Source organism: Oppia nitens, unplaced genomic scaffold, assembly GCF_028296485.1.
Source record: "Oppia nitens isolate AA-2021 unplaced genomic scaffold, nextdenovo-longstitch-racon4-pilon3 scaffold7_pilon_pilon_pilon, whole genome shotgun sequence".
NCBI classification, from domain to species: Eukaryota; Metazoa; Arthropoda; class Arachnida; order Sarcoptiformes; family Oppiidae; genus Oppia; species Oppia nitens.
Genome location: NW_026533251.1, coordinates 1591110 through 1724497, shown reverse-complemented (window position 1 = coordinate 1724497; position 133388 = coordinate 1591110). Strand labels below are relative to the sequence as shown.

The 133388-nt window shown below is 23.8% G+C and overlaps 22 protein-coding genes across 27 annotated transcripts in view; 12 read left to right on the top strand and 10 right to left on the bottom strand.

The window, feature by feature from the left end:
- Positions 1-1935: 1935 nt before the first annotated feature.
- On the bottom strand, positions 1936-5769 carry LOC128963085 (uncharacterized). Of its 4 annotated transcripts, XM_054309555.1 has the most exons (7): positions 4879-4940; positions 4275-4330; positions 3636-3651; positions 2977-3367; positions 2768-2890; positions 2529-2682; positions 1936-2458 (listed from the first exon to the last, which is right to left on the bottom strand). In XM_054309555.1, the coding sequence occupies exons 4-7, from the start codon at positions 3322-3324 to the stop codon at positions 2028-2030; spliced, it is 1056 nt and encodes a 351-aa protein (XP_054165530.1). In that variant the 5' UTR covers positions 3325-3367; positions 3636-3651; positions 4275-4330; positions 4879-4940; the 3' UTR covers positions 1936-2027. The 4 variants fall into 4 exon arrangements, with proteins under 4 accessions (XP_054165530.1, XP_054165528.1, XP_054165527.1 ...); XM_054309553.1 differs by lacking the exons at positions 3636-3651; positions 4879-4940 and adding an exon at positions 5517-5769 and having other exon boundaries at positions 1937-2458; XM_054309552.1 differs by lacking the exon at positions 3636-3651 and having other exon boundaries at positions 1937-2458.
- Positions 5770-10335: 4566 nt separating this feature from the next.
- Positions 10336-11858, top strand: LOC128963503 (uncharacterized). The gene is made up of 3 exons (XM_054310017.1): positions 10336-10559; positions 10808-11522; positions 11655-11858. Exons 1-3 carry the CDS (start codon positions 10336-10338, stop codon positions 11856-11858), a joined length of 1143 nt encoding a protein of 380 aa, XP_054165992.1.
- Positions 11859-12484: 626 nt separating this feature from the next.
- Positions 12485-13544, bottom strand: LOC128963159 (uncharacterized). Its single transcript, XM_054309650.1, has 3 exons — positions 13430-13544; positions 12783-13339; positions 12485-12705 (listed from the first exon to the last, which is right to left on the bottom strand). The coding sequence occupies exons 1-3, from the start codon at positions 13470-13472 to the stop codon at positions 12553-12555; spliced, it is 753 nt and encodes a 250-aa protein (XP_054165625.1). The 5' UTR covers positions 13473-13544; the 3' UTR covers positions 12485-12552.
- Positions 13545-14681: 1137 nt separating this feature from the next.
- LOC128963177 (uncharacterized) lies at positions 14682-15706 on the bottom strand. The gene is made up of 3 exons (XM_054309672.1): positions 15604-15706; positions 14979-15532; positions 14682-14904 (listed from the first exon to the last, which is right to left on the bottom strand). The coding sequence occupies exons 1-3, from the start codon at positions 15644-15646 to the stop codon at positions 14752-14754; spliced, it is 750 nt and encodes a 249-aa protein (XP_054165647.1). The 5' UTR covers positions 15647-15706; the 3' UTR covers positions 14682-14751.
- A 1503-nt stretch (positions 15707-17209) lies between these two features.
- On the top strand, positions 17210-19148 carry LOC128963493 (endochitinase-like). The gene is made up of 2 exons (XM_054310006.1): positions 17210-18055; positions 18291-19148. The coding sequence occupies exons 1-2, from the start codon at positions 17288-17290 to the stop codon at positions 19074-19076; spliced, it is 1554 nt and encodes a 517-aa protein (XP_054165981.1). The 5' UTR covers positions 17210-17287; the 3' UTR covers positions 19077-19148.
- A 6924-nt stretch (positions 19149-26072) lies between these two features.
- LOC128963501 (filamin-A-like) lies at positions 26073-29970 on the top strand. Its single transcript, XM_054310015.1, has 7 exons — positions 26073-26893; positions 26955-27236; positions 27293-28069; positions 28143-28340; positions 28399-28578; positions 29573-29874; positions 29950-29970. Exons 1-7 carry the CDS (start codon positions 26083-26085, stop codon positions 29968-29970), a joined length of 2571 nt encoding a protein of 856 aa, XP_054165990.1. The 5' UTR covers positions 26073-26082.
- Positions 29971-30918: 948 nt separating this feature from the next.
- LOC128963500 (solute carrier family 4 member 11-like) lies at positions 30919-33203 on the top strand. Its single transcript, XM_054310014.1, has 10 exons — positions 30919-30923; positions 30968-31103; positions 31164-31245; positions 31298-31741; positions 31827-31962; positions 32037-32143; positions 32213-32347; positions 32418-32821; positions 32896-33065; positions 33140-33203. Exons 1-10 carry the CDS (start codon positions 30919-30921, stop codon positions 33201-33203), a joined length of 1683 nt encoding a protein of 560 aa, XP_054165989.1.
- Positions 33204-34413: 1210 nt separating this feature from the next.
- LOC128963499 (acid phosphatase type 7-like) lies at positions 34414-37817 on the top strand. The gene is made up of 9 exons (XM_054310013.1): positions 34414-34430; positions 36373-36425; positions 36528-36725; positions 36807-36989; positions 37054-37079; positions 37146-37243; positions 37301-37592; positions 37651-37722; positions 37803-37817. Exons 1-9 carry the CDS (start codon positions 34414-34416, stop codon positions 37815-37817), a joined length of 954 nt encoding a protein of 317 aa, XP_054165988.1.
- A 548-nt stretch (positions 37818-38365) lies between these two features.
- LOC128963498 (oxygen-dependent choline dehydrogenase 1-like) lies at positions 38366-41869 on the bottom strand. Its single transcript, XM_054310012.1, has 4 exons — positions 41698-41869; positions 40156-40413; positions 39429-40076; positions 38366-39372 (listed from the first exon to the last, which is right to left on the bottom strand). Exons 1-4 carry the CDS (start codon positions 41867-41869, stop codon positions 38366-38368), a joined length of 2085 nt encoding a protein of 694 aa, XP_054165987.1.
- Positions 41870-43067: 1198 nt separating this feature from the next.
- On the bottom strand, positions 43068-44219 carry LOC128963497 (uncharacterized). The gene is made up of 2 exons (XM_054310011.1): positions 43511-44219; positions 43068-43444 (listed from the first exon to the last, which is right to left on the bottom strand). Exons 1-2 carry the CDS (start codon positions 44190-44192, stop codon positions 43068-43070), a joined length of 1059 nt encoding a protein of 352 aa, XP_054165986.1. The 5' UTR covers positions 44193-44219.
- Positions 44220-45188: 969 nt separating this feature from the next.
- On the top strand, positions 45189-46189 carry LOC128963496 (transmembrane emp24 domain-containing protein 6-like). Its single transcript, XM_054310010.1, has 2 exons — positions 45189-45522; positions 45810-46189. Exons 1-2 carry the CDS (start codon positions 45399-45401, stop codon positions 46187-46189), a joined length of 504 nt encoding a protein of 167 aa, XP_054165985.1. The 5' UTR covers positions 45189-45398.
- Positions 46190-46546: 357 nt separating this feature from the next.
- Positions 46547-48360, top strand: LOC128963495 (periplasmic serine endoprotease DegP-like). Its single transcript, XM_054310009.1, has 5 exons — positions 46547-46651; positions 46714-47516; positions 47584-47746; positions 47818-47981; positions 48356-48360. The coding sequence occupies exons 1-5, from the start codon at positions 46617-46619 to the stop codon at positions 48358-48360; spliced, it is 1170 nt and encodes a 389-aa protein (XP_054165984.1). The 5' UTR covers positions 46547-46616.
- Positions 48361-52462: 4102 nt separating this feature from the next.
- Positions 52463-52911, bottom strand: LOC128963394 (uncharacterized). Its single transcript, XM_054309895.1, has 2 exons — positions 52789-52911; positions 52463-52727 (listed from the first exon to the last, which is right to left on the bottom strand). Exons 1-2 carry the CDS (start codon positions 52848-52850, stop codon positions 52484-52486), a joined length of 306 nt encoding a protein of 101 aa, XP_054165870.1. The 5' UTR covers positions 52851-52911; the 3' UTR covers positions 52463-52483.
- Positions 52912-67291: 14380 nt separating this feature from the next.
- On the bottom strand, positions 67292-67829 carry LOC128963494 (uncharacterized). The gene is made up of 2 exons (XM_054310007.1): positions 67556-67829; positions 67292-67485 (listed from the first exon to the last, which is right to left on the bottom strand). Exons 1-2 carry the CDS (start codon positions 67827-67829, stop codon positions 67292-67294), a joined length of 468 nt encoding a protein of 155 aa, XP_054165982.1.
- A 1645-nt stretch (positions 67830-69474) lies between these two features.
- On the bottom strand, positions 69475-76457 carry LOC128963110 (putative glucosylceramidase 4). 2 transcript variants are annotated; one of them, XM_054309584.1, is made up of 5 exons: positions 76241-76457; positions 71368-71876; positions 71018-71190; positions 70064-70529; positions 69475-70001 (listed from the first exon to the last, which is right to left on the bottom strand). In XM_054309584.1, the coding sequence occupies exons 1-5, from the start codon at positions 76386-76388 to the stop codon at positions 69612-69614; spliced, it is 1686 nt and encodes a 561-aa protein (XP_054165559.1). In that variant the 5' UTR covers positions 76389-76457; the 3' UTR covers positions 69475-69611. The 2 variants fall into 2 exon arrangements, with proteins under 2 accessions (XP_054165559.1, XP_054165560.1); XM_054309585.1 differs by lacking the exon at positions 76241-76457 and adding an exon at positions 72118-72269.
- A 5662-nt stretch (positions 76458-82119) lies between these two features.
- Positions 82120-86182, top strand: LOC128963372 (uncharacterized). The gene is made up of 6 exons (XM_054309874.1): positions 82120-82405; positions 82523-82720; positions 82850-83146; positions 85339-85485; positions 85552-85749; positions 85828-86182. The coding sequence occupies exons 1-6, from the start codon at positions 82265-82267 to the stop codon at positions 86158-86160; spliced, it is 1314 nt and encodes a 437-aa protein (XP_054165849.1). The 5' UTR covers positions 82120-82264; the 3' UTR covers positions 86161-86182.
- A 746-nt stretch (positions 86183-86928) lies between these two features.
- LOC128963126 (glutathione S-transferase 1-like) lies at positions 86929-87865 on the top strand. The gene is made up of 3 exons (XM_054309604.1): positions 86929-87210; positions 87273-87470; positions 87542-87865. The coding sequence occupies exons 1-3, from the start codon at positions 87070-87072 to the stop codon at positions 87863-87865; spliced, it is 663 nt and encodes a 220-aa protein (XP_054165579.1). The 5' UTR covers positions 86929-87069.
- A 1382-nt stretch (positions 87866-89247) lies between these two features.
- Positions 89248-93442, top strand: LOC128963370 (uncharacterized). The gene is made up of 7 exons (XM_054309873.1): positions 89248-89508; positions 89594-89791; positions 89869-90177; positions 90921-90985; positions 92436-92604; positions 92758-92955; positions 93021-93442. The coding sequence occupies exons 1-7, from the start codon at positions 89368-89370 to the stop codon at positions 93351-93353; spliced, it is 1413 nt and encodes a 470-aa protein (XP_054165848.1). The 5' UTR covers positions 89248-89367; the 3' UTR covers positions 93354-93442.
- Positions 93443-93725: 283 nt separating this feature from the next.
- On the bottom strand, positions 93726-96851 carry LOC128963369 (cytochrome P450 2J3-like). Its single transcript, XM_054309872.1, has 8 exons — positions 96813-96851; positions 95526-95668; positions 95330-95454; positions 94822-95239; positions 94611-94726; positions 94278-94533; positions 94022-94206; positions 93726-93913 (listed from the first exon to the last, which is right to left on the bottom strand). The coding sequence occupies exons 1-8, from the start codon at positions 96849-96851 to the stop codon at positions 93726-93728; spliced, it is 1470 nt and encodes a 489-aa protein (XP_054165847.1).
- A 9018-nt stretch (positions 96852-105869) lies between these two features.
- LOC128963407 (uncharacterized) lies at positions 105870-106553 on the top strand. Its single transcript, XM_054309912.1, has 4 exons — positions 105870-106015; positions 106160-106246; positions 106344-106430; positions 106490-106553. The coding sequence occupies exons 1-4, from the start codon at positions 105883-105885 to the stop codon at positions 106528-106530; spliced, it is 348 nt and encodes a 115-aa protein (XP_054165887.1). The 5' UTR covers positions 105870-105882; the 3' UTR covers positions 106531-106553.
- A 1890-nt stretch (positions 106554-108443) lies between these two features.
- On the top strand, positions 108444-109915 carry LOC128963171 (uncharacterized). 2 transcript variants are annotated; one of them, XM_054309666.1, is made up of 5 exons: positions 108444-108745; positions 108841-108993; positions 109065-109268; positions 109335-109472; positions 109532-109915. In XM_054309666.1, the coding sequence occupies exons 1-5, from the start codon at positions 108643-108645 to the stop codon at positions 109912-109914; spliced, it is 981 nt and encodes a 326-aa protein (XP_054165641.1). In that variant the 5' UTR covers positions 108444-108642; the 3' UTR covers position 109915. The 2 variants fall into 2 exon arrangements, with proteins under 2 accessions (XP_054165641.1, XP_054165640.1); XM_054309665.1 differs by having other exon boundaries at positions 109529-109915.
- Positions 109916-123758: 13843 nt separating this feature from the next.
- The window catches only part of LOC128963368 (uncharacterized), a 47268-nt gene continuing 37638 nt past the window's right edge, over positions 123759-133388 (bottom strand). The window contains exons 4-5 of the mRNA XM_054309871.1: positions 129041-129242; positions 123759-125013 (exon numbers count right to left, since the gene is read on the bottom strand). Of these exons, the coding sequence (XP_054165846.1) occupies positions 123759-125013; positions 129041-129242 (1457 nt within the window). The remainder of the gene's footprint in view (positions 125014-129040; positions 129243-133388) is intronic.

Here is a 133388-nt window from a genome sequence, read left to right as displayed (position 1 = left end):
GTTGTTTATCATATTTAATGTATATTAAATACATAAAATAAAAGCATATTAAACATATAAAACTAATATAATTTTAATAAAATACTTATAATATATTTTTAACTAAAGTTTTAATCTCAACAATCGGATGAAAACTTTAACATAAAAGTGTACATTACTTATGTTGAAATCATACATTAATTAAAATTTCTGTGTATTACAGTGAATAGTACAGTATAATACAATATATAATATATTACTATAGTGTTGTTAAATGTCCACTAATTGTCTGGACAATATTGTAAGATAGGGAAAAAATATTAGATATTAAAATTAAAAACATAAATACATTGTTTCTGAGACAACTTTTAGAAAAAATTACAAATATATTTTGTAATTGAATTTATAACATTGTATACTATGTCCAGTATTATCTAAAAATAATTTGTTAACAATACATTTGAGCCCAAAAACTACTTTTTCGCTTTTATTTTATTATTGCTTTACAATTCCTGCTATCCTTGAGTTCAAGTTTTTTTTATAATTGATTAATTTATTAAATTTACATTGAATTTCTAATATTTTAAAAATATTATTGTTTTAAAGTATATTAATAGTAAATTGGGAAAAGGTGTTGTTTATATTTAAAATTAATTTTTATTAACTGTATTGAATAGGTGTTGTGTCAGTTTTGACAATAATTTATTGTTTGATTAATATTAACTTAAATTTTATTTATTTAATATTATAATTATTTACTTTTAAATACAATGCTATATTAATAGACAGTATAATGTAAAGTTTGTATGTAAATTGTAAACAATATATAACTCCTACAGTATTTAATATTATACCTCACCTATAAAATAAATAATATTATTATATTAAATAGATTTTACTATATATTAAATGTTTTAAGTAAAAATTTAACATTTTATTTATAATTTAGAAATAATATAAAACTAACATTTTAAATAATCCAAAGCAAAGAAAAAAGTTTATTATTATTATTAGCAAAAAAATAATAATAATAATTTACAGAACTAATAGATATTTATCATCTAATTTTAATTATATTATTAATTTAGTATTATATAAATAACTTTTAATATTTATAGTTATTAAATTCAATTGAATCGATAAGTTATTTTTATAGAAATTAGACAAATCAATATTACAATCTAACATTTTAAAAGTTAGTTTATTTATGAATTCATAGGAATTTTATTGATTTAATTTTCCCTAAAATTTCCAGTTAGAAAAAAATAAAAATTAGACAAACATTTTTTATTTAATTTAAATGTAAAATTGTCTTGAATTTTTTTTTTACTATTTATGAATATAATTATTTAAGTTAGTTATTTTAGTAGTGTGTATATAATGTGAAGCTTTATTATAATGTTATAGCAAAAGTTTTGATTACTAAAAATTAATTGTACACAATTATAATAATTTGACCATAAATGTAAAATATATATAACATTATGTTTTATAAATTTTTCTAAACTACTTATAAATCTAAATATATAGTTCATTGATAAAATAAATATAGTCTAAATAAACAAAATTGATTTACGGTATTCAATTAAAGTTATATAATTTGTATAAATTAATGCAAATAAGGAACTTTCAATAAATAAAATTAAAATGTAAATATAAATAGTGATAATAATAATGTAATAGTACTGATATTCTTGTTTAATATTTTAATAGTAATAAATTGAAATATTATATCCTTGAATAAATAGTAATCATTAGAAAATAATGCTATTTTACTAACAATAATTGTAGTTAATATAAAATATATTTATTTAAATATTACTATAACTTATAATACATTCTTTAGATTATTATAATTAAAAATAGTTTTTAAATCAATTTTAATAGCTGTAATCCGTACTTAAAAAATTATCTATATATTAAAGTATATCTTATAACTTTGACAAATAAAATCTAACTACAAAATCATTTATAGTTACTATAATTAATCATTTATAACAATTTGTTTTTATGGATAATCAAATGTTATTAACTGAATATAATTGTAATCATTTTTGTCTTTTATAAATTTTAGCCAAAAAGTCAGTAAATATATTTGAATTCAATTGACTTTTAGTTTTCATTTCATCAATTAATTTGCAAATATCTTTGTATTGCATTTCTTCTTCCTTGTGATACAAGTCTTTAATATTGAGTTCGTTATAGATTTCTTTGACTTTTTGTACACAATCGCCATCTTTGATGCCATAGTTTTCTTTAATAGTTGCCATTTGTTTTTCATTGGACACTTCAAAAGCCTTAATGATAGGCCAACAACACTTCCCCTCTTCAATATCCGTACCAATCTTACCAATGATTGCCGAATCACCGTAACAGTCGAGATAGTCGTCCTGAACCTGAAACATGTGTCCTATTTTTAGAAGAATTTCTTCGGCATTCTTGTGCTCGTCTTCATCGTCAACGCCTGACATATACATAGCTGTCGATTAGTTTTTAAAAAATTTATTAAATAAAAAATAAAATTATTATAAATAACTTTAAGGACTTACCGAGTCTTACGGGTAAAACAAATGAATAATAGGATGTCTTGTATTTAACAATATTCTTATAACGGGTTTGACTGAAACTAGCAAATTGTGGGCTTTTATTCGGGGGTTTAGATGCCGTATCTAAACATTGACCATACGATGTATACCGTGATATCTGTTTTATAAAAAATATTACTTTTTATAACTTAAATTTTTTTATTATTAATTAGTTATGATTAATAATATTTATCAATAAAAACCTCATGAAATAAATCCACTAATTTTAAATAATAATTCTTATTTTTGAAGAATAATTTTAAAATGTGATAATTTTCTTGATCAATGAGTATCGCATCATTGCAAGCCATTAGTCCCACATAATCCTATTTTTCAATAAAATCATTAAATCAATTTAAATTTATTAAAAAACTATTATCATTACAAAATAATTTTACAAATAATTACTAACCAATTTATACCAACATAACTGTCCACGTCTTGTAATAGACTGATCCATCATATCGTCGACCACCAAGAAGTATGCCTGAAGAAACTCGACACACCAGCCCAACACACGGGCCAACTCAATGTCATCTTCGGATACATTATTGTTATTTTGTTGTTCAGCTATTATGCGAAAAGTGGTCACAACAGTCAGCCCGCGGTTACGTTTTCCGTGAGGAACGTTGTATTTTATGCACTCCTTTACCCAATTCGTTACTTCGGTTAATTCATCTGAAGATTTTTCTGCCAAAAGTGCTGACAATATCTTATTGAATGTCTCGTCAAAGTCTTTTACTTCTTTGTTATCAATCATTATAATAGCAAAATATTTTTAGATTTGTTTTTGTAACAAAATTCTGTTATTAAAATAATTAAATTTTTTATTTTATAATAATAGTTAACTTATTATAAATAAACAATAATATTATTAATAACAATAATAAATATAAATCATATTTTAAGTATAATTATTATAAGTTTACTTTCAATAAAAATTAAAGACTACGTGTCTATTATTCTGTCTTAATTTATATAATAAAATGAAAATAATTTCTTCAATAATTTAACTTTTTGCTAAATAATTAATATTTAAAAAAAAATATCAGTTGGTATTTGAAAACTTACGGTAAAACAGCATTTCCTGTGTTAATATACCGGTAAAAACAAATGGGAAATATTTATTAATAGCAAAAAACAAGGAAAATTAAAACTACCTATGATTTCAATACAAAATTCAATACAGATATCAATACATAAAGATTTATATTATTATGTATTTACAGATTCTATTATACATTATACGGTGTATAATACACTGTATATATAAATTAAATTTCTATAATTAAAGATAACTCATTTTTGATATATTGTTAATATATTTAAATTTATAACAAGATATTTAATAGAAATAAACATAAAAAGTTATTAACATTTGTGTTTCAAACATCATGTCATATAATGAAAATAAATTATATAATTAGACAATATTGTTATAAAGTGAATAGCAATTGTCAATTATTGAAAAAATAATTTGTAATTATAATTTGTAATTATTGAATATATTGAATATATTGAATTGTATTGTATTTATAGATAGTGTTTGTAATAAAAATATATAATATATGATTATTTTTATGGGAGTTTGTAAATAGTCTATAATTAGTAAAAAATAAAGTAAAATGACATCAGAAGAGGAATATTTAAGAAAAATAATTGACATTTATTTAAAACGTATGATAATAAAGACAACAATGAGATAATCACCTAAAGAGTGGTGTCCTTCGTAATTGTAATCTTTTATCGGACAATCAATAGATAGCCTTCAAATGTTATAAAGTAAATACAATTTTATTAACATTTAGTAAAAATTTTAGTAAAAAATATTTATTAAATAACTCTTTGATAGTTATTTGCTTTATTTCTAATTGAAAGAAACAAAATATAACACAAAATTATTGATATTATTAATAACACTGTCAACTACTATTGAGAAATATTTATAAATACTGTAATTTTTTAGTAACAATGTTTCATAGTTTTTTTAATTGCAATTTATTAAAAAATGCAATATTAATAATAATATAATAATATGAATCACTGATTATTCATATTTGTATAAATTATGATTCAATACAGTATTAATGTTGATAACAATTAATAACATTAATCTTTAGTTCATTTAATACTATTGATAAAAATATGACACAATATGAGAAAATAAATATATTATATACTATAAAATAATATTAAAAAGATATAATATTATGATTTTTTAAAACAATTGTATTGTATTGTACTTACTATTGTACTTATTATTTAATAAATAATTTTATTATATTTTATAAATGATTATATATTTTACACTTACTATGAATTGGTAGTCGAAAACTTTTCACTACACAATAATACACATTTTTAGTACATTTTTATTTTAATAATAATTGTGACAATTTAGAAATTAAAGTTAAAAATTTATCTGGATTGTCTATCAATTTATATATGTAAGGTATATAATAAAAAAATTAATTGAATTTATTTTCATTTATAGAAGCAAGGTCAAATGTTTTGAACATATGCTGAAAACTCATTACTAGACTTACCAAATAAAGAGGTCAACAATCATTCCCACTCTATATTTAATAATATATGTTATCCTGAGATTTACATTAACTAATAAAATTAGAATTGTATTTATCATGTTTTTACTTTTTCATATAAATTGTCTATAAAAATGTCAAAAACAAATAAAGTATATATTATAATCAGTCAATACGTCAATACAGTTCAATATTTAATTTAACTATAGATTCTGTTAAAAATGAAACAATTTTTTTTATTTATAATATTTTTATATTAGTACTAATATATATGTTTATAATTTAATAATAAATTAAAACTCAGTTATTTGCAAATTAGTTAATTTTATTTAATATATCGCGCGTCTGATAATTGTCCTCTTTTTTCTAAAGTCTACTAATTACCAAATATTAATATCTAAATCCATACCTATATCGATGTGACCACAACTATCAAAATACTTATCCGATTAAATTACTGTACTTTTATTATAATCACTTTTTTGTAACTTTTAAAATAAAATTGTTTTATTTAAATTATAGTCACGATTGCTTCAATCAATTGATTTATAATCATTAATTCAAAAGTTTTGCTCAAATAACAACAGTTAAGTACAGTATATTTCTATGCTTAACAGCTGTGCTTAATAATTGCCACTAAAAAATTTATTTTTTATAACAAATATAATATTGTGACAAACAATTGATTACTGAATTGTGTTTTATTATATGTATTGATAAATGTAATTTATAATGAATTGACAGTAAAAATAAATGTTGGATAAATGTATGATAATCATTATATAATCAATTTTTAAACATTAGTCATTTTTCATATAACTTTTTTAAAATATTAAAATTATAATTTAAAGACTATTTAAATATATATTTTATTTTATTTTATATCATTAACTTTTACATTTACTTAATAAAAATGTATAAATTTGTTTTTCTAAACAAATACCGGTATATTTTATATAAATAAAATAATTTTGAAACATTTATTACCATTTTCTATATGTATTAAATTAAATATTTTAAAATACAATATATTATTTTAGTAGTTATTTTAAAATAATAAAATGATTGCACTAAATGTAGATTTTTAAAAAGCAATTATATGTAAAATAATAATTTCATTGTAAATATGATTTTATAAATTTATATTATAATTAGGGTTAGATCAGATTCCCTCCCTCGTCTTATTTTCCATAAGTTCCTTATATTCCCTCTTCCCTGGGAATTCCCTGGGAAGACATTTCCTTGTGGTACCACCTATCATACACTAACTCACATTACATAATGTTTAATTAAAAACACGTTTGTATAGTAAATGTCTACAAAATGTATTTAATGTTTTTACTAAATGTTTAATAATATTTTAATCATATTTTGATTGAGTTATTACTAACATACTGGTCCCAATGAAACACATAGATTAGGTACTTTTTAATGTATGACAAATTATATTTTCCCTTTCTAACGATTAAGGAAGGGAATATAATATATTTTCCATATTTTCCGGGAAAATTGGAGGGAATTTATTTGGGAACTTCCCTCCCTCGGAATCTCAATCTAACCCTAATTATAATATAATGACTAATATATATATCAAATTAAGAGATAAAATGAAAATTCATGGATACATAAAATCATACAAAAGTATTGCACTGTAATATATTTAAGTATAATATATATGTTATAAATTGATTAAAAAATTAATATAATAAAAGTTTCTAAAAATTAACAAATGGCGTTCATATATTTCAAATAAAATTTAATTATTAATTTAAAATCAAATATCAATAATATAATTATAATGTACATTTTTAAAAACTATAAAATGATAAAATTATTTATTCATTAAAAACAATTTCAACATTATATTTATATTTGCAATTATTTTGACGTATAATATTTTAAAACATATTTTAAACATTAATTACAGATGTACTGTATTTGATAAATATTAGTATTAAGTATTAAATATTATAATAATAAGGCGTGGTTCACATATTACGTTCGAACTTGAGGGGAGGGGGGGTTGGCCAAAGCGAACTTTTGCGAACGAGGGGGAGGGGAGGGGTATAGTCTTTAAGAACGTTCGCATTTAGATATTTTATTTCTTGTGGTGGGGGGGTAGCGGTTAGGGACATGCGAACGTAATTTTTTTAAATCACTACATGCGAACAATTGCGAACATAGGGGAGGGAGGGGGTCTAGATTTCTTAAAAAGTGCGAACGTAATATGTGAACGACGCCTAAATAGTTTGTTTGATTTGTAAATACTCTGTGTTTGTCTATTGCATTATTGCATAGATTAGTGATTTTTGATTATTTTTATAAAAATTCACTGAAATTAAATTTATAAAAGTTTTATTTAAATCGTAATTTCAATGATTTTTAATAATAATAATAAATATATAACAGTAATACTATATAAAAATAAGTAATTTATTTGTTTATTATAAACTTTTTGTTTATTTTACTCATAAACTGTTTTTAAGTAAGGGACCGTCTAATAATTAAATCATTGCTGTAATATATTAGTTAATATAAATTTAAAATTTATTATAAGTCAAATACAAAAGCCGTGAATCACAAGTTGTGATATATTTATTTAAAAATTAGATAAACATATATAATATTGATTTGGGTTAACTAAGACAAAATGTTTGTATAATAAAATGATASAATGTATAATACACAAGCAAAAATGCCATACATTTTTATAATTAGCGCCACCTAATATCAAAAACTAAAACATTAGAAAATAGTAGAAATAATTATAATAGATTTGATATTTTTTCATTTGGACCGGTCTATGTTGTAAGCAAGGTTTTTTGTATTATTTACACGCGATATTGTTTCAATCAATTTAATTGTATTTCACGCGCTATGAACATGTATCTTTATAATTAATAAAATAAAAGTAAACAAAATTTATGCAAAAATAATCTCAATTTAACCTAACCTAATATAGGATATATAAATGTTAACTTAATCTAATCTATTGTATTAGTGTTCGCCCGTTACCTAATCTGATGGACCCTTCGCAACCTTAACCTAATTATAATGATATTTATACAAATGTATTATATAATTACTGTATAATAGCACGTGAAATACAATTAAATTGATTGAAACAATAGCGTATAAATAATACAAAACCCGTGTTTATATAATAGATTTTATACTCATTTTTATTTTATTCTTATTCTTGAATAACATTATCGATATGTTTATTATATCAATAATGAGTTTTTTAAATAATTATATTTTAATTAAATAATTTTTATAAATTTTTTAACATAGTATCTATTAGTTGAACAAAATTGTAAAATACAAGCAATGCATTGTACAGTGTTATACTGTAGTATACAAAATCAAAATTAAAACCCTTTTATCTTTCTAACCCTAATATTAAGTATATGAGACATATGTTAAATACAGTACAGATGCTATTGTCAATATAAAAATATGGAAAATAAGCGTTTAATTACTAAAAAAATTAAATAAAATCATATTTGAATTGAATGCTAAATCTATGAAACATTTGCATTTAATTAATAAAAATACTTTTTTTGATAACAAAGTTAGTATCGATAGAGGAGTTATTGAATTCAATTTTATTAAAAGTTATGTGATTTTATTTTTGTTGTTTATAAATATTATAGAAAATTAAATTCAAATTAAAGTTATGCACGTATATCATGTTTATGTGAAATTTAATAAATATTTAAGATTATATCGATTTAAACATAAAAACGGTTTTTTATAATGTAATGTCAAGATCTTCATTTAAAATCTAGAAATATTTGCATTTTTATACATAAAATAAAATATGACATAATTTAATATATACTTATGTAACACTGTATAATATTACATATGTATTACAGATAATTATTTTAATAATAAATAATTAAACTTAACCCTATTACTAAAATATATTGTTATTGTTTTAATCTTAAAAATCAGGCTAAATGTGAAAGTTATTTAATTGAATCTTTATAATTTAGTAAACGTGTTAATTGATATATTAATTTTAAAATACTATTTTCTTGATTTATATGTTAAAGCATTATATAAGTATTATTTTGCTTAATAAAAATAATTATGTTTTTTCTATTTCACATGAATGAAACTAAAAAATTAAGTAAAATAAGGAAAAAGTTTTATATTATGATATAAAACTAAAATACAACTTTTTTAGAAAAAAATACAATATAAGTTATAATATTTAACAATTACTATAATAACCAATTTCTTTTATATTTTAAAAATTTTACAATAAAAAAATTAATCCTGTTTTTTAAATTGTTTGTGTATTGATATTTGATGTCATTATAAGTTTATTACTTTCAAACATCTAATAGGAAATACTTATTGTTTTTTAAAACCAATACAATAGTTAATAAATATATTTTGTTGTTGTTGTGTTTGAATGTAATATAAAACATACATAAATAAAATTTCAACTGTATTTTAAAGATATTATATGATATCAAGTTATCATTGTTTACTAATTTACTATTTGTTCAATGATTTTACAATAATTGTTATTAAATATTCTTTCAAATTTTATTTATTTTAATAAATATATTGTATTTAAGACACAAAAATTATTGACTTAATTTATAATATGATGTTTCACTCAACTAATTTTTGTGTCAATTTATCTATTGACTGATACACAGTATCATATAATTGTGTAAATATTTGTAAATAAATGATACATTTCCTGACTCTGATCTCAATATTTGTAATTATTATATAAATTTCAACGACAAAAACATATAACACACACATTGTTTGCTATTAAAATGAAACGGATATTAAGGTAATATCAGTAATTATTATATAATAATATTTATAATTTTTAGCAATTTTGTATATATTCAATATATATGTAATTTTATTTGTAAACATTTTAAATAAATGTTTTCCTCAATAAATAAATATATTAAAAGAGAATATATGATAGTAACTAATATTCATTATTTTATGAGATTAATGTAAACACATAACACATACTCAATAAAAAATTTAGTTATTTAATAAAGTTGAGGAAAACAGTGTAATATTGTATTAAGTTTTATATAGTTTGTCTTTTTAGTCAAGACTTAAAAGATTTAAATAATATAATAGTATTAAAATTTGTCCTAATTTTCAAAAATATCTGTCTATAAGCTAATATTAAACAAATAGTTATTATTATTTGATATAAAGTGAAAGTGAATAAAGTTATGGCAGTGAACTTGGATCAAGTTATTGATCAACAACAACATCATCAACAACGACAACAAAGTGATATCACCAATAGTGCTGAACAACGATATAATGATTTAAAAAATCATGGTTATTATGAGGATGGTATAACTGATAAATTTGACCATGATCAAGTGCCTAATTGGTTTGATTTAAAAAAATATGAGCGCTGTATATATTTGGCGCGCAAACATTTTGTCAGGTAAAGTATATTTTAATTTTATGTTTAAAATTTATACACAAAAAATTAATTTATGTTTATAATACAACAATTATTATTTAAGATAATTTATAAATATTATTTGTTTTAAAGTTTTTTCTAATAATTATAAATAGATTCAAAAATTTTGTGATTATTTAAAATATTTACTCTATAATAATAATAATATATTTTATATTTATTTAAGAAAATCTATATTTATAGTTATTTATATTTAAAATCTTAAATAGTTTATATATCGCACACTTTATTGGACTTCTAATGATAATCCAAATCCCGTCGGGTTTGGCGCCACTGTTAGTAACCGGAAACTCGTCAACTGTGGCCAAACTTTTTCGTAGATATCTGTCGACACTAATTCATGTGAGAAATTGGTACGAAAGTAATCCGTTTGATAAGCAATCGTTGGCCAACAAGTCTATGTTGAAGGTGCGGGCAATGCATAAACGTGTGGCACAGTTGATGAATAGTCGACCAAATGTTGATGGAGTTAAAGACAAACTATGGCTCAATCAATATGACTTTGTGATGACTCAATGGGCGTTCATTGGACCCGTCATATTATATCCAGATGAATGTGGTCTACGACCTGCCAGTGCTGAAGACATTGAGCATCTGTGTTATATGTGGCGTGTAATCAGTTATTGTATTGGAATCGATGATAAATATAATCTCTGTTCCGGAAATATGGATGAAGACAGACAGTTATGTCGACTATTGTTTGAACGAGACTATCGCCCAGTGCTTGAAAATGCGGAAATTCAAAACAATATGGGTTGGCATATGGGTAACGGTATTACACTGGCATTGAAAACTATAAATCCATCCCTTAGTTTTGAAGCACTTATCAGCTATTGGTATCCTGTATTGAAAATACCACATAAAATCAAATTAGACTCATTTTTTCTCAAACTTTCCTACTATTATCTGTACTTTAATTTTCAGGTAAAGTGTTATTCACATAATTTGTTTGTTTGTTTGTTTGTTTAACATTTTAAATACTAACATTACCGGTACATAACAGTACCCATAAAGTTATTGTTGTACTAATATTATAAAATAATTGCAATTTGATAGATAATGTTGCGATTTTCATTTGCCCACTGGTTGTATGGATGGGCCTATCGATTGCTTATAGCCATTGCAATCAAAAAAAGACAAATCAAAGAAAACTTATTAAAACTCAAATACAAAGACTTGAAATATGAAGAAGAAAAGTGTCCCATAAATCATATCGATATACAATATAGCGATGCTTTTGATGAAAAAATTAATTATTAATTAATTAAATAACATTCAGTTTAAGATATTTAAAAAAACTGTATTTAAATAATTGGTTTGAGTTATGACAATTATATAATTAATTTTATTATTTAATTACGTTTTATACCGTATAATACTTTATATTTAATACTCATATTTATGAAAACATAATTATTTTTTATTTTATGATGAGATATAATCTAATGTATACATTTACTGTAGTTTTATATAATGCTAGTCATTAATAAATATCTGATATTAATAAACAACTTTAAACAACACTCACTCTTTATATTATAAATTAAAAATAATATCAATATTTTTGACAACAATATTTAACATTAATTAAAATATATTATAATACAGTAATACTCTTATTTTAATATAAAAAGTTTCTAATATTATATAATAGTAAATACTTGTTAAAAATATTTAAAATTAAAAAAAAATCTTTTATTACTTAAATTATTAATTCTCTAAATAATATGTTTTCTATAATTAATTAGTTATTTAACTAGCTAGGTTATTAGGTTTATATATATATATATATATTACTAGGTAGATAAATTTATTACATGTAAACTATTAATATTTAATAATTATTGTATAATAATAATAGTAATAAATTAAATACTTTATATGCTTAATAATTTTTATTGTCCAATTAATATTGTATGAAAACAATTAATTAAATTAATAATATATCAGACATTTATTTTGCCGGTGGTCTGCTTGAAGCCACAGTATTCAACAAATGGATTTGTTCAACGAGTATGCATAGAGTTTTAGTGCGTTTAGCCGGGTCAGTTATACCCTTAACCATACTATCAATTTTGGGACTATTGTTTCCGATAAAGTCGCGCATCTATTAATTAATTAATTTTAAACAAATTGATTGAAATTATGTTAAAAGTTTTTTTTTATAAATAAAATAATAATTACTCTCTGATGTTGTTTAGCCCAGTAATTACTTTTCGATGATTTCAATTTTGGGATCAAATCGTCCAAAGTTTCCAAAGTTTCGTCGATTTCATGCTTCCATTGATTCCAAAGGGTCTGTTCGTCGGCACATTCAGTTGGCTCAACCTCTCGTCTTTTAGTGTCGACATCTGTGCGCCAATCGATGACTCGTGAAGTGACAGCAAACTTGGCCACAGCTATCGGGGCTTCAGTTTTATTTGATATAATAAGAATTTCAGCCATAGCTTTATGAAAACCAAAGTCATAGACCCAGCGATTGATATAATTGAAGATATCGTACGCAACATTCAAACCCTGTTTGACTTTCAACCCTTTGGCCCAATTCATCATTTTGTTGTCCATGTTTTTGATGTGATCGTGAATGTAATTCAAGATCTTCACTGAGCCTAATGTCTCTTCTTTAGTCTTCAACAACCATCCAACAGTGTCTTTGATGACCTCTCCCTGAACTTTGAGTATATCTTCAACTTTGTACGATGTAATTGGATACTTGGTATCATCACCAGGGTCACATCGCACTAACAATTAATAATAATAAAAATAATTATTATTAAGCTTATTTTTAAGTTATTTTTTAAATTTTTAAACATAACATTACAATAACATACCCAAACACATAAAAGCAACCAAAATAATTGATTTAAATAACATTATTATTTAGTTTATGGTTAAAACTTCTAATCTTGAATCATAAAACTTCACTGATATTTTAATTCATGAAATACTAGCTTTTTATATATAAATTTCAATAGACTTTTTATGTCGAAATTTTGATCGAAACATATTTATTGGTCATAATTTTCCGGGAGCAGTTTCATTAATCATATGATTTATTTTAAGTATAAGTTCAAAATAATAATTTAAGTATTATAATATATTGATACTGTATTTTATTATTGTATAAAACATTTATAAAACACTTGTTAGTCATTTATATTAAACACAATAATAGATTTTATTGATCAGTTCAGTGTTAATTTATAGTACAGTAATTAATTAAAATATTAGTTATTAAAATTATTACTTTAATATTTATCATATACATGTAATGTTCAAGATAAATTTTATTAATTTTAGCTTCCACTTGATTTTCAGTACAAAAAATGCAATTGTTTGTTTAGTAAAATTATGAATTATATATAGGTTATGTAATATAGTTTTGCATTATTTTAATGCATTAAATTAGATTTGTAGTACAATAATGAATATATACAAAATAAACAGAAACTTTAATTAAACACAATATTTATAAAAATAAAAAAAGTTTTTTGTCAATTAATCGGCAATATTATAAGATTTATAATAAGTATATTTTTTACTTTTAACAAATTATTACCTATTGATAAATAAATTAACTTTTTACAATTATTTTGTATAATATGTTAAATATCTTGTATAATTGTCTACAGTTAAAATTATACAGTTGCAACTATATAAGTAAACAACTATATAAAATATTTTTAAAAATAATTTATTTTATTATAGACTTTAAAATATATTATAATATGCTTTTTTATTATTTCTCTTATTTTACAATAAAAGTGTATAAAACGGGTATAAAATAATAATATTTTTAATTATTAATTTTATGTAATTTAAGTATACGCAATTAATTTTAACATATTGTTAAAAAATTATTTTTGTACTTAAATTTGCTTCTAATTATAAATCATTTAAAATCATTTAATAAATATTGAAATATACTGTAGATATAAAAGCAGTTTTTATAAAATAGTTTTCTAAACTTTCTAAAATTAATTTATTCAAATAAAATATTTTAAAAATAAATAAATTTTAATAAGTGATTCTTTTTATGAATATATTTTATATTAAATAAATAGCACACAATTTTTTAATTGCAATTTTCTTTATTGTTAAAAACTTAAACAATTTGTACTAAAAATAAATTATTTGTTGATTTATGTGACATTTATTTTGCCGGTGGTCTGCTTGAAGCCACAGTATTCAACAAATGGATTTGTTCAACGAGTATGCAAACAGTTTGAGTCCGTTTAGCCGGGTCAGTTATACCCTGGATTTTCTTTATCATATCATTAAAGTTATTGCCAATGAAGTCACGCATCTATTATTCAAATAAAATATTAATTAAATTAAATTAATAATTAAGAAAATATTTTTAATTAATAAATTATATACTTCTTGATGTCTATCAGCCCAGTAATTACTGCCCATATTCTTCAATTGGGGGATCAATTTGTCTAAAGTATCTAAACATTTGTTGACTTCATTGGCCAACTGATCCCAAAGTGTCTTTTCATCGCCACATTTGGTCGGCTCAACCTCTCGTCTCTTAGTGTCGACATCTGTGCGCCAATCGATGACTCGTGCAGTGACTGCAAACTTTCCCGTGGCGTCGGCCGCTTCGGTACTGTCTTTGATTAAAGGTATTTTAGCCAAAGCTTTATGGAAACCAATTGTATAGACAGAGGTGTGAATCTTTTGGAAAATATCGTAGGCTTCAGGGTATCCCTGTTTTTTCAAACCCTCGGCCCAATTCATCATTTTGTTGTCCATATTTTTGATGTGATCGTTAATATAATTCAAGATCTTCACTGAACCAAATGTCTCTTCTTTAGTCTTCAGCAACCATCCAATAGCGTCTTTGATGACCTGTCCCTGAACTTTGAGTATATCTTCATCTTTGAAGGATGTGATGGGATATTTGGTATCATCACCAGGGTCACAGCGTACTAATATATATATATATATATATATTATACTTTTAATTTAAAATTTTTAAAATATATTTTATATAACATACCCAAACATACGAATGCAAACAATACGATTGACTTAAACAACATTGTTATTTAGTTTATGGTTAAAACTTCTTATTTTGAATCATAAAAACTTTAACTGATATTTTGTTTGGAAAATTTCAAACATTTATATACCTTTTTTGTTATAAAATTTGTGGCTAAAAATTAATTAATTTGAACAGAATTTTCCATTTGTATAGTAATTATGACATATATATAAATTTATACATCAATATTATAAAATAATTAATGATTTTCTTATATTAAATATATAATTATTTAAACACTTGTTATAATTTATTACATATATAATAAACTTAATAATTAATTGACACTAACAAGTAAGTACTATTTTTACATCATTTTATTATATAAATTGATAAAATTAATTTTTTAATTTTTTAAAACACTGTTATATTTCATGCTAAAAATCTTTATTGTAAATGATTGAATGATTTTATGAATAACATGTGATTGTTATTTAGTAATTTAAGCTACAGTCTATCATATATCAATTTTCAATGGCAAACAAGTGTTTTCAGGTATTAATGATTGATTTTGTTAATTATCACCCAAATATATTTGCAATATATCTATGCATATATACAGTAGAATTGATCTAAACTGTTAACAATTGATGAAATAATAATTTAAAATACTTGCACCCATTTTCGTAACTCTAAATATTGTAATTAATATATTTTAATTGACACATAGTTTTTGTAAAATTATAAAATAAAATAGTACTGTAATTATTATAAAAATATGAATTTTATATTTAATATTTGTTTTGATAAATAAAATCATCAAAGTTTTGATGATATTTTGGAAGACCTGATGATATACAATATGACAGTCGAGTTGTGTATCGTATGAAAAGAGTATTCAAATGTTGAATAATATCTGATAACCCTTTGATAGAAAAACGACTTCAAATGCATTTCATTATATTTAAATAAATTATATATAAATCTTTAATATAGTTTTAATAAGTCTTTTAATACATAATTTTAGTATAATATAGTATAATTGTGCAAATAACTGATGTTATTTAGACATTATATAAATAATATTATGTAATTTATTATTATATATAACACTAAATTAAAAATGAAAATAATTTTTTTATAAACTTATTGATTGTCTAAAGTATAGACTTTATACATTACACTAATGAAATAAATGTAATTTATGTGTAAAAATAAACTACACTTTTATGTATTTTTTTGAGAATTAATTTTGAATATTGATTCTCATATTAACTTTTATTAATTAATTTGATATCTCATTCATCATTAATGTCACTCATAATTGGCTTTCATCCATAAGCTTGACTTTGATAACATATTGTCAAACAAGATCCGCCACAATTGACTTTTTTAATAATGCTTAAAGATTTGATTATTTCAAAACACAATACCTGTATATTCAACAAAAGAAAATAAAACATTTAGTTTAGATAAAAAAAATATATGAATAAACAACTTATAGGTTATATTTTAATGTTATCACTTTAATAATATTTAATTGATTATAACTAATCAGCAAAATAAAAAAAAATAGCATTAAATATATTAGTAGATAAACTAGAAAAATAAAAGTAGAAAACATTAGATAAATTTTTACCAATAAGTTAAAGAAATAATAAAATATTTGTTTAACATATTTAGTGTTTAAAAAACAAAAATGGTTTCAATACTAAATTTATTATTTTCCGTATCATTGATATTATTGGTTGAATTGAATATTAATTTAATATCAAGTGAGAAGACAATCCCGGCTTCAATAGTATGCTATTACAGCGCGTGGGCCTATCATAGACCCAAACCTATGAATTATGACATCGACGACATACCGGGTGATCTTTGTACTCATGTTATCTACTCCTTCATCGGTTTGGACAACAAGACCTATGATTTAAGACATATTGATCCCGATTATGATATCGTTCACAAGGGTTACGAAAAATTTGTTGGATTGCGCCAGAAGTATCCCAAACTTAAGCTAATGATAGCTATTGGAGGCTGGGATGAGGGCGGCAAACAATACTCAGAAATGGTTTCCGACAAAACTAGAAGATCTAAGTTTGTTCAACAAGTGGTCGATCTAATGAACAAATATAGTTTTGATGGTTTTGATCTCGATTGGGAATATCCCGGTGCCAGTGATAGACAGGGAGCTTATGGTGATAAAGCCAACTATTTATTACTTGTACAAGAGTTGAGAGCTGCCTTTGATAAACAAAGTCGATCCCTATTATTAACGGCTGCCGTACCCATACCTAAATTTCGTCTACAAGATGGCTATGAAGTGAAACAATTGGGTCAACTTTTGGATCAAATTCATCTCATGTCTTATGACTTAAGAGGTGTTTGGGCCGGTTTTGCTGACGTACACTCACCACTATATAAGAGACCCGGTATTGATGAATACGCCTACGAAGCACTCAATATTGTAAGTAAATCATAAATACTTATCATTTGTTTTTAAAAAATAAAAATCTATTTTTATATAAACTCTATATGTTTTTATCAAATTATTATTAAATGTCAAACTAATTAAAAAACAATAAGTAATAACTAGTTTTGAGTAATTTTGTACTTATTAGGTCTGAATTTATTATTTTAAAAAAACATTTGATAAATTGTAAAATTATATTTGCAATTAATTAAATAATTATATTTTATAGAATGATGGCACATATCTATGGCATACAATGGGTGCCCCCAAACATAAGCTTATAGTTGGTATTCCCTTTTATGGCAGATCATACACTTTGGGTGATAAGTCACAACACGGTTTAAAAGCGCCAATAAAACGATGGGATCCACCCAACTATGGCGGAGGTAATCCTGGAAAATATACCAATGCTTCGGGAATGTTAGCCTACTATGAAATATGCGTCCAAAAAGACTGGACACACAATATGGATAATGTGGGCAAATGTCCCTATGATTACAAAGATACTCAATGGGTCGGTTATGAGGATGAGACCACTGTTGGACTTAAAATGGATTGGGTTAAGAAAGAGGGTATGGGTGGAGGTATGGTTTGGGCTATCGATTTGGACGACTTCACCGGTATTTGCGGCAAACAGAATCCATTGTTAACTGTAATGAAAAATAAATTAGACGGTTATCAGGTAATAGTAGACCCAACCGGTGCAACCACTAAAAATCCAGGACCGACTCCTGCGCCAACTCCTGCTCCGGTTACATCGGACACTGAAACACCGAGTCCTGGACCAACCGGTTCAACTGGTACACCTGCACCGGTTACAATATCTCCATTACCTCCCGATGATCAGTGCGCCAAAGGTGCCAAGTTTGTACCGCATCCGGATTGTCATAAGTATTATTGGTGTATCAACGGAAAGGCTACTCTTGAAGACTGTTCTTCGGGTACAATATGGGATCAGGACTTAACTGAATGTGTTTGGCCCGACGGCAAAGTACGACCTTATTGTAAAATGTAATCAAAATGTTATGAAATTGTATTTTTTAAAATTGTTGAATTTTAAATTAATAAATAAAATTTATATTGTGTTATATAAGTAATTTTTTTTTGTTTCAACATATTTTTGTTGCAATTTTAACAATTCATATATAATATAATAATTTATTATTAGGTACTAAATTATTGTATTATAGCTAAAAGTGGAGTAATCATAACAATACTATAAATATGCATAAATACTTTAAAATTATTTAATTTTTTAATTACAATTTCCTCTATGATATTGTTGTCAAACCGGCAAACTTTTTAGCATTTGGCGATAAACTAATGTTTTTATAGTGCTATTGTTAAGCAGGAGCAATCATCAGATGGGACCGCGTGTTCAATATAGTAAAGTGGACAACACTTACCAACAAACCTACCAATTATTAGGACATGTAATCACTTATGAAAAAATTAATGAATTATTTTTGAGAGAGAGAGAGAGGCTATGCATTAATTGTTAATATGTATAATTTAGACTCTATCTTACTATCAGACCGCATAAGACCAGTTAAAAGAGGTCTGATGCAATAATCTGGCCAATCATAAGAGTAAATAAAAAATAATTAATTATAAATATATTGAGTCTAAAATTATCTATAACTTTGCCACTTGTGGTCATTTTTATATTAAAAATATAGTTTAATAGATATTCATAAAACATTATGAGTCGGGAGTCTGATGCGGTCTGATTTTAAGATAGAGCCTATAATTTAAGCAATTAGTATCTAAATTTAAAAATTGATTCAATGCTTTGTACAAAAATTGTTATAAAATAAAATCAGTCGCAAAATAGTCGGTACTAGTTTTATGAGAATAACTTCTCTCTGGATTAGAATTCAATAATAATATTTTATTTGCAACTATGGTTTTTGCTAACGTTTACAATGGTATGACTATTTAAAATGTATATAAGCACTGGTAGGCTAGCTCAGGTATGTTGAATATCTCAAAAAACTATAAGAGATATTTGAATTCTGTAAAAACAATATTAATCTTATTTAAAATTAATTTGTCAAGTGTTTAAGCATTTTTAAAATTTTTAATTAGTTTTTGAATAAATTGATCTTGAACACTAAAAAATGAAAATTTCAATGTCATAAAAATAATGTGTCAAGGTATTTTGTGTTGCTGACAATTTAAATAAATACTATATTTTAAATTGAACAAATAATCTATAGACAAAAATTTGTTAAGTTGTTTAAAATTTGAGATATTTTGTAAATAAATTTTTCTTGTTGTATTTTTTCTAAATAATAATTTATATTTAATAAATTGAATAACAATTACTTCTAAAAATTATAAATTTAGGGAAAAAATTAGTTTTCAAATATCTTAAATATATTTATTATTATTAAATGACATTAAAGTACAAATGCAGATAATAAAAAAATAATATACAGTCAATAATTATCACTTATATCATAAAATCATTTATATTTTGTTTAGCAATTTTAATAGTAAACTATTTTTTAAATTAATGTATAAGATAATTTATTTACTCGTATTAATATGTACAGTATTTACACATAAAATCAATTGAAAATTTATTATCGTATTTATTTCATTTATATTTATAATTAATTTTTCTATTAATATTGATTTATTTTAATATTTAGATGTTTTACAATTAAAATAATCAACAAATAAACTGTTTTCGTAAACAATCATATAATTTGCATACATTATCATCTAAACAATAAATCAATAAAGTAATTATTATTATAATGCTATTTATGTTATCCAATATACTAAATAATGTAAATCGTAAATAAAATAGTCAATATTATAAAAATGAAATATTTTAGTAGTTTATTACTTTTTTAATATCTTAAATCTTATTGTTTATTAAAATAAATTAGTAAATTTTAGATAACAAATTAATTAATTCATTATTTAAATAATATCAGTTAATTAAAGTAAATTATAAAATGTTTGGTCGTAAAAGATATCACAATCTATTTAATAAAACTGATTTCATAAATAACAAAAACTTTGCGATTAACTCGTATTCAGATTACGCTAATAATGAGAATAATAATTATAATAACAAAATTTTTAACAGTTATGGTTATCCTGATTATAGCTTCAATTATTATAACGATAATTATGTTAATAACAATTTTAACATTAACAACACCAACAACAACACCAATAACATCATTATTAAGAATAAAACAAAATTCAAATTTAAAGATAATTTTTCAAAATTAATGAAATCTATTTTTGATTATAAAATTGAAAATCAATTTGAATTTTTATTGCGATGTCTTGTATTTATGTTATGTTTGACTGGATTTGTCTATCAATCGGAAACACTAATTATGCAATACATGAGTGGCCGCACTGTAGTCAACACATCTATCGAGAGACTAAAAGAGAGTAAAATCCCGGCCTTTACTATCTGTTATCCGACGTTCCTATCGATGGAAAAGTTTGTTGAAAGATATCCACAATTTAAGGACGATTTTGAAGATTACAAGAAATTGTACGACTCTTATGGCGGAAAAAAACATGAAAACCAAACGGCAATAAACGAGTTATACAAAACATATTTCGTTAAGTTTATGAACCGATTGAATGCCGACAATCCAACCATTCAAGACTTGTTTAATAATTTCAGTTTTAGTAATAATCAAAAGCCAATTATATTTGTTGTCGACGCCAATACAGAAAAAGCGTTCATCAATGGTAAAGAAAGAGATAATGCTGTCTATGATATGGAACCGGTAGAGTCAATGACAACCACACCGCCCATACGTAAGTGTTTTACATATTACAGTGATTTATATGAGAAATGGCGTCACTTTCAGATCGGTATTCAAAGTTTTTTTGCACGAATACCACAAAACAAAAACTGGTTTCCACAGAGTAAGACCTATTTAGGTGAATATGATTTAAGTATACATTCGCCTAATATGATACCTGCGCTCAACAAAGAAAACTTTGTTAAAATAAAAATGCCGTCCGAACTACATCTGACTTTCGCGGAGATACAGATCCAGCGATTGCCGCCAAACTATGTGACCAAATGTCACAACTATGACCTGAACGCCACAAATCACATAAATCTGAGAAGTGATTGTATTACAAAATGTATGGACGATTGGGTAAAGAAAGACTGCAAAATTCAAACGACACAAATACCTGAACAACTGGTCCGACGGGAATATTATGAAAACCTGAATGAACTTAACTTAATAGATATCAAACAAAAGTTTGGATCACTTACTAACACAACACTTACTTATTGTATCAAAAAACAGATTTATCAGTTGATAAAATGCGAAAACATTTGTCCTGAAAATTGTATTGAAAGGATTTACGATTTTAATATAATTGAGACCAGAGGTCGGGCAGACAATATTGAGTTTCATGTAGAGCACAGTCGACTACCCGACCAAATATTTGAACACAAACCAGAAGTCTACTTCATATCGTTTGTGTCAAACTTCGGTGGTCTACTCGGTATGTGGTTAGGGATGTCCATCATATTGACATTTGATTATATAATCAACTTTATATCGAAAGTAGTGCAAAGTTTTATCGACAATTCAAATAGAAAAGTGAAAACTATTAAAAGCAAAATTTCCGACAACAATAAAGATATTAATAACAAACAACGGTTTAAAGATAAATATAATTACAATGTTTATGATTATAACAATTAAAATACAAATTAAAATATTGATTAAATTATTGTATTTAAACAGTAAATATATTTTATATAATATATTAAATAATTTTTGTAGTTTATTTACAATAATTTTCATTTGATAATATCTAATAAAATATAATTTATAATTTTATGCATTGATTAAATTGCATAGCTTTACAAAATGCATTAAAATTATTAAAGAAAAAATTATAAATATCATTACACAAAAAACAAATATTATATATAAATGGCATAAATAAATAATAAAAATATTTGTCAGAGGTTTTGGTTATATAGTAAATAAAATTCATTAATATATTTTTAGTTATTAAATGTGTTTTATAAAAAAAACTGAAGAGATAATGTTTTTTTTATTAAAAATTACTTATATTATTGATATTCATAAACAATAATCAATATAACAATAAAATTGATAAAATATACAAAAAACAAATTGATTTATTAGATAAAAAGTTTGTATTTAAATAATAAGAAATATTAAATAATAATAATATAATACAGTCTACAATACCATATAATTATGTTAATAATTTATATATTATTATCTATTGACAAAATAAAAATTTAATATACAATACTTGTAAATGTAATAAAAAATATATTTTGAAAAAGCAATATATTTGTACTTTACTTTACTTTAATTTTATAATATTTAGAATTTAAAAAATCAAATTAAATATAATATAATTTTTTACAGGTAAATTAGTATAAATTTTACATATTATAAATTACTATTTATAATTTTTAATAATATATATATAGAACATACAATATGAATGTAAAGTCGAATAATAAAATATTTAAAAGTAAAAAAAATGTTAAAGTTTGTATAAAACTGTTAGTTATTATAAGCTGTTTGTGTGGATTTGTATTTCAAGTAAAACTATTAATTGAAAACTATTTGAGCGGAAGGACAATAGTGAGCACTGAATTTGGTAGACTTAAAGTCAGTAAAATACCGGGAATTACATTATGTTTCAAATCAATTATGTCAGTGGAAAACACGGGTCTCTATTACTCGACGGATCCATTTTATAACAATACATATCATCAATATATGGATCTAATTAGTAAAGTTAAAAATGACAAAAATGACAAAAATAACAAAAATAACAACCGTTTAATGGATCAATTAAAGTCTATTTACACTCAAATGTGGAACAAATTGAAACTTAAAAGACCTACAATTTATGAACTCTTTGAAAATATAACATTAAATGTGAGAAAATCACATGAAATACAGGTATCAGTCGTAACAATCAATAGTAATTTAAGTGAAGAAATATTGATAGATTCGCAACCATTTGAATCCATGTCATCGACGCCAACACTCTTTAAATGTTTCACTTATTTTAGTGATTTAAACCCAAAATGGCGTAATTTTGAGACAGAAATAGACCATATTTTACTTATATATAAACCACATAATAAATGGTATCCAAACCATAGAGACTATCGAGAATTATCTGTAAGTATTCACTCACCAAACCTAATACCTCAGATCACATCTGAATATTTTATAACAACTCAGTTGCCATCAAAAGTTATTATCACTTATAATGAAATACAAAAACATCTTTTACCACCTTTTTATGAAACCAATTGTAGTGACTATAGACTGAATACCGATAGTTATGATAAACTTAGAGGAGATTTTGTAACACAATGTTTGGATCAATGTTATAGAGATCGGTGTCGAGAGTTAAACAAATTAGATAAAAATAATAGGTTTACTGTTCAAAATATATATATTCGCGATCAACTCCTACGACGGGAACATTATTTAAATGAAAGTCATAAAAATGAAAAATTTAGTTACTTTTCATATGATGTTGGGATTGTATGGGTTGGTTGTGTTATTAGTAGGAAATGTTATTTTATATGCGAACAAAAGTATGCAAACAATTGTATTACAAGAATATATAACATGAAAGTCGTGGAGAAAACACCATTGAATACCAATTTAGAGATACGTATTGAACACAACTCATTACCCGATAGAGTGTACAAACATTTACCCGAAACCACATTCATTGAATTGCTATCAAGTTTTGGTGGGTTATTGGGTATGTGGTTAGGGATATCTATTTGGCTAATACTAAAAATTACTATTATTATGATATTTAAAGACTGGAAAAATAAAAAACAAAAACGAAAGAATAAAAATAAATTAAAAACTAATAATTTTATTGAATATATTTTACGGTAATCATTATTGATGTACAATATATTTGCATGATTTTTATTTAAAAATATATTACCAAAATCTATAATTTTAAATTGAAAAGTAATTGTTGCTATTAAAATATTATTATTACATAATTTAATTTTTAATATTGTTATTACATTATATAGTTTTTTGGTATTATTATAAGTATTATTGACAGTTACGATTAATTAATAAATTATATTTTAAATAAAATTATGTTTTTGCAATAATTTTATATAATTAAAATTAATTATTATTATTTTTAGTACATTATATTATGTTAATTGCAAATGCGGTACAGTAGTCAAATGTATGATTAAAAATTTTACTTTATTGTATCATTTATTAATGTCTATAATAAATAAAAAAAATATTTACACTTTTTAGGCTCACTTTTATTTATAAACTATAAGTTCAAAACCCTTATTAAATCTGTCGCACAACAAAACTAAACAAAATAAATATATTTAATTCCTATGAATTCAACTAATGTCATGAATTAATTAGCAATTACTAAATGCCTATAAAGTATTACAAAATTCGGTTCAAAATATTATCATTATTTAAATATTGTAATAAAACTCTAATATAATTAGTACAGTATATATTTACATCAAAAATTTGTAATTTAATTATAGTTTAATAACCCTCTAATTAATGTACAAATTGTTACCAACAAATAGATTTATGTGATTTGATATATATATATATAATGAAGTAATTTTATTCTATAGTAACAATTATTTTTTAATTTAATATTTAATAAACTAATACTTAAAATGATTACTAAAGTATTATTAATCAACTGTTTATTTAATATTAAAAATAACTGTTTATGTAGAATAAAATTACTTCATTATATATATATATATACTTAGCTTAATATTCTGTAGCCTTGTTAGTGCATAGATCTATAACAGTATATTTCCTACAAATGCTATTATTATCGTATAGTTTATTATTTGTAGACTATATTAGAAAATTGTTTATTTTTAGAATTTGTGTTTGTTTTAAGTAAAAGCATTTATAGATTACTTAATAGACTATAAGTTATATTTGTATTATTTTCATATTAATTTGTGTGTTATATTAAAAATGCCGGTCAATCATCCGGTTGTACCCAAAGGTCCGTCAAAGGCAGACATACAGTGCAAGGACAACGAAGACGGAACCATTAGTGTGACGTATGTACCACCAGCTGAGGGAGTATACAAAATAAACATAAAGTTTGGAGAAAAGCCAGTAATAGGCAGTCCTTATTCGGCTAAAATTACTGGTGAAGGACACAAACGAAACCAATTATCAGTCGGACATTCAAATGAAGTGTCTCTAAAAGTAGAAGAAAAAGACTTCAAACTGTTGAACGCAAGTATAGTCGCGCCGTCGGGTCTCGAAGAGCCCTGTTTTGTCAAGAAGTTAGCGAACGGACATTTGGGCATTTCGTTCACTCCCAGAGAAAATGGCGAACATATCGTTAATGTCAAGAAACTGGTAAACCATATCACTGGCAGTCCATTCAAAATCAATGTATTGGAGAGAGAAATAGGCGATGCATCTAAAGTTAAAATCACCGGATCAGCTCTTAAAGAGGGAAAAACACAAGTTGTCAATGAGCTGCTTATCGATACTAAAGAGGCCGGTTATGGTGGCCTAAGTTTGTCAATTGAAGGTCCGTCCAAAGCAGAGATCCAGTGTAAAGACAATGATGACGGCACACTTAAAGTTACGTATCAGCCAACTGAACCTGGATTTTATATAATGAATCTCAAGTTTGCCGACCATCACGTGCCCGGAAGTCCATTTACTGTCAAAGTAACGGGAGAGGGATCTAAAATACAGAGAGAAAACATTAAAAAGGACACGGATGCAATGCCCATCACTGATATTGGCTCTGAATGCAAACTAAGTATAAATTGAGAAATTTTATTATTTTTGTAGAAATAATATTTTTAATTTTTTAATGACAGCATTTAAAATCCCCGGTACCAGTCCTTTCGATATGACAGCTAAAGTGGGATCACCTAATGGTGAACAAGAAGACGCAGATATTATTGATTTGGATGACTGTCTCTATGCTGTTAAGTTTGTGCCCAAAGAGGTCGGCATTCATACAGTTAGTGTTAGATATAAGGATATTCATATACCCGGCTCTCCGTTTCAATTTACGGTCGGACCACTCAATGATTACGGATCACATAGAGTTCATGCCGGAGGACCAGGTCTTGAAAGAGGAACATCTGACACTCCAGGTGTGCTAATAAATATATTTTAAAAACTTTATTTAATTTTTGTTTTCACAATAAAGCTGAATTCAATGTATGGACCCGAGAAGCAGGCGCTGGAAATTTGTCAATTTCAGTGGAGGGCCCCTCTAAAGCGGAAATTGATTTTAAGGACCGAAAGGATGGGTCATGTTATGTATTATACAAAGTGTCGGAACCGGGAGAGTATAGAATCGGAATCAAATTTAATGATCAGCACATACCTGACAGTCCTTATAAGGTATATATATCTCCGGCCATCGCTGACGCAAAAAAAGTAGAGTTGGGTGCCATACCTCCAGAACATTCTCTTCAAGTCAACAAACCCGTCACTTTCACTGTCAACCTAAACGGTGCAAAGGGACAGTTGGATGGAAAAGTAATCTCACCTTCGAGTAATGAAGACGAATGTTTTCTCAGTAGTATAGATGATGATCAGTGGTCACTGAGATTTATGCCCAAAGAGAATGGCATTCATCGTATAAATGTGCGCTTCAATGGCGTTCATATACCTGAAAGTCCATTTTCATTGCGCATCGGTAAAGATGATGCGGCACCTGAAGCTGTCAGTGTCTATGGAAATGGTATAAAAGATGCGCGCAATGGGGTTAAGACAGATTTTATTGTCGACACGAGTTCATCTGGTGCCGGAACTCTTGGTGTAACTATTGACGGTCCATCTAAAGTGTCAATGGATTGCACTGAAGTAGATGTAGGATATAAAGTTAGATATACACCATTAGCACAGGGAGAGTATTACATCACTGTTAAGTTTAATGGATATCATGTGGTGGGAAGTCCTTTTAGAGTCAGATGTGTTGGTAAGTACAGTACTTTTGACATTAATTTTAGATTATCATTAGATTAATATTGTAATATTGAATCTGCTTTTAGGTAACAGAAGTATTGCAGATATCTCTGATATCGAGTCTTCATCAGTAGTGGTCGAGACTGTGACCAAAATGACAAAACAAAAGATAGAATTACCTAAATTCAGATCCGATGCATCAAAAGTTGATTGCAAGGGATTGGGTCTTAAAAAGGCTGTTCTCAACCGAATCAACAATTTTCAAGTCAATTGTGTCAGTGCTGGTACTGTATTATCATAATTATAAAAAATACTGTATAATAATTTTAAAATATTTTTTAGGAAATAATCTATTATTTGTGGCATTGTATGGCCCAAAAGGACCGAGTGATGAAATATCTGTAAAGCATCAAGGTCGTAATATATATAATGTGAGCTACCAGTGCCGCGAAAAGGGAGATTACATAATGGTGGTCAAGTGGGGCGATGACAACGTACCGGGCAGTCCATTCAAAATTGAATGTTATTCATAATTAATGATTATATCTATCATTATATTATGTTCATTGAATTCGTGTCGAGTATTAGTTGGTTATTGCTTTAAATCCTATGAAATCCTTATTATAATTAGGAAATATTTTGGTTAATATTATGCTTAGAATATTGAAATATTGCTAAAATTTATGATTACCGGTAATTAGATAAATAATAATTAAACTAATTTATTTGTAATAAAATACTACAAATCATTATACAATTTTACAAAACAATTGATAACAAGGTATTTTATAATTTTAATTCTAATATAAACTTTACAATTATTTTACAAATTTATTAACAGTATCCAAAAATAATTAATCAAATGTTAAGGTATTATTATTAAATTAGTTACAGTAGTGCCCTAATTTTTATGATATATATATATATATTATTTATTATTATTTTTATAATTAACTGGATATTTTTCAATTTAGATTTATTGAAAATGTCAATTTTCGATATATTTAAATATGTATTTTTTAAAAACAAAATTTAATTTATTGTTCATATAATTTATATACCTTTAATAAATGTATTTAAAAAGCTTTGCTATTAAATTAAAATATTGATAAAAAAATGTTTATTTAAATTAAATAATATATAATATGATAGCTGATAAAGTTAATCAAATTTTAGTCATACTTTTTTGGCAATTGTGTTTGAATGAAAAAATCTATATCAATAGCATATTTAAAAATATCTGTCAAATACTATAATTAGACAATTAAAATAAAAATATTAATTGTTTTATCTAATGTTATGCATGTGTAATAAATAAGTATTTCATCAAATTATCAAACAATAAATAAATAAAATTATAAAGTTAGATTCATATAAATTCTACAACAATTATTAGTAATTTGACAGATCACATAATTATTAAAATATATATTTTATATTTATATAATATAACTAATTTGTTTGATAAAATAAAAAAATCTTTATTATACAAATTTTTTAATGGATGTAATTACAGATGATTTCAATAGTGAGTATAGTCTTACATCAAATTCAGATGTGACCGCAGTTTTTGGACATTTAAATCGTGTCTTTTGTAATAACAATATATACGATTGCAATATCAACCACTTATCCAGTGATGGATCCGATTTGAGACAAGAGATACTCGTGTATCGAAAGTTGCAAATATTAAAACACAAAGACTTTCGTCAAGAGTTTCGCTGCAAACGAGATATTGAATTATTTACACAACAGTATTGTGTTATTCTTGATTGTCATTCATCACAATTGGATCATATAATCGACCAAATTTTAATAGTAAATAAACTATACTTTTTTATTATTATTTTGTTAAATATAATAATTAAATATTTTATTGTAAATTTCCATTAGTCTAATACTTTTAATGTCTAATAAATGTTGCGAAATCTAACTTTATTCTTACGTACAAATTTTATTATAAACTTTTATAACATAATAATACTGTATAAATGTAATATAAAAAAGTTGTATAAAAATTTTTATTATAGCATTTAAAAAATGTGCAATCATTGGATCAAACGATTGATATCAGTGACTCCTTATATGCATTAAAAAGTCAATGTTTGCGGAATTTCATACAAGGCATACACTTAAACACTGAAAATGGTTATCAATACAACCACTCATGGCTTATAACACAGTAATATTAACATATTTTATTAAATACATACAACAAATATATATATATTTAAACTTATATTTTATTTTTATATTGTAATATAAATAAAAATAATTTATTGCTGACAAATATCACAAAATGTCATTATCTATTAACTTCAATACCTATCATTGAAGACTAGTTGTCATAAAATAATGATAAGATTTTCTAAATTTACAATTAGGCTAATTCATTATTTTATCAATATAAAAATTTGACTAATAAATTAATTAAAATGTTTTATTAAAAAAATTGAATACAATATAACTACCGTAAATATTTTATAATATAGATCAATATTATATGATAATACATTGAATTATATTAAATTTATTATAAAATGTAATTTTATATCAAAATTTAATTAAAAACTACATCTATCGTAAAATAAAACTTAATTTATTTAAATTAACATTACAAAAGTAATTTTTACTTTTATTTTTTTTCAAATTAAAATAGTTGTAGCCATCCATCGGTAAAGAGACGGCATATATGTATAGTCCGACTGAAAAATGCCACAAATTTAGGAATTACTTCACAAACTAACAAATTCTTTGTACTGATTCTGTGTCCGGTTAAAGAAGTAATTTTCTTTACATTTTTGATGAATAAATTAAAAAAAATAAAATAAAAATTAATTTAGAAATTGACGAAAAGCTCTGATGAAGTGAGTCACACATTTGGCACTTTATTTTCTGATCTCTACTTCAGATTAGATCTGATTAATGCTGAAACTGTCGAAGAATTTATAGTTTCAATGAAAAAACGTATCCAACAATTGACAACCAATAAGACATGTAATTCAAATTTGATGGCCATTCAGGCCATTCAACATAAATATGAAACGGTAACCATATTTACTAAAAATAATATTATATCTGTTTTAAAGTATTTACTCTTTTAACAGACACTTAGCTTTAGTTTTGGTAAAGGAATCGCTGAAAACTTTAAGCGAAGGTCTGGTTATTATTGGAGTGACTTCACTGATGGTATGATTGAACTATAGATTGAATGAATAAATGAAATTTTGTTTATTATAAGCCTTTGTCGGTGAAAAATCAATTCACAAGACAATGGCCACAATAGCGTCACTATATTTTGCGATAATATTGCCGTGCATTGCGTTTGGTGTCCGCGACCACAATAACACCAACGGCAACATTGATGCCAGACGTGCTCTAATTGGTCAAACAATTGGTGGTATAGTATTTGCTTTATTTAGTGGTCAACCATTGGTGGTCATAATGACTACCGCACCGTTATGTTTGCTAACTAAAGTGGTTTACGATATATCTGAAGACTTAAGTGTTGACTTTTTTGATGTGTTTGCTTGTGTTGGCCTCTGGAACGCCCTGTTTGTCATTATGTACGCCTTGTTTGATGTCAGTTATCTTATGAAATGGTGTACCCGTTCTACTGAAGAAATTTTCGGCTTGTTTTCATTTTTTGCCTTTTTTATTGATCCAATCAAAGACTGTATTGAAAGTATTGTCAAAAAATAACTAAATAATTTCAAAATAAAGTTTTAATATAATGTTTAAATTTTAGTAATAATTACTATTTCTAATAGATTTCAAAAAGTTTTACTGTTTTTCAACGTCTGGTACCGCTTGTCATGACTGCGCTCCACAAAACAGTGTCTTATTTTTGATGTTAATGTTGTTTACTGTATGGTTGGCACTATTTATCTATGATTTTAACAAAACGTGAGAAAATTTTTAAAAAATTTATTATTATAAACAAAATAATTGTTTTGTATTTATTGATTATTTAATATTAGGAAATATCTTAATTCTCATTTTCGTGAGATTTTGTCCGATTATGCCTTACCTATAGCCGTATTGACCACAAGTTTTGTCGGATCTTATCTGTTTCAAGAAATTAAAGGTATTTTTTAAATTTATATTTATTATTTTTGACATTTTATATAACATTAAACTATTTAACAATCAATAGCTGAAAAGTTTGAAATCATCGACTCATTTGAATTCAAAATAATTACTTTCAAGAGTTTAACCATATCTTCAATATTTGTATCACTTGTGTTGGGCTTTGCACTGTCACTGCTCTTCTTTATGGACCAAAACATTTGTATATAAATTCTGTTAATATTAAACTATATTTATATATATATATTATATTATATCATATCATATGACAGCTGCAGCTTTAGTGAACAATCCGAGCAACAAACTAAAGAAAGGCGAAGCCTATCACTGGGATCTACTGGTGGTCGGAGTACTGAACATATTTTTGTCTTTGTTTGGTCTTCCCTGGATGAATGGTATGTTACCGCACTCACCCATTCACGCCCGCAGTCTGGCAGATGTTCATCGACTGGTCGACGCCAGCGGACACGTAACTGAAGAAGTGGTTCGCGCGCGTGAAACTCGTGTCACCGAACTGGCGACACACGCGCTGATTGGTGTCTCACTATTTTTGATACCCCATCCACTCGATTATATACCGATTGCTGTCCTCAACGGTCTGTTTCTCTACTGTGCCATTGCATCACTTCGTGGCAACTCTTTTGTTGAACGAATGCTACTCTTTATTACTGAACAAGTATTCAATTATTAATAATATTATTAACAATTAATAGTATAATATTTTTTAAAAAAATAAATTTATGTATACAGACATCATATCCACCCAATCATTACATACGCCGGTGTCCACAAAATGTCATACATTTGTTTACTGCAATTCAAATCATTCAATCAGCTGTTCTCTGTTTCTTTGCCTTCAGTGTCTGGCCATACGTTCAAATGGCTTATCCGGTAGTAATTGCTATATTGATGCCAATCAGGTATTATATTATATATATAGTATTGTATAATAAAATAGTAAACTGTAACTAATTTATGTTTTATGTTTTTTCAGAGCTAAACTAATCCCATTAATAATTGATGAAAAATATATTAAAGCCATCGATGGTTATCATTAACTATATTATTGTATGTTTAAAAGATTTTTATTATTTTTTATTATAAATATAAATTATATGTGAAATATTATAATAATTTTATATTTCATTACACAGATTTTGATACATAATTTACAGTTGACAAATAATTTTCAATAAATATATTATCCAGTGAAAATTTATAAACACTCAACTAAAAAAATTAATTATTTTTATAAAGTTATGATTAATATTTAACTTATAAACCGAAATTTTATACAAAAAAATTATTAGTTAACGAAATAGATTTCCTAGGAATTCCCATAGAGCAGGAATCATAAGGAACTTTTGGAAAATAAAATTAGGGAGGGAATATGATCTAATACTAGATAATTTATGATATCGGTAAATACATGATTTATATAGAAATATGATTATAGCTAATATTATGCCAAACAACCATGGTCCAAAAGCAATTTTCATGTTGGATAAATTGAATACATGTATTTGGTTATCATTGTAATTGATAGTTACATACATAGACATCCCAAATATTTGTTTGTGACTTTTCCATCCAAAATCTAATGCTGTTATAATTGATTTTTCCAATAAACGATTTTCCATAAAAACATAATTTCTAACATTTTTTAATCACGTGTTAAAAATTACAAATAAATTAGTTTATATATATATATAAATAATTATTTTTTATAATTACATGTTTTCCATTGTATTAAACAATTGTTTGTCTATTTCATTGCTAAAGAACTGAGAATTATGAGTTGTTAATGAGTTTTGTTTGCCATAAAACAGTTTGCGATCATTTCCTTTCAATAATCTAATCATATAAATGTCACCAATAATACAGTGAGTATTAAGTTTTGATTTAATAGTCGATGCATTTATTGCTAGATTAACAAGTGTAACATCAGTATGCAAATCATTATTAGTAATACTTTTATCTATAATGGCTTTTTCCACATAATTGTTAGATTTCTATTATTTTAAATTAAAATAAATAATTACTAAATTATTTTTAATACAATATTTGATAATATTGATTATTTCTAAACTATTTCAATAGTTTAGAGGAATAGCTGAAACTATTCCCTTCATTACTTAAATTTTATAGTTATAATGGTTTTATAGTTACTTCAATCTTTTTAAGTGATTTAGCCGGTAATAACACAATTGGATTTATATCATGTCTTTCCAATAGTTGATTAAATGTCTCAATAATTACATAATCCTTATGTATAGTTCGCGATAGTATTATACTCGACGAGCATTGAAATACAATCAAAGATAATATAAATACACTGATATATATTAAACGTTGAAATTTAAATTTGGTATTTAAATTATAATCTAACATTTAATAAATAATTATTAATAATAATATATAAATAATTAATATTAAATTTTACAGATCTTACAGTGAAAGCAAATTATTTCAACCATAGATAAACATTCGCCCAAAAATACTTGAAAGCAATTAAGTGTTTTATTTTTTATGGATATTTGAAATTTAGATAATGTCATTATATTGCATATTAGCAAAAACGATGCAATTAATAGTAACCACGACTAAAAAATAAAATGAAAACAAACAAATTAATAAATTTATTTATTTATGATGTATTATTTAATAAATATGGGGGCACTGGTAGTTACAATATACCCAGATATCAAATATTCCACTAATAGCTGATAGGGTATCCTTTTGATTGGACGCATATTTCATGCCTAAAATGTTCATCAGTGGCACAAATCTGAATAATGCAACCGATAGTTGACCGGATGTCCTCATTTGCCTATTAATTGTATCGTATTTTAACAATATTTGAATTTTCTGTATAATCGGGTTTTTAAAAATATAAATTATAATTAATTATAAATTTAAATAATCTTTAAATACTGTATATACATTTTGTATGACATAATCAATAAATATTTTGTCAATAATTGATTGATATTGACCATTAGCTATTGACACATTTTGGGAGTTAATATAAATAGGTATTGCACTAAATTTTTTAATTAAAAAAACACAAATTCAAGTCAAATTTATTAGTTTTAATAATAAAACTAAACTTATATTGTAAGCGTTTTATTAGCGCTTTGATAATTAATACAAATGGGCCGCAAAAAAATCCATCCTCTTTGCCCATAATCTACAATAAATAATTTATAATAATTATTATATTAACTAAATTATTTTTATTTATTTTAAACCGCATCACTCCAACTAAATGTAAAGTTTCCTTTTGATGTAAAATTATAACCAAAATTATGTATTGAATTGTGTAGAAATTGATCGCCAGTATAACATTCAAAATTAGATTGCACTGAAAATAAGGGAATCGGATTCATTATTAATAAAATTAATTAAAATTATAAAAATATTTAAAGTAAATTTTTGATAAAAATGTTTGACTGCTTTAAAATGTATTTTAGCCTTATTTTATAAATACATTTTATTTTACTTTAAGTAATTTATTAATGTAAATTTTGCTAAAACATTTTGTAAAAAATCAATTTAATATCCTATTATATTTAAGTTTATTAGCATATGAAAAGCAATTTTTCAATGAATGTCATATTTTTATGTTAATAAAATAAAACATTATATTCAAATAAATAACGAATTAATTTAATATATTACAACATTTATTCCAAAATATTTATTTATAATAAAAAATTAATTTTTATTAATACTAATATTATTTTTCAATATTACTGTAACTAGAAAAACAATTGTTATTATAATGTTAAAAACTAAAATTATTTTTGAAGGATTTTGCAATATGATGATATAATTTAAAATAAATTTATTATAATATATTATACTTATTGACAAGTTATTGCAGATTATCAATGTAATATTATCAAATATAATAACTAAATGTATGTTCAATTATATTACAGTATTGACAGTTGTATAAATAAAATCTTATTTACTTATTAACCAAAAAATTTGAAATTTATCATTGTTTAGTATTGTTTTAGCAAACAAAAATAAAATTAATAAACTAATTAAAAATTAATAAAATAATATTTATAAACAATAAAAAACTAATTAATTTATCTTGTTGAATAAATTAATAAAAATTGATAATATTAATGTAATAATTATCTAATTAACTATAACAATGTTTTATTTAAGTATATTTCTTATTTATTTATATTTCGTATCAATTTATTTGGCCAGTGATACGCATATAATTTATAGTCAACCGCAACAAATTCATTTATCATTAGGACGTAAGCTATTTAATTAATATTAATTTAATCAATTGAATTGTTTAATAAAAATCTATAAAATATTATATTATTTATATGATATATTTATTTTTGAAAATAAAGCGTCAAAAAGTGATATTATTGTTACATGGGTTACATTTAATCAAACAGAAAGTTCATTAGTTAAGTTTGGAAATTGTCAATTAGATAAATGGGCTCTACCTGGAAGTGCTACACTATTTACAGATAGTGGACCTGAAAAGAGGCAAATGTATATCCATAGAGTGATTATCAATGATCTTAAACCGGGAGTTAAATATCGTTAATAATGTTTTATTTATACTTTCTATTTCTAATAACTGTATAATAATATGACTGATTTAAAAATAATTTGTTGAATAGGCTATCGCTGTGGTAGTAGAGAGGGTTGGAGTGCAATCTATGCGTTTACAACATTAAAAAATGATAGCAATTGGAGTCCAAGGATTGCTGTTTACGGCGATTTGGGTAATGTCTTAGCAGAGAGTTTAGGTCCACTTCAAGAGGAAGCCCAACAGGGAATGTATGACATGATCATGCATTTGGGTCAGTCATATTTGCACTGGTATTGTAATTGTTATAATTGATTAATAAATAATTGTAATTACAGGCGACTTTGCTTACGATCTTATAGATGTTAGTTTCAATTTTATTAATCTTAAAGTCATTTTTATTAATTGAAAATTTTATTGACATTAAAAGGATAATGCTAGAGTGGGCGATGAGTTTTTTCGACAAATTGAAACTATGGCAGCTTATGTACCTTATCAGGCATGTCCTGGAAATCATGAATATCATTAGTAAGTTACAACTATTATATATTATATATAGTTTTTTTTAATTATTTTTTATTTTAGCAATTTTTCCAATTATAATAACCGGTTTTCAATGATGTCTGAAAGCAATAATATGATCAATAATAACTACTGGAGTTATAATATAGGTCCGGCACATATTATAGCTCTATCAACTGAATTTTATTATTATATAAAATACAACCTTGGTGATGGGGTATCAGAAATGAAAGCTCAATATGAATGGCTTGAAAATGATTTAATTGAAGCAAATAAAGCTGAGAATCGACAAAAAAGACCATGGATCATTACAATGGCACATAGACCTCCATATTCCCTATTTCCAGATGATAATGTATTTGATTATTTAAAATATTTATATTTATTTAATATGTATTTATTTTATTATCCAGATAAGATTAGGCTATAAATCAAGTGATGGGCTCCGACACTATGGTTTAGAAGAACTGTTCTACAAGTATGGCGTGGATATAAATTTTTGGGGCCACGAGCACATGTATGAAAGATTGTGGCCTATTTATAACAATACCATTCATAATGATAGTCAAGCATATGTTAATCCAAAAGCACCGGTACATATAATAACTGGCTCAGCTGTGAGTGTCATAATTTTACATAAAAAATAAAAATCTGTATAATATTCAATATAATAATAATTGTAATTTTTAATGGAAAGGGTTGTTTTATGAAACAGCCACCTGTTCACAGTAAACCATATTTTACTGCTCTATATAATCAGGACTACGGTTACACTGTAATGACAATAACCAATGGAAGTCATATTAATATCCAACAAATATCTGACGATAAAGTTTGTATAATTTATATATTTGTATTAAAATGTTATTCAATAAATTAAAATATAAATATTACCACCAATTTATTTGTTATAGAAAGGAGCTGTAGTTGATAATCTAGATATAATCAAACACACATCTAAACCAAATTTTGGCATTAATTAATTAAAACATTATATAAATTATTAATTAAAATAAAATGTATGACATTATATCAATGAAAAAAATGATATATTTGTTTAAATTATTATTAAAATAATATATAAATATAAATAAATTTTATTAGTTTATTAATTGATTGATTAATTAATTAATTGATTTGTTGATATTGGGAAATAGGAACATAGTATCTAGTTAAATTAAATGGAAAAGCAAACTGGGTCAAATTAAATTTGATTTCTGGTGGAGACCATAAACTTTTAAATGGATTTTTATATTCCTCATCAATAAATTGAGCGCCTCTTTCAGCTAACATCACTACAATAGCCAGCGATTGCTCGGTTGGCACCGGAAGTATGGATGCATCGATAACACGCAAACCCGTCACACCTTTAACTTTAAACTTTTCGTCGACAACCGATTCGGTATCATTAGCTATACCCATACGACACGTGCCAACCAATTGAATATAATCAGTCATAGTATAGACAATGCAACGCAAATATGAATCACAAAACTTGTCATAAAAGCAAGGCTGACAACCGGGAACTGGCACTACAAATGGCTCGACATATTCAGAGAAGTGTGTCGAGTGAATCACATTCATTGCCTGTTTTAGTGTATCGACCAAATCATCGACATCTGACTGCACACTGAATAGTCGCGGATCAATCAAAGGTTTGGCAAATGCATTGTTAGACTCGAGCTGTAAACTACCTGAGCTACGGGCTCGACGTAAGACAGCTTTAAGTTTGAATACCAAATGACCCAAATAAGGCTTAAAATAGTCGTCCCATTCATATCTTAAATGAAAATTTTCGACAACTTTATCCATTTTTTCGTCCAACACATCAATGTGGGGTAATATACACCCATTACTTATATTTGTGTTTTCATATGATATTTCCTTAAAACAATGGATCCCTGAAGCAATATAACCTAATGGACCAGTATGTTCATTATAATACTCATACTCAACATCGGTAGTCATCAATGGCTTTTCGGATGTTTTCTGATCTTTGATGTTATAATTGATTTCAACAAACACTGAATGCTTGACATTTGTTCCGACCTTTAAGTCTGAAATGAGAGGTATTTGTAATGCATTCAAATGCTCTTTAGGTCCGATTCCCGACAAAAGTAACAATTGAGGCGAACCTATGATTATATGTTAAATTATAAATCAATTGATAAATACTAGACTAATGACTTACCAATAGCACCGGCACATAGGATAACCTCTTTGCGTGCTTTGATAGTCCAAAAACTGCCTTCTTTTTGAAACTTGATGCCAACCACTTGTTTCTTGTTGTCGAAAATTATTTTGGTCACAAATGCATTGCCAAAAGTATTGAGATTTGGCCGCACTTTGGATTCCAGATATGCCGACGATGTGGACAAAGCAATACCATCTTTAGTGACCATTTGTTGCATTATTGTCGCACCAAATGGTTGTCTGCCATCAGATAATGTTTCATTATATCCCATCTTCTCGGCTGCCATTAGGTATTTCCGTAAAATATTGTCCGAGTTTGGTGTCGATACAGTTATAGGACCACCTGTTTTATGTTGACTTTCCCTCAATTGAACTACAATTGAGTCTAAATTGTTTTCTGATTTTTGAAAGTAAGGCAAAACATCATTAAATGTCCAATTCTTGATGTCATACAAAGTGTTCCACAAATCAAAATATTCGGGACTTTCCCGATAATAGTTGAGATGACTTAGTGTTGACGTTCCTCCAAACACACGGCCCGCAGGTATAGGTATTTGACTTTCTTTTCGCGCAAAATAAGCATATTTTTGGGGCAGTATTTCATGATTCCAGTCAATCTCTGTACCCTTTAGTGACGGTCTCAATGCTATTCAATAAATTATTTTATAACTCATAATTTAATGTAAAATGTTAGTCTTATATATATATATATATATTATATATACCGGGTATATCAGTGGACGAATTTTGAGCACCTCCTGCCTCCAGTAATAATACTGTTTTGGTGATGTCATCGGCCAGTCGTGCGGCTAAAACACTGCCGGCAGTGCCGGCCCCGACCACGATGTAGTCATAGGCAGTAAACCAGTACTCACGGGATACGAGAGAGTCGTGTTTAAAATCGCGGGCGTTTATAGCAATAGAAATTGCTATCAATTTGATACCAATGGTAGCCATTCCTAGTGCTGCAAACAACACATTTGCTTTTTGGGTTACATTTTATAAAATGTTTATTTAATTGCACATATAGTACACTAAAATGTTTAGGAAATTAATAACCATTTTATTTGTTGTTATCACCAAAATTTAAGTTAAACTACTACTAAGCCTTCAGCTTATGTGCTCCACTTAAAGCAAATAAATCATAATTAAATTTAATTCAAATTTGTATTTTTTAATTTTAAACTAATCATAAAAATTTATTAACTTTTAATAGTTATAAAAATTAAATACTAGTGTACTCTTCGAAAAAAATTTATTTAATTACAATTAGTTGACAAAGTGTTATAAGATTCACAGATAACATATGACAAAGTTATAGAAAATTTCAAACTGAATAATATTATAATTAGTAAATTAAATATTATATATATACTGTATATATTATGTATAAAATGTATAATTGAACAAATAATTGTTTCTATATTTGAAATTATTGTTGATATTACTATACAAAAATATTTATAGTCGGTGACAATTATTTTTATATAAAAAATATGTATTTTATGTCATTTTATTTATCTTGATGTTGTTAATGCAATTAATTATTTAGAAATACTGAAAAAGATTGATAATTGCAATCAAAACAGATCCGACTTTCTTATTGTAATTTATACAGATTTTCTAATAAAAATAATGACATTATAAATAATTATCACTTTTAGTAACTAAATAAAATTTTTCATAAAAATCTATTTAATAATTTTTTAGGCCAAACATATCTGACATTGATGATTAATAATAATTGATAAGTTATTGCAGTATATTTTAATATGATTTTTTAATGTAATAAATAAAATATCTACTATATATGTAATTTTAATAAAAAAAATTAATTAACTCAAGTAATATTTTAATTTAATTTTTTATAAAAAATAAGCCATAAATTAATTATTGAACTGATAAAGTTTTAGAAATTTAAAGTCTAAATTATATTTTATATATAAATTTTTAAATATTGATTTATCTAATAGTTTTAGTATCGACACAATAAAAATATTAGCTAAGAAATACGTTATATAATACAAGGATATACAGAAACCAAAATTTATTTTTTTTATATTAAATTGGAAAGTAATAGGAAAATAATAACAAAAAACAATTAAAATATAAATTGTGTAAAATTAAATAAATTAGAAATATTAGACTGAATAACAAGAAACAAATTTATAATTAAATAAAATTAATGAAATTAATTTGATTAAAATAAAATTATATTATAAATTAATTGGACAGTTATTTTCTTTTGCCGAGTAGAGCACAGTTACATGATTTTGGAGCCACACAATCGTTTTTGGCCAGTATTGAGAACTTGCAGGACTGGTATTTCATGCATTCCATACCACAACTAATCTCAGTCAGTGGTCCATCAGCTGACACGTCCGACACCACAATAGCCAACAATACAATGCAAGCGATGACCAAAATTTTTTTATTCATTATTTCTATTATAAAAAATAAATTACTAATAATGGAAATTACTATTATTAATAATAATCATACTTTTTAGTAGTGTAGTATAGATTAAGTTAATTTAGTCGACAAAAAATTATTATTAACTCAATGATAATTTAAAGTCTCTATTTATATAATTAATATTTAACTGAGTAGTAATTAGGTAGAAATGTGTTACTTTCTAATATTTTTTTAAATGCATTTATTGAACTTTAAAATTATTTCATTAAAGTAAAAACACTTGATTTTTAGAGATTTGACATAATTATAAATATTTTGTTATTTAAAATTTTTAAAGTTAAAGTTTGTTGAACTATTAACAAAATAAAATAAAATTCAAAAATTTTAATTTTAATAAATGATTTATTTAATAAACTTAGAAAAATATCTAATTAAACAATTATTAAAACAAAAATTATAGAAAACAATTGATATGTTATTGACAATTACTAATTGTATATTAATAAAAAAAGTCTAGTTTTGTAATACATTAAAATAATAATATTATTTTACATTTATTTTGAGATAATGTTTAACCCATTATAGAGCAGTTGCATGACTTAGGATGACTACATTGGCTTCGGGAGAATAGACTTAGTTTGCAATAATGGAATTTAAGACATTCGACAGCACAGGTAAGTTCACCCGTTTGACCACTTGTTTCATATGTATTGCCATTTTGGTTGTCATCGTCACCACAAATAAGTCCAACAAATGACATGAAGACAAATACTGTTACGAATAATAAAGTTTTGTTCATTTTTCTATACAATATATAATTTAATAAATTTTTGTTTAATTTATTATTAAATTATAAAGTTATTTATGAAATGTTTTTAAAAAATATTAAGCTATTTATATTAAAAATGTTTCATGGGTAACCTCAATTTAAATTTACCTTGAATTCAAATTAAAAATTGACAAATTAATTAAAACATTTTTTGCTGAAAAAATTAAAACTAATTAATTAAAATACCCAATGTTACTTTATATTCATGATATTAGATTTTTAAATACCAAAAAGATTTTGTCAAATTCAACCAAAATTTAAAACAAATAAATTTTTTATCAATATTTTTTGTTAAATTTATATATTAAATATTAAATACAATACATGATTAATATTACAAATGAAATTCAATGATTAATTAACTAATAGTTTAGTTATATGATAATTATGTGCTTATTTAGTGCGTTTCCAGATATAAATAGCTGTATTTTTAGGCCTGACTTCACCGGAAAACATTTTAAATGAAATATAATAGTTATTATCGCCGCCATCGGAACCGGTATACAGAGGAGGACTCCATTTATCATTAGGTCTGATCTGTTCGTTATAATTGCGAGTAATACCCGGCTTTGGCTTTACTTGTGTGACAATTGCAGCGATTCTGGGCGAGTGGTCTGTCTGTATGGTCTCAAATGGTTCCGAATCGTTGCCAATCACACGAAAGAATAGTCCACTGTATTCGCTACTTATGTTAGTCCACTGCAGTGTCGGCCAAATAACACCCGGTTCCGGTTGGCCCGGGAGTTGAACATAGACAAAGCCAATGGGAACTAAATAGAAATAAATAGGTTTATATATAACAATATAAAGATAATTATTTTGATTATAAGAGAGACCTGGATTATCTATGATCTCTCTAATATAGTATTCATTGGCTGCCATATCTCTGAGCGCCACATCTGTCTTGTTGTTAATGACCTCAAGTTTTGACTCAAGAAAATGATTTTTTTCATCAAAAGCTCTTAAGTCGTCTTCAATTAGTTTTAATTTTTGTTGATTTAAATCGCCAGCTCTTAATCTGATGTCATTATATGCTTTTGAAAGATAATTCAATTGATTTTTTGTCTTTAGAATTGTCTTCTGAAGAGTCAATGAATCCCATTCAACAAACTTTTGACATAAAATCGTATTTTTCTTATAGCAGACAACGTCTTCCCATTTTCCTATTGAAAACATCTTGGATTCAACATTTGTTTCGACAGTATTTTTGTCTTTTAATTCAATGGGTCCTCTCATTTGGACACATCGTTTTTTTACATCACCGGTAGGCTTATTAATGGCCCAGTTTTCAAACAATGGTTGTTCTCCATCGGTGGTTACAAATGAGTTAAACTCTTTGCCGTCTTTATCTAAACGCATCAAATCTAACCAAACAGTGTCCTCAACATTCAATTTTGTCAGATAATCGTTGACAAAGTTTTGCTCTTCAATTGAATGAATTGATAACAAATCAATGGTTCGATTGTTTCTTAGGTCTTCAGATTTGCACAGATCTCTGGCTTCTGATTGCGTCAACATTTTCTCAATAAATAGTATACACTTTTCATCACCATATTTGATCCAATTTCCTGATCCACACAAATCTAAACATATTTCAATAAATTTTATACAATTTTTTCAAATGATTTTGAGATATTAAAACTTACTGTTGCTTAATGTTAAATCAAATAAATTTATTAATATAATAGTTTTAATTACATTTAAATAGGTTAACATAACTAGATTTAGATTAGACTAGATTAGATAATATTAAATTTTAATAAATTTTAATATATGTATTTTTATTTTTAGTTAATTAGTTTTAACAGCATTATATTATAAAATTATATTAAAGTGATAACACATAGTATGCAATGAAATAAAGGTCAACGATCTAATAGTTAAAAAATCATGTTTTTAATGTATAAAAAGTAATTTATTTGTTAAGTATCAACTTTTTTTTGACCATGATAATATTTATGCAATAATAACTAATTTATTGTCTTTATTGAAACATGACATATTTCAACAATAAATATTCAGAAATTAGTAAAATATTTTAGTTTAAAAACTTATCATTATATTTTATAAAAATGTTATGACATTATTCATATTAAAAATAATTTATTAATAAAATAAACATATTTATTCACCAATACTCAGTGTGTATTACACACTCATGCAAATCTTAGATTGTTTATTTGCTATCAAATATTGTATTAAAGCTATTGAACTAAAAAAAATAAATTAATCAACAAGTTATTAAATTATATCAATTAATATTAATATACTATTAAATAATATATTTAGTAAAAAATCAAAAACAATCGTAATTTAAATTAGAAATCAATATAAACTATTAATAATAAATATCTATAGTAAATATTATAATATTTGCTGATTTCGATGACAATGGATTTAATCAATGATATTGTAATTTTTTCATTTTTATTAAAAATTTAATACATGTTAGTAAAAAAATTTTATTTAACAAACAAAATACAAAATATATACATAATATTAAATATGAAATCAACTAATTCCACGTCTAAATATTTTAGTAAACTTTTTATTACTATTTTGACTGTTGTTGTAATCAATTTATGTCATAATGTTTATAGTTTTGAGATAATTCATCAAAATTCTCAAATAGCCATAAATACTGAATTCAAAGTGAAAGTAGAGTCCGGACAGACTGAATGCTATTATCAACATTTGGAACCGGGATATGATTTTTATGCCACAATGTCTGTAATGGTAGGCAAACCAAACTCAACTGATTTCGAAATAATTGGACCAAATAATCAAGTATTGGATAAAAAACAGATGACTAACGATATTACACTACAACACGGCGTACTTGTGTCAGGTATTCAATACTATAATTTTTTATATATATTTATTTTTTGTAAAATATAATTATTGCATTTAATATAATGAAATATATTATTACTATTTTCATAATACTAGACATTAGATATTAATGTGAAAAGTTATTCTAATTAAAGATATAAAAATGTTTCTTCAATCATATTATTTAATGTGTAATAATATAAAAATAATAGATTAGTAATTAATTATTTTTTTTGTAGTATTATATAAATTTTTATTATAATAAAATATTAATATATTGATTGAATGAATATTTTAAAATAGGAACCTATAGTTTTTGTATAATTAACACAAATTACATGTTTGAGCCCAAACTGATTAGTATATATTTGTGGGCCTATCAAAAGGACTCGTGGTCTCAATACGCAATGGCCATCAATGAACCGTTAGATAAGTTGGCCAATATGTCGGCTCATATGCAAAAAACTGATACAAATATTGGTGTAATTTATACACATTTAGAGCGAATGAAAAGAGAGACTTTTAAGGATTGGTTACTTATTATTAGTAACAACCGATACGTCCAGAATTGGTCACTCATTCAATGTGTCGTTATTATCGTCTCTACGGTAACTCAAGTAGTGTTTGTCAGGAGATTGTTTGGCGGCAATGAAAGCAAATTAAAAGGTCGACCACAAGCCTAAACAAATCATATTTTTATTTATAATTTTTAAATATTATTTATAAAATAAATTAAATTTTTAAAATCAAAGTTGATCATGAACTAATTGACTAATAAATATCAATTTTTAATGAAATTATTTTTAATTTTTGCTAATAATTAATGTCTTCATTATATATTATTTACATTTTTAATAATATATTAATTTAAATTTCTATTATTTTCTGAATTGTATAATAGAAAATTTCTATATTATTACTAATAATAATTTATTAGCAATATTGCAATTTTTAATATCATTTTAATGAATCTCGTGAAATAAATTTTTAAATTACAGCAATTATATTTATTAAAAAATATTGTATAAATCAATTGCTTAACTGTACTATAATTTGCAAGTATTTGTCACAATTAAAAATATTTTGTTTTATTACAATAATTACAAAGATATGAATAAAATCTGTCCAATAATTTCATACAAATGGTTTGTTAAGTAAAAGTACATATATTTGTATTAAATTTGTTTATTAAATAATAAAATCTTAGGTTTTCATGGCTAACGACCGCAGCCATCGGCACAAATCATTGGTGTCAATACCGAAGCCGACCGACATCTGAAAAAGCCATCAAATGGCAAATAATAGTAAAACCAAAGTTGTCATCAATAAGAAATGCTTTAGTCATGGATGATAAAGAATGGATGAGTAGTCTAGTAATTGATAATTTTGATTCAATAGTTAAAGTGTGGTCCAGCGATAAACTTAATCCGGAAAAGGGAGTGCAGGGGACAGGGTTTGTAGTGTTTGGCGATGAGGGACTCATAATTACAAATTATCATAACGTTATGGACAAACATTTTGTACAAATTAACTTTTCAATGGATATATCACCGGTCGAGTTGATAGCTGACAGCGATCCATCAGATCCACAAAATTATGAAAATGTATTTCTTTGGTGGACTCAAGTTATTTATGTCGAACCACACCTGGATTTAGCACTTTTGAAACTCCCGTTAGTTAACGACAATAAATTAAATGAATTGACATTAGCTGACAATGACTCGGAAGTGGGAGATGAAGTCATAACTATCGGTAATCCAAAAATCGGTTATTCATTAGGTGTGGGTATAATAAGTAATATAAAACGGTGTTATACTTTTTCTACCGGATATTTACTTTATGGTACACTTATGTGGCCTGAAAATCAATTATACACTTCTTGGAAAATCAATTTAAGTAAAGGTTTTTCCGGATCTCCAGTGCTTAACCAAACGGGACAAGTGATGGGAGTATTGTTTGCAAAAACAGAGTTCAGAGATGTTTCTATAACACGAAGAGATGATCTTTTAGGTAAACCGTTGTCTTCAGTTTTGATCTAATCTATTGATTAGTTTTTTTAATTATCAATATTTTGAAGGTTTTCTAACCAGAGCTACAAGTAATGGGATGGCTGTCTATGAAAATCTAAAGACTAAGAGAAAACAATTGTTCACAAATAAGTTGTTTATCGGTGTTGTCATTGAATATTACGATTCTGTATGTATTGTCTCTGGATTTATGCCGTATGCCTATAGTGTCAGGTATTCATTAATATTGTTATTGATTTAATAATAAGACTTAATAATAACAATACTATGGTTTTGTTTTGAAGAAATGTTTTTAATATAGGAGATGTGATTAATACTGTCAATGACATACAAGTGGACACAATTGATGAGATCATTGATGTTTTAAATGCTGAACCCGATAGTCAATCAATTGAATTTAATGTATTAAGAGGAGGCTCTCAAACCAATGTTACAATTAATAAGAATAGTATTGAAAATTTTTGTCATTTTTAATTTATATTTTATAATGTTTTTAAATAATTTAAATATTTATTGTAATATTATCTAAATTGTTAAATTATTACAAATCCTAAATCTTACAGTTAATAAATATTTAATGATATTTTTTAAAAAGATTATATTAAAATATTTTATTTTAATAAAATTTAATACTTTTATAATTAAATAATGTACATACCATACCCAATCAATAAAATTAATTACTATTTATATTTTCAATTAATACTGATTAATACTAATTAATACTTTTCAACTACAAGTAGACAATTACAATAATTAGGAATAATTTTTTTAAATAAAAATTTTAACAACAATTAATTAAACTTATGAACCACTGAAAAGCCTAATTAGGTTATTAGAGGAACAGGTCATCTAAAATGCTTCCCATACAACACTACAACAGCGATGAGGATAGCGATTATGAGTGGGCGGATGCACCGACAGATCCACCTAAATGTGTGATTTGCTTAGGCGGTGAATACGATGAGTTTGAAAATACTTTCAAATCGCTTATCAATCCTTGTAACTGTATGGGAGAAACAGGTAGTTATCACTATCGATGTTTGGTGCCGTGGATCATCTCCAGTCAGGATCGTCCGTGTAATACCTGTGGCCACAAGTTTGTGGACGACCGCATTATCCGATATCAAACACAAATGCCTCAAATCATGTCTATCGATGAGTTCATTCAATCAAATCAGTCCGGACTTACCGTTAGATTCGTGCGGTTTCTCAACTCAAGAACATTCCTGTCGATAATGAATTGGTTGTTCATATCATACAATCTAATAATACCTGGCCTTACATTTGATTTGGCCCATCAATTGCTGCACCAATGGTTTTGTCGGTCTGAATATAAACTCTACCGACAAATCATGGAAAGGGTTATTAATTCTAAACATGAAAATGAAATCATTATATTCTTAAGATATCCGAACACCATCTCTGAGCCCATCATATATAACAAGTATGATTGGCATCAGTGGACTGTTAGACATTTCATGCGAGAAATCAATCGCGATATGCGATGGCTTCGTTGGGTTCAAAATAGTTGGAATAGGATTTAGTAATACAATACTAAAAACATTAAGTTTTTAATAAACTTACAGAAAAAACATTCAATTATATGCTATGTTTTTGTAATTATTATTTCAAATAATTTAAACTCATATCTGTTAAATAATTTTATGGTTTGTAATTATGGTGTTATTTAGTTAATATTATGTGAATTATGGTTTGTATGGTTTAAATATGGAGCCTCGGTGGCCGAAAGGCTAAGTTGTTAGCTTTCGAGTACGACAACACGAGATCGATACCCGTTTGGGTCGCATAACTATATTGGGATTTTTAACGCAAGGAAACAGATAATATGTGTTCGAACAACTGTCCGCATATATAATGCTGTCCTATCGTTAATATGGGATACAAATCATGGATATTGTATGGTCTAAATCAGCTCTCTTTCTTTCTTTCTTTCTCTCTCTCTCTCTCTCACACACACACACACAGAATAATTGATATATACAATGAACAACTATAACTGTGCAGATAAAAAGTAATGTATTTCACAATTTATTTAATTAATTTTAATGAAATAATGAAAAGTGTATTAATCTAATATAAATATTGTGTTATTTAATAAATTAAACAATTATTAAAAATATCAAATTTAATTGTAACTTATTGTAACAATTATTGCATCTTTAATATTATATTTAACCAAAAGTAGATCATTCGGAATACCCGAACCTAAAATAAATTCAATATTTTTGGTTTTAGTTGTGTTTTAATAATTTAAAAAGTTTAGTTTATCTAAAATTAAGTGATAATCATAAAAATTAAATAATAAAATTTATAAGTCTACACATAAATTTAATAAACATTTGATGATAATATTATAAATATTAATAGTATGACTATTACATTGCAGTACAAACTAATAAAAAATGTTTATAATTATAAAATTTTAACAAACGGTTATGATTTTAACAATTTTCAATTGTTTGGATTAGTTTTCGGGTATAACTAATGTTCGGTTCGGTTCTTGAAATACATGTTTTAGTGTCGATCTCTAGAGTCTAGAGATGAACACATCATTTATGTGACAAAACATTGCATTTAAAGATAAAACTCAAACATATTATTGAAATACTTTAATAAACAAAACATTTGATAAATATTTGAAATGTGTTTTCATTTGATTTGTTTATTGTTTTTGACATACATTTGATTTGATTAAAATACCCACCGATTGAGTGGCCAAACAAAGTGGAGATCAACTGATCGGGTGATCATTGGATTGCAAACATGTCATCGCATTCATCATCACAGGACGCGACCGATACGCCGCTAACACTGAACGACTGGTTGCGGGCAAAGAAACAAGACTTAAGACCCGAATCCCGAAGCAAAGCGTTGGCCATTCAGGCGACACAAGCACTGGATTGTGACAAATATGAAGACGCGATGGTTTACTACTCAAAAGCTATTGAACTGACGCCACACGAGTGGACACTGTATGCCAACCGAGCCTTTTGTTACGACATGTCCAACGATTACGAGTCGGCTTTAAGTGATACCCAGAGAGCCATTGATCTGAACGAAGAAGCCATCAATAAAACACTTAAATCAGACACCGATCAACTGAAAGAAGCCGTCAAATACCGAAATAAACTTTTGTTTTGGCGCAAAGCACATGCATTAAGAGGTTTAAAGCGCTTCCAGGAGGCCATCGATGCACTGGTCATCGCTAAGTCTATAGCTATTTGGTGTAAATTCATTGACGACGAGATTAGAGACATCAAACTTGAAGTGATTTGCGGTAAAGGCTATGACATGACTGATGTGAAAAACATTGCAGACTCTAACCATTCAATTGACTCATTGATCGCACAATTGATTGAAAAGAAGAAATCTATGCTTACGGACAGTGAGACCAACGAAACCGTTGATTACTTACCATCTAATCCTTTCCGATACCGTGGACTGTATATCAACGGATTGGCCAAAGATCTTGAAGAAGAAAAATTTGAAGAACTTATGCAAAGTTGTGGTGATATCATTCGTTGTCGAGTCTACTCTAATGAAGAAAAAAGTCGAGCAATCATTACATTTGTTGAGGAGGAAGCCGTCCGCAAAGCTATCCGTACGATACGGTCTCATAAAGAAATGATTCAAAATGAATCGTTGGCCGGACTCGTCATTAGATATCGTAATACATTTATCACCGAAGGTCTCACTGATCCGCAAACACAGTTTACCGGTACAGAGATTGCTGGCGAATGCTTTAAGTGGCGGACAACTGGATGTGATGACAAAGAATGTAATTTACTTCATATACCTATTTGCCTTCATTTGGATCAAATACATAGCGGTACTGAAACTGAATCCACTGCTAAACGCAAGCGTCAGATCATTGTGTTTGACTTGAGTTCATCGACCGACAAAACATTAGATTCTCCTCACAAAAGATCATTAAATGGTGAAAGAAAAATGATTAAATCAGATCTGATTGATGAACCACTTAATGGATTTCACTCAACATCTACTCCGACCACAAAATTTACGAATTCTTTTCGCCGAAGATATCGGTTTGATATCGACGCACCCGTTGAAGATGAACCGGCTCTCCCATTAAGTCCCATAAAGTTTGAGTCGTCGAGTAGTGCCCACAAAGTTATCCGTTTAAGTAATAATTCAATGAGTGATAGGACGGTAAATGACTTGAAGATCACAAAAGTCAATTCAAGTGATAGAAAACGTATAGTTTTCGACATAAAGCCCGACTCCACAGCTAATGACAATACTTCCGATAGTTTATTGCCAAATAGTAAACAACATTATTGTCCAATAAATAGGTCGGACCGCGACGTCACTTCATATGATGATCTCTTTGATTAAAATAATCATTAATTCATTAAAAATTGTTTTCATTTTCAAAGATTTATGGATTTGTTTTACCATTATATACATTTTTCATACATTTTAAAGAAAGCTTATATTAAATGTTTTAAATTTTATACTTTTATATTACCGGTATCAGCAAATTGGCTCATTATCATCAATTTATTAATGTAATGTAAATTTTGATAATTTATTGTGTTTTTAAACATTTTAAATAAAGTACATACAATTTGCTTATTGATTTATTTGCAATATATAAATATAAGGTAAAAATTGTATTTTAATAATCATAAAATAGAGTAATTTTATAATACAATTACCGGTAATAAACGATTTAAAATTAGATACTGTAATAAGTTTTATGACAAAACTAAAATCATAATCAATATTAAATTTCCAGTAAATTTTTTATTAATTTAGTTTATACAGTAATAGAATTAATAAATAAAACATTAATATAGTAAGAAATTGTCAAAAAATTGTAAAATTTAAATAATTAGAAAATAAATAATTGTTTTATAGTTGACAATTGATTGATATTAACCGCATTGTATTTTTGTGGACCTATTAAACGGTATTGTTATGGTGTTTTCGTTTGCTATAAAATTGTTCAACACTTCGAAGAATCATCCAAACAATAAACACTAGAAAACCACAACAAATCAAATTACTGATTAGATTAAGTATTATGATTAGGATTAAGTTCGTGGGTCCTATCTTTGGTAACCATTCATTCGGTGACATCCATATCCAACTGTCCATTTTGGTTGGCTTAGCAGTACTTGTTGTAAGAGTAGTCAAATACTCGGAACTGATAACAAAACAACACACGAATTACTAATTAATTAAAAATTTATTTTACTTGTAATCACCTCAAAGACAGAATAATAATACCCAACAACCATACTGTGCGATGACTTAATTTCTGGACCATAATTTTGCCACAAATAAATACAATTACAACTAATGATAAGTATTAGAAAATCCTATCAATTGCTGTTAAATAAAAAATAAAATTGAAATTTTATAATAGTTTGTCAAACACGCGCATACATTAACAAAATTGTTTTACCATTTCCAAGAATATACTTCAGTTTAGGTTCACATAAGTATTGTCTCGCAATGTAAGCTAAACTATATAAATATATATTGGTTTGAATAACGAGACAATAATATAAATATATATATTAATATTTAATAATATTTAATGATATATTTTAGTTAATTTTAAGTTATGTTAGATCGCGCGACAATAAATCTTTAATGTAAAGATATATAGAAATATTAATCGCGTGCCAACATTTGGGAGTTATACGATACATACAGTATATCCAAAGTACTGTACACTACATTTTGTATTCAAATATTTTTTATCAATAGTTAACGGATAACAGAAAACACAAATTAAAATATATTTGAGACCAAAAAATTGAAATCCAAATCAAAAGAATGTCCGAAACCAATAGTCTTTCTGATGATCAGTCTTTGCATGAAAGAGAAGATGAGTTGGAAAATGGTATGAATGATATGATTGCAAATATCCGCAAATTGGATAATCAGTCAGTGGATGGACAGTCACAATATGACTACCAAATCCCAAGAGAATCAATATATGCGAATCAATTTAATGTATCGACAAAAATGCAAAACTTTGAAAAGTATTCCTTCCCAACAACAGACAGCTCTAAGAGACCAATGATTTCTTCTCAAGTCTTAGACTTAAATCAAATGCAAGAATTGGAATCGATTAGTGAAGAACTCTATGAGGAGGAAGAAATATATCCTCAACACGAAGGCTACTATTCTGATAGTAGTGAAAGTAGTTTGGATTACAAGTGGTCCAATTGGTCCGACTTGACTATGTCTTCAAATTTACCAGTAATTGACTGTCAAACAAACCAAATACAGTCCAATTGTATGCTTACGGGTCATGAAGACAAAGACCAAGATTTTGAAGGAAGTAGTGATTCCATCTCAAGCTTTGGTTCGGACTTTGATTCGATTCTCAACTACTCTTTGAAGTCAAAGTTAGACATCGATGACTATTGCGATGACAATGAGACACTGAGAACGGCCTGCGATTCAGTAGAAAGATATTCATTGAACTCTAAAGTTGTGCAAAAAGAGTCAATCAGTTTGTTTGAATCAGAAGCTTCTGTCTCTGACTTTGTTGAGATCATCTCAGATTCAGACGAGTTCTTCAAGACATTGAATCAAAACTATGAGCCGAATAAAAAATTTGAACAAACATTGGATCAGTTGTCCTCTTCAACTACAAGTACTGAATCGACACCGTTGTCACCCTCAATGATATCCCGTATCTCAAAAGTGACCACCGATTCTGGAGATTCCAATTCAGAGTTGTCTTCAGATGCAATAAGTGGTCAAAAGTCGGTTCAATCAGCAGAAGAGTTGTCATCGCATTCATGGACCAGTTAGAGCTCACACAATGCTTTCGGTTCAAGTAATTATTAAATTGCAAAATATATGTCAAAAATAATTGCAACAAAAAATAATCACTTAAAGTCTGTTTGGTTGGTCTCACAAAAATATGTTGTTTTTTTGTGAAACTAAAATAAAAGAGTTATAAAAAAATGTTTCGATTTTTTTATGAAATTGTTATTTATAAAAGAAATAACTTTAATTKACATCCTTTAGTAATCATATTATAAAAGGAGATATTAATATTATAGTAATACTAAAAATAGTATGAATACAATTTTTTTATCAATTTATAAAAGGTTATATATTATTTGTAAAAAATACAATTAGAAATTATAATTTTCATTACCGGAATATATTGAATGTGTCATAACCAGGGTTTTAAGAAAATAAATGCCTGCCCTGGCAATGCCCAAATAGATGCCATAAATGCCTGGCATTTTGGGCATCTATTTTATTTGCCTGCCAATTTAAATTGCTAAAAAGCAACTGTATTTATAAAAATAATGTAATTTAGTGTTTTAACGTGTTAATTAAATTTACAATTAATTTACTTATTTCCAATTATATTACCTTTTAATTAAAGGTATACAAAACAAAAATACATGCAAATATATTATAAAAACAATGTTTTATAAATTAATTAATAATATAAAATTAAAATAATAGGTGTCACCACATGAAAATAGATGCCCAGGGCATGGCAGAGGCAGGGCAGGCATTTGGCAAAATTGGCATCTATTGTTTATGCCTGCCATTTTTAAAACCCTGGTCATAACATAAAAAATATAAAGAATAGTAATAATGCTCTATAAGTATGAATTATTTTAAATACTGTATGTATAAAATATGTAATTAACTCTGTATTAATAGTATAATTTAATATTATTTATTACAGTGCATTTTAACGTGAAATTTAAATTTAAATCATTGAACTATATTATATTTATCTACTGTATAAATATATAATTTTATAGAATAAAAATATGTTTATAATCTATATTTTGCAATTAGTTTTGATGATAACTTTGATGACATTATGTAATACTTTATATAATAAGAATATCGCGGCCGATCGGAAGTATAAAGCCCAGTGAAAAAACAGTGTTTTTTCAACGGAAAATACTTGTTTGGGTCCTAAAAAACATATACTGATAAAAATTAAAGTGCGGAAACACCTAAAACATACTCAAAACTGGCCTAACATACCTGAGCTGACATACATAAACATAGTGTAAAAAAGCAAAATTTAATATATAGAAATTATTATAATAATAATAAGCACGAGAATAAAAATTATAATTATTAACAATTATAAAATAATTATAAAAACATTTTCATAATATAATAATATAATAAATATCTAACATGGTGTTCGTTCACAACCTAATCTAAATTTCAATGTTAACCTAACCTAACCTAATGTATTAGTGTTAGCTCCGTTACCTAACCTGGTGTTCGATCCGCAACCTTAACCTAATTATAATGGTATTACACAAATGTTAACGTAACCTAACCTAACCTAACCTAACCTAATGTATTAGTGTTGGCTCCGTTACCTAACCTGGTGTTCGATCCGCAACCTTAACCTAATTATAATGGTATTACACAAATGTTAACTTAACCTAACCTAATGTATTAGTGTTTGCTCCGTTACTTAACCTAACCTAACCTAACCTAACCTAACCTAACCTAACCTAACCTAACCTAACCTAACCTAACCTAACCTAACCTAACCTAACCTAACCTAACCTAACCTAACCTAATGTATTAGTGTTTGCTCCGTTACCTAACCTGGTGTTCGATCCGTAACCTAACCTTATTTTCAATGGTAACTTAACCTAATCTATATAATACTGGGGTTTAAAAAAAAATTATTCTATTGAATAATTAATATTAAAAATATTAATCTCGCGCTTAGTTCTAAAAATAATGTATTATTATTAAGTTTTATCAATAGTAATATTCTCGCGCTTACAATAACAATTAGTTAGATTACTGTAATGTTATGCTATGTATGTCAGGTCAGGTATGTTAGGTCAGTTTTGAGTAGGTTTTAGGTGTTTCCGCACTTTTATTTTTATCGGAATATGTTATTTAGGACCAAAACAAGCATTTTCCGTTGAAAAAACACTGTTTTATCACTGGGCTTTAAACTTCCGATTAACCAATATCGCTTGCGGTGTAAGTGAAAGATTGGCATTAAATCCAAATTATTGCAAATCTGATCCCAAAATAAGTAATAGAATTGTTGACGAAACAGATGCTTATATCGATGAGATGCCATGGATTGCATCAGTTATTGTCATCATTGATATTAATACAAGAATAATGAGCTTTTGTGGCGGTGTTATTATAAGCCAAACTTGGATACTAACTGCAGCTCATTGTCTTTATATTAAGTAAATTAATATTTAAAAATTTCAATCAAAAAATGATTAATTAAATGAGATTATAATTATTAATATTTAATTAGTGTAAATAAAGTCGCAAAACCAAGTGATGTGATTGTAAGGATATCATCAAACAATAAGTTAAATGGCAAACCAATGGATATCAAATCAATACACATTCATCCCAATTATATAATCTATAAAAATATTATCAATGATATTGCTTTAATACAATTAAGATCACTAATTTATTACAATAAAAAATATGCTAATCGGGTTTGTATGACTAATAACGATATATCTATTGAAAAACCAATACAAGTATTGTTTGCTGGATGGGGACAGACAGGTATTGCCGGTGATAAGCCTATAAATATATTAAAGAAAACTTATTATATAACTATACCTCCACCACTGTGTCGATTCACAACAAAAAACTTTATATGCATTAATTCATATAATAATTCAGGTTGCGATTGATCAGTTAAGTACAATATTATTGGTATATATTGATATACTTAATAATATATTGTATTATATTTATAAATAATAGGGTGATTCTGGCAGTCCTTTAATACAATATACGGAAAATGAGTGCAAAGCAACATTGCTTGGTATATATTCATCCGGTTATAAACATTTTGAACAAAAATGTGGACCAAAATTAATGATTTTTGTCAGAATTTCCAAACAATTCAATTGGATTTCATCAGTATTGGGTATATCATAACATTTTATACTCTAATACTTATATAGTATATACTATATAGATATAAGTTATAATATTAATATAAACATTATTAATATAAAATATATTTATTTATAGGCAATAAAGACAATATAGGCATTTCTAATACAAATATAACAGAAACAACAACAAAATCAACAATTAATTTAAGTAATAAATTGAACTTTAATTGGTTCATAATATCTGTTTTATATATTTTATTATTAATTTAATGATATAATGTATTAGTAATTTAATTTTTTAAATCGAAAGTATTTATTGTACAATTAATCAATTTTATTAAATTGATAATTTAAAAAATAAAATTATATAAATTACAAAACTATAAATTTAATACAATATTTATGAACTTAGTTTTAAACAAATAAATGAATTTTGTTGAATAAGCAATTATAATAATAATGTTAATCCCAATAACGGCCTAATGTTAATAATATGAGCACAAAGAGTATGGCCAACGAAATGCCTAACAATGCAAATATCCTTCCGTACCAATACCTCAACGGATAGCATAAATCAAAGACACTTTTGAGACACTGACTACAGGCCGACCTCTTTTGTTTAGTTTTAGTTTCTTTACTTTTCTTCACCGGTGGATATCTACCATCACTAAGACTCGACTCAGATTTGCTTTTAGTACTCAAACTATGCTCTAATAGCTGTTGTTTTGTGATATTTGTTGTCACCGGTTGGCTAACTGTCTGTTGTTTGACACCATTCTCGATATCGTTTGCTTTTTGTCCACTCATTGTATCACAAGATTTATTCGTTTCATTAGACAAACTATTAGTACTATTAATAATATTATTATTTTCCGCTGACATTGTTAACAATTAGCAACTCTACAGTATTCATATAATCAATATATTTATAGTATTTTAGATAACATCTGTGTTTCAAACTTTTAATTTTAAAAATACTCAATTATAGAAAATTTCGCGCTTATTATTGTACAATAAAACATAAGTAAATTGTTATTTAGAGTTTAAAATTATAATTAATTATTATTTAATAGTATTATTATAAAAAAAACTTACAATATTATAAAGTACAAAAAATGCAAAAATACGTGCATTAGTTTTAATTTAAAAAAATTTAAAAATGTTAGTTTACTATTATACAGGAAAGTCATCTAATAAATGATTACCACCCACCTCCACCCCCATGTTCATCTTCTCCATGTTTGATGGGAACAGGTATAAACTTTGGTATCACAATTTTTTTAATAATTTTTGTCTTCTTTCCCCCTCCGCCTCCGCCTCCATGACCACCAATAATAATTATATCGCCTTTTCGACGCTTACCTCCCGTTTTAATAAGTGTAGGACCGCCACCACCTTTGCTTTAATTTCAATACAATTAATGTATTAAAAACTATATATTGATTTATAAAACAATACATACCCGTGTCCACCACCACCTCCACCACCGATTATGATAATGTCACCTCCTTTTTGACAATTACAATTTTTAATTATATTTATAATTAATAAAATCATTGCAATTGACAAAAATTTAATATTATTCATTATGATTTTATTAGTTATAGTTATACTATAAGTAAAATAATACTATTTATTGAATATTTAAAAATCTTAATGCATTTTATTAAACTTAAGGTCATATAAAATGTTTAATAAAAAATATGAAAAATCACAACTGATTTTTATTTTCATGAAATGATAAGCTTTTATAAGTTTCATGTAAGCGACAAAATACAATACAATTTTATAAGTTAAATGATTTTATATTTATCATAAATTATATTATTATAGCTTACTTTAAATACAATAAAAATAATTCTATTTAAATATATTATATTATTTTTAAATTTTTGTTGTTGTTAAATGCAATAAACCTTAAAATTTACTGTAAGTAAAATTACTCATTTGTAAAACATCTGCAATGAATTATATTATTACTATAATATTAAAATGCTATTATAATAATATCAATTAAAAAAATGTATAAAATATTAGTGAGAGTATTGTTTTCAGTAAATGTTTTATAAAAAGTATATATTTAAAAATGTATTACAGGATTACATAATTGTTATATAAAATTATATTAAATAATTTAATACAATATATCACTTTCATTTTAAAAAATTGTAGTTTTATTCAATTATTGTTTTATTTTCTACATTAGTAAATTAATTATGCATTAACTCTCTAATAATGTATTGTTAGTCAAACTGTTTTTAATTTCCTTATTATTAAAAAAAATAACATTTGTTAATTCACTAATTTATACCTTAGAGTAGATACTGACTGGTAAAGCTTACTAGCTTAATTTTTAAAATAATAGATAATGTAGTTTATTAAACATTATAAAAGTAATCATGCACACATAGACTATTTACAGTACTAATTAATGCAACCAAGTTTCATTTTTTTTTACTAATAACTTATGTTATATTTTTATATTTATGAAATTTATATATATGAAAATTTTTAACAATTAAATTAAATATCCAAATTTTAACTTAACCATTATCACAGAAATTTTTTCTTATCTATACTACTATATAATTTGGAAATGTTTGTCATATTTATGTCACTCAAACAATTACTTTTAATGTGTCGGCGATTATTAATAATTTTAATTTATTAAATAAAAAATTAATAAATAAAATATACTGTTTATAATAAACTGTAAGCGCGTAAGTATTGTTGCACGTGTTTTGAGCTAACTATTGATGGAGCTATAAGTGGAGCTAACTAATTAAATAATAATTAAAAAATATATTACTGTAATACTCACGAACTGACAAAATTATTAAAATAGTTATGTATATTATTATGATTTTGTAAATTACTTAAAATCTTGTCGCAAATATTACATATAATGAGATATTATTTTTTTAATAGTATCCAAATTTGTGTGATAATCAACTAATCTCTTTCTGAAATATTAAATAAACATTAAACAAACAATAATTTTAATTTAATTTTAGTTAAATAGATTAATAGATTTAAAAGATAAGTATCAAGTTTGATAATAAATTTTAATATGATTTTTTGTTAATTATAACTTAATATATTGTATTTTGTTTTGCTGTATAATATTAATTATGATACTAAATATTAATTTCATTATCTATAATAATAATTTTTTAGATAATTTTTTAGAGTTTATAATATCAAATTGATATTATAAAACAATGTACAGTATATTAAATTATGATTAACAAAAAATCACATTTAAATTGTTTTATTAAGATTTTTAAAGCATATTATTATAAAATTATAATTTTAACTAACTTTTTACATCACTTAATAGCAACAATAATCTGTTGTTGATTTGTGGCACTACTAGTGTTTCGGTACTAACTTAGTACCACTTCATCAGTAAAATTGCAAATAAACTTAATTTTTTTTATAGTATATAGAGAGTGACATCAATTGGGATCAAATTTTTAATATAATATAAGTACTGTACTTATATATTATAATATAGTATAATATAAACATTTAAGTTTATGTATTTAATGTCTAACCCTAACAACTGCCTTCGCGTATGGCTTAAAGCACTGGTATTTTTAGTAATAGTAATAAATCATATCTTTGAAGTAAACCGTAAGCTTTCAGCCATAGATGTCATTAGTATGAGTTTAAGCATTAATACAATGATATCATTGTAATGTGTAAATACATTATGTAGTCAATGAATAGACAAAAATTACATTTTTTCAACTATTGTTTTTTTTTGATCAAAACTAATATTATAATTGACATTTTAAATTTATATATTATTTAATTACAGTAATAACACATTTAAGATAAAAAATGCCAATTATAATATTAGTTTTTATTAAAAAACAATAGTTGAAAAAATGTAATTTTTGTCTATTCATTGACTACATAATGCATTTACACATTACAATGATATCATTGTATTAATGCTTAAACTGATAGCTGAGACATCTATAGCTGAAAGCTTGCGGTTTACTTCACACTTAAGATTTATTGATACTATGTCTTGAAACTATTGAAACTATAAGTACAACTGTGCTGATGAAGTGGTAGTAAGTGATTACAGAAACAAATAATATCAGATAATTGATGCTTTTAAATGATATAAAGTTAGTTAAACTGACAATTTTATTATATCTAAATTGTTTTATACTTATTTTTTAAATCTATTTAACTAAGATTTAATTAAAATACCGGTAAGGGGTAATTCACATACTACGTTCGCACTTGGGTGAGGGGGTGTAGACCTATGCGAACGAAAGGGAGGGGTGTAGACCTTAATAACGTTAAAATTTAAATAATTTAAGGATTAATTTTTTCAAAGTTAATCTTTTGATAAAAACTGTTTGAATAAATATATAACTTTGTAAAAGAAATAGTTTTATTTTCACTTTTTGAAATATTTAAAATAATTTAAATTATAATTTAAATCATTATTTTATTGTTTAAATTAATTGATGTCAAACTCAAAGGCATTGAAGATTTCTTAAAAAGTGCAAACGTAATATATGAACCACCCCTAATATTTATAATATCTTATTATAACAAAATTTAATTTTTAATATGGCGTTTAAAAATAAAGTATTAAAATAATAATAAATTATATTTTATTTTAATTAATACATTTAAATTAATTACATAAATATACAAAATAATGTATGTATATATAAAAGTAAAATTTGATAATTAAATATACAGTAATTATTATAATAATAATAACATTATTTAAGTAGAAATATATAAAAGTTGAGATGATTTGATACAAATGAAAGTCAAATGAATTACTTTAATGCCATTACTTTTAACGATAAGATTGAAAAGCATTATAAACTAAATATAAATGTTAATACATTTTCAACTAAAATATAAAACTTTTGTTCAGCAAAACAAATGAGATGTGTTGTGAAGTGAATGCAACAAAAATACCACTTAATTGTGTACTTCAATGATCTGAAACTTTAATTTCGTATCCAAACTGTTTAAATGATAATAAAAATAAAATAATTTGATTAATGATCTTTTTAAATAAGTTGCAAATAAAAGTGATATATACTATTATACTACATATACTGTATATATAATATTAAAGAGTGATATTTCTATATTTAATGACACATAAAAATGAGTATAATATATATTGTTATTAAAAGCCAATGAATTTTAATAATTTATATAAAAAGCAATGTTAAAAATATAAAAGTATAAAACCAATTGCAATGAAAAAAACAGTCAGTCAGTGAACCAAAACTATTAGTTTCAATTCAATGATCATCTAATTTATGTTTACAGTAATTGTAAATATAATAAATTGTAAATGAGAGTAATTTTTCCTATTAGTTATTTACCACCAAATAAATGAGTTTTATAAATTATTTCTGTTATAAATAGGGCTAAAAATTTTATTCATTAGTTTATTATTTGCTAATCAGAAATAGTCACTATTTATTTAGAAATGAGCAAAAATTGTTTTTATAATAATATTAAAATTAGTTAGTTTTTAATTAAGTCAATGTTTATTAACTATATATTACCGGGTCTTCCATAAACAATATCTGAAGCACTGGGTCTTTGTATATCCCGGTTCTTATATCTTTGATCGATATATCCGGAGCCCTTAGTCTTGACAATTATGCCGTCCTCGAGAAAGCCGTCCTCATCATTACCCATAATCTTATAACTGGCCCGAACGGGAACGTCTAGATAGTCGCCTCGCATTTTGTACATACCTTTAATTATTTAGAAATATTATTGCAATTAAATGATTAACTATTATAATATAATAGAAATACTAATTTTATAACAAATAATAAATGTTTTTAACATAAATTTTTATGATTATAATTAGTTTTGACTTATCTCTTAAATACTAGAAAAATAACAACAAAAACAGTATATAAAAACTAATGATATTAAATTATATATAAATTTATATATTTATGTATTTTTGACGTTAACCATATCATTAACATATAATAAAAAATAATTTAGCAAATATTAAATAAGCTTATACTAAAAATATCGTAAATATGATAACACATAAAATTAAATTAAAAATCAAAATAACAAATAATTAAGTTGCTATCAACAAAAATAAGGTAAAATTTTTATTTATCATTGTTTTTAGTTAGCCATTGGGTGTCAAAATATGATTAAACTCACGAAATGTCAGAAATACAATCATTAATTAACATTAACTAATAAACAAATAAAAATAAATTGTAATTATTTTTATTTATCATCAAAAGCTCCACTTTCGCGGTATTTATTTATTGCATTTTTAGTCAAATTTTAATTAGTAATATTAATATTTAATAAAATATGCATATTTATGATATTATAATATATTTTAATTGAGAAGATATCACTAGAATAATAATAAAAATATTATATTATAGGTTGCAAGTGGTAAACAAAAATAAATAATTGCTAAATTTTTTTTAATTAAGTAATCAAATTTGAGTTTTTTGTGGTAATTTACAAATTTAAAAATTATGGTCCGGAAAGTTTATTTTAAAATAGCAATAGTTTTTAACTAAATTTTTATGTTAATGCGCTATTAAATAGTGTTTAATTATATTAATATTTAAAATRTTGATAAATTAATAACAAGTAATATCTAACATTTTGCATTTATTTATAAATAGATTTTTAAAATGTAATTAACATTTTTATGTATAAAAATCTGTAATCAATAAAAATGCAAATATTTTTGTAAAATGATTTCAGATTTAAATATCACTAACATTTTTCAAAACTATTAATAAATTATTAATAATCTTATACTTAGTTATATATCTATTATATTTAATTGCATACAATCTAATCAATAAAACTTAGTTAAAAAATTTAATTATTATTTAAATTAATCTATGTGATAATTATTTAACTATTTATTTAAATGTAAATTTAGAAAAATAATAAATTTATATAATACCTGATCGTTGTTGACATAAATACAATTGTATAACTAAAGCAAATGTCAAGATTATTGTTACAAATTTCATTTTCACTAAATTTTATAAATAAGGTGTGTTTGCGATGAGTTTTATCTAAAAAATAAAATAAAACAAAATAAAAAACCTATCAACTGTTGAACATCTAATATTGAAATAAAGACATATAAAATATTGATTTATATAAAAAATAAATTTATAATAATTAAATATTTACTTTTTTAGAAATATGATGACAACATACACACGATCTCGAGTGCAAACAAATTAAAGACGAAAATATTATTTTTTAAATAAAAAACTTTTTTGAAAATATGTGTGAAAAAAGTGAAAGTGAAAACTGCATCAAAAATTTATTTCCTTTATATACTGATAACACAAAATGAGTGCAATTTTTCACTTTCCAGTAGTAGTAACACAACAACACATTTATTATATTATATAATCAGTACGAGTAGTATTAGGTAGTAGTGGACGTATTAGTTGTAATAGTAATAATCATAATAATAATCATAAATATGAGAAGCAAATCTTATGATAAAAACAGTGAAAAAATAGGATCATGTCATACATATACAAGTTCTGGGATATGGGCTGTGATATGTGTGTATGTGTGCGGACAAGTAGTTTGTGGTGGCAGTAGTTATATAACAATTCGGGTCATAAGGAATTGGACGCACAGATAGGTAATTAAACAGTAGTTTTATAACAAACTAAACAACATGTTGTGTATTTATATATAAATTATAAAGCTTTTAACAAATAGTATTAATAAAAATATATTTATTATTATTTTATTGTAAACAATGTACTATAATAAACACTTAACACAATAAATTAGATAAAAAAATTTTAATACATCACAGACACACCAAATAATAACAGTCAACTGTAAATACAATTAAATTATTTTGCCATAAAAAATCAATAATTTTTGTGGGCCAGACAATAGTGAAATGATTTTTTTATATATATTAAATAAATATTTTGATTTCAATTTAATGATATACAGTTAAGCATACAAATTAAATAAACAAATAATTTAAAACTATTTTATTACTCTATTGTTAGGCATATATAATGTTTATGAAATGTGTGGATATATCTTGAAATRAGATGATTTAACAGAGAAAATCAATTGTTTTTAAAATCAAAATCACATTTATATAGTACACACTTATAGGAAAAGCTTGTAATTTATAAATAGATTTGTTTCTAGTGGTAAACAGTCATTCAAAACATATAATTTTGTTTTGTATTCACTTTTTCTTATGTCACTCTTGTTTTGCTTAATACTATTATAATATAATACTAGATTTAAATGACAAAATATTTTTAGACATTCACTCAATGAAGAAATTAACAGTAAAAATAATTGAACAAAAACAATATACACTTAACTTATAAATTATATAAATGTATATTTCAGCTATAATTTGCCAAAACAGAGTGAGTGAGTGAGTGTGTGWGTGTGTGAGTGAGTGAGTGAGTGAGTGAGTGAGTGAGTGAGTGAGTGAGTGAGTGAGTGAGTGAGTGAGTGAGTGAGTGAGTGAGTGAGTGAGTGAGTGAGTGAGTGTTTATATGAGTGTGAGTAAGTGAGACTAAATTGCGAAAAACTTCTGAAATATAGTTCAAACCATTGGCCTATTTATTAATGTATTGTTTTATACTATATATTTCTTTATTAACTATTTTAGACGATTATTGTGATATAATTTAAGCAAAAAAATTATTTAAGCAATGATTTGCCCCATTGACTCTCTCTCTCTCTCTCTCTCTCTCTCTCTCTCTCTCTCTCTCTCTCTCTCTCTCTCATATATATATATATATATATATATATATATATATATATATATTTATACTCTTTCATTGATTCATTGAGTGAAATAAATTTTATATTTTCACTAAATATAAAATTAGTTATTGAAAGTCGTCTCAAATAAATCCTTTCATAAATATAAACAATGATTGACTAATCATTAATCATCCGCGGGGTGTATGACATTAGTTTACATTAAGTGTTTAATAATGAACTTGTTTTATACATTTGACATTACTGTACTTTATATTGAATATATAATATATTAATTTTGATTTTAATTTAATTTTATATAATATGTATATGTAAAAAATTATTTTTAATTGATGCAATATTATAATAAATAGATTTGAGCTTCAATTTAAAAAGYAACTAATTGTATTAGAGAATTAATTTTAAAATATTATAAATCCCAGTATTATTTAATATTTAACAATTTTTTAATTATAAATAATAAAAAAATTATTAAAAATAAAAGCTATTAATGTTATTACTAAAACACAATTTTATTATCTATATATTTGTCTAATAATTATAATTGACTCATGTTTATWATATTTATTTGGCATTAATTTCCGCATTTGTACTGTAGTTTGCTATTTATATTAAATTTTTTATAAATTTTAAATACATAATAGTTATGAATTTCATTGAAAGTTTTAATATCTTAAGCATAATATACTAATTTTTATTAAATATTACTCTATTTATAAAAATATCAGTTGTTTTAAGTCAATTACATTATGTAATTGATTTAAAACGACTRATATTTTAAATATATTTTATRAACTGATGTTATATTTTATATCTTAAGTCTATTTCAAAAATCCTTAGTCAATATGTTTTATTTCATACATTCAATGGGAGATAAATATATACATAATAGCAGTGTCTATTGAAAAATTTTATATACATTTGAATTGCAAACAAATAATTTATTTAGTTTATAAAATAATTACACAAAATTATTTTTTGATTAACATACTGTAATAATTTTAAATTTTAAGTATGAATTTATTWAATAAATTGATAAATCATAGCAAAATTAGACACATTTGCCATCCTTACAGCTATTGGGACAGGCATCCTCAACTTGTAGCTTATTGCCTCTAAACATTGGACACTTATAGACAATATTAGGTTTACATCCCTGTCCCACGAGATCAGATCCGCAATATTTTTTCCTTCGCTGATTATTTGGTCCACAATTACAGAATAAGTTTTGATAGCATGGATTGTCTGATAATTTTTWTTAAAAAAAATAATAATTGAATTGAAAGCAAATTTAATATAAAATACGTTGAGTTACCCTTATTTTCTTTGGTCACACAAGTATATCCTTTTTCAGTACAAGTCCTAACAGGAAAGGCAGTCTTTCTCATATTACTTTTGCCGCAAAAGTAAATCAATTCATTACTACAGTTTCCGGTGGACTTGTCGTTGAGTTCATTACCGCARTACTCGCCGACAAATTTGGCGTTACATATACACTCCTGTCCATTGCTTAGGTATGTTAACGATATAAGTGTAATAAAACTTACAGTAAATAATAATTGAAATATTTTTAGATATTTGTCTATCATTGCAACAAATATAATATTAGTTTTGATTTCTATATGATTATCAAAATAAATATTTTGATGTATAAGATAAAAGTCAAAAAGTAAGTCTAAAACAAATCTAATAATTTGATTAAAATACAATTTTTCATACTTTTCTCAATTATTTACTGAAACAAAATGTCATCACTGATTGAAATTTGAATTTATAAAAAAGGAAAGTATGTTTCAAGTTTTCAATTTTATATAATTATAATAATAATTTAAATACTATAGTATTTATTTAATAAATCATAATAACTATTGACTATTTGCTATTTTGTCTTTAAATTGAATTTCTCATTGTTTGATTAATAAAATGATGACATTATTACAAATTATAAATGCATTAATTATTTGAATGCATCGTTGACTTTGATTTTTCATTACAAAGTTTGCACGCATTTCTAAAATTAGCTAATTATTTGASCAAAAAAACATAATTGTGAAATTGAAAACATTGAATTAAATATTGATGTATAGAAGTATAGTATTGTTTTTATTTACCGGTAATTGTGTTTATTGAATTTWWAAAAAATATTATAATTATACAAAGTCTTAATAAAATGAATAAATTATATAAAATTATAAAATAAAGTTTATTTAATTTTATCAAATAAAATGTTTTATTTTGAATATTGGAAATAACAAACAAAAAAATAAATTATTAATAAGTATTGATTCAAAATTTATATAAAAAATTGTTTGTATTAATGATTATCATAATACAGTATCAAGTGTTGAAATAATTGTAATTCCTGTCAAAGCAATCTATTAAAAACAGTTTTTTATTTATAAATATATCAACAAACAAATCTCATGTAATTTTCATAAATAGGTTTGTTATTTCCTATTGAATTAATATATTATATTTGAAAATAAAACACTTTTACTATTTAAAAAATGTCAAAATAAATATGGGAAATACAGTTTATTATGTAAAAAAGCAATAAATTTTGCAACTAAATTATATTATGCTCAATGAACTCAATTATAATGAGAGCATTTAATTAGATATGAATCTAATTTTAAAAGCTTTTTAATTAAGTGTTCAATAATATGTAGGTTTGGCTCAAATAACTAGATTAATGGGAACACAAATTGTTATTATTATGGTTTTATATGTAGATATGTAAGATATAATTGATTCACTGGTTAAATGTTATTTTTAATAATCAAAATTTATTATAATATTATATATAGATTAATAAAAAAAATGCATAAAACCAAAAAAAATAATTATTATGCATTAACAACAACAAAAATACTTAACAGTATAATAATAATAATACTTGTTGTAAATTATTATAAATAAATTAAGCTTTTATCTTTCTATTGTATATAAATACTGTTTTTTATAAATTTAACAATAAATGAAAGTTTTGTGTATTGAAATAAATAAAATAATAGTAATTTTTTACTTTCAAATAATAACTTATTTTTATTTATTTATAATTAATGCTATTGTCGCTTGAATAAACACAACAGCTTTAAGTGTTATTAAACTTAAAAATTAAAAGTATTTTTTTTTGTCAAAATAGTAACAATTAGTAACAATAGTAGTAATAATCTAATTACAAAACAAGTTACAATAAGTGTAAGTTTATTATAAATATAATATATTTGTGGCTTTCTATACATATATTTTTTTATTATCTACACTTTGTATTTATAGTAGTAATCAAGTATAACAATTTGTCAAACATTTTTATAAAAAACATTATAACAACAAAAATAACAAAATGGAAAACTATTTTACATATTATATCAGTCAAACCATAAATAGGTTTGAAGTGAATTGGCTTTAATAATGCTGTTCACAACACCAAACTTAGGGTCATTTATCGATAGTGTGATCGACTCGTTGTTTTGATTATAGACTACAAGTGCCGTAGATTTGTCTGTCCTTCTAAAGGATGTCACTTGAATTCCGGACACACTTTCGGGTTTAGTGACAGAGCCTATCCTCACTGAGTCGGGAGACAAAAATTTACTGAAATGACCAAGGGCATAGAAAAATGGCTGTTTATAGTATTCATTGCTGGTACGATTGATTATAATGGGAGCATCTACATAATTGCCCACCCAATTAGGACCTCCCTGTAGATCAAGTGCTAGGTTCCAGTCAGTCCATCCACCCGTCCAATGATTGAGATCCTAATGAAAAAAATGCCAATTATTATATCTATTAATACAATAAAAACTTATGAATAACTAACAGTAATAATATCATTAGTATATCTATCAAATGTATGCCAATTCCCGAGCGACACCTTCTCAGTCTTGCCCTTCCACTCTTCACAGGCTTCGGAGGACAACAGGAAGTAGTCGGGGAACTCATTGTGAGTGGTATCCAATTGTACCACATTTTCCGGTGTACTCTCATACCAATGGAAAGCACTTCCTGACACATATTTGGCCGCTTTTTTGTCTGACAGTATGACTCGAGCCCAGTGACTAACTGTGGGTCTCTGGTCGTCATTAATCATGAGTTTCAGTTTGTCGACTCCATAGCCATGTTTGGCCAAAATTGGGCCCAAATCTTGTTTAATAAAATCTCTTTGAAGTTCGGGTGAAAATCCCAAACTATTCCACAGATATTTGTCATTATAGCCAGCGTTTGGTTCATTCTCTACCGTTATTCCCCATAAACTAACGTTACGTTTAGTGTATGCGTCCAAAAATCTGTAATATATTTTTAACGGATTATAATCTAATAAAATGGTAGAAAAAAATTAATAGTAAAATACCATAAAATTAATTATTAATTTAAAGTACAATACTACTGTAGTACGCTTAAGTAACAAAAATTTGTGTATTTCCTGAAAATTATCATTAAAATAAATAATAATTTGTTTAAACAATATTAATAATATTAACAATAAAGTCATAAAATATAAGCCTTTAAAAACAACATTTTCATTCAAGTGTTTAATTTTATACATTATTATCATAGTAATTACTACTTTAAATTATGTTAGCATAAATATTACTGATTGAAAGCATTAATTATATATTTTATAACTATTTTTTTATTTATATTTTAAAAGATAAAATGTTTAAATTTCTAAATTTATATTTAACTTATCTAACGTATAATAACTAAATTAGTTTTGCATTTAATACTTTACACTTAATTATACTCTTAAGGATTAATCAATTTCTAGACTTACTTAATAAAATAGTTAGCAAATGTCTGGTAGTATTTATTTCCCGGTTCGCCAATAAGGAAACCCCCGTTATTGATCTTATGGTTGGTTTTCATCCATGCGGGTGAACTCCAGGGACTGCCATACAGTTTGATCTCATTAGAGGCTAACTCTTGAGCCAACTTTATATAAGGTATCTAATATTCAAACATATTTTAGAAAATATATACTAATAATACAATTACTTTTGATTAATGTCTAGTTTATGCCTCAATTTATTTTATTGTTTATATAAAATAAGTAGATAACAATTTCTATTTAATCAAAGAGATGGTAATAAATAAAAATATTAATATTATATAAAAAGTATTAACCTTATAGTCGAGATCCTCCAAAGTTAGTGCAAAGTGCTCTAAACCGAAGTCTCCCTCCACGTCATCATAAGTGTAGGGATGGGTCGAGAAGTCGCTGCCACCGATCGGTATGCGACCCAAACTATATTCAATACCAGTGTCGGCAAAGTAGTCACTAATCACTTGTCTCTGTAAATCATTAGAAAGGGTTCGGATATTAAGACCGGCGCTATCGGTAAAAGCACCGCCAAAACCAATAATTTTCTGATATGTTTGACTTCTATTAATATTAATGTGAACATCGCTCGTGTAGTAAGAGTTAGGTTCAGTCAAATTGAAAGCAGTTTTTATGAACTGCAGTTCCGATTCAGCGAAACGATCGCCACTTTTGGACGTTTCATAAACTTTGATAACTCCGACGGGAGTTCTGGTGATTGGTCTCAAGTCATCGCAATAGTTTTTATTGCAAACGCAAACTGTGGCACCGTTACCATAATCCCTGTGCGCACAGAGTCGTCGATAAGGACGAGCTATGAATTAGTAAAAAAAAGAAATTTTCAATTCCTTAAATTAAAAATTTCATTAAAAACAATTTATTTTTTTGTAAACAAATAAAATAATTTATCAATATTTGGGTCACTTATAAAAGTGACATGAATTTCATTTACACATCATTATATCATGTGGTGATGGGCTATACCATCAAAACATATACAATATGTCAATAATATAATATGAAAAAAAAATATTTATTGATATAATCAAACCTACCATTAGAAGTGTAAAATAGGCTCAAAAACAATAATATATTTATAGTTAAACACACTGTCGTTTTCATTATCACAAAACACCGCATCATAAATATTAACGGTTTTTAATAGTATTTTAAAAATAATTGTATCAAATATATTGTTTGAAACACTATTTTCCACGAATTGAGAGTTTTCCCAATGTATTTATAGACTTTTAAATTCAAGGCTTTATTAGTGTAAAAAAAGTTACGTCAAAAATAATAATTAAATTCAATATTTGATTTTTTAAAAATAATATATGTTTTAAAAATTATATAAATAATAAAAAATTTCTAAACTCTCACATGAGTTGATAAAAATTAAAACGTCTATATTCTAATTAATTATATATTTATATTACTGTATCTATATTTTTAAACAGTTAGTTTAATATATTAGCATTTATTGGAAATTTTTAACAATAAAATATTTTAAAATAAATCCAAGGGTAATATTCCAAATTAATTATTTATCATATTTTTTCATAAGAAAAATTCCACATAAAATATTTAGCAACATATGTTTAAAACTATTATTCAAACTTTTTTATAGATGGTTATTGACTGTTATTTTGTCTACTGTAATATTTTACATAATATTAATTATTAAAAAAAATAAAAGTTATGTCAAAATTAAAAATCAGTTTTTAGGTTTTGATTACAACAGATGATGAATACGATATAACAAATGTTATTCAAACATACAATAATAACACTAAAATTTTCCAATTAAAGTCTAAACTTATATAATATCTTAATTGCACTTTAAATTAAAAATTAATCGTATTTAATAGATTAAACATTTAAAAAAATAATAAATAAATTTAACAGTATAACAAAGTTATATCTAACAAATAAATCTAATATTGAAAATAAAACTTCTGTGTTATTTGATTACTTTACAGTAGAGGAAACTAATGTTAAACTAGATGTTAAATGCGAAATACACCTATTGACTAATATTTTAATTGTAACAATAGTAACCTATACTGTAGTTTTCATAAAATATGCTTATTTTGTGAATAAATAAGGACAGCATTTTTTTATCAATAATATTGTTATTTTATTTTTACATTATATATTTCATTGAAAATTTGCAAACTAAGCAATTTATAAAATAGTTTATTGTACTGTTTAATAACATTAGTACACTATTAAGCAATTGACTATCAATAGACAAGGACAGTAATACTCTACTAATATCGATACAGTAATGTGCACTGGTATCCTAAAATTATTTATACAACAAACAAAAACATGTAGAGTAAGCATAATAAACTGATTAAAATTTTAGAAATGCGTGTGTATTTTAATACTATTCATATTGTTTTGTTTATATTATAATATTATTAATTAAAAACTTTGAGACTAATATAATAAATGTAATGTAAAAATATATGATAACAAAAAAAAAGTTTTATATCATACAAATTATAGAATTTACAAACTAAACAACACATAATATAAATATTTATATAATCAGATGAAAGGGAAGGTTATTGTTAATCAGTAAATCCCTCATAAATTTTGACTCACTTTTTAAATTTTTTTATATGTCTATAAAATGTAAACCATGTCATTATAAAGTGTCATATAATATATAATCATCAATATTGACAAAGCATTTTATTATAGATCAATATATTATATACACAAAAATTTGATATAACCTTAAAATGTAAATACAATATATTATGATAATATCTATTTAAAAGTCACATGTTTTAATAGATAACAATCTCTGGATTTTTTTCATTATTTAACTTTATTATAAATTATTTTTTTAGGAAATCTTTATATATCAATATATTTATATATATATATATCGTAAATACTGTTAAATAAAGTGATATACTATATAATATATAGTATATATAAATATATTTAAACTGTATATTAAAAATCCAATACAATTATCTGCCAGTTATTCAATAGATGGAAGACTCGTATTAATTAATATGAATTGTTTTATTAATACAGTTATGAAAATTATTTTATTTTTATAGCTTTATAAATATTATATTATACTGTATATACAAAATACAGTGAATGTATGATATTTTTATATTATAATAATTATTTAAAGTGTCAAGGAACTAATTAATTAATAARACTTCAATATGAAACCGGATGATACTGGTTACTTTTATATTGTTATTTAATAAAATTATTTTTATAAGTCATTCCATTGAATAATTTTATAGTAGATTATATGAAGTTTACATTTTATACCTATAAATTAATATTAAAAATTGTTAATATCATTTCATATTTATTGTAATTATTAAATTGTTGATATTGTGTCTAATTATAAAAATAAATTAATTCATTGAATATCAATCGTCTATTGAGTCAATAAATGAATTGCAAAAAAACATTTATCTATTGTTAGATAAGAGATGTTGTTCTCAATCTTTCTATTAAAGACAGTCTCTTATATACTGACTGTCAATTTCAATGGACATTATTGACAGTAGTTTTCATTATCATTGTTTCATATTCACAGTAAAACATTGTTTTATACATTATATACTATATTACGATATGACCTCTTTATTGATTACCAGAGTTTACAATTTATTAGCATTGCTTTTATATAAATATTAAAAGAGATAATAACAAAAAATAGTTATATAWWTATTTATAGTGAAGATATTAATTCACTATGAAATAGCATCTCATTTAAAATCATTGGTCAATAATGTGATAAAATACTTCAAAACAATCTCTCTCTCTCTCTCTCTCTCTCTCTCTCTCTCTCTCTCTCTTTACTCTACTCTACTCTTTTATATTATTAGCATTTGTTTTTGTATTATTGTGATTCATCAACAAAACAGTCAAAAATAATTCAATGATTTATTCAATTATTTTTACTTTTGTGTTGATATTTTATTGATTTTTTGTTGTTATATTATTATAAATTATAATGTAAATTATGAGTACATAAATTATAATGTAAATTATGAGTACATAAATTATCACAATTACAATACAATAGGTTTGTAAGCAAAAAAAATTGCATCTAATGTCTGCCAGAATTGCATTTTCATTTTTAATCTTATTTCTAGTTATTATAGTATTTATTTTCTACTATAAAATTTAATATTTTTTCTTTATATAAATTTAACAAAATATTAATAATTTAAAATTTCTAAAATATATAAATATTATTTGTTTAAAATTTGCTAAGATATTATAACACGTTGCAATTTATAATTTTTACATAATTTATAACATTATTTTACAATATTATTTATTTTTTGTAATTTTTATTAAAAAATGTTATACTTAAGAGATATCTAAAGGCGTTTATCATAAAAACTAGAATAATATAAATATTAAGATATAATTTTGAACACTTATATGACTAAAAAATAAAATAAGTGATACATATATTGTTAATATCTTATGTATTTTAACATTAAACAGAGTAATCATATTATATAATTTTAATTTAATGTAATATATATTTGTAAATAAATATTATTAAAAATACTATATTAATCATGATTTAACAATAAAAGTTTATTGTTTTTTTTGTACAATAGTTTATGATTTCTATAGATACAGTAATTTATAATACAATATTTACACAAGTATTTTATAGCAATATTTCATTATATGTTGTATTAAACATATGTATTTAAGTATAAAAAACTAATTTAAGTAAAAGCTTGAAAATAGATAGAATATCATAAACATTGGAGAAATGTAAATAAATATTATATCTATTTTAAACTTTTTATTCAATAATATTATTTATACTTTAAAAACTTTAGTAAATAACAAAAATATATTATACAATAAATTGCTTTATAGGCAAAGCTTTTTATTTTATAAACCAGATTTATTGCAAAAAATAAAAAATAAATCATATCGAAGAAATTGTCCAAAAATATATCGCTATTTTGTGAATAAAAATAGTGAYCAACAAAATAAGCAAAACTAACAATTTATAAGCATTTCAATGGCAAATACAAAATCATAATAAATAATAATAATAAAATACCATCACATTGTAAAAATTTAATTTCAAATTAAATAATACAAGTTAATTAATTAAATTTATATTTAAAGTAATTTAATACATGTATGTATACTTACAATCATTTATAACAATGAGATTGTTTTCAAAATAGCTTTTATAAAATTGCGACAAAATCATTGATAAAATGACAACAATCATCACATTTAGAAATAAATAGCCGGTGTTTAGTGGACCACATTTTTTATTAAATAATTGAAATAACATTATTATATTTATTAAATTTGTTATTCAAAAAAAACAAATTAATTAAATTCACTCAATCAAACATAATATTTAAATGTTTTATAAGTACTTTAATTAATATAAATATACATATATAATAAAATCAAAAATAACAACAACACCAACAATTGCTGATTATTTTTTTTTGATATTTTTAAAAATAGAAAAATGCAAATCACATTCAAATCAGTTATTTATTATAAAGATATTTTTTGTTTATGATTGTAAATATTTATTTAATAAAATTATAAGAGTATTAAATCGCTTAATGAGAAAACAATTTTTTTCAGTAAAAGTACAGTAATTTTCTATCACTCAGTCGGTTAACGACTGGATAATATGAGATAACAAAACTTTAAAATAATTTCAACAAATTCTCAAACTTTTAAACTTCTGAAATATTATAAACCATTTTTTGAAAGTTAAATATCTTTAATCAAACAGAGTTAAAATAAAATTTAAATTAATATATATTTAACTTATATTTATATATCAAGTCATCAATTAATGAGAGAAAGTGTAGTTTTATCAGAGATCAACTAAATTACACTTACAGTAAAATATATCATAATATAAATGTTTGGCACAAATAATTTTTGTTGATTTTAATTTGATTATAGCGGATATTATTCAATAATAATTACTATATTAATACTATAGAGTATATTATATCAATTTAACTGATTAAGTTTTACCACAAAATATAGTAATTAATGAAATTAAAACATTTAACATAATTTATATTAGATATAACAGGAATTAATAGTTGTAACTAAAATAAAATAAAATTTTACAAATTAATTATATTTTAATATGATTTTTATTTAAATTATGTTGTTTTGATGTTTATTAGCCATAGAGAGAGAGAGAGAGAGAGAGAGAGAGAGAGAGCACCGACACATGACTACTATTGGGTTAACGCATCACTTTCTCCAACGAGGAAAGTGATGTTAAAAATAGTATATAGTTTACATGTATTACATATAAAGTAATGATTTCTATAATTAATTGTTAACCTATTTATCCCCAAAATGCGTGATCTGAATGCTATTTATTTTTAAAATAATATAAATTTCTTGTTCTTAATAGAAAAACATATATAGATTGTATAACTCATTGAAAATCTTAAGTTAATATTTGCCTCAAAAAATCAATAGATTGTTATTAAATAATTAATTTAATTAACATTTTATGCAAATATATCTATATATATATACTGTTGATAATATAAATATATTTCTGTATATTAATATACTGAAATATATTTATATATTGATTTTCAGTCTGCTATTTATTATATGAGAAAAAATTTATTTTACTCGGAAAACTATTGTTACAATTATTAATATAATTAGGGGAACAACAAAACAAAATGAAACATAACAACAGTTAATTTGTATGTACTTTTAAACAGTAAAACAAAACATTTCAAACAATCAAAAAATTAATGCACTTTCAGGAATACTCATGAAAATTACAATCAAATATATATACAGTATATACAGTACTTTATATTACAATATTTATTGTCAGTACAAAATATAATCAAAATGTCATACAATTGGTCAAAATATTTACAGTTATTACTGTGTTATATTGTACATCATAATTAAATTTTACAATTTTATGTGTTTGCCTACAAAACAATTGCTGTGTCTCTCAATTTAATTAAATTTGTTGCCAAATAAATCTGAATTGAATATAAATATTCTCATTATGTTATTTAGTCTCCAAAAGTTAAGTCTCTCTCTCTCTCTCTCTCTCTCTCTCTCTCTCTCTCTCTCTCTCTCTCTCTCTCTCTCACTCTCTCTATTCATTTACTTTCCTAATGAACCTATCGACAAAATTTATTGAATAAAAAAAGTACAGAAACTGTTTAAATAAATTGTGTAAATATTAAACTAAATTTTAGATTATATTTTTTACTAAATTTACATATTAGTAAAATATAAAATATTAAACATAATATATATTTTGTATGATAGAAGTTGTATAATATATATATATATATACTAAAAATAAATATTATTCTATTTATGATTGAATTAAATATATGATAAAATTAAATATAATTTTGCATTAAGTCTTTTCCGCATTTTTTTGTTAATCTGATAATCAAAAGCCTATTATTATTTTGTTTAATAATATTGACATAATTTAAGAAACTCTTGATTTGTTAATAGTTTACAGATAAGTGTCATGACCTCCATATTATATTCATATAAAACTATTGGTTGCGGTATTTGTGATAAATATTATATAATATATAATATATTTATTAATATAATAAAACAAATAAAGAAAGATGATATTTAATTATTAATAAATTAATTATTTAAAAAAATAAATACTATATTAATTTATATTAATTGTTATTTTATTTTCTATAAGAGAAATGATGATACAAATATACATTATTAAAAAATAATATGATTAAAATAAAATTATTAAAATAATATGATATAAAAATAAATAAATGCATTTTTATATAACTATGAAAATAAGTTTATGAAATCAGAGCTCAATTTTGGGCAAATCATGTAATTCCGGTGCAAAATGTCTGAGATTTTCATCCATTTCATCGGATAATGCCTTTTCTTCGGCCATTTGCTCTTTCAATGTCTTTTCCGGTCGTTTCCAAGTCCTTAAATCTAATTCAAACCAATCTATATCATCGGGTATACCGAGTGTGTCGTACAGCTCCGGKTGCTCTTTCATGTCCTTTTCAATTTCAACGGTTAAGTCGCGATAACCGGAAAGATCAGGTTTAGCCCGAAGATCAATCATTTGACTAAATGATATTAAACTTATTATAATTATTACATTTATTATCAAATAATCCATTTTATATATTTTAATCGAAAAAGTTGCCAAAATTGAAAAATTAAATTTTGTAAAACTTTTTTTAAAGATCGTAATTTTAATTTATATATGCAATATTAATGCAATATTAGCTGTGTGTGTGTGTGTTATCATATAATTGGTTGGCTATGAAAATAGTAATATAAAAACATATGTATTAATAATATAATTTGTAATTATAAATAAATGTGGATAAGTCTGAAAACATGTGATGAGTATAATTAAAGCCAACTAAATGATTATAATAATAAAATCTGTTTCAATAATATTTATTATGAATTTTATATATTATATTATGAATAGCATAGGACATATGAAATACGGTATAAGTTTAGTAATTGTTTTTATAATAATTATTTAAATTAAAAAATTAAATTAATTTAAATATAACTGGATTGTAACTAAGCTAAGTTGAAAATAATAATTTATATGAAACATATATTATTTTTATTTTAAATTAAATAAGATTTATTGATTAAACAATTATACAGTATTTAATCCATTAAAATATGGATATATTGAATAGTATAATCATAAGTTAAGATTCATAACTAATCATTTTGTAGTTCATAGTGTTTTTGTAATATCAAATAATACTGGTATATATTTAATATTAATAATAATACATTATTCAAAAAGAAATTTAAATAAATATTATGAATTTGTATGAATTCTATATTATTGCGTTTTATTAGTTTATTAGTAATATAACTTAAATTAAGATTAATTTTGTGTTTTAAAATTAAGTGTTTTATTTTAATTTTAGAATTGCATTACAATTTTAATGCATTTTATAATATTTAATATTATTCAATAGATGTGTAATGCAATTATTTTTATATTATTATTACATTAAAAAAACAAAATTGTAGATAAATTATATTAGAGATTATAATTTATATTATAATTTATACTATAATATAAACGATATTTTAATATCCTTTGTGACTTTTTTAATTTTTTGTGTGTTTATTGAGACCAAATTAATACCACATTAGGGATTCATTTATTTAATGTTTACTTTCATCTCATTTATTAATCCCTTTTATTTAAGGCATCCCTTTTACTATTGCACTTAGAATTGACATAAAAGAGAAATTTATAAAATAATAGAGAAAATTGTAGAAAGTTTTTAAAATAAATTTCAGTCTATGGATCTCCCAGGTTAATTTTGTTATCTCATTATTTGTTAGTTTGTAAAAATACATTATAATTACAAATAAAAACTAAATAATAATATTAGTATTTTAATTAATATTTAAAGTAATAAATTTATAAATTTAATTAAATTAAATTAAAAATATATTTGAATGATAATGTTTTATGAAAATATATAATTATAATTAGATAATTTTATTAATTATATATATATAGGAATTCTATTTGTATAGCAGTGTAGTATAGAGTATACCTGTATTATCTCCTATTAATATAGCATTACAATACTTATAGAATCCTATAATACAGTTATTAACTTTATATTTAGAAATTTAATTTTGTTATAATAATTTCTGAAAAGAACCATGATAAAAGTAAATCACACATATAGACTAGTATGTATAAAATATTATTATATATTATTTAATGTAATGTATTTTTATAATATAGTATATTATAACAATAAAGTAAAATTTCTATAGTTTATTCCTGAGAAATTTATTAGAAATTTCTATTTGTCCATTTCTAATTGCATTACAAAACTACAGTGTAAGTCGAGTATTGATATATACACACAAAAAAATCTCTCAGTAAATGTATAGATCGTGAACATTGGTGTTTGATATTAGCTTTGAATCCCATATTATCCTTATATTCTGTATAATAGTTTTTAGTGAATCTCTAAATATGCCATCATTTATCATACGATGTGGAAAACTAATCAAAACAAGTAATATATATGATATAGCAGTATATATACTACATATACTGTAATTTGATTTAAGATTTTAGAAAAAAATGTTTTCTCTAAAAATGTTGCCTAAAAATTGTTGTTCAGAAACTAATCCTTTAGTATTTTTATAAWTTTTTTTATTATAAATGATATAATACTCTAATTTTTTTATAATAAATATATCCAACACAAGAGTGCGCTCAAAATTGAAATTTTAAAAATTTTAATATCAATAAAATTGTATAACAAAATTATTTCATTAGAAAATAACAAAATTTAATTTCTATAAATTTTCATATATTAACAAATTTCATTAATCTGGGATATCCTGTAATTATGTTATTGTTATTTATTAGAATTATTATCAATTTAAATATAGCATTATATAAACTTGTTATTTTTACAAATAATAAAATTATTAATATAAATATTTGTTATATAATACTACTTTTATAAATTTTTTTACTTACAATTTATATTAATATATATTAAAATAATTATTAGCTTGAATTGAGATTTTAATTTGAGTAAAACAAATTTATTGTTACAACTTGTATCATATTATCAATAAAATATGTTTAGATAAAAAATTAATTATAATAATATAATATTATCAAAAATAGATACTTTAATAACTAAATGTGTTGAAAACATATTATACAGTATATATACTGTATATACTGTGTACAAATAAAACACAATGCTTTGTTATATTAAGTTTATAAATATTTTTWAAAAAATTAATCACAAATGATTAAAATTGTGTTAAATAAATATTTGAATTATATTCTAAAAATTATATCATTATATGATAGTTTTTTTTTGTATAAAACAATAAATACTCTAAAAGTTTCATTGAAAATTACGATAACCATGAAATACAGTATAATGAAGCAATTTATGTCTAAAATAGTAACTATGAATACGAGGGTTGTTACTCTAGTATTTGTACTGTCAAACTACTGGGCATAGTCTACGCCTATCATATAAATAGATTGAATATATAAATATATATAATATTATTTACTGTATATATTTAGTTGTAGTTAGAATTAGGATTTAATTGTAAAGTTGTCCCTTAAGGTAGTGTTAATTATTTGTAATAATGCCGATCGATATCTATTATATTAAATACAGTCCGCCGTGTCGTGCGGTTCATATGGTGGCCAAACAGTTGAACATTGATTTGAACTTYAAAATTGTCGATTTGAGTGAAGGAGAACATTTGAAAGAAGATTTCCTAAAAGTAATATTATTATTATTATTAACAAAATTTTTATAAAAAATAGATATATAATAAAAATTTTGATAGAAATAAAACAAATTAAAACTTGAGAGCAATTATCATATTTTTTATTAACAGCTAAATCCGTTTCATACAATTCCCGTCATTGATGACGACGGCTTTGTTTTGTGGGAAAGTAGGGCTATATTGCAGTATCTGTGCAATCAATACACACCCGACAGCACTCTCTATCCGAAAGACCCTAAGAAGAGGGCTATCGTAGACCGTTGGCTCAACTTTGACCTCTCGTTTTTTAATAACTTTAGAGATGCAGTGGTATGTCTTTGAATGTGTTTTAGTTTATCTCAATTAATACTCAATAATTAAGTTGCTTGTTATAAATAATATTAATTATAATAYATATATATATATATATATATTACCTGTATATGCCATACAAATTAGGCTAAACCCAAATTCATGGACCAGGAGCCAAATGAACAGTCAGTTAAGACTATGAACGATAGCCTCAAACTTGTTGACCAATTAATTGGTAACAATAAGTATTTGACAGGCAATGAGTTAACCATCGCTGACCTATCATTATTGGCTTCAATATTCACGGCTCAACATTATTTGGGCACTTCTTTGGATAACTTTCCTAATGTTAACAATTGGATGACTGAGTTGACCAAAGAGTTACCAGACTTTGATGAGATAAACAAATTTGATCATGGTGATGTTAAACAATATATGGACAAAATGAAAACATTTTTTACTAAATTAATGCAAAAGTAATTTTAATTGAATTAATTTTTATAATATTCAAATTTTATTTTACTCATATAGATTWTTTGCTAATTAATTTCACTTCAATTATTATATAAAAAAACAATAAAGATATTTTTATTATCTATGATTATTATATGATAATGTAATTCATATTTATGTAATTTATAATTAATTTTATCATAAGGATAATAAATTTCAAATATGAAATGTTACAAATTTTACTGTATATTGTGCTAAATAATTATTTGTATAATATAATTAAACAACTATTAATATTAATACTTATAGTTAACAATTAAATGRTTAATAAGTTTAATATTTATTACTATTAATAATAAAAAATTATTAGCAATCAGTGTTAGTATTGTTTATTCATCGTCTCGTTGTCGAGACTCTAGTAATTGTGATTTTACTTTTATATTAATATATTAATAACAAACATAAAATCATTAATACAAAAATGTTAATTTCATTTGTTATACAATATATATTTAAAAGTCATTTAAAGGACATATCACTACATCTCTAAGAAAATTGAAAAATAAAAGATTAAAGTTTAGACAATAGTCTATAAAAATGATTTCCATTAAGTGATATCAGTGATAGATTTTTGATAAATGCCTAAAATATATAACATAACAAATTAAAAAAAATATTTTATAATAATTTTTAAAATTTATATTAAACAATAAGTAAGATAAACTTATCCTTAATCATTTAATTTGTACTAGTTTATATTATATGTGCAATTTGTTTTTATAAAGCTTATTTCAATCACAAGTCTATAACAAGCATTTTATTAGAGTATTAGATGAACACTATTAGACTGTACTGTAGAGTAGATTTTAATTGCATAAACTTTATTAGTTTATTGAATAAATATTTATATAAAAACATTATTTAATTAAGTTTTAATAAACTTATGGAAATTCATATTTTTAATATTGTTGATAAAAGACAAAAATGTTTTCAATACATGATATATAACTTCTATGATATATACCACTGGTGATCAGTATAGTGATTTCTGATTACTTTTGATTAAAATGCACTGTCGAAGCTTATGGTTTATTATAATATATTTCATCTAGCTCAAATACACTGTTACATATTAATTTTAATTAAGTGGTATATTTTATTTAATATTATATAAAAAAGGTTATTAAATTTGTGTATTATAATTTTTTTGTTTTTTATCTTGGTCAGTAATTATGTTTTTAAGTAAGGGACCGTATAATAATCGTGATATCGCCTGATATATACTGTATATCACTTCATTATTTTATATGATTATATAAATTATAAAATTAAAATATAAATCTAAATATTGGATTTAAACCAAAATTTGCAAAATTATTGTTGTTAAATAAATAAAAAGAAAAAATAACATTAAAATCATTTTACGATATTTAAAAAATATTTTAGTTATAATAGTGCGCTTTTTTATATTTATATTACAAAAATAAAATTATTTTTTTTACAAAATAATTATTTACAAGTTAATTATATAATAAAATACAAAATAGTTTAATATAATACATTTAAATTACAATACTATTAATAGTTAAATAACAGGTATTTGAATTACCCAACAATTGATGCAAATCGTCCTTCAAATGTCCAACAATTTTATGACTCATAATATCATTATGTCTTTACAATTATTATTTAATATATATATATATATATATATATATATATATATATATAATGTATTATTGTATTGTATTTGGATGACTAATTTCTGATGTAAAAAACTACAGATAATAATAAATGTATAAATCTTATATTATATGTTAATTTAATTTATTATAAAGAGTTCATACAAAGCCCATTAAATATTGTATAAATGACAATATTATATACAGTATTTCTATATGTTTATATCCACTGTTAATAATTATCAAATAATAATTGCGAATTATATCATATTTTTGTGTTGTTATTAGACAGAGATTCACTTTTTAAAACAATTTATTGAAAACCTTGACAAACATATTATTAAATACAATACTTTAAGCAAAAACATATTATATTTAAAACCATTAACTATTTATATCAAGTGTTTTACATAAAAGTTTGCTGTGAAAACTCAGATTTAAAATATACCGTAAATAAGAAACATAAATATTTTTGAAAACTTATCACAAACTTTAAAATAGACAATAATGTCTATAGATTTGTATATTATGCAATTGAGTCCTCCGTGTAGGTCTGTCCTCATGACCTGTCGGGAGCTTAACATCGATGTCAACATCAAAACTGTTGATCTCAGCGAAGATCAACACAAAACTCCCGAGTTTTTGAAGGTTTGAATTAGAATTTTCAACACTTTTTTATCAATAGTCTATAATACTGTTATATGATTACAATAGTTGAATCCATGTCATACTGTTCCTACACTCGATGATAATGGTTTCGTTATGTGGGAAAGTCGTGCTATTATGCAGTATCTGTGCAATCAATATGCGCCCGATAGTACACTCTACCCGTCAGACCCTAAAAAGCGTGCACTTGTGGATCGTTGGCTTAATTTTGATATGAGTTTTTTGCAGTCACAACGTGAAGGACTGGTATAACAAACAAAATAATTTATATAATTTTTAAAAAACTTGATTTAAATTATTTTTTAATATCTATTGAATGAATAGTTTACAAAACTGTTGACAGGAGTGGATCCACCCGAAGAAAAAGTTAATGCATTGAAAAATAATTTGAAATTATTGGACACATTAATCGGTGACAACAAGTATTTAGTATCCGATAACTTGACTATTGCTGATCTGACAGTATTGGCCACAAGTGTTACACTCGATAACTTGGACTTTGATATTGAATCCTATCCTAACCTAAAGCGCTGGTATAGTATATTGAGCTCAGAGTTACCTTATTTTGAAAAAATTAATCATTTGGACAAAAATGAAGCCAAACATTACTTCGACAAAATTAAGGCTAAAATTGCAGCACAAACTGTCAACAAATAATAGATAATTTATATTATTATATTTCAACAAAATTACCTAAATATTAATAACTTATGATTTTTTTTTAATTATTTTGTTAACATTTTTAAATACTAAATAATGAATATAATAAAATAAAATGTATTAACAAATTTGATACAAATTTTGAATATCAAATTTTAAAATCTTGGAATATTTTTTAATTATAATCTCCTAAATAAAATAATAGACACAAGTTTTAATAATTTTTATAAATAATATTCAATTTTTTATTAATTGTAATAAAATTTTTGTATTATCAAAATAATAATATAATATATACTAAATTATAAATCAACTAATCATTGCACTAAATGCACTAAATTTACAGAATAAATAAAATTGAAATACAATTTCCCATAAACTTGCGGTTTATTAATTTCAAATTTTGCAATTTATATTTATGGCATATTTGTAAATATATTATTGGTTTATCCTATTCAGTGATMTCAACATAAAAATAATAATATATTTTAGTACAAATACAGTTAATAACATTAATAACAGTTAATATATTTAMTACTAATTAATTTTTAACAATTAGATAAATTAAATACTATTTATTTTAATAAATATTAAGATACAAAATTATTTTTAATTTTTTAATGTTATTGACTAAATTTTAAATAATTATTAAACATATTTATTTAGTAAACATGATTGTATATTAAATCAAATATAGACTGTATTGGTTTGCACTAAACTCTACAACTTAACGATTGCGCCGGTATTTAGAAAGTAGGCGTTTCTGGTATTAATATATTTGACTAAACTATATAAGCGGTCGTTTTGAACATATATCACATAAAAATATTTTGAGTRAAAAATTAACTTTCAATTAAATTGTCTTAAAAGTTGTTTAACAATAAATCAAATCAATTATTAAGCAAAATGTCAATTGACTTATACATAAGCAAATACAGTGGGCCCTCCCGTGCCGTTTGGATGACAGTCAAGCAATTGAAACTATCGGTAAATATTAAACACATTGACTTAAGTGAAGGACAACAGTTGGCCCCGGAGTTTGTGAAGGTATGGATTGATTGAAYAAAATTCTAATGATTAGTAAAATAATAACTTAAATGTAATTTTAGATAAATCCTAGCCATACGGTACCCACTATTGTTGACAATGGTTTCGCATTGTGGGAAAGTCGAGCCATTTTGCAATACCTGTGCAACCAATACGCACCCGACAGCTCACTATACCCGAAGGATACAAAAAAGCGAGCAATTGTTGAGCGATGGCTTAATCAAGATTTTTCTCTCGGATATCATCAAAGAGATGTTTTGGTCAGTCAAATGAATTTTTATTAGGCATTAWAAGTATAATAAAAATTAATAATAAATTTTTACTTAATTAGTACCCAACACTTATGGGAGCACCGGTAGCTGAAGACAAGGTTACAGCTTATAAGAATGCATTGAAAGTTATAGACGGATTGATTGGCACAAACAAGTACCTGACCGGAAACGATCTAACCATTGCTGACCTGTCGTTGTTGGCCGCAGCCGTACCGCACGATTGGCTGCCGGCGTTTGATTTGTCAGATGTACCGAACTTCAACCGATGGTATAACCAACTGAAAGGTGAACTGTCCTACTTTGATGAGGTCAACAATATACCTAAAGAACAATTGAATGCTATGGTCGAGAAATATAAGGCAAAGTTTGCACCCAAAGCATAAACATATGATATTATGATATGATATTAAATAATTTAATTTATATGTATTATATAATAATATACTGTTTTATTTTATGATAATCTAACATTCATTTTTTATTAGTATTTATTTAATATTAAATAAAAATTGTTTTTATCGTAATACACAAATTTTTTTATCACTTTAATTGTCTTATTTTTATAAAGTAGTTTTATMATAAAAATATTAAACTTTATTACAAAGAGATACATTATAATAACTACCGGTAATATTAGTACTTAATATAATTGTTAACTAATATTAATTGTGAATATTTAATTAAGTTATAAATGTCTAATAATTAATAAAACATTGAAATTCAATAACTTATTATTATTGAATATTGCTAAATAATTATACAACCATATTATTAAGTTATTTCATTACTGATACATTTTTTTAATTAATCCAATGATTATGATATAAATTAGAAAATTTTAAWAGATATACATTATTATAATGTTTAGTAAATACTGTAAATAAAATTATCGTCTTTTTATATGATACTAACAAAATGTTTAAATAATATTAAGCAAAATACGGTACACTAACAGTTCATAATTAAGTAAAATATAAATTTGAAAATAATTTAATGTTAATTTTGTAATTTAACAATATTGTAATCAACATTTTGTATTCCTGTATCCAAAACACAAAAAACGTTAATATACTAAATTTTAATTACAAAAATGTTTATAATTAGTATTATAATGAATTGAAATTTTTCCAAATATTGTAAATATAAATTTATGTATGAAAAACAGCTATCGGTAATCAATTTTCTTATCATAAAATGAACTAAATATTAGTGCAATTTTAGGCGGACCTAAACAATGCAATAAATTTGATCGATAAATACGATAYAAAAGTTATAATCACTCGTATATTAAATTCAAAAATAACAATTGAAAAACTATAGATAACACTATATTTAATTATTATATACATATTAAATTAATTATTATTTTATCCATATAAGTTAAACAATGTATCTGAGCTTGCATATCTACTATTAATTAATTAATCAATTAATTACCGGTATATAATAAATTTAATAAATTAATATTTTATAAATATTAATAACAACAAGACTAATCTGTATAAATAATTATTATTAGAAAATAAACTTTTTGTACTAAACATAGATTGAAATCAATAGATTTTTCTAGAAATAACAAATATGAAATTAAATAAAATACCGTATTTGCATATACAGTATGTTTATTATTTTTATGGATATATGTAATCAACAAAATAGTATAGTCAAACAACTACAGTACAAAATAATTATCTGAATTGCACTAAACCTTATGGTAATGCCTGACATTTATTGGCGTCAACGCAGTTATCCAACAATTATTACATAACGGCCTTCAGATAACAGTTAGTATATTAAGCGCTAATTTTGTAGAAATTTGATCATTGATTTTATGTCTAACTTTTTGTAAAGTTAATTCAAGTCAATAAATATCAAGTCAAACAAAATGCCGATCGATTATTACGGAACTAAAATGAGTGCCCCGTGTAGGTCAGTGCTTATGACGGCCCGACACCTCAACATTCAGCTCAACCATAAAGCATTGGACTTGTCTACAGGAGAACACTTAAAGCCTGAATTTCTAAAGGTATTGTATTTATAACTTAGTTTATAACATAGTTATTAAGATTAGAAAAACAGTATCAAATAAAAAATAAAAATAATTTATACAGTTAAACCCGGCTCATACCATTCCAACTATAGTGGATAATGGCTTTTCATTGTGGGAAAGTAGAGCAATCATACAATACCTATGCAATCAATACGCACCGGACAACTCTCTGTATCCAAAAGATGCCAAACAAAGAGCATTAGTAGATCGATGTCTTAATATTGACTTCAATTTGGCTTCTCAGCAAAGACTTGCTATGGTTTGACATATAATTTATTATTATTTTTCAGTTTTTTCACATTATTATTATTATTATTATTATTATTATTACAATAGTACCCTAAGCTTGTGGGTGCACCGGTTGATGAGGATAAGGCAACTGCCTATAAAAATACACTGAAAACAATCGACAGTGTCATCGGATCCAACAAATACTTTGCCGGCAATACATTGACGATCGCTGACTTGTCTCTGTTGTCCACTTCAGTAGCACACGAATGGGCTGACTATGACTTGARTGATGTTCCCAATTATAAGAGATGGTCGACACAACTAAAAGCCGAACTTCCCTATTATAAAGACATCAATGATATACCCAAAGCTGAAAGGGATGCCATGTTTGAGAAATACAGAGCCAGATTGGCTGCACAACAAAAATAAAATTTACATTAATATGTAATTTTTTTATAATTAAATCATAATTTAATTTGAATAAAATTTCCAATTGAAAAAAAGATATTAAAACTGATTTTTAAAACTACAACTTGTATTGTATCKATGTATTAATTTTATTAAAAATAAACATAACTACATAAATAATACAATTTGACTATTATTTAATTCAAATTATATGTATTGTAACATTTTAATTATTTTGAAAAATCTTAAAAATATCTTCCTATTTCAAAAAGTATTAAGCTATAAACATTTTTTTWTAAAAATTTATGATTTAAAAAATTAATTGAATTAATAAATAAATAATTTTAAAACAACAAAAAATTTTCGTTAACTTCAATGATATTATTCATCTCTTGATTGACATCAATGACCGCTTGAGATGTCCTATCGTTTGTAGTGACAGTCCTAAGCGCTCGCTTCTTGAGATTCATAAAGTACTCAATAATATCATCTAATTTAGTAAAATTGTTGTCCAATTCATGTGATATATCTTTCAATTGATTCATCTTTGATTCATCCCTTTTGATACATCCAATGCTATCATCACCGCAATAGTTGGACACTTTGCCTACAATTAGCCTATCATTTAACTGATGGATAACTTGCTTTACATCAGATATTTTGGTTTTGGTTTCAGTGTTTGTCACTAAAAGTAATTTTGATATTTGTTTATTGATTTGAAACAATTGTCTTTTGTTATTCACTGAAAGCCACCGATCTGTGCAWTGGGTGTGATATTTGTCGCCAATTTGTGTCAGTATTTGATCCGTATATTGTAATAATTGGTGCCATTTGTGTATCAATTCAAATATTTGTTGTATTACTTCCCTGTGAGTGATTGTCATCGCATTTTCAGCAGATAATTGAAAGTGTGAAGACATTATTGCAAATGTTTTGATTGTAATGTTTGGTTAAAATTTACAATTTGATAAAACCGTTAAAATGTTTTTAAAATATAATAGTTATTATAGCATAACAATCATCAATATTGTAAAGTTAATAAAATCGTTTAATAATAAACTATTAATTATTCTAAAGTAAATCTATAAACAGTWTTTTACAGACTATAGTAATAAAGTTCAGTTTGAATATAAAATTTACAAAATAAATAAAAATTATAAAAATTACAGTGAATTGATATTTTATGTTCAATTATAATATATTTAAAAGATTTCTTTCAATTAAAATTTATTAAAATATAATTAACAACAATTTAATGATTAGAGTATAAAGTTTTTTATTTTATTATAAACACTACTATACATCTAAATATACAAATTAATTATTATAAATTTTATGAAAGTACAGGAGATTGTATAAAAATCTGTGTAATTTATAGCTAATGTCTTAATAATATTTTTAAAAATTTGTTATTTGAGTTAATTAATAATTAAATAAATTTTAAAAATCGCGCTATTTATTTATCATCAAAGTTTATTTGCACTATTTTATTTTTTAAAACTTATACTATAAGAATTTATATAAAATTTACAATGATAAATTATTAAATAATAAAATATAAATAAATAAGCTTGTTTTTAAGTTTAAATAAATATGATTATTATAAAGATTTATTAATAAGTAATATATTTTTGTTTGATAATATCGTACTATTAATTTATTGTATTGAAATATATAAAATACTTTCTACAGTATACAACTATACATTATAATAAATTAATAATAATAATAATAATAATCAAGGTCGCATTCAACATAATAAATTTTGTAAATATTTATAGATAGATTGCTAGACATACAGTAWATGCTTATAAAAATGTTGAGTTCAAAATGTTGAGTTTAAAATAAAATTGATCTAGTGCAACTTTTACAATCAAATTATGTTATATTATATTTTATTTTTAAAATATCAATAACTTTTAATAATTAAAAAATATTAATTATAATTTAATAGAAATATTTTTAGTACATTAAACATTTGTAAACAATTTTTCATATAAAATTATAATTTTTATTAACAATAACGATATTTGCTATGGAAATGACAACATATTATATTTATTGTATTGAAAAACTTGTTGACCTTAAAACTGAAAGTTGTCTGTAATGAAAAAATAATCACAAATATTATAAGTTGTAGTTATACTGTACAGTACTCCTCCTTTTTCTCCATAAAATTTTAATATAAAATCTCCCTKTGCTTAGCTGTAATGTTCAAAATAAACTAAACTTTATTTCAGATTCATTGATAATAATTAACAAATTTTGACAAATAATTTTAAATCTGTAAAAATGTCAATTGATATTTACTCGTTTAAAATGAGTCCATTTTGTCGGTCAGTACTAATGTTGGGCCGAGAGCTCAACATTGACCTAAACGTGATTGAGACAGATCCCGGTGCCGGACAACAGTTTAACGAAACATTTCTTAAGGTTAGTTTTGACTATTATATAATTTTGTATATTTAATTGCATTTTGATTTATAATAATTTTATAATAAAAATTAGTTAATAGTTATTAAACGCATATTTTAATTAGATTATTACAATATATTATTTAATTAATTACGATAATTAATTTTACAGCTAAATCCAATTCATAGTTTACCTACAATTATTGATAATGGATTTGTTTTATGGGAAAGTAGGGCTATACTGCAATATCTGGCCAATAAATACCAACCGGACGGCACTCTCTATCCAAAAGATCCCAAAAAGCGGGCAATAATTGACAGATGGCTTAACTTTGATATGAGTCTCTTAACCACCGTATCTAGAGTTTCGGTGCGTATCGATAGTTGATATTTGCTATTAATAATTATTAATTAATTGTTTTATATTATTGATAGTATTCTAAGACATTTCTCGGTGTTGACCCGACACCCGAAAACTTGACTGCACTTCAAAATAACTTAAAAATAATGAACCAATTGATCGGTGACAACAAGTTTCTAACTGGAGATAATCTAACGATTGCTGACTTGGCATTAGTGGTCACAACATTTCCGCTAACGTTTTCCGGCTATGATTTGACTGACTATCCAAACCTGAATCGATGGCTGACATCATTGCCCACAGAATTACCATATTTTGGTGAAATTAATAATTTCAGTCCGGAATCAATGCTAGAGTGGGCACAAAAAAGTCAGGACTATATTAAGCGCAAACTTCAAAGTTTTTAAATTTAACTATAATATCAATTTTAATTATCAATATTTTTTGTTTCATTTACCGTAATATCAATACTGTAAACTAAAAATATTACGTTTATTATAATATACACTTTATTTTTAATGTAATTACAATTAACTTGTAATTACAATAGTATAATACTTTATATTTGATTATTTTTTAAAATATATAAAAGTATTTAAAAATAAATTTGTTTTGCAATTATTTTCATATTTGTAATTTATTTTTAATTGCATAATATACAATATTATTATAATTATAAATACAGTATTTTTTTAATAATAATAAGTATTTAGTAAATCTAAAGAATATAATGTCAAAAAAATAATTAAATGTTTTGTAATAAATACTATAAAAACAATTTACTGATGATTTCGTTTTGTAAATTTGATGACAGGTATGTGTTTTGGGATCAATGAAAAGGCAAATAAATATTCAAGTTTTTTGTCCGTCTTATCGGTTGCTAAGATGTCATACTTCTGGAGAAATGTTGTCAGATATAGGAAGAGCTCAGCCATAGCTAATACTTCCCCCGGACACGACCTCTTGCCTAATAAATAAACAATAATAACATTAATATAATAATCAAATTCACTATTTATAATATTTTTGTAAAATATAAATTTTTATATTAATATAAATAAATATTTTTACAAACCATATGAAAATGGAGTGAAATGTTCGGGTTTTTGAAAAGTATTTTCATTTGTCAAAAATCTTTGTGGTCTAAACTCTGATGGTTTGTCCCATAAAATCGGATCATTTTCTACGGACCAAAAGTTGACAAATATTTGCGTGCCTTTTGGTATCCTATGGCCACCAATTGTTATGTCTTGAATTGCACTTTAATAAAAACATTATTCAAAATTAATTTAAAAATACACTTTTGTATAATATAATGATATAATTGCTACCATCTTGGTAAGTTTATTGGTGATATTGATCTATAGCGTATAATCTCGTGTATAAACGCTTGTAGATATGGCATATGCTGTCTATATCCGTACTCAGGTATGCTATTTACACCAATGACTTCATCAACTTCTTGTTGTAAACGCTTTTGTATGTCTGGATATGTGGCCAATGCTAACATCGCCCACTCCAGTGTTGTTGTCGTAGTTATAGATCCGGCAGCAAATAAAGCAAATGTATTGCCCTCTAAAGTGTTTGCTATGTTGATTGATTGATAGGACAACAATTAATTTAATTGTATAATAATTAAATGAATACAATTAAGATTGTCTTACGATTGAATGTCGAGTTATCTGAAATGTTTGATTTTTGCATTTCAGTCAAATAGGCGTCGATATAATCACGATTATTGTTGACATCCAATGTTTGTGAATGAGTCTTGATTTCACTCCTAAATTAGTTTTTTTTAATTATTATAAAATTTATTATATTATAAATATATTAGTTTTAAATGAAATACAGTATAAGTAATGATTGTGTAAATACCTGAAATAGTCAGTTAAATATTGTACTCTAAGTCTTGTTTTTCTAAAATCTTCAGGCAATAGAAAGTGTAAATATTTAAATATAAAACCAACTAATTGTGGAAAAAATTGAAAAACACTGAGAAGATTGAGCTTAGGGTCGGGTGTGAGGAACTCGTCGATCACTTTCTTAGCGCTGCTCTCGTAGTCTAGACGTCTGCCAAATATAAAGGCACTGACATTATTGGAAATACTCAATGAAAACAGTTTACGAAATTCAAAATCCCGATCAATGTTTTGGTCAATTTTTTGGCAAACATGAGTGATCTCTCTTCTAATGTGGTCTTCCATCGATGTCTTACCAAATCCCAGATTCCTGAGCTGATGTACCGTAAACTTTCGCTGCTCTCTCCATACCTGTCCACTTAAGGCAGCAAAGCCTTAAAATTGACAACAATATTATGTTATAGATGTTATTACTATTATAAATTAGTAAAGTATTATTAATTTTTATAATGTATTTAACTTACTAATAGGTATGACTGATGTAAAAAAGTTATGTTTAGGTCTATCCAAAATAGTATCCATAGAAAGAGCCTCTTTAATGGTCGGCCAGTCATTTAATATGACTACCGGGTTATTTCCCAATTGAAGTCTATTTTAATTAAGTAATTTATAATTAATTTTAATAAAATATTTTCTTAAACATATAATTAATAATATTACCCAATCACTGGTCCATATTTTTTTGACCACTCAAAAAGTGTCTTCAATGGATCCGATTTGATGAACGGAAGAGAACCAACTAATGGTAGACCAAAAGGACCGGGAGGTAATCTTTTTCTTGATATATAATAACTAAATGTCGACTTTCCGATGAAATAAACAATTAATGACAATAATAAAATTGTAGAGTTTGAATAAATTAACGATAAAATTGTATATAACAACATTTTACATATATTTTAAACTTTAAAAAGCAAAATGTTATTTAACAATATATGTTATAATAAAGATTTAAAAAGTTTTTATACTTGTTTTGCTTTATATACAGTAAATAAAATTATGTGAACCCAAAGTACATATTGCGTACGTATTGAACACATAATTAATGGATAATTATAGTGTTTAAGTACAATGTGTTCACTTAACTTATCATATTATAAAATTTTCAATGTAATCAAATGTTTTGATATTTAATAGTCATCAGATTATTTTATATTATAATTTTTAACTTTTATAACTTAAAATTTATAACTACTGTATATATATTAACTAATTATATTAACATTATGTATAAAAATTAAAACAAATATTTTTAAAAATTATAAGATTCTGATTGAGAATTCCTGAACATCTTAAAAATTTATTTACATATTTTGTATATATTATATTATATTATATTATTTAAAACCTGTTTTCTAATGAACCCAAAGTACTTTGAATAATACAGTATTAGAGTTAAAATCTAATATACTTTATAATGTAAATAAAATAATTTTTATATCAAAGTTTTATAAATATATAATTAAAATAATTTTCTATAAAAAATAAAAAATAATTATATAATATAAATATAGTTTATTAATATTGAGTAATATTCCACTATATTTTAATATATAAGTTACTCTCTCTCTCTCTCTCTCTCTCTCTCTTTCTTTCTTTCTTTCTTTCTTTCTTTCTCTCTCTAGTCTCTAACACATACACATCATACTGTAGTTATCAAGAGTTATGATTGAAAGAGTTAATTGAAGCGGAAAATTGTTTATGAAGTGAAATGTTATTGATTTGATGTCCAATATTATCAAAATTATTGCTTTTATTGTGAATGTTATTGTTGTTATAATAATATTATTTATTTTGGGTAATATAATAGTATGTTTTAGTGTACTCAACGATGATGGACACAACAGTTCATAAAATAAACTATATATACTGTACAGTATATAGTGATAAAGTGATGACAAAATTGTATGAAAAGCACAGTTACTCAATGAAACACCAGTTAATTACTCTCACAATAAATGTGTCGACACTTTCAATGAATTTCATTTTATTAAACTATTTATTAATCCCTTTCTTCAGTTAATCACTAAATTAATATTTTCTTTCATTATTATAACTCTTTTTTCTTTACTTAAACTTATAATTAATATCTTTTAATTATAAAAAATTTTATTTTATTAATAATATAATAGTTATTTTTTGTTAATAAATTTRTAAAACTTTTCTTATATAAAATATTATATAAATTTATGTAAAATAAAATCATAGTTTTATATAAAATTGGAGTCGTATTTATACTAGAAAATGTTTAATTATTTTAATATATTTAATATTATTAACAATAATAATTTGAAAGTAAACATTAAAGTAAAAGTTTGCGACAATTATCAGAAAAAAATGTTAATAACTGAAAATATTTATAAAAGTATAATATTGTTTTTCTCGCCCAATGATCGCTTTTATTACACCTATTTTTAGATAATATATACTAATTACTATATTTATATTTCTATATATTTCTGTTTTCATCGACAAATATTTTTAAAAAATAAATAAATATTTATTATATTTAAAATTTGTATAATAATAATAATAATAAGTTAGCATTTTATTTATAGCTATTTATAATTTTTGTTGTTGAATTCAATTTATTTAAAATGTAAATTATGTATAATATGAATAATATATTTGTATATATAAAAACAATATAATATATATTTTTGTTGATTTTTTTTTGTAAAATTTAATATTCAAAAAGTAATTTAAATTGTTTCTTTGTCTCTATCTTTTCATATTTTACTATTTATATTACAAAAAATGTTTTTTAGTAAAGTAAAAATATAGTAAATATTGACTCAAAAATTTTATATAATATATCAAATTTCAATATCTATATGTTATATATGTATAGAAATAAATAAATAAAGAGAGAAAGTTGAGACAAAACCATTCAAAATGTAAAATATTTTATTTTAACTTTTATTTGTTGATTTCAATAGTAAATTCACTAGTTTTATTCAATACTAGATATATATATAAATTATAATACAGTAAATATTGAAAAATAGGAACAAATATTGATAATACAATTGATTGAATGAGAGAATTACAATACTATTGCTTTAAAAGATATTTTTGTGTAAAACCTTTTTAGTAATTGTCGTTAAGATTGTAAAGTAAAAAGTAGTAAAATATTTTATAAAACACTCGTTGTATACAAACTTTATTTTTTACATTTGTATTTGATATCAAATTTTAGTTTCTAATATTATTCTAATATAATTTATATAATGTCATACATATCATACAACTTTTGCATTAAATTTTCAAGCGATATATACGTAACAAATAACTTGATTGACACGTATCTTCAATTTATATTTATATTTGTTTTGTCATATTGTGATGTATTTGTAAAATACACATTGAATTTGTCAGCATAAAGATTTTCAAATGATATATCATTTATATATTTAGATTACTACCAATTTATTTCTATATATCTAATAAATAATTATAAATAAATAAATTGTGTATTAATAAATTATAAATCCTATATATTTTTATRCTATAAATACAGTACTAATAACATTAGTAAATAAAAAGAATATAAATACGGTATGATTTTATTAATATTAATAACATTTTTACTGTTTACTATAAACTAAGTATTAATAACATACATATAATTTATATAATTAAACAATAAATTTCCAATAACTACGAAATGAATTGTAAACAATCAATAATTGAAAGTTAGTAAGAGTTTGTAATTGATTTGAATGATGTCTTTAAAAAATAAGATCCTATTTTGTAAATATCATATAAAGTGTTCATTGAGTAAATATATTGATGAAAAACACTATCGGATTTGTTGTCAATAAAATCTGCATCACATTCAACATTCAATACATATGTGTTTGCAATCATTTTATAGAAAACATGATCTGAATTGCATTGAAATGTATTGAATATGCGATTAGTTGACAAATCTCATATCATATAACTTTCTCTCTCTCTCTCTCTCTCTCTCTCTCTCTCTCTCTCTCTCTCTCTCTCTCTCTCCGGCATATAAATTGACATTCAATTACATTTCAAGTAATATTTACCAAAATTGTCATAACTTATTCATAGATTACATTAAATGAATTCAATTAATGTATTRAACAACACTATTATTATATTGATTGATAAATAGATTTATAGTTAATAAAAACATTTTTGGTTTGTAATTTCTTTATTTGAAAAAAWTATTTATTTAATTTAATACATCACACRTAATATATCATATATACTATACTATAAGTCTGGGGGTAAATCTCCCAAATCTATGTCTGGGTTAAGCGGCTTTACCCCCTACCCCCAGATCGCATTACTGATGAATATCTCTTTTTCTAAAAAAATGAGTCAAAACAAATTAGTTAATAATATAAACAGTAATATTAACCTAAAATATCAATCCATTAAAATCGTATGTTTTTTTGTTTTGTCTTTTTCTTTCGTTTTTGTTTTTTATTTTYCCAGTCTTTAAATATMATAATAATAGTAATTTTTAGTATTAGCCAAATAGATATCCCTAACCACATACCCAATAACCCACCAAAACTTGATAGTAATTCAATGAATGTGGTTTCGGGTAAATGTTTGTACACTCTATCGGGTAATGAGTTGTGTTCAATACGTATCTCTAAATTGGTATTCAATGGTGTTTTCTCCACGACTTTCATGTTATATATTCTTGTAATACAATTGTTTGCATACTTTTGTTCGCATATAAAATAACATTTCCTACTAATAACACAACCAACCCATACAATCCCAACATCATATGAAAAGTAACTAAATTTTTCATTTTTATGACTTTCATTTAAATAATGTTCCCGTCGTAGGAGTTGATCGCGAATATATATATTTTGAAGAGTAAACCTATTATTTTTATCTAATTTGTTTAACTCTCGACACCGATCTCTATAACATTGATCCAAACATTGTGTTACAAAATCTCCTCTAAGTTTATCATAACTATCGGTATTCAGTCTATAGTCAATACAATTGGTTTCATAAAAAGGTGGTAAAAGATGTTTTTGTATTTCATTATAAGTGATAATAACTTTTGATGGCAACTGAGTTGTTATAAAATATTCAGATGTGATCTGAGGTATTAGGTTTGGTGAGTGAATACTTACAGATAATTCTCGATAGTCTCTATGGTTTGGATACCATTTATTATGTGGTTTATATATAAGTAAAATATGGTCTATTTCTGTCTCAAAATTACGCCATTTTGGGTTTAAATCACTAAAATAAGTGAAACATTTAAAGAGTGTTGGCGTGGATGACATGGATTCAAATGGTTGCGAATCTATCAATATTTCTTCACTTAAATTACTATTGATTGTTACGACTGATACCTGTATTTCATGTGATTTTCTCACATTTAATGTTATATTTTCAAAGAGTTCATAAATTGTAGGTCTTTTAGACTTCAATTTGTTCCACATTTGAGTGTAAATAGACTTTAATTGATCCATTAAACGATTGTTATTTTTGTTATTTTTGTCATTTTTAACTTTACTAATTAGATCCATATATTGATGATATGTATTGTTATAAAATGGATCCGTCGAGTAATAGAGACCCGTGTTTTCCACTGACATAATTGATTTGAAACATAATGTAATTCCCGGTATTTTACTGACTTTAAGTCTACCAAATTCAGTGCTCACTATTGTCCTTCCGCTCAAATAGTTTTCAATTAATAGTTTTGTTTGATAAATAAATCCATAAATAGATAATAGTAATAAAATTTAAAAAAATAATTTAATAACTTTTATTTTATTGTTAATTGCTTTAAAATTATGTTACAAAAAACACGGTTTCTTGCCATATCTCTAGATCTATAAAAATATTCTTAAAAACATTAATTAATATTAATAAAATAAACAAAATATTTCCCCAAAAATAACAATTATTTATTAATAACAATAACAAATCTTAAATTACAATTAAATAAAAACTCTATTAACTGATTAAAACATTGAAACCCATACTAATGACAATATGTCATAATATTACAATTACTTTTATAATAAAATATACAATAATAAAAATATATATGTTGTACATACCATGCGTACAACATTTACAATTGTATTAAAATAATAAATAATACAAATAATTATAAAATATAAATTGCGTAACAATTATGTAAAATTTTATTTTTTGGTTGCTGTTAAATTCTCTTAGATTTATTACTAGTTTTTAAAGGCATTGTTATATATATATATATATATATATATATATATATATTTTCTATTTTAAATTTAATAAATGTATTTAAGTTATTAATTTGAGTATGACATTTACTATTTATGAATTTATATTATGAAAAATTGATGTAATTTAATTAATTTTAATTTGTTTTGTATTATTATTATTTGTCTATCTTTATTAATAGGTTAACCCTAAAATAAAATATATTTATTACTGTTTTATTATTACAAGTTGATAGTTAAGATAGTTTTGCATATATTACTATATATTTAACAATCAATTAAATTTAATTATTTATATTTTGTAATCTATATGTTATAATCAATAAAATATTTATTTATTTAGTTTTACTTATTTAGATTTAATGCTAGAAGTATTTTTACTAAATAACATAAATATTATTATTTAAATTAAAATAAAAAAGTTTATAATCTATAGCTAAAATAACATTTTTTATTTCATTGGATAAAAACAAATTAATAAAAAATTTCATTACAAAATAGACAACTATTTCAATTATTTTAAACTTAGACTAAATTTATATTGTATTTGAATTAGAATTATTAGCTGACCATGATAAATTTTGATATCTAATTTTCAGTTTATATTATCAATATGATAAAATTTTATATATATTTATATCAAAATAAACTTTCATCAATGTACTAATTAAATTTATAAATTACAATTTCTTATAAATATATTTTTATATTGTTTAAAATAATAAACCTAGCACATTTGTTTGGGGATTATTTAATAATTGAATATGCTGTTTTAGACTTTAATGGATGAAAAAGTTGAAAGTTAGTAACAAATTATAATTAAAATAATTTTTTATTGCATTAATATTTAAATCCACGTTTAATTTGAAATAATATTTATTTTTACGTAAAAAAATATTGCATTTACTGTATTTTATTACTTTGTTTAAAATTAGGTTTCCGTAGTGGGGGTGGATTAGGAAGTGGTGGGCGGGTTGTGTTTGTGTTAGTGATAGTTGGGTATATTTGGGATAATTAAATGATAATTATTTATTTTAATTGATTTATATATATAATTAGATATATTTGTTGCTCATAAACTATCAATTGATACATTATGTTCCTATTAGTAAATATAAACATAATTTTGTTAATAACAAATAATAATAATATATTGCTATTATAGATGATTAACTTGAATGACATACTTTTATGGAGTCTAATCAATCAAATTAATATTAAGTATATAATAATTGTTGTGAGATTGCACTGTATATACTTATCTTTGTTATTGTATTAGTATTTGATTCAATTGATCCCAATGTCTTATATTTTAATATCTAATCTTTAATCTAATAAATTTAATTATAATATAAAATTTCTATCTCATGATTATTTAATAAATAATTAGTGTTTTCTTTTAGTTATTTTATTTAACTATATAATTAATTTATTAATTTATTGCGTAAGTTAAATAGTATTAAAATTGATAATGATTTTTAAAAAATAATAATGTTATTTAATAATTTATATATAYTTTAAATAATTAATTTACGTTTTTTAAAACAACATAATACATTGTCAAATGTCAAATAATTATACTATGAATTTAATTAAAATTTATATATCATCAAAAATATTAAATGTTTCATATAATTTACATCAAAAATATTATTTTAATTAACATTTTCATATAAATTTTATTTATTGTATATTATACTACTAAATATATAGTTTACAAGTATTTATATATATTTTAATTAATTTGAATATAACTTTGAATAACATTAAAATTATTACATTAATATTGCATATTATTTGTTAATAATTAGTGGACACTAAAAATGCCATTTTAAGTGATAATATGTATGATATATTCATTAACCTAAATATCTGTTTATAACTTATCATTTATAACATCATTTTATGAAACTATTTATAGTTATATACCTGAATGTAAAGTAATTGCTAAATATTATACTCTATATCTATATAAATATTGGTTATTATCTATTTTATTAATGACTGATTAAATGACATTTCAACTGATATATACAGTATATATGATATATTTTGTATAACTACTGTAGCTTTACTATTGGTATTGATATATATATATATATATATAATTATTTAATATTTGCTGATTATATAGTCTATTAAGTTATTAAAAATGATCCTGATTCAAAGTGCATATCACATTACTGTATGACTTTTATGAGACCATATACTGTACTTTTCACGAACTCCTGAAAGGAGTGCGTATATGCATTCTAAAAGTCTGTCTGTCTGTCCCATGAGGACATGTGTTCGAATCCACGATCTGTTACACATTTTTTTGAATTTTTTTCTTTCTTAAGTTAAGGAGTTCGTATGGAAATGCTTTTGAAGCATTCTCAACTGGTTTGTATTATTGTCTATACCCAGGCATAGGGACTCAAATGTCTATGTTTACTTAATAGATTAAAATATTTTAAAATAACTAATAACACACAAAAAATTTTGTATACAAGTTTACATATACATATAAACTATTTGAATGTTTTTGTTTTTAAAATTTATATGAATCTAATTACTGATTAAAAATAAGTAAAAAAGTTAAAATAACTTTTTGATAACTTTAAGATGATTATAATATTATAACATTATTGATGTTCAAAATTATAATAAATAAAATAATTATTCATAGATAACATAATAATTTTTATTTAGTTTACCGGTAAAAGTTTTTAAAAATACATTACAATAAATAATAACTAAACTATGACTTAGATAAAATATTTATTTAATTTGTACTAGACTATACGTGTGATTACTTTAATAATGATACTTTTCATAAATTATAATAATAGCTAAAAAATTCCTATTTATAAAGTTAATCACTGGTCTATACTATAGATTTATGACATTATGACTAACACTAAGTTTATTGTAAGGAAACGATTCTCTATACCCAAACTAGTCGTTACTTGTTTTTTGAATTGTCATTTCAACGCATAGATTGGGTACAAACAACATAACAACAGATAACTGTTGCCAATCAGGGATTTAAACCAAATTGTATTTTAGGCATTTAGTCGATGCCTTAGCCATTTCGGCCACCGAGCAATTGGAATATTAAGTTATTACATTATATACCGTATTATATAACATAATTATTACAAATGATAAAAATATGTAAGTTATTAATTCATTATTAGTAATTTAATAATATTGTTTAAGATTTTAAATGCATTTTTTGATACATTATATTGGTATATATATGTATATAAAATATTTTAAATATTGATTATTTAATTGAATATTAATATAAATTCTATTATATAATCTTTATATTTAAAAAATTGTATTTTTTATAAGAACTTTTTACTGATATTAATTTAATGGTATAGTATTAACACATTTCGTATTAGTTTTTATATTTAGAAGATAATCGTTTTATTAATTAAAAATTTTAATTTAATCAAATTAGTATAAATCATATATCTAATTTATTTGGATATAATTAAATATAGATATAAAATTAATATATTTAATAATAATTAATAAAAWTTTTTWAAAAAAGGTTTAAATAATTTTATTCTAAAACTTAAAGTTAAACTATTAATAATTTTTGATCAAGTTCAAAATTGATTAATTTGAATAATTTTATTGTAACTATATTTATATTGTATGTACAAAATGTTTTTATGCAAAAATAATTATCAATTATAATAATCATTTGCTTAATATAATGTTATTGTTTATGAATTTGATTTAATAAAGTTGTGATTTAATATTTAGTTTTGTTTAATATGGAAATCAATAAAATAATATTTTGTGTTATTTTAATTGCAGTTATTTTATGGATAACCAAAATGATTGTTAACTTTTGTCACTCACTAAGTATATCTAATAAATTCAAAAACTAATATTATATATAATATTGATTTTTAAAAATAATTTCATTATATATCAATCCAGGGTTAAGTAAGGGGGGGGGTTAGGGCTAAAGCCAAAATAACCCATAAGATCGAGATTTTGGGATTTTGTCCCCAGACTTTTTTGACCAAATTGATTTCGCCGCCGAATTTTTTTTTGCAGTTTATGAAAATTTTAATTTTAATTGATACTATTTTAGTAAATGTTATTATGTTTTTAAAATTTATATAAATAATTATTAATTAAAAATAAGTAAAATAGTTATAAAAGCACGTTAAAACTCATCTAAAAATAACATTTTAAAAATTAAAATATTCAACTAAAAAATTAAAAATTACCTATTTGTCAAAAGACAGTAATCATAATACAATTTAAATGGAAGTTTAAAATAAATAAAGTTAGTAAAACAATAAATACTTATAATATAAAGTTTTATTAATAATTTTTAATTTTTAATTCCAAGATTTTTCGAGAATTTTGTAAATTTCTCCCCACCCTACCCCCCCCCTCTAAAATCCAAAACCTTGCTTAAACCTGATATCAATCATATAATTAGGATATAGTGTTGATTGTAATGATCAAAATAATACAAAAGTATTTGAGTGTATRTAGATTATTCACAATTAATTTATTGTTATCAATTTAAAAATAAATTTATTTTTAAAATAAAAACATTTTCAACTAACTTGTAATATGAAAAATTATTTTATATTTACTCAACTAAAACTTAACACTTAATATTATTTTAATTATATTATTAAGTTGATTACTAGCTTAGTAAAGTAGCAATGTCTATTGTTTATTTTGTTAATTAATTAAATTAATTATTAAAATAATACTCATTTTATAAATAGCTAACTAATATACAGTAGTTTTTTAAGTGAGTAAAAATTGTAAAGACTATGAATGACAATAATAATAGTAAAGATTTTGTACAGAATTATGTATATTCAGTGATTATCTGTATATATATTATCATAATTATAATATTTGGTTTAATTGCTAGATTTGGCCGAAACTGTTATATTAGAGAAAGTATGACTAAACAATTGACATTCAAAAAAATTAGTTTACATTTTTAATTTAGTTAATGTTTTTAATTAATTATAATTTTTTCTGAAATAATATCAAAATTAAATAACGATTATTGTGTTAATTACTAATTATGTTTATTAATAGTTTGCGATACATGTGATGGCATTGAGTTAAAGACATTCAAATCATCTAATTATTACAATGATGTGATAAATAGTCCGTCCATTTCAGGTAATAAAAAGATTATTTCAATTATTATAATTTTCATTAGAAAAAAGTTTCTATAATTTGTTTATTAATTTATTTGTTTTATTTATTACTAAAAAAGTGGACATCAATGTCAATGATAAGAAATTGATGGAAATGATTGATATTGCCGTACAAACGGATCCATTGGCACCAATCAAAAGATACAGTAATAAATTAAATCTATTTTTAAATTTGAAAGTAATTTATTATTATTATTTATAATAGTAAAGAAACCCCAAAGAGTGTACGCTATTGTGCACGTGTAAGACACGAGTGAAAGTGTGTGGGATTGCACTTTCATATTCAAAATATCTTAAAATCATAAATCAATTTTTTCAATTAATTTATTTTAATAATGTATTAATATTTGAATTAATATATGATTTAATGTATAATTTAAATTTTTCTATAATATATACAATTTCTATAACATCTAGAAGTAGTTAAATATATAATTATTATAAATTGTTGTAATGTATATGATTTATAAATAGTATATTTAATATACAGTAAACATTTCTTTTTATGCAGTATAGGAGTGGGTACAATAAAAACTAACAACTAATACAGTAATATATAAATTAATTAATTAACTTAATTTGTTTCAAAAATTAAATTATTATTACACCATATAATAAATAAATATTAAAGTGTCTTAAATATTTAATTTTCTGATAATTTAATGCAATTAAAAGTTAACAAAAAATTGACGGTTGGTGTAACGTTATAAGGAAATTTAATGTAGCTTTATTATTAATAATTAATAAACATTCTGTCAAATTATTAATACTTATTATTTATTTTGTTATTTGTTTTGAAATCTGTTTTAAGTATTATTTTAAATAATTCTTTTCTAACTAAAATATTAAATTTAAATTTGACTGAAAAATGTGATCTAATTATTTAAAACATTTTAATTTTTATTTATAGGTAATGTATTTTAGTTACTGTGTAATTATAAAAATGCATCAAATAATAGTTATGAAATCATTAAAAACTAGATTATAAAAATAATTTAATTAATAAAATTAAATTAAAAAGTAGTATTTTTTAACTACTTTTATCACATTAATGCTTATAATATAATTAAATTTATAGACATTAATTTTAATAATTTAAGTTATTTTTAATTTAAATATTGTAATTTTAGTTAAATTTTGTTAAATTTTGTTAAATTATTTATAAGATATTAGTTTATAATAACATTAGTTTTAAATTTTTGAAGTTTAAACAATTAATATGAAAAATTACTAAATAAAATAAATAATTTTGTCTTTGTATTTGTTAATGTATGTAATGATTATATTTTTATGAAATATTAATAAACGAATATTTTTAAATACTTGTAGCAATCTAAAAATTAATAAAGTATAAAATTATTTCATTTATTAATTATAACAAAAATATTACTATTTTAATTATTTCTAATTATACATTATTTTTATTTTTTAATTTGAATAAATTGAATAATTTGGTTAAAAAATTAGTTGATAGAATTCAGACATATTTAGCTATTATTAAAATTTAGTTATTATTAAAATTTAGTTATTATTAAAATTTAGTTATTATTTATATTTAGTTATTATTTATATTTAGTTATTTATATTTAATTTGATTTTTATTTCCTGATTACGATACACAACCTTATTAATTAATTAGTGATTATAGTTATTATTATTTTTAATGTTTGTTATTTCTTAAAATAATCTTTATAATTGATAGAATATTAATATAATTGATAAATTAAAGATTAGTATAATATTAGAGTTAATTTGAAAATAATATTTTTAATACTTAATAAATTTGTTTATTTTAATGAACTTTTAGTGGATTTCATATAAGCATAGTATAAACAGTGCTTTCCTATACTGCATAAATCGAAATGTTTACTGTACTATATTAATATACAATATATAGTCATATTTAATGGAAATTTCTTATAATTTTTCAATAAACTATTTTTATAACACTTATAACACATTTTAATAATGATAATAATAAATAAAATAAAATTTACATCATTGAGTGAACTTCAATAATAGATAATAAACATAGATTTGATAATTTTGACTAAATTTTAAATTAAAATTAATATAATAATATCAATGAAAACTTTAATAATTAAAATTTTTTATAAAATATTTCGTAATAGTGTTTATGAAAAGTTATTTTCATAAACTTTCCGTTTTATGAATGAATTGATAAACTTTTTGATGAAATTGTTAAACGATTTGTATGTTTGAGTCATTCATTGATTGATTRATTGAATGAATGTTTAATTGAAACCATTGTCTGAATCGTTGACTTTTTTTGGCTTTGATTTGACATCAATTGATGTCATCGTCGGTGACCTACTAGTGGTGATCATATATAATGTCATGGATTTGAAAGAAATATTTCTGTTAATACTGTTATTAGTGTTATCAGTGATAATAATAATAATAATTTACTGTATTTGCCGAAAACGTGTCCACAAAAACAGTATGTCTTGTAGTTGATCCACAACACTGATTGAATTATTATGATTACATTGTGTGATAGTATTAACAGTAATGACTATTTGATTTGTTTTTCAGACAAAGAAGTGAATACACAAATCAAAGACAAATCCCAATCGATTCACGAAACGAAAGGTACTGTCGGGTCATTTGATGGACCAATTAATGTATCACTGAGTGGTGCGGACAATGGTCTGGACAATGATAATCGATTTATACGTCAAAAGTCAAGTAAGTCTTCAAAAAAATGATTGGTTAGCATATGATTAAGTAATTAATTTGACAAATCATTTGACAAACAGAGAGGTGGAAACTGAAGAGGACAGTAATACCCAATCAACAGACAATTGATACCAAAGTGGACATCGATTGCAATGGATTGGCGTATAATGCTTGCGAAGAAGGGATTTCAATCGATACTAACATCGGTTCCGATTCAATACTATCTGGTCTGAGAAGATTGTTTGACTCAAAAAAGTCTACCATTAATTCTCGTAAGAGCGGAGGTATGTTATGGTCTTACGGTAATGTGTTTATGGATTGTAGAGACTTATAATAAAAAATAATAATAGGTTTATCACGAAATGCTCCAAAAATATTCATTATAAATGACGACAAAGAAGTGTTCAAGAAGTGCGATAAATATAAGGAAAAGAAACGAAATGAACGCTACAATTATGGCTGTGATGGCGATGACAATCAAATAAATGGTTCATTAGTTTTTTGATTTTACTTATATTGTCTTAATTTTATGCTATTTTTAAAGAAGGTTTTGCTTTCGATATACTCGATATGAGTAACAATACTGAGTCACTGAAGACCAACAGTAAAACGGATGTGAAGTTACGGTCAAAGAGAAAATCGGAAAGTGATCCCAGAATTGTTGGTGACATCGAAACACTGGATTACGCCGACCATCGAAATGAGTCATTGAATGGATTTTCTTTTCAATACATTGATGAATGTGTCAATAATGAAGAGATCAATTCAATGGACTACTCAGTGGTGAACAATGAAATTACTTCCCATTTAAGTCGTCGAAACTCATATATCTATGAGGACATGGATTTCATTCATGACGTCAATCAAATAATTGATACTACTTTTGATAATCTCATTAAAAACATTGACAAACATTTTGATGACAAATAGTTAGGAAAATGCATTTATATTTTTAATTATTGATAATATAATCAATGGTATTAATTGTAAAATTTTAGAATTTATAAAAATAATTATTTTCTATTAAATCTATACTTATTTATTGTTAAAATTAATGATATGATGTCAATCCAATTAACGAAATCTCAATATGAATTATGATAATATTAATATACATTATACAGTACTGTATAAATATTTATATTTGAATCTGTATTTTTGTAACTAATTATTTAATGTTTACTGTTTTACTATTAATTGTTTGACAAAACATATTTTTTGTTAGATGTATAAGTGATAAAAATTTATTGATTTGAATTGTTTTTTTTATTGATAATTATTATTTAATGATAAAGTTATTACTTTATAATTATATAAAGAAATGTGAATTTATTTATGATTTCTGCTATATATAAATTTTGTAATAACGAATTTGTTTAAATTATAAATGTAATTAATATTTATTACTATTTATTAATATAATAACTGGTAATAATTTTTTTTTTGATAATTATGTATACTTATATTTTTATTGTTTTAAATTATAATGATTTCATTATGGCATTTGTTTTGTATTACGGTAACAATGATTGTTATTTTGTAATGATTATATAAGTATAAATTTATACTCAGTATACTAAATATATAGTATATACACAGTTGGTTGGTATATATGGTATATATATAATATATATTCTACAGTATATATTTGATGACCAATTTTATGCTCTATTTATAAATACTGAAAATACGTTTTGATGCCAACAAAAAATGTGACTTTATTGTCAATTTTAGCGGAAATTTTTTATTTTGTAATAAACGTCCAAAGCATACACACACACACACACACACACACACACACACAATACATTATATATAATTATATATATAATAACTATAAACTTAATAAATAAAATCTTGAGATTTGTATTATATATGGTATATAACTTATTAGTTACATAAAAATAGTTATAACATTGAATTTGACTTTAATGAGTCATCAAATTAGATATAAATTTTAAGTGATTTATAGACTATTAAAAGTACAATTTTTCTATATTAATATTTTTAATATCTAAACTATTGGTTTATTAAATAATATTTGTCATTTTATTAATTACTGTTAGTTAAAATTTAGATATAAAAACATTTACTGTAATATTTTATGTGATGAATGAATTAATAACAAATTTAATGAGAAATGATTAATAAAAAATTTATCATTTAATCCTTACGTTTTTACCTAAAATTTGATGATTTAAAAGAGAAAATCATTTTCAATATAAAACCATATCTATTAATATAGAAAATTAAAGTTCACTCTTTTATCTATAATATTATACAATATTAAACAATAGATTTTATTTGAGGTAAAATTTTCATCAATATTTTGTTTTTTCAGATAAGATTTTTATGATTAAATTTTTAAAAAGCCCACTATTTTCAGCAATATCTACAATTGAGAGACAATTTTTTGACTCACCATAAAAGAGTGTTCATAGTGTATATACAATTTTTATTTATAAAAATGAAATAGATTTAACTTTTAATACTTTATGTGAAAGTTTTATTTAAACTTTATCTCTCTCTCTCCTCTCTCTCTCTCTCCTCTCTCTCTCTCTCTCTCTCTCTCTCTCTCTCTCTCTCTCTCTCTCTCTCTCTCTCTCTCTCTCTCTTGTTTAATATTTTTATTTTATGACATTTAGTTTAGTGAAGTAAATTGTAAGACAACTATTTTAAAAAGAAAATCTCTCAACAAAAAAAAATAAAACTCAAAAATAAAAGTTAAGATCTCATTAACTCTTGTATTTTGTCGAGAGGGCTGACAATGAATAAGGAGATGAAACATACATTTTTAGGATGAAATGATATCGCAATAAGTTTTCAGGGGTTTCCCTCCGGTATTATTAAAATAAAGAAATGCCGTAAAGTTATATAAATATAAAAAATGTAAAGAAATTTTTATATAACGATTTTTTAGATTTTTATTATTTGTATTACAATTGTAATGATGTTATTTATATACAGTAATTGATGACTAAATTTTAGGAAATTTAATAAAACAACAAAAATAAAATATTGCAGACTATTTGATTTCATCTTATTTTATGAGAATTAATTGAATGAAACTTTTGCTAAATAAGTATAATAATTTTATTTTAAAATGTAAAATTTATATATATATTTATGTAACAGTAATATATATTCAAATGTATAAAATCAATAATTATGAAAATATATATATATACTATATATCTATATATATGATAGTTATGTGCAAAATAGAAGTTATATAATCAATATATATATACCGTATATATCTTTGTTTGCATTTACCGTATATATTAAATATATATGATATCTATGTATAAATATAAAAGCTATTGTTTTATTTGCTATTTTTTCGATGCTATGATAAAACCATTTGAGGCTATAATTTAAAGCTTTTCTCTTTTCTCTCTCTCTTTTCAATGTTTGATGTTTTTCTCTGCCTTTGAGTCTCATATCATAAAACAATTTAAGGCTTATCTAAATTCACAATTGATTTGAATCCTTGATATATCTGTCAAAATATATTTGAATTAATGTTTTCTTCAAAAGTATTAATGGTTTTATTTTTATTTTTCTTTCAATGTTTTATGTTTCAGATAAATGCATTTCTTCTTTACTACTGTTTGCTCTAAACATTTAAAACATAAGACGACTTTTTTTTCTCTCTCTCTCTCTTTCATTGAGAAATACATTATATTGCATGTGATTTACAAAATACATGACATATAAATACTTTTAATAACGTTTAAGCGTTTAGGACAAGCATTGAGAAAAATATCATTTATATTATTGTATTAAAAATGTAAAATATTGTTCAACATATATTTTTAAGTGTTTTACTATCATCTACGCTTAAATAAAATTTAGACAATTTTTAATAAGCTTAATAAAGTTTTTTAAGCAAATTTGTTTTGCATACATAATTACTGACTAATTATATATATATTTAAAAATCTCTTAGTTTTAAATTGCTTTATCAATTGTATTATAATAAATAATGTATATTTCTTTAATATAAAATTGATTTTAACGCGGATATTGAAAGTCCGGATTTTACGGAGGGATCGACATCTAAAAAACGGGTGTTTCACATAAGCTTAGTATTATAAATATATTTATATACACCGTTAGGTTGTTTAGCAATGCATTTAACTCACGCTATAATGCGTGCGTATGTGAATCAGTGCCACACATTTGGGTCCCATTTAATACTTAATAATATCTATCGTTTTTGAGTTAAACTATAGAAACGGTACAGAAATATCTTTTGCTTTCTTTTTTGCACGTTTTGTCTCTTATGTGAACACTTTTGTCTTCCTGTGCTTTAACTGCCAGACATACCGTTCCTCTTTTGCTTCCTAATGTCATATATTCTAATGTCTGTATCTGTATGTCTATTAACTGGTTTTTGGTCTCTCCCTTGTTATTATGATATTGAATCCAAAAAAAACAATAATACCCTTAATTTCTGCTTTTTTTCATATGTCTGCCCTTAATATTTCTGGTATGTAATGGTTGGGAATTGACTGGTAATTTGAATTGTTTTTTGTTGTTGTGTGTGTGTGTATGTATGTATGTATGTGTGTGTGTGTGTGTGTGTGTGTGTGTGTGTGTGTGTGTGTGTGTGTGTGTGTGTGTGTGTGTGTGTGTGTGTGTGTGTGTGTGAGTGAGTGAGTGTGTGATGTTATGTCAGGTGCTATAAATCAAAAGTGTGAGCACTTATTGCTACACAAAATTAGACTTTTATTTTTGTCTGCGACTCTGATTAATGTCTCTCAAAGTTTTTCTCATATTTTATATTAACCATCATTTATGCTGTTATTATGAAAATAGTATATAATTTTGTCATTTATTTACTTGAATTAGTTATATAATAGTAATACAGTATAAACGCTACTAAATTGTGTACATGTGTTGTGCTCTTTTGATAGAAATATATTAAAAATTTTTATATAAATGACATTATAAATTATTATGACCGTTTTAAAAATGTTTAAAAAACATATTTAATTTTATGGCAATTTGAAATAAACCACATATGATACATAAATAAAACCATTTACTTTAGCTTTACATGAAATATATTGAAAAAATATTAGAAAATATATTTTATAGAATTGTTATATTAAAAAATATTTAAATCATAAAATATTCTTTATTTTTATAATACGAATTTTATTAAAACAATTTTTCTTTAATATAGAAATTATGTAAAACTCAATAAATTTTTAGTTTTTTGTTATTATTTTTTAAACATATAAATTTTATATAAATGTATATACTGTAATAGCATTAAAAACAAAATAATGAAAACTTTTATAATACGATATTTCTATACAAACATAAAAGACATAAAACAATGTTTATTTAGCAATGAATAGCTTATAGTTTAAATGTAAAACTAAACAAAAGAAAAAATAATTTTTAGAAAATTTATTTCGTTATAAGAATTTTTTTTTATTATAAAGAGGTTTAAATTCACGACTTTTTGTAAACCAAAATTCTCGTCACATATTTTGTACGAAAATACTATTTTATATAATATATATATTTTTTGCTGGAAATCACTGGTAATGGATGTGTACTGAGAATCGTGAAAGAGATTTAGGAGTTTTGAGATGAAATCTTGAGAGATATGCTGATTGTGTGATTGACTGACCGACCACTAGATATACACTACTGAATACAATATTACACACACAAACATTACACACACACACATACACACACACACATACACACACACACACACACACACACGCATACATACACATACATACAAACACATACATAAACAAACAAACACACACAAACAAACAAACAAACAAACACACACACACATACACATACATACACACACACACACACATACACACACACACACATACACACACACACACACACACACACACACACATACACATACATACATACATACAAACACGCGGGTTGTTAACAGTAAATGCACACATACTCTATGCACTAAATATATGCTAACAATGTTTACAATAAACCAGTGGTTTTTACATATAACTACACTCAGAAAATAACACAACACATACATCCATACACACAGAAGGCTTTTATAGATTGGTAGAGAATAATAGAGTGTATATGAACTGTATGTCTGGCCAATGAGTAATTTATTTAACAATACTAGTGTTTATTCGACATATAGTACAGTATGTATGATATATATGTTATGCACACAAAAATGAAAGTCTTGATAAAATCGATGCATAGATTATCTTTACGCACGTATAGTATTGATAGTATATGTATTGGAATAGTCAGACAATATTATACACAATATATATATATATCAATACAGTGACCTTATATTTTGGTTATTATTTTTGTTCATACACTCAGTCACACAACTATTATATTATTTCAAACTATATATTAAAATTTAATACACACAAGATTTTTTCCCTAAACTACAGTAATTTTGTTTCTTTTAAACAAAATAAAATTGTATAGTAGTTATTTTAATAGACTAGTAAATAACATTTTGTTTATTTTAAGTTATATATACATACAGTATATATATACAGTTATATTATTGTATATTCGCAACAGCGTTTTTCTGTAAAATTACTTTAAAAAACAAAATTAAATTTTTCGAGTAATGTTTAAAAATGTAAGTCACATAAAATTGAAATTATATGCTAACTTGTGTGTTGTTTTTAGAAATTTTTTTTATAAAAATAAATTTATTGAACATGTTTTACTACATCAGGTTATTTTATTTATATCAATAGAATATAAAAATTAAATTTTTATTACTTTATTATTTACAGTATTATATATTCTTTTTATTATATTTATCTATAAATCTCTCTCTCTCTCTCTCTCTCTCTCTCTCTCTCTCCCATTTCAACAATTATTATAGATTTCGATCGATATATACTTATCTTCCAAAAGTTTGCTTTTTATGTATACAAAATACAAACACATTTAGTAAATAGCATTAAAAACTCATACGAATACTCGTCGTAAACCGTCTCACGTTTTTTAGTACATCTCTCTCTCTCTCTCAAGCATTTAGTAGTGGAACTCACGTTTATTTAGTGTTAACACCTATTTTACCCAAAGAGTTTGGCACTTAAATTATAGTCTACAGTATGTATGTGCTTAAGAGCAGACAATTTTCATCCTTAAATCACTTTTACCTAATTCTGTTATAACCATACAGTTTCTCAGTTTGTCTGCAATGCACAGCACTGACCATAGACTACATCCCTATTCCTCTCACCATTTCTTGCAAACTCTTTATCACCACTAGAGCTCATATATTTGTAGTTATGTAGTAATAGTAGGAGTAGTGGTGGTGGTAGTAGTAGTAGCAGTTGTGCTAAAAGGCAATTACTTTGTTTGGGAACTGTATCTATAAAACAGCGCAGACCAAAAAGTGTTGGTATGTTTACGCAATTTGTTTATAAGTTTTACGAAATGTTCAATTATTATCAAATACTCTGACTATGTTTAACAACTAATTTCTGACAAATGTTTCCAATATTCAACCAATTATTGCACAAAAATCAAATAAATTGATTTTCACGAACTTATTCATTGAATTTTAAGCAACCATTTGTTTGTCATAAATATTTAACGATAAAATTTTTAGTAAAATTTACTTAGCAATCATGTCTTTATTTAATATGAATATTATTTAATATTATATGATATACAAGTTTATATTTTTTAGTTATAATAAACAATATTTTAATAAAATGTTTAAATAATTATAAATTTATAAATACATAAAATGATTAAAATTAATTTAGTGGTAATTTTTGTAATTTGTAATTTAATTTTTTAAATGAAAAAAATATTAAAAAAATAAATATATATAATATTACAAAACATTGATATTTAATTTCATTATAAATAATTAATCATATTTTGTGATAAATTAATTAACTTATATAAATAAATAGAATAATAAATATAGATAACTATGCTTTTTGAATACTAAAGTTATTAATAATGGGATCATTTATTTAAAGATAATGCAGTCATTTTAGTTTATAAATGTTTTTGTAATAAATAAATATAGATATACTGATAGATATAAGTAATAAAAATTAAACCAAACCCTAAACATACTGTATGTCTCATTTCTATATAGATATCTAACGAAAATTTATATGACATGATATCTCATTTGAACTAATGTTTCTGTCCTCTAAAAAGCAAATATATTGCCACACATTAAACCCCTATCCATACAATGATTACACAAAATGATAAGCTTTGGTATAAATTATTTAAATTTCAATTATTTTAACTTTTGGTCGCCTAATAGTCTATCAAAACCTCATTGGAGAGAAAGGTTTGATGTTTTCATTTTAATCTAATAATACTTTTGCATAATATTATATTAACGGCAATATTTACGACAAACAAAGTATATAAAATATACAGTAAGTATTATACGATATAATATTGAAATTGAAGAAATTGCTGAATATATTGATATTACTGGCAATCAATTGAACAGTGGTTTTACGCAAAAATTAGCATTTGATTACCCGTTTCAATGCAAACACAATCAGCTAAATCACGTCTCTATACTGTATATAACATTATATTGAAATGTATGAGTGGGTCGCCTAAGGAACGGACGTACAATACAGTCATTTATATTACACATTATACTGCATATACAGTATAAGTATTATATATTTTCTGACCATTTATACAGTTGTATGTCATCTGTGTGTATGTGTGTGAAGAGAGAGAGAGAGAGAGAGAGAGAGAGAGAGAGAGGAGAGAGAGTTATTAGTATTCAAATAAAAAAGTATGTGATATTTAGAAATAAAATAAAAATATATTTATAGAGTATATACACAATACAATGTTTCACTTAATGTACAGTATGTGTATTTTACGATCATTTATGCATACAAACGATAAATGAGTTAAACACACATAAAAATAAGTGCTGTAAATGTGTGTCCAATAGAGAAAAAATAGTGATCAACAATATTATAGTATAACTAATGAATGACTGATTATTGGAAAATCTATATGAATTCTAATCACTGAAAATAATATTATTAGCATTGCTATCATTTATTGCCAATTTGCTAATAATATAAATTACAATAATAAAAATATATTTTTTTTTGTAAAATAATATGCATATAGAAAATGGTCCCACTATTATCAGAATTATAATTTTTTTTTTGGAAAACAAATTATATAAATATATTTAGTGCTAATTGCATTTAATTTAATTTATTATATAAATATAAAAAATAATTATCATTTTATTGTCTAACAATTATTAATATCAATCGTTTAGATATTTTTTCCAATTTACTTTGTTGGTAGATATGATATATTTATGTAAAGAATAATATTAATATTTTTCCAATACTTTAATAAATTTCAATATATTTTCAATAAAATTTCTATTTTATACATTCTAGTGGTATCTATAGTAAGTTAATTTGAATATAATATTTTGGACAACAAATTTAATCTATTAAATTAAAAAACTTCTAATATAAACTAAATATTGTTTAAAAAATATCTTAGTTATTAAAAAATAATATACTTTATATACGGTACATAGCTTAATATATTGTATTTATTGAAAATTAAAAATAAACAATTACTTTCTAATTATAGTTTAATTAAATTTATCGAAATGATAATGAATTTACTAAACATAATATTGCAGTCAATATATGAATGCAATATATTGTGTTAAATTTGCACGTTTGGTATGTTTTTGCATTAATATTTATAATACAATATATAGTAAAGTGTTTATTCTCTTAAAATTTTGTTTGTTTATAATGTTTAACGCGTTTTATACTATCGTTAATAATTTATTAAACACTTCTACATTATTGTGCAAAACTTGTATTATCAGAATCGAAATGTTTGGCAATGTTTGGCAAATATGAGTTGTGTGACTAACTTTTAACTACAAATGTATATTAACAACAAAAAACACTAGACTTCATACATTTATATTGTTATTTATTTACAGTCTTTTATAATTATTATAGTGTTGTGTTACTTATAATATTACAAATTTCAGAAACACTTACAATACATGTGTTTTGACTGAATAAAACAATTGAAAAAATAAAACATAATTTTTTTATATCCATATACTCTACCATTTAATGCAAAAGATAAACACACAAAAAGATATACAGTAAAATATAGTTATAATGTACATACAGTTTAGATTCGTTATTATAAAGAAAGTAATAGTAGTAATAGTGGAGAGATTTAGTTCAAAAAATTTTGTCCATAAAAAATAAATCGATAAGATTTTTGTATAACTCATATGAGTGGAGACATTGAAGACATTAGAGAGAGAGAGAGAGATGTCTGAAATGTGTGCGCATTAAGAATATATACACAGAATATCCACAGAATCTTAAGATTTTTGGATTTAAGAAGAAATAAATGCAAAGACTATAATGTGTTCACCGATTGTAAAGGCGTTGCCATTTGTGCACCACTTTGTCATTCAATATATTTATACATACATTATATACAGTATATTAATATATATATATATATATATATATATATATATATATTCTGTGTCTACAATATACTCACTAATTCTGTAACTCATTTAACACTGATTTTTATATCAATTTTTGTTACTAAATGACAGTACATTTGTCTATTCTTTTTACAAAAATTAAAAAACTCTGAGTGTCTGCTCTATTATATACAGATATGTCATTAAAAATACAATAGTGAGACACAATATAATAATGAATATAATAATAATAATAATATCCGTAATCATAATAATGGTATATAACATAAAAAAATACTTAATATTTATAGCATTGGCTTTTTTATTTGTCTTTATATATATATATATATTATTTATATGTTTAGTTAAAGACAATGTAATATATCGCACATTTGGAAGAAAATAGTAATTTGGTTAATACTTTAAGATTACTATTACTATTATTACTACTATTTTTATTAAAATTATTACAATATTTTGTTGATAAAACATTTTAAAACATTAGTTTTTTATTATCAGCAAATATTAAAACTTTAGTATATGCTATACAATAATTTGCACACATTATTAAAATCTTTTTTAAAATAACATATTTAAGCCAAAAACAAATCCTAAATATATTGGGTTTTTTCTTATAAAAAAAATTATACGCTATTTTGTTCATACATAAGTATTTTTGTATACAAATAATTATTTAGACATTAAATTTCAAGTAGAGTTTCGTTTACATGTGAAAAAACCACTGACAAACTAAAAAAATATAGTATTTTTTATATTTATGAAAAAATAAACACAAAACTCTTGATCGCTGTTATTATGTTTAAAAATATTGTTTATTTTTTTCGGTGAATTCATATGAAATTCGTTCAAAGTATTACTTATTCATCATTTAGCACAAGAGAGTACAATATTATTATATGACTATATATATTGTAGTTTATATACTGTACATATGATTTATACTATATATATATTATAGTATTAAAGAATCGCCGTATCGATGGAGAGACAGATAAGTATAAAAATATTATTTGAGTTGTATTTTGTGTCCAACAAATGTTAATCTCTGTGCTTATACAGTATATGTGGGCATACAATGAATTATGCAAAAAGTAAAATAAAAATAGAGAAATAAAAAAAGAGAGATTCCAATCAATATTCTTTAAGTAAATATATATATATAGAATAAATATAAATTTATACTCATCATTTAATAAAATAGAATTTATAAATATATAATTAAATATGATTTAGACAAATTATTTAGCAATAAAATATCAATTATTTATACTGAATGTTAATGTATCTAAGTTAATAAATGTAAATAGGTTTTAAAAATATTTTTATAAAATTTGTTTTTAATAATTCGAAATAATACAAAAAATATTTGTTTATTAATGATAAGTTAATTATATCAATTATAATAATATTAGTGTTAAGATTTAAATTTTTTATTTATTTAATACTATTAGCATATAATAAAATTGAACAACAAATTTTATAAATGACTTGCATTTTTTAATAATATTTAATAGCAGACATTTAATTATATAATATCAATTTGAACATGGTTGTTTTCTATCATATATTTAAGTTCCAAAGTAGCACCTGTCCAGTCAACGGCATATCTAGTAAATGGTACTAAAATACCTAATAGTATCCTAATTAATGGTTCCAAAACAATGGCAGTAATCGGGAACCGTTCGATAATCATATCCAATCGGTCGACAATTAGTCCGACCAAACCAGACAAGTCATTGGACTGTTTGTATAAGTCATAGTGCAAAAAGTCGGCCCAAAATGTATTACCATTTTTACTGTTGTCATCGATTATGTTTGCCTCAGAATATTCTATAGACCTAAATGTGTCAAATATATCACTGTTATCATCATAATAGTAATCTTCATCATTGTATTTATTCCAGTTTTTATCATTATTATTATCGTTTTGTTGATTACCGTTGATTGAATAATTGTTTGCTATTGAAAAACTAATAATCAATACAATTAAAACTAAGTTATAAAACAAATAATTTTGTAAAAACATTTATAACATTACAATATTTATGAAGTATTAATTATCTTTTTAATAAAATAATAAACCAAAAATATGTTTAATATCTAGTTTTAACGGTTTAATTAATTATTTTGTAATACCATTTGTATTAGAAAAGCAAAAAAAAACTACAATTAGTTTTATAAGCATTAGTACAATCATTAATAACACGTATGTTTTACTAAAAACAAATAAAATAATAGTCAAGACATTAGCCAGATATAGTTGAGGCTAAAATGATTTTTTTAATTATTGTTTAATGTACAGTAATATTAAATAAAAATAAATAAAACAATTAGATCCAAAACATATTTTATGTAATTCAAACTATTATTCATTACTATAAAAAAATTATTAAATTATATTAAAAATTATGAAATATTAAATAAATATTTATCTTTAAATTATAGTTTATTTTGATAATTTAGTTAATTTTGGAAAATTAATTTATTATGAATTTAATTAACTAATAAGTAATCAAATTAAATTTATTTTAAAATTAAATAAATACTTAATAAAATGTGAATTTTATAAAATAAAAATATATGTAAATAATTAAAAATTGTAGTTAATACAATTATTTAAAATTGTATAAAAAATAATAATTTAAACTAAACTACGGTATAATATAAAATTTAATAATTTATTATTGAACACTTGTTCCTAATTTTAATAAAATTATTATTAATATGAATTGCTGTCCTATAATTTTAAACAATATTTTTATTTGATTTTTATTCTAAATAGCAAACCAATTACTTAAAACATTTTAATAAAAAATATACTTTTAAGTAATAAATAATTAATAAAAGTCAATAATATTATATTTATTAAAGTTTATTTTATTAATTATTAATATATACATTTGGATTATTGATGTATATTTTAATAATAATATTAATAAATGTTTAATTTATACACACATTTCATTATAACAATTGAAGATTATTAATTTAAACAATTAATAATTACATAATATTAATAGATTATACAAAATAGATTTTTTATTTTTTATAATTGTATATATTAAATTCAAAAAATGTTATATTGTTTAACAAAATGTTTAATAATAACGAATATTTTACGAAATATTTTATTTAATTAAAAACTTTATTTTTATTGGTTTTACCACACAATTAATTATTTATATATGAGTTTCTTTTAAATCAAAGTTGAGTGAAATCATTTAATCCCTGAAACAAATAAAAAATACAAAAATTTCAGTTAATTTTAAATTTAATTATTAAACAGTAATTAGTGTCTAAATTTTATAACTTTAAGCGTTATGTAAATTAGTTTTATAGTAAGAAATTTATAAAAATATATTCAGTAATATATAAATAAACATATTAAAAAGACATAAAATTAATTGCTAATTTTTTTTACTAAACTGTGTTTTAAATTTTAAAAAATTAGAAGTATATTTTAAATATACTAAATGTTTAATATTTAGTTATTTACTCATCTTAAACATTATAATAATAAACTATTTAGGTATTATAATTTTTTTATTAATTTGAAATATATTATATATATATATGAATTGATATATTAGGCATAAATTAAATAAAATTATTTTTATTTACTTATATCAATTAACAATATGTCAATTATTCTGTATCATAATAAAAATTACTTTAATATTAATAATATGCATTTATAAAATGTGTATTTGAATATAAAGATTCATGCAATAACTATATAATAGACAGTAAAATATACAGCAAAATTTTTATTTATATTTTGTTTACATCAATAAAACACAGTTATCGTAATGTTGGGAATAATTAGTGAACCACTGATCGTTAAAATAAATAAAATATGACATAAATTATCTCATAATTTGGTTGCAATAAATATTTAGTTAAACTCTGCTAAATGTAACCAAAATAGGTGTTTCACTAATTCCTCTGAAATATTGTAGTTATAATATAGATTTTTACTGTATTTTAATAATATAATTGATTTAATTCAATGCTATACATTATATTAAAATGCAAGTTATTTGGTTTTGTAATTACAAATATTTAATAATGTGTAATAATGTGTAAGAGATTTTTACTATAATTAAATTAATTAATAAATAATTTTCTTTTTTATATAACTAAATCATTGTTTTTAGATTTATTATATATAATGATCTAGATTTATATCTATTAATAAATTATAATTTTATGTTTCATACCATAACTAATAGCCAATATATTAATCAAGAATATCGGTCTCATATTCTCTTTCATCTCCCAGTCCTTCATCGGGTGAATCTCTAGCATTGATAGCCAATAAAGCGGCTAACGATCCGCCACTTCTTCGACTTTGTTTATTTGATCCCCTAATTGGTCTCAACGAATAGGGCAAACCCAACAGCGATCGATGATTATTACTATTATGATTATTGCTATTTATGGGACCAACACTTCCATTTGGTAAGTCATAACTGTTATGATTAGGATTTCCATTGGACCTATAATTTAGGTAATCATAGCCATCATAACCATTACTGTCCAATGACTCCATAGAGTGTCCAAATCGTTGACACTGATAGTTATAAATGGTTGCATTGTTTGAGAAGCGCACCGAATGCTGAGCACCGGTATTATTGTCTTTATTATAGGGGTTGGGGTTCTGTCCGTTCATTAGTTTTTGTTCACTAAAACGTTTGTTAAGCTCTTGGGTTATATCAGAGGCGCGACGTTTAAGAAGCTCTTCAGTTCTCATTCGTTGCGATTTCTGTGCCGATGAAGAAGTTGTGGCCATCGATGGCAACAAAGTAATAGCATTGTCACTATCGGTCAATAGTTTACTACTATAATCAGCGTTAAAATCATCACAGTTTGGATTCATCACAACTTCTTTTATTTGATGACTATTTAAGTCCACTCTATCACTGATAACATCACTGTTTGACAACACATTGTTGTCATCACATCTATCATTGGCATTGATTTCAGTTATATTATCACAACTTGTTGTTGGCTGTGCTGTCGTTACGGACATTGTTTTGAAACTGCTTTGAATATCATTCATCAGACAGTTATCCTCTTCTTCAACATTGTTCACACTATGTCTATCATTACGGTCGATGTGATTAAGATGTTTGCTATCGTTGTTGTTGGCAATGGGTTTCAACTCTAAATGATTACTTGTGGCCACTTGTGTCACATATGTGTTGTGATTCATATGTACGGACAATAGTTTGCGTTCATCGGGTTTGCATCGGTTAGCTTCTGCTGATTGATTGGTACGAGTGGCCGAACCCATGTTCTGGTAGTGCGCTTTGGATCGCAACACAACCACACAAATACCGACAAAAATGATCAAAAAGATGAATATCGTTCCCAATACCATACCGGCCACCTCTTCTCCACTATAGCTCGCTATACTTGAATGCACTTTGAGTACATTCAAACTTAAATTGGATGATACAGTTCCCGCTTTGTTGCTACCGACACATGTATAGCTATTTGAACAGAAAAGTCATATATATATTTATAAAGATAGTCTCAATAAAAAAATAAATATGTTTTGAAACGAGATTATGTTGAGACAAAAACTCAATTTCTATGTGTGTTTAAAAAACTTCACTTTATTTTAAATAAGATTTTTTATTTAATTTTCCACAAAAAGATAAGACAAAAAAAAACTAAACCAAAATTGATTATCACTAATAACAGTAGTTTTTGTGTGAGTTTAGGTAAAAACCAGATATTCTCTGTTTGCGACCAATAAATGGCTTATATATTGTGCGATAAAATTCATTTCATTTCCTCAATCATTCGTCTCTATTATTGGCAAAACTTGTTTTTTCTTGTTTTGTCTCTTTTCATATATTTCTCTATCATCTACTCAATAGTCTCTCTCTCTCTCTCTCTCTCTCTATATATATATATATATATAACTTTCTCTTTTCATAATATAAAATAATTGTTAAGAAATTAAAGAAAGACCTATTACTACTTATTATTAATGAATACCTCTTAAATTCATTTATTCGCTCTCTCTCTCTCTCTCTCTCTCTCTCTTTCTTTCTTTCTTTCTTTCTTTCTTTCTCTCACTCACTCAATAACTAATTCATTGAATATCCAATAACTCATTCACTCTCACTATTGTTTATATTTTGACATAAATAGATTTTTAATAAAAAAATAACAACAATAATAAATATTATAAATATATTAATAAATAACTTAATACTTAATAAAATAATATAAAATTAAAAATAATTTTAATTAAATGAAATTAATTCGGTGTCATAATTTCATAAAAGCTATTAAAAAATATATCAATTAAAAACATTAATATATTTATATTTTAAGCTTATTAAAATTTTATAAACCAACTAATTAAAGGATTAAATAATTATTATAATTATATTACGAAATATACACTTTTAAAAGCAATATATTAAATTTTTATGCTAAAATTCATTTGAAATATATAAAATACAACATTACTATATATTTAATGACAAATTCTCACTTAAAGGGATTTTAAATATTATTAATTTTTGTTTTTCTATTACATTAAGAGTTTTAAATAATTAATTTTATAAAACATAGACAAGACTTATTCATAAAATTTTAACAACAAAATTTATATTTGCTTATATAGTATAAAGTATTATATAACATATATTACACATCATATATTAATACTGTATAAAATTATTTATATTTATTATTATTAAAATTATAGAATTATTTATAGCAAACATTACAAAAGCTTAAAATTTTTTCTGCTATTATAATATTATCTCACAGTTAGTATTATATATAAAATAATATTAAATAATACAACAGCAGAAATGGCGGTTCAATTTGTGTGTCGATAACACTATAATTCATTTATATATTATATCCATAAAAATTTAGATGTTATACACAAGTGTTTGTTTGTGTGATAATTAATTTTATTTAATCTATCGTAAAATTCTTGTCTTCAAATAATTGCAATTAATCACATACTTATTGAATACTAGACTCACTCTCTCACTCATTCACTCACTCACTCACTCACTCACTCACTCACTCACTCACTCACTCACTCACTCACTCACTCACTCACTCACTCACTCACTCACTCACCCACTCACTCACTCACTCACTCATTCATTCATTCATTCACTCACTCACTCACTCACTCACTCACTCACTCACTCACTCACTCACTCACTCACTCACTCACTCACTCATTCATTGATTCACTTACTCACTCACATTTCCTCACAATACTCATACACTTATTCACTATTTAAATATACTGTATATATAATTATATACAATATATACATCATATAAAAAATATAAATTGAAACTTCTATTAAAGAGAAAACAAATGAAATTTTATACAAATGCAATAAAATAGACTACTATTCATGTATGACAAACAATTTAAATGTTTTTTATATATAATATAATTGATTAAAGATTTTCACTAAGATTTAGCGAATATTATTTTAATAGATAATTATTTATAGGATACTATTTTTCTATAGCTGGCAAACATAGATTTATTAGACATTTAAACATCATTTATCATTTTCACCCCTTATAAAACCATTGAACACACAATTCTATCCAAAATATAATTGAATCTCTTTTTTCTCTGATAATATATAAGCATATTACCTATTTAAAAGTATTTAAATTAATTTTATACTATAACATACAAACTATATATAATGTTAAAGTAATTTTATGCATATAGTAATATATAATGCAAAGTCTATTATAGGTGGCATAAAATATTTAAATCCTTTAATCTGAGCATATTATTAATGATATTTTAGATTTTTACTATAATTTTATGTTCATTTATTTTGGATCCAGCGATGTATTATGTATGTCTAGATATTGCATTTACAGCAAGTTTTATATTATTAATAAAAATTTATAACACATTTATTTTATATCACACATTTCAGACAGTATAAAACGTTTGCTATATATTTACTAAAAATAATATTTTATTAATAAATGAAGACTTTCTGTATTTTCCCACAAAATAAAAATGCTTTGAAAAATATATTTGATATATCAATATATCGTATATAATAAACAATCAATAATAATAATCATTATAAATACAATTAAAAATACTAAACATATATAAAGTTATATAAAAATAAATATAATCTTATTTTTTGTTTTTTTTATTAAGATTGTGATATTATTATTATTATTATTATTTTCTCTCTCTCTCTCTCTCTCTCTCTCTCTCTCTCTCTCTCTCTCTTTATTAGAGAAACGCCTAAATCCCTAACGAATATTCTGTTTATTTGCAAACAATTCTGTCAACTAATAGAATATTTATTAGAAATAAAAGAATACATATATTGACAATAGATTTGATATATATATATATATATATATATATATATATATATATATATATATATATATATATATATATATATATATATATATATATATATATATAAATCTATATATATATATATTGTCTATATTTATAGATATATCAATATATTTATGTGTATTTATTTCCTTATATATGTATGACTGATATATCAAGGGATAAAACAAAAATAAAAGTTTGATCACAAAACTATTGTTTGCTTAGAAATCAACATTTTTTCTGAGATGTACATAAACACGATAGCTATTATAATAATATTACTATACTGTCAGGTATATCATACTATTTATATTTGTTTATTGTATTGATTGTGTATTATACTATATATTATATATATATTATATATTGTATATGGTGTATACAGTATATATAACATATACATTATATTTTACATGTATAATGTGTAAACAATGTATACTCACTCACTCACCCACTCTCTTACCCGCTTATTCTGACTCTCTCTCCCACTCCATTACAACAACACTTTCTCTGTGGTGGCGACCTTATGATTGACAACAAATGGCAAACTAAATAAATAATTTGTTTTTCAATCAACAAACCACTCAATCATCTCACGTAATAATAAACAAACAGAGAGAGAGACTAAAATGCATTTTATTATAATTAATTATTAATCACGCTATGAGTTATATTGCAGTGTACACTAATATATTTTATAGTAATTAATTTATACAATAAAATAAGTATATTGCATAAACTGTATACTGTATATACCGTATATATAATATAGTATTATATATAACTCACTCTCGATGAATGTACAGTACATTTACTCTAATACAATATATGGATAACTTTTAATGTGTAGATCTCTTAAAAAGAGTATAAACTCATATAAAATCATTAAAGCTATTGAAACTTAAGTCCTTTCCATTCATTAGTCTAATTAAGATCTCATCTATTATTTAATATATTCATTCAATGCTTTTATTTGACTTTTGGTGACTTATAGTTAAGTCAATGTAACACAAAATCTTTTTGCTTTACAATAATAGTTCGTATGTTTTAAGTAATCAATATAATGTATTACAAATTATATGGTATTATAGGTAATACTTTGTCTATACTATGTATACACGATATGCACATACCTTCCGGCATCCTTTTCCAGCGCATTCATTATATACAATGTACTGGTCCTCTGAAAGAGGCCGTTTTGTCCGTCCCTAATGAGATACATTTGTCTGCCAAATGTCATTAACGACATGTTTTTAATCGCCCGACCCTTTGACAGCCAGTCCACAGATGCCAACGGTATAGACTCAACCATACAAGTGATCGATGCATTTTCGCCTATTATTTAATATTAAAGCAATGACTTTATATGAGAAAACTTTATATAAAAAATAAGAATACATTAGCATTAAGTATACATAATATGTTATAATATTATTTGAAACAAAATATCTTAAGAGAAAAATATTTTTGTGTTAATATAAAAAATTTAAGGGGATTTCAAAGTAAAATAGATTTTAAAAATTTATTTAAATGTATATAAAATAAATACAATTCTTTCTACTATAAGATATTGGAAACGACTGCCGAAGTGATACTATAAAGAAAGAGAGAATCAGAGAGAGAGAGAGAGAGAGAGAGAGAGAGAGAGAGAGAGAGAGAGAGAGAGAGAGAGAGAGAGATGAATATTTGATGCATTAAGACTATGCAATCTTATAAATAAGGAAATGGAGAAAAAGTTGAATGTCTGTCCTCTATCACACATGCATTGCTAGAAAGTATTATTTAAGTCCTATTATCTGATTTTTTCTTCTCTCTCTCTCTCTCTCTCTCTCTCTCTCTCTCTCTCTCTCTCTCTCTCTCTCTCTTAGTCTCTATGGTTGACTCAGTAACTGTAGTTAAGGATCACAGTTACAGACAAACAGTTTGTAGAGATATTTCAATGAAAGGTTATATTTTGTTGGCAAACGTCTTACAAGAAAGCAGTGACTGTGAGTGTTATGAGTGTTAATACAGTATATTATTATTACGACTATTACTAAAAGTAAGGCATATTAACAGTATTAAAGTGTCAGTTAAAATCAATTATTAATATTACATTTATATTAAATAATTTAAATATTATTTAAGTAAATATTGAGACTCTGTAAAAAATAACACTTTATAAATATACAAATATAATGCTAAATAATAATTTTTAATTATAAATATTATTATTTAGATATAACTTGATATTATTTCATATAAACAATTAGCTTATTATATATAATTTATATAATAATGCAAATATAGCAGTTACTGTTACACAGTATATCATCAACAAACATAACTTAGTAATAATAATAATAATAAAATATTGTATAACATTTGACGTAATGAAAATGTATGATTATATTCTAGTAAGTAATGTAACAGCAATTAGCAAAATATAGCTAATATTATAGTCAATGTAAGCAAAATATAGATTATTGTCTACTCTTGTTCTCTATATTATCACATCCTCTCTCTCTCTCTCTCTCTCTCTCTCTCTCTATGTCTCATTTGTATTCATTTTAATTATATATTATTACATTTTTCTTTTATTATATTGTATAATATAGTATTTAATTTTTATATTTTAATAACACCAACTTTTATTAAAACTAATACAATATTTCATATTTAGTTAATGTTTGTGCACTTTTTAAAAAAAAATACAGAGTAATATTTAAAATAATTTATATAAACAAATATAGATTTGTCTGTTAAATGTGTAGTTATGTATTGTGAATCCTATGGTTGACTAAATCGACACAAATTGAAAAACAATTTGATGGGTTGGATCATCAACTCATTTGTCTCATTTTCGTTCAATAGTATTGATAAGTGAATTAATAAAACAGTGGGTGAGTGGGTGAGAAAGTAGATGAAAACAACAACAAAATCAATTAAAGTGCTATTTATTTTTCTATACAGTATATTCAATAATCAATGATTATATACAGTATATCATATATTTTATGCTTTAATACATTAGTAATTAAAGTTTATTTCATTTGCGAGAAATAATATATGAATATAATTTTTTAATTAATTAAATATAATTTTCACAATTACTTAAAGAATTATTACATTAATTAGCAATATTTATAAAAATAAATTACAAACAAAAAATATGTTTTAATTTGATGTAACATTTATTTGATTGTCTGACAAGTTTAATCTAGATATCAAAAAATAAAATTTATAATATTATCATATTATTATGTTTAGTTTTATAAATAATATATATATATATATTAAGCTACACGTTGGATATATGTGAAGATGGGCAAATAGAAATTTCTAATAAATTTCCATGAGAAAATTTCTAGTAAATATTTTAGAAAGAAACTTCTATAAAACTTTAAGTTATTAATATACTATTAAATTCCTATATATAATTAATACATTTATCTACTGTAATTATATTTATAGTTTTTGTAAAATTTTATCCCCTATACATATATAATATGGTGACATATTTTAGTAATTTAGTTTTAAGATTATGTTTGCGGAGCAGATCCACACTTTCCTTAAAACATCTATTGATAATTATAATGTCACCAAAAAAATTTCATGACAATTGATCCCAGGGATGGATGTTTTTTGGGGGGTCAAAGTTTTATTTTTCTTGTAAACCTCCCATTATAATCAAAAATTATTTTATTTAATAACTATAAAAATATTGATCCGATTGATCTAAAATTTAATATATATGTGTAAAATTATATTATATATTAAAATATATCAATTAAAATATTAATTTCAAAAATTTCCTTAACCGATACTTTCTCAATTATTTTAGTAATTTCTCTTTTTTGTCAATAATATATAATATTGAAATATCTCAATGTAAACATATATTATGTCTCTTTCTATTGCAGATTAAATCTTAATGTTATTGAACTCCCAATTGGAGATAAAAAATGGTTTTTACATTAAAAATATTAGAAAAAACTTTTTTTTAGATGTCAACGGAAATGTAATAAAACACACAAAACGCCAAATAATAGACAAACAACAAAATACAATACATAAAAATGTTAACCACTTGTCAAATGCATGAAAAATGAATTAAATATTATATTTGCAAAAAAACACAAATACCGTATATAATAATAATACTATTGTTTGTATCACTATTATGTTGCTATTTAGATAGCAAATGCCATATGAATTTGCTATTATATTTCAATTTAGTTTTATTAAAAATATTTTATAATTTTAAAAAGCGATTTGCATGAAAATATTAATAAACAATTTATTGAAAATAAAATAATCAATTAAAAAATATATTGAAATTTATATAACTAATACCTATAAATACTGTATAATATCTAGTAACTAGTTTTATATCATTAGTTTTTAACCAAATTATTATAAAGTTTATGCAATAATTATAAACAATAAAATCAATTTAATTATATTAATATTATTAATTATTACAAAAATATTTTATGTATTATCGTATAATATTTCTAGTTGCAACTAAAATAAATAAATTAAGTTTCTTATAATTTATAGCATATTCTATACAATATATCATTAAAAATTTCTAGTGTTTTGTTTTTTAAAAAAAGTTAATTAATGTGATGACAAAATATTTTTCATTAGCACACAAAACCCCCCCTTTCTATCCAAAATAGATATCATTGTTTTTGCCCTTCATTTCCAACTCATCAACCAAATCATCATTAATAACCAGTTGTTTTACAAAACTCATTATCTATGACTCACCCACTCTTTCACTTTTCTCACTCATAGCCCTATCCTTTAACCCACTGTTCTCTAACTCATAACACACACACATATAGAGACTCATTACTATTCTCTTAATTTTTTTCACTTCAATACATTCATCCTTAATTCCTAACAGTTATATATCTAACTCTAATCTATATATATATATATATATATATATATATATATACTGTATATCTAATGCTCATTTTTTGGTGCATTAGTTAGTTATATCTATTTATCTTATTTAATATAACTATAGTTGTTGTAGTGTTGATAAATTTTTTTGTGATGTATTTTACTGCAAATGACACTCAAAATGAGAGCTAAAATAATGAAAAAATATTCACCAATTATATTATATTTGAAATAGTTTTTATGTGCAAAAGTGTAAGTTAGGACTACTACTACTAATCATATTAATAATACTAATCATATGATAATATCTAAAATATTATATTTTTCAAATAATAATTATTGTATTATTATTATAAATTATGCATTTTTAAAGTTATAACATAAATACTGTAAATGAAAAATATATTTTATATATAGAAGAAAAATTGCTAAAAATTATTATTTCATAATTTAAATTTAAATCAAAATATAAAAATTTCAATTATAAGGTGGACATAAAGTCTACAAAAGTTGCCTTTTTTGTACAAAATATTTTATTTTATATAAATATCTGTTTTCTTATTTATAGTAAGTATAATACCCATT

Bases quoted from the DNA above. Each gene is read 5' to 3' on its own strand.
- LOC128963085 (XM_054309553.1), bottom strand. From the start codon at position 3,324: ATGATTGATAACAAAGAAGTAAAAGACTTTGACGAGACATTCAATAAG. The intron at 2,683-2,767 runs GTTTTTATTGAT...TTTATAAAACAG, and splicing joins TAGTGGATTTATTTCATGAG to ATATCACGGTATACATCGTA. The intron at 2,459-2,528 runs GTAAGTCCTTAA...ACTAATCGACAG, and splicing joins TGTTTTACCCGTAAGACTCG to CTATGTATATGTCAGGCGTT.
- LOC128963503 (XM_054310017.1), top strand. From the start codon at position 10,336: ATGGCAGTGAACTTGGATCAAGTTATTGATCAACAACAACATCATCAA. The intron at 10,560-10,807 runs GTAAAGTATATT...AATCTTAAATAG, and splicing joins GCGCGCAAACATTTTGTCAG to TTTATATATCGCACACTTTA. The intron at 11,523-11,654 runs GTAAAGTGTTAT...GCAATTTGATAG, and splicing joins ATCTGTACTTTAATTTTCAG to ATAATGTTGCGATTTTCATT.
- LOC128963159 (XM_054309650.1), bottom strand. From the start codon at position 13,472: ATGTTATTTAAATCAATTATTTTGGTTGCTTTTATGTGTTTGG. The intron at 13,340-13,429 runs GTATGTTATTGT...ATTAATTGTTAG, and splicing joins GGTTGCTTTTATGTGTTTGG to TGCGATGTGACCCTGGTGAT. The intron at 12,706-12,782 runs GTAATTATTATT...ATTAATTAATAG, and splicing joins GGGCTAAACAACATCAGAGA to ATGCGCGACTTTATCGGAAA.
- LOC128963177 (XM_054309672.1), bottom strand. From the start codon at position 15,646: ATGTTGTTTAAGTCAATCGTATTGTTTGCATTCGTATGTTTGG. The intron at 15,533-15,603 runs GTATGTTATATA...TATATATATTAG, and splicing joins GTTTGCATTCGTATGTTTGG to TACGCTGTGACCCTGGTGAT. The intron at 14,905-14,978 runs GTATATAATTTA...TTTGAATAATAG, and splicing joins GGGCTGATAGACATCAAGAA to ATGCGTGACTTCATTGGCAA.
- LOC128963493 (XM_054310006.1), top strand. From the start codon at position 17,288: ATGGTTTCAATACTAAATTTATTATTTTCCGTATCATTGATATTATTG. The intron at 18,056-18,290 runs GTAAGTAAATCA...TATATTTTATAG, and splicing joins CCTACGAAGCACTCAATATT to AATGATGGCACATATCTATG.
- LOC128963501 (XM_054310015.1), top strand. From the start codon at position 26,083: ATGCCGGTCAATCATCCGGTTGTACCCAAAGGTCCGTCAAAGGCAGAC. The intron at 27,237-27,292 runs GTGTGCTAATAA...TTCACAATAAAG, and splicing joins AGGAACATCTGACACTCCAG to CTGAATTCAATGTATGGACC. The intron at 28,579-29,572 runs GTTATTCATAAT...ATGTAATTACAG, and splicing joins CAGTCCATTCAAAATTGAAT to ATGATTTCAATAGTGAGTAT.
- LOC128963500 (XM_054310014.1), top strand. The intron at 31,963-32,036 runs GTGAGAAAATTT...ATTTAATATTAG, and splicing joins ATCTATGATTTTAACAAAAC to GAAATATCTTAATTCTCATT. The intron at 32,822-32,895 runs GTATTCAATTAT...TTATGTATACAG, and splicing joins TACTCTTTATTACTGAACAA to ACATCATATCCACCCAATCA.
- LOC128963499 (XM_054310013.1), top strand. The intron at 36,990-37,053 runs GTCAGTCATATT...TTGTAATTACAG, and splicing joins TGACATGATCATGCATTTGG to GCGACTTTGCTTACGATCTT. The intron at 37,244-37,300 runs GTAAGTTACAAC...TTTTTATTTTAG, and splicing joins GGAAATCATGAATATCATTA to CAATTTTTCCAATTATAATA.
- LOC128963498 (XM_054310012.1), bottom strand. From the start codon at position 41,869: ATGAATAAAAAAATTTTGGTCATCGCTTGCATTGTATTGTTGGCTATT. The intron at 40,414-41,697 runs GTAACTGTGCTC...TAACCCAAAAAG, and splicing joins TTGTGTGGCTCCAAAATCAT to CAAATGTGTTGTTTGCAGCA. The intron at 39,373-39,428 runs GTAAGTCATTAG...ATATAATCATAG, and splicing joins CCTATGTGCCGGTGCTATTG to GTTCGCCTCAATTGTTACTT.
- LOC128963497 (XM_054310011.1), bottom strand. From the start codon at position 44,192: ATGTTGACGCAATCAGAAGCCAGAGATCTGTGCAAATCTGAAGACCTA. The intron at 43,445-43,510 runs GTCTCTCTTATA...ATTTCTATTTAG, and splicing joins AGAGATCATAGATAATCCAG to TTCCCATTGGCTTTGTCTAT.
- LOC128963496 (XM_054310010.1), top strand. From the start codon at position 45,399: ATGTCTGTAATGGTAGGCAAACCAAACTCAACTGATTTCGAAATAATT. The intron at 45,523-45,809 runs GTATTCAATACT...ATTTTAAAATAG, and splicing joins ACACGGCGTACTTGTGTCAG to GAACCTATAGTTTTTGTATA.
- LOC128963495 (XM_054310009.1), top strand. From the start codon at position 46,617: ATGAATAAAATCTGTCCAATAATTTCATACAAATG. The intron at 46,652-46,713 runs GTTTGTTAAGTA...ATAAAATCTTAG, and splicing joins CCAATAATTTCATACAAATG to GTTTTCATGGCTAACGACCG. The intron at 47,747-47,817 runs GTATTCATTAAT...TTTGTTTTGAAG, and splicing joins CCGTATGCCTATAGTGTCAG to AAATGTTTTTAATATAGGAG.
- LOC128963394 (XM_054309895.1), bottom strand. From the start codon at position 52,850: ATGGTCCAGAAATTAAGTCATCGCACAGTATGGTTGTTGGGTATTATT. The intron at 52,728-52,788 runs GTGATTACAAGT...TTTTGTTATCAG, and splicing joins ATTATTATTCTGTCTTTGAG to TTCCGAGTATTTGACTACTC.
- LOC128963110 (XM_054309584.1), bottom strand. From the start codon at position 76,388: ATGTTATTTCAATTATTTAATAAAAAATGTGGTCCACTAAACACCGGC. The intron at 71,877-76,240 runs GTAAGTATACAT...ACTAATTCATAG, and splicing joins TCTCATTGTTATAAATGATT to CTCGTCCTTATCGACGACTC. The intron at 70,002-70,063 runs GTTAGTTATTCA...TTTTTTCATTAG, and splicing joins ATACTAATGATATTATTACT to GATCTCAATCATTGGACGGG.
- LOC128963126 (XM_054309604.1), top strand. From the start codon at position 87,070: ATGTCAATTGACTTATACATAAGCAAATACAGTGGGCCCTCCCGTGCC. The intron at 87,211-87,272 runs GTATGGATTGAT...ATGTAATTTTAG, and splicing joins TGGCCCCGGAGTTTGTGAAG to ATAAATCCTAGCCATACGGT. The intron at 87,471-87,541 runs GTCAGTCAAATG...TTACTTAATTAG, and splicing joins ATCATCAAAGAGATGTTTTG to TACCCAACACTTATGGGAGC.
- LOC128963369 (XM_054309872.1), bottom strand. From the start codon at position 96,851: ATGAAATTCATTGAAAGTGTCGACACATTTATTGTGAGA. The intron at 95,669-96,812 runs GTAATTAACTGG...TTCATCGGAAAG, and splicing joins TCGACACATTTATTGTGAGA to TCGACATTTAGTTATTATAT. The intron at 94,727-94,821 runs GTATTTACACAA...AAACTAATTTAG, and splicing joins TATTTAACTGACTATTTCAG to GAGTGAAATCAAGACTCATT.
- LOC128963407 (XM_054309912.1), top strand. From the start codon at position 105,883: ATGAATGACAATAATAATAGTAAAGATTTTGTACAGAATTATGTATAT. The intron at 106,016-106,159 runs GTATGACTAAAC...GTTTATTAATAG, and splicing joins AAACTGTTATATTAGAGAAA to TTTGCGATACATGTGATGGC. The intron at 106,431-106,489 runs GTAATAAATTAA...TATTTATAATAG, and splicing joins GGCACCAATCAAAAGATACA to TAAAGAAACCCCAAAGAGTG.
- LOC128963171 (XM_054309665.1), top strand. From the start codon at position 108,643: ATGGATTTGAAAGAAATATTTCTGTTAATACTGTTATTAGTGTTATCA. The intron at 108,994-109,064 runs GTAAGTCTTCAA...TTTGACAAACAG, and splicing joins ATTTATACGTCAAAAGTCAA to AGAGGTGGAAACTGAAGAGG. The intron at 109,473-109,528 runs GTTCATTAGTTT...CTATTTTTAAAG, and splicing joins CGATGACAATCAAATAAATG to AAGGTTTTGCTTTCGATATA.